Consider the following 144,179-nt stretch of genomic DNA (forward strand, 5'->3'; position numbering starts at 1 on the left):
ATTTGATTCCATTTCTTTAGTCAAATTGACAAAAAACCCCAAAACAAAACAATGCCAAAAATAACGCGATCAAGTCGTACTTTTGTACCAACAAGGTGATTCCCACAGACGTATCTGCTAAAAACTATAATGGGATCTCTCAGTGTGGTGTGCAGGGTGTCCTCAGAATTTTCTACATCTACAGCAGATGAACAGTATGTGACAGTGATGTCCTTAAGAAACAGATTTCCCAAAGATTTCCCCTTTTCCTAGCAAAACATAAAGAAATGAGGACTGGTTCAAGACTTTTCACATAGTACTGTATTATTTCATTACCGGCATAGGAAATCAAAGTAGTTGGTGTAAAAAAAAGACAAGCTTTTCACAAATCTGACAACGCAAATGTTGCATTCCACAAATATTGGAAGAAACCATCCAAAAGATGCCCACTCAAACAAAGACAGAACATGCAATCTCTTCACCAAATGCCATTGTGCTGCTTTGAATGATTTATCTTTCTCTGGAATACCGATTCATCTTATCATCTTACATAACACTTATAGAAATAACAATTAACCACCTAATATCACAAGAGTAGCAACATACAATCCAGTCCACAGTAAGCCTTCCTCTGCTGAATAAACTGCACTGGTATTCTATAGTTTACTGTAGGAAAAGATAATAAGGGTAGTGTATGTGTGTGTATGCTATTTGTATTTATCTTTAGGAATGATAATTGTTCTTAAAGTTGAGATAATTGTTCTTGTTTCACTTTAAAAGTAAATCTCATGCAAATTACCAACAAATTACTAAAACTGCCTGATGTTTACATGTGACAAATTAAAGGAAAAGGCTTTATAACTGACTGGAGAACCAGAGTGATTGCATAGGCTTCTGCCCACTCCCTCCACGCTACAGCTAAGCAGTTAAAGTCCAATTTTGCCTAGTGCCGAGCATAAGAAAATGCTGAGCAGGCTGATTTGATTTGGATTTTACATTAGGATGGGAAGAGAAAAAGACCTAAGTGACCACGAAAGAGGTTTTGTTGTTGGAACATGGATAAATCAAGATCAAGTAGTTACCATTTTGATAAGAAGTCTGAAGTGACCGGCATTCTCATCTATTGGAGATGCTTCAGTAAACGGGGTGGAAAACTCATGTTTAAAGATGGTGATGCTTACGTATTAATCTGGCATTAAAAAAAAAAAGACAGAGACTGTATCAGCATAAAAAGCTGTCAAAAATTAGATCGTAAAGTAAGGTTGCAAAGCTTCTCATTAGTAAGAAAGTACATTTAAGTGCTCAGTGATGCAAGAAAACAGACAAAGACCTGCAGGGATGTGTTCAGAATATTCAGAATCACCATTTAGCATATTCTTGTTAGTATATATCTGATGTAAAGCAAGAGAACAGTACAGGCCTCAGTGCTGTTTCTGCATATGTACAATGAAGGGATCCATCTTATACTGTGGCGTAGAGGGGGTGGGGCTTCAGTTTGCTTTTGTTTACCTCCAGGTCAGTGATAATCAATACCAAGTTGTAATGTGTGATAACCTTTATCCCTTGACCAAACCTTTCTATTCATGTGTTGGAGCTCTCTAGGATCAGGATCAACCAATCAGGATTGAAATCCCTCTAATCAGGATGCTTTTTCATATATTGGTGCAAATTTAGTACTTTCTTGACAATGACAATAAATAAATAAATAAATACTAATACTAAATACTAAAACTGTACTATTACTACTTTTGCATTCAAAGCTCTCAACACATCACCAGTGAATGAAATCAATCAGCTTACTGAGCGTGTCTGCATGAGTGTGGCACAGCATGAAATCTGAAGGGATTTTCTACCACAAATATTACAATCAGTGGGGGAAAAAAAGAAATTCAGGGTTATTCTGTAGAATGGGTGGATACAGCTTGGTACTCTATGACCTCTAACTGACGTCAGAGGTTATAGAGTGTGAGTCAGGAGTTTGTGTGCACCATATTGAACAGGGTCCCTGGCTTTGCTTTAAACAGATTGGGAATGGATGTACCACTACAGTGTGACGCCCTGCTGGAAAGGTCAAAAGGGGCCACAGGCCACGCACACAGCGGGAACACAAGCCACTGACATTTACCATCACTCTCTACACCCCACTCTAGTATCCAGGTGGGGAGTCAGTGTTCTACCTTATAATCATTCCTTTGTATCATTTTGAGTACTTGAGTATATATATACTCAAGTACTCAAAATGATACAAAGGAAAGCAAACCAACATTCAGTTGCTTTTTTTCTGCATGTATGTGGAATTTAAAACATATGCACACCACACCACCTGAACACACCTTCCGGACCCTTGTTCGGTATAGTTTATATATAAATGAATGACTTGTGGTAGAGTAGATATTTTAAAGCAATCTTAATTAGCAGACTTTTCATGTAGCTCATCAAAGTACAGCCACATTCATCAGTGACTATGCTGTGAAAAACATGGTTTTTATGAAAAAAATCTACAAAAAAATCACTAAACTGAAGCTCTATAATTAATCTGTCTATATTTTTTCATAACTTCATAGCAAGGATTCTGTAGCATCACCACTGTCAATACAATCTAAAGATATAAAAATATAGGCATACATCTGTGTTTTATGCATCGAGACCCCATCCTGTAATCCACAAGACTCAAAAGGATTCCCCTGGAAACCCACAGAGGTTCTGTTTCCAGGTGATAGGTGTTTTTGCAGCACTGGGGGAACCTACAAAATATGTTATGGCTGCTTGATGCATATCATGTTTTAATAACCATCCTCTGTCTAAAAAAGTATTTAAAAGATTATGATTTAGCTTAACTGGGGTTCACTTTCTTTAAATCCTGTGTCAGAAATATAACTAAACTCAACTCAGTAGAGTGCAATTTAAAAAACAATACAATGACTGGACTGTTTTAAGGGAAAGTAACTCACCGAGACAGGTCCCAGTATGTCTCAAATGTCTCAGCAAGATCTGCGGATGTGAAGAAAGTTCGAAGTGGTTCCAGTTTCTTCTAAAAATAGCAACCATATGGCGTGTAACCCTTAACCTAGGGGTCTTTTTCCCTTTGCTGCCACTGCATGCTACAGCTCTGCATGACCAGGGGTTGTGACATAGAGCCTGCTAAAAACTGGACATGGATTGAAAGACTTTTGAACAGAATCTAAAAAATAGCACCCCTAATTAAAAAGATTATAGTGTCCTTAAAAATGGAAATCAATATGTTTTGCTGTTGATATGGCTCAGTTGAAACTGAACAGTTTAACGTGACTTCAAGTGAAGCTTTTAGGCTTCATCTTTACAAGTTTCACAAGGTAAGGACACTTATATAACATATTACTGCAGTAATATGTTGCAGTAATATTAATAAATGGCTTTATTCATTAGTCTGATAGTCTCTGAACACTTACAAAAAGATAATTATAGTTAACTCTTTATTGCATGCATTTTACAGTGAGTGCACTGAAATTGAGGTATTCCTCACTCCCACAATCGATTTGTCATGACCCACAGTGAATCACGTCACACTCAAACGAGTTACTCAGTATACTATTTGTTTATCTACATTGAAACTGTATTGCATGTTTTTTAAATGTGTAAACTTGCAAGCATTTCTCAAACAATTCATCTTTATTTATCTGAACCAATTACACCTGTAAAAATCTGTGCGGTATGGGGACAAAACGCATTTCAAAACAGTGGTGGGACTGCGACATTAGCTTCTCCGGTGTAAAAGACACCTATGTGATAAACTTCACCTTGTGATTATGTAACAGGAATGTGAGGTGGCATCTGGAAAAAAAATGCTCATCTGGTGCCAGAAGGGGGAAAGGACTTAATGTGGTTGGCACTCTCAAAACACTGCTGTAGAACTGGATGTGTCCTTTCAAGGACCTGAAAAACTTTCAAGGACCTGAGAAGTGTTCATGAAACTAAAACAAACTGATACGTTCCACTATCCAGTCTTAACTAGGTGGGTTATGTTCTCAGTTAAGAGTCCGATCCATCGGAGCTTGTTTTACATAACACCATCGTATTAGTCATATGCAACAAATATCTTATTAACTAATGAGGTTATGTAAACTGTAAAATGATAAAGCTGCAGGTATGTAAGAAAGCATAACAAGAATTTACTGCGGTTTTTATTTTTATGTGTTATCCTCCAGCCACTTACTGACTTCCAAATGCATATTTAATCAAGTCAAAGGAAAGACCTCCGAATATATATTTAGAAAATGCGCATCTCGGATGTGAATGGGATAACGCATAGCTCTGCAAAGGCAACTGAATGAGAGCAACAGCAAGATGGTGCGCGCCATGCAGCACAACCTCCTGCTTTAATTCTTCTCCGCATCGACATCACAGCTCACATGCTGACTGCATTCATGGATCGAGCAGCTCGTTTTCACCACAGCCGTCATACGCGGGTCAAAAAACAATTGTCCACTGTGTGAACGGGCGCTGTAACTGGTAGAGCGCTCTCACGTTGTGTATCCTGTTGATTCTATCTGCCGAGTGTTTAGAGGAGCAGAGCTCGACCGTGAAAGCCTCAGACAAGAAAACCTGGTCGCCAAAAGCCACACTGGATGGGATTACTCTCGGGGTTTGTTAGACACTACAGCTCAGTGTATTATTCACTTGAATTTTTCTTGACTGAAGACCTGTGGGGAGCAAAAGTGCGCTCCATTTCGCAGCTTTTTGCTCGTCTCCCTTGTCACAATAGAGTAGGTCGTGATTTTTCGTATGCAACATAACGGGATTCATAGTGGGGACGTTTCCTTTCATCAATGTGCATTGATGTAGCAGAAAACGTGGAGGAGATAAGGTAGGTTAAAGCGCGGTGTTAAATCACTGGAAAGGCTATACGAAGATAGGCATGCGTATAGGCTGCTTCTTTGTGTTTATTGAAACTACATGAGGTCTTTGTCGTGTGGCGTGTGAGTGTGTCTATCAATAGTTGAATGTTTTCATTGATACCCAATTGAGAAACACCTTGCAGCACGAGTAGCTCCATTGTTACGTTCTTTGGCCCTGCTGTAACACCAAACGCAGCTGTTGTGTTATGAGAGAAAATGCAATTTTGATGAATATTTCTCTTTACAGAAGCCTTATCTCATCACTTGGAATCTCCGGTCAGGATTTCATTGAGGACTGTCAGCAATTAAGGGGATTTCGATTCTTATCTAATTCGGGAATTACACATCCAAACTGGGATCTATGAGCGGAAAAGTGGCGAAGCCTAAAGAAGACAAGGATGCTTCCAAGGGTAAGAGAAGAGCCTTGGCTTGCACAGCTTGCTTTATCCCCAAATCACAGGTTTAAACGCGACCATGCGCTCATTCATTCCCTGCATGGTGCTCAAATCACCCTTTGAGGTTTGACTGAAAACAATACCAACCACTGGATGGTTCACCATTCCCAGCACGATGCATGTGGATATTGCTCTTTGAGATATGCTATTGCAGGCCTATACGCTGCACGATGTTTTGAGTTTGAGATCACATGCGTTTCTTGCCTTGACTTGGTGATCGTCAGAAACGCAGATGATTTAGCAAAGGCAATATGTTACAGGGTGTGTGTTACAGGATGTTAATAAGCTAACCAGTATAACCAGTGTAGCGATGGTGGTGGCATCCTATTGTGTCACTGGCATCCTGTTGAAAGGTCCCTTTGTGTTTCTCGCTCGTACACTGAGCCGCACACTCTCGTCACATCTGCACCGCCACGACGCGCGGAGCCCTCTCGGTCTCGTAGCTCGAGTTTATGACCTGTGGCGTAACAAAGAGGCTCCGTATCCCTGAGAAAAAAGGAAGTAAACTGCCTTGGCATTGCCATGGAGACAGAATGGAGACAGGTTGCCAAAGAAACCTAGAGGGACTAATCGCAACCGTTCCGTCCTGATGTGCGGGACAGCTTACGCACCGTCACACACGTTACTGCGTCTTTGTCCTCGTGCTCAGTTTTCTATTAAAAGATTTAAAAAAAACCACACACCAGAGAGGACAGGACTTTTCGCGTCAGTAAATATCTGGGTATTAAAATAAAATAACTTAAAAAATAACTCTTAATTGCAACCAGTAAAAACGGCTGTTTCCCAGGTTTAGTGACAGAATAAAATACCCAACACTCACACCGTGGCAGCGTGCCCAAAACAGTCTTCCTGTTTACTTACAGTATAGAAATGCAATTGAATCTTCCTACTATCGTGTTCTGACTCCGCTTGAAGTGCTTACAACAAATCAATGAACTTATTGGCTTATTTTGGCAACACTGCTACCTGACCTTTGGTGTTACTATATATGGTACAGATGCATCCTAATCAGGGTACTACAGAATATTACAGTTTTTATTAACATTTAATCTTTATTAATAGGCATTAATAAAGTATTACTGCCTAGTGAGCTATTGAGCATACCTCATCCAAAGCTGCTTTCCTGGATGAGGGCACAGAAGGAAAGATTTGGTGTCATGGTGCATTTGTTGTTAAACCACTCTACTTCTCAACCTCCGTGGTTAATTTGTTGATGCATTTAACAAAACATATAATGGAAAAATAGATATTCTTTTGATATTATATAACCTTTAGATCCATATTATGTCTAGTATGTCTATAGTATGTCTTTTTAATGTTTATAGTATAAGATGCTTGACAACTAACTTCTGCATCTAAAATAAAACACCAGTAAGGGAAGCTTATCAGTTTTTTTTGCTGAATGTGCAGTGAGTAAAACATGCTTTAATTGATTTCAAGATTAACCTCCACGGGAGCTTTTGTTCTTGTCTCCCACTGGAAATCAATGGCACGCTCTCTGGAAGCGCTATCGCCAAAACTATCAGATGACAGCAAAACATCTTCAACTTAACTATGAGTGTTCACTAAGGCTTGTCTCCTTTTATAAATTTACAGAAAAACACACAAATGTGGTGTAGCTGACGTGCTTTCATGTGAGAGGAAAAAAATAGAAGGGGCTCGGGGGAGGACAGTAGACTGTGAATTGCTGAGAGGGTCATTTGGTACCAGCTGCCCTCCATCAGAGACTTGAATTGCACAAGAGCCGAGAACCGCATGGGGAAAATCACCACCGACCCTGCCAATGTTGGCAACCACCTGTCCCACAAATTATTTCAGGGAAACAGTCCATTAAAGCCGGAACCACCTGCCATCTCCACAGCTCCTTTTTCACCCTGCAAGCTGTTGGACTGCAGAAGCTTCTCACTGCCCTGCTTTTTTTTTAACAGAGTGATACCCCCTTTTTTCTTAATTTGAAAAAAGAATCTCTCTTGCCAAGCTGCTTAAATTACCTATGATGGCATATTTTAATTTTATTTTAGTAGTATGTCTTTTGCAGTTGTAGTTTTCTGAATGCTTACATCTTTACAAAAACATTATTTGGTTAGAAAATTAAAAAAAAAAAGAGGGGTCGAGCATGAGCATCTCGTTTTTGCATCTACAGACAGATTTAAATCCTGAAAAGTACAAGTAATGTTCTCTGTGGGGGTCCTAGTAGTAGTCATACCACAAAGACATGCTATTCAAGCTGTCACTCAGTAAGAAAGTCACTTTTTGTTACAGGGTGTTTTCTTGGTGACTCAGTTTTGTGACAGGGCACTGTTTTCTCTCTCCGACTCCCTCAGGGATTTATTTTGTTAGCAAAGCATGTGAAAACAGAAAACATGCATAGACTGAAAGAGAGAAACATGGCTCTGTGTAGAGTACCAGTATCAACACCAGTGAATCACGTTGTGTTAGTTTCCCCTTGTCCTTCTGAAGCTTAGTTGTGCGGACAAAGTGATGTGTCAAAGCATGACGTATACACTCGCTCGGCTTTATAACTTTCCAGGGCTTGAAGCCTCTCTCAGATAACTCTCGTGCATATGCATTAACTGTTGAGATGATTAACTCTCCATTGGTTATACAAACATTTGCACCGTATGTGTTTTACTTTATGGTCCAATTTAACGTACATTTCTCTGATTGCTTTTTATCATCATTTTGCTAATTTATCATTATAATCAGTTAAAGATTCCATATTTCTGAAAAAAACAACAACTTTGTGCTTCTGTTACTTTCCTCAGACTTGATCCTAGCGCAGTGCATTGATAAACCCCCTCTTTGGCTATGAGTGTCATCCAGTCGATTCATGTCTGCCTCAGACTGCAGGACAAAGTGCAGAAGAAGACATAAGTCTTGCATATTTGCAGGGAGATTAATTCAGCTCAGCGCCAGCCACAGAAATGAATCAATAGATATGCAGAGAACAGTTTGGAGCTGCTTCATTAATCACAGTGCAGGCAACTCTATCCTCCACAACACTGACACCTGCTCTGGTCTCATCAGCAAAACCAAATACTGTCTACAGTGTCATTAACTTCTTTTAATCTAATGAGGCTCTTCAAGAATCTCCTTTGAACAATATGTGGTGAAGGGAGGATCCACTACTTTAATCATTAAGACTCTATTAAATGCCTTCAGCACCCGTACTGTTGTGAACTCTCTCGGGATGTTTTAACAAAAATAAGACACAGCATGCAGTGACAGGATTGGCATTTGTGAGATCAACTTGTAGTTAATAGTTTGACATGCAGGGGTCGAACAAAAGTCACGCCAGGGTGAAAAATGACTCCAAACAAAGTTTCAACATTGTAAACTCACAGGATTTTCTCACATTTGTCTGGCTCAGATTCATAATATTTATTCAGCATACTGTATCAACACAAAATGAATCTTTTCCCCCAGTTTATGTCCTTTTTAGTGACTGTCCTACCAAAATTGTGAAGTTTAAGTAGCTTAACATTCCCTTGATATTGAAGTGTTTGGATATTCTAATCTTGTCAGAGTATGTCAGGATCTGGTAACATGAATGAACAGATTATAGATTGTCTTTTCTTTTCTATGTCAATCCAAACAGGTTATGTTCTTCATTACACTACAAGTCTGTACCATACTCTGTCCCAACTTTGTCCCAACTTTGAAGTTAGTGACAAGTGTTAATGTGTGAAAGTGCGTGGTTCTGCACTGTCAGATGCTTTACTTGTACTGACGCAGATCCGGCTACACGACCTCAAGGAAACTGGCTCACCTCCTGAGCGGAGTCTAATGCCACTCAGATCTCCGAGTGCCATCAGTGATCTGCCACTTTCCATTGCTGAATTGTGTGCTGATCGGTGTTTGAGAATGTTGAAGGCCTGTCTCTTCAGTTCCTAAGCTTGGGTTTCTGACTCAGGGTCCCCTGTGACTGGTTTCTGGTGCGTGATTCATTAGAGTTCCTAGGATGTTTTTTTCTTTCACATGAAAGGTGTGTTTTGGTTCAGCATGACAGCTGCATTGTTGGAAATGGTTATGTATTGATCATTTAGCAGTGAAATACATCTGAACGTATGTGTTTAGGATGAAGACATTTTAATCTTATTAATTTCTCAACTTTGAAATGGAAACTATGCTATGTTTTACGTCATTGCTGCCAGAAATGTTCTGCCCCTAAAATCTCTAAATGCTTCACTGCGGGTGCATTAGTCTGCCTGCTGCTGGTAATCCACAGAGCTGCGTGTCTTCTGAGGTGAGGCTTTTGTGAGAGGCTGGCCTCCCTCAGAAAACAAACCCGCAGGTTGTTTGTGTAAGCTGTGTAAGATGACCTAGTACTAAATTTTAAAGTTAAGTGACCACTACCAGCCGTGTGAATAAACTCATGTAAATAAGCTCATGTAATAAGCTCACGGGGTTGGAACATAGTACCTGAAATAGTTTTTTGTGCTTAAACGATGAGTGAAAAAAGGTCCCAAATGACAATTACGCTGCTTCCTGCTCTGCCTGGCTCTTCCTGTGAACCTCTTGCCATTTCAGAAAAGATCACATGAGTATTTTCAGACTGTAGAAGCATATGGCCGATAGAAAGGTTTTAAAGTGCCCCTATAGTTTATACTGCACTTTTCATTTTTCAACTAATCTTTGCAGTTTTATACTTTGAAATACCTGGTTGTTAATTTACACATGTCATTTGGCTTCCTCCATAAATATTGTGACTAAGAGGGGCTAAAGACATTTAATCCTTATTACTTAAAAAAGGCCATGAATGCTCTTTGCTGAATATCACAGCTGTTTAGCAAGCATGCGATTATCTGTTAATCTAATCTCAAAAATAATAGGCCATGTTTGTTTTTTTTAACAATGATAATAACATTTTTTTGAATATTATGTTCATTGTATTAACTTCCAATTCTTCCAATAAAAGTTACTCAACATGGTCTTGTAATTAACATTATCCCCCCAAATTAGGTTCAGGAGTAAGTATGTGTCCAGAGCTGAAAATTCTGACAGTTTGCTAACAACCAACTCATGTAAATATATGGGATGAAAAATAAGGCTCAATATACAGTACATGGGGTGTGCATGAATTGGCACAGGAACTGGGATGAGTAAGAATTTGTATGAGGATCCGGGATCTAAAGGGTTCTTATGATGTTCAAGGTAGTTTTTATTCCAGTTATTAAGGTAGTGCCATTATACCAGCACAGTAGATGGAAATTAAATGGAATACACAAAAAGAAGTTACTGACTTCCTTGTCACAGAACGCGAACAGATAAAATATCAAAATTAATGTTTTTTGCCATTTCGTATTTTTGACTTCTGCACAAAACGAGTGCGTTTTAACACAACAACAACATGTTCTTTTCCAAAGTCCTCTTCAGATCTGACTATGGCCTGCTAATGCTAACATGGTTCATGATAGTAATCTTATTACTTCACTTGAATCATTTCATCAAAAATGATTGTGTGTACTAAAAGTCTGACAGTAGGTTTGGGATTATTCACTACCTGTGGATTTTAGATTACTGCAGTTTAACTTTCAGAAATGCACTCCGTGCTACAGCAGTTAATCCCATCTAAAGATAATCCCCCATAATTGTGGTTGTGTGTGTCAAACTGGCTGATAACAAAATAAAAATCTCTCTCAATAAGGAAAGAACAGAAATATTTCAGATTGGGATTGCTGTGTTTTGCTTACTTAAAAAGTACGAGATAAACCACTTTTATGCAAGTGTGAGCTTCAGATTATTGGACCTACTTACACTTTCCTATAGCTGCTCATGTCAGTAAGCCAAGTTGAGGTTAGCCACCTTCATGTTAGCTCAGGGATTTAATGAGGGAAGAAGAACATTTTTCCCAGTGGTCTATTATCTGCTAAATTTAACAAAGATAAAATCAAGCAGAAAATTGAATCATTTTCTGGTCTCCTTTCCGCTGCTGTTATAATGAAAGCATGTTTAAATGGCATTGCTTAGTTTCTTTTTTATGCTCATCATCTAGAGATGACAAATGGTAAACAGAATTATGTCCTTCTCATATAATACTGTTGCCAGGTGTGAGAAAATCCAGCTCTGATTGTTAATTGACTCAGCGCAGATCTAGTGCTGTTAGCCCGACTGAGATGAAGGAAAGCGTTCATCTGTTCAACTGAGCATGTGGCAGGAGTGACTCATTTGTGTGGAAAGCCTTCACGCCACCTTGGGCTCACATACAGTTTGTGGAGGGTATGCAACACGTGCAGTTCTGCGGAAGCTTTACCACAGATGTTCTTTCCAATTATCCCCAAACATATGGAACCAAGTGGATCTTTTATTGCTGAGCAATTTGTGCTTCTAAGTATAGACATTGTTAATTACATTAAGCACATTTTAGCAACATATTTTTAACTGTAAATACTGTACTTACTACAACAGACAATGAATGAGGAGCTATTGGATGTTTTGAGGGCAGAAAGAGGTCACAGAAGCAATTACAGCATCCCAAGGTTACCATAGAAACCATGTGTCCTGTCATCCATGGAGCCTAGTGGGACGGGAACAGTGTCACATAAAGTTATTGTGAAATAAAGATTCAAAAGGGGACATTTTTGGCTCAGAGTGACAGCACTGAAATGTTTCTGTTAATGCTTTAACATCATGTCACGTTCAAAGGTTTCATGGCCTTGGTTTCTGTATTTGAAATGATGCTCAGGATTAATAGTTGCTCTGCACATTAACTAATTAAAGTTGATGATAATTATAAAGGGGATTAAGCCGAGGTAGGAAAGGGACAAGATAAGGATGAACCAGTGGTAATAAACAGGATCTACAGGCTGAGCAGGTCTGGGAAACAGCATCTAACTGGCCAGCAGTGCTTATGGTAAGGGCAAATGATTGCCTCAGGTTTGAACAGAATGCAGATTAGTGATTGACAGTCTCTTAATGCCGGACAAGGCTGTAGTCTCTGTAGAGTGAATTCAACCGGAAGACTCCAAAGCAGCAGACCACCATCTCCTCTGCAAAACGTGCAGAGAATAGTTTAAAGGATTACCAGCTTCTTGCTCTCCTCCAGTCCTGCAGCTGTTTCACACGCAAGTTACAGGCAGGGCCACACTTCAGCTTGCATCAGTGATCTACCTTAGCAGTTCACTGGATGTCTATGAGAAAAACATATCAGTGTTGGAAGCACAAGGGTAATACTTAACTGATCCAATATATTGTTAGATTGGGAAAGACAAAAGCATTTTTTATGAAGTATGATCTAAAGTGTTCATGAGCTTATACAGTATTTTCTACTATAAGATAGCATCTGTTTTTAATGTGGTGCCATGTAAGGGCCCGAAGATCACAAGCGTTCAGTATTTGATTTTCTGCCTGATCCCTTGCGCACAGAGATTTCTCTGAAATCTTTAAATCATATTATGGCGCCTAGATGATGAAATTTCCAAATCCTTTGCAATTTCATTCTACAACAAGAATTATTTATTCATTTACACAGTTTCCTTAAAAAAATTTTTCTCAAAGAGTCAGACTTTGATGCTGAAAGCTTGTTCAAGCTTTTGGTATCCCTAACCCTACTTTATTAAAATATGTTTCTGGCATCTAATTCAATAGCAGCACATATTTTGTCTATTTTAAAAACTGGCTATAACATTAAAAGGATCATTTTTATTGGGCTGGAATAAAACCCTTTGAGCTTGGGTCATGACAGTGATGATATATGGCAGAGAAAGGAAGGATAATACATTCTTAGGAAACTATTCAACAGAAAGAACTTTCAAGAATTTAGAAATACAACATATTAAGCCTTGAAGACGTAAATGCCACAGCCACTGAAATGTTGGTAATGTGCCTTTATGTGCATTTGGAGTAATATTTTAGTACTCACTGTGTGAAAAAGATGACACAAGTGTTAAATGTGAGTGGGCCTTCTGTTTCAAAGATGTGAGAAAGAAGAAAGAAGAAAGACATTGTTAAGATGACTGCTAAATATAGCAATGCTCCTTCACTGGTCCCTGAAGCCAATTTTACACAGTCTGGAGCAGTGAACATCACGGCTGCGCCTGCCTCCTTTTCATCAGGGAGACATCATTTACATAATGAGACGCTGCCACGGCAACAAAGCCCCAATAAGCATGGAAGTCGTCAGTCATGGGTGGAGGATATCGAGGTGGCTTGCTTACATGCACTGAACGCAGCGCTGCAAATGTGCATGCTGTGACCCAGACAAAGAAAAATGCATGCTGATACACAGCTCATTATAAAATGAAAAGGGAAAGGCAACAGTAAATTAGTGCCCCCTATTGTTTTTTTTTAAATAAATTTGTAATTTGAATAACATTTTATTAGTGCTTCTAACAATTCAAAAGTATATGTAAGGTTTAGCTCCCGAGCTCTTCATAGATTATGTTGCCCAGGATTATATAGTGAAAACCAGTTAAAACTAGCACAACACTGACCAACCAGAGTGGTAGAATGCCCTCTCCGCATGAAATCATTATCACGCTAATAGCCCGATAAAATCATATAACATAAGAAGGAAAACTTTACAGTTTAATGGGCAACTTTTACTCTTAATTGTGAATCACATTTTTTCCAGTACTTACCAGAAAAAAAAGCCACAGCCAGAACATCTTCTGATAAACTGCCCTGAAGTTAGTCTGGCATTGACAGACAAATGCAAAATAGTTTTCATCTTCTCAGTTCAGTTGAAATCTTCTTCAGGGTTTATTAAAGGCATAGGCCGCATGTCCCTGGGATGTTACTGGACAGCTCAGCTACTAATCAGAGAAAGAAACAAAACAAAACAGAGATGATGTGAAATAGCACTGATCAACAGAGGAATGTCAGAGATGCTAGTCATCATATCAACCCTTATAATTGTTGTGATTGACCTTCAGCACAGAAAAGGGTGGATGGAGGTTTGAAAGCAAGGGGAACGAGATCCATTCTGTAAGAGTAACACGAAGTCTCACTGGAAACACGAGGGCCAGTCTTAACACAGTCTTTTCCAGGCATTCCTGACACAAACCATAGCACTTTAAGTACTACCCTACCAGAAACTTTTGTACAAGCTGCGTTAGGATTGGATACTTGATAATGTGGAAACGGTTAAAACTGCTTGAAAGCAAACACCGTGGTGCTACAGTTTCCCCACCGTTAACCTCATAGTCAATGGACATTTAGCCAGGCGGCAGTGTGATTCAGTTTCCTGCCTTAAAACTTTTTTCTTTGTTTTGCCAGATGTCATTAGAGATTCTCTGTACTGAATGATCACATCGTTTTCAATGTAATTAGAGGAGACAAGTCTCTGCCTACACTGCAGCACTGAGATAGAGAAAGACAAAAGAGATGGAGAGTTAAGAGAGAGAGACAGCGGGAGAGAGAGAGAGAGAGAGAGAGATGGCAGTCAGTGATCTAACAGTAATACATAACAGGAGAACTGGCCAGCATAAAGAAGATGAACAGTGCTGTAGGCGAGATGAAAAGGTTACGTGCAATAATGCCAAAATATTTCAGCTTTGCTTAAAGGTTACAGTGGAAAATTAGGACAAAGACAATGTTAAATTGCTTCAGTTCCTTTGGTTACTGGGGGACCTTGCGCAATATCTTATAGTAGCAATGTCACCTAAAATAAAGCTGATTCCAGTTTTATTTAATTTTATATTTCTAATCAGTAATAGATGTGTATAGTTTCAGAAGAGCCGATGAGAACACCAATGCGTCCTGCACAATGCTCTGCAGTTGTGTACCCACTCCTTTGTGTTCCTGACCTTTATGTCATGTGTTTGCTGTGCTGTGTAATCAAGTGGTCACTTGTTTCCCCTGGTCTTATAGAACAAAGACGTGACTCTCGCACCAACATTTAGAACATGTTTGACAGAGCAGGAAATAAACTGAAATCCCCAAACAGCAGAGTCAGAAATAGCTCTTGTTTTCACATGGTACAAGTGTGTGTGTGTGTTTTAATGCTTTTTATGTCTGGTCTGCCAGAGTTATCTTAGGATTTTGCAGGGCTTTCTCTGTTCGGCTATACTCTGTAAATCAGAATTGACAGCATCTGGCGTCAGTTTATGATGTAGATTTAATGTGATTTTCTTTTATGTTTGTATTGTGATAGTATTCTGTGTATTATACTATGCACATACAGATCGATATACAGCCTGTGTAGAAGACTGTTGGCTTTTCGGACACATTCGAGCAAGTAAACATTTAAAAAAAATTACCTGAAAATGTGACACAGAATCAATTAGAATTTCAATGAGAGAAAAAGCTGATGTATTTCATGGAAAAGTAAGAGTAGTCTACATCATTCTTTAGTCTATATTATTCAAATATAGAAATGTTAGTGTCACAGGATTTAGAGTAGGTGCTAATGATTAGGGAGACTTATTTAACTCCATGTCATCAGGTGTTTTTTGTGCTGTTAAAGTGTGTGATGTCATCTACCAAGACCTAAGCTGCTCCACGAGAACTTCAGGGAAAAAACTGGTTGTGGATGCTCGCGAGATTATTAGTGTTTCACACGACTGCCAACTTGTATAAATACAAGAACATACATTTTGATGAAAAAAGTCTGCCATAACTCAAAAATGTCTTCTCATCTGTAGGCAGTTGTCACAACTGATGGTGTCAAATTGGATACATCTTTAATTGTAAAGAGGTTTTACAAACAGGAAAGATTATTTACAATAAGAATGTGCTCTGGACAGATGAATCAGTGACATAGTTGCTTTGAAATGGTAGTATTTGGAGTTGCTTTGCTGACTTGGCGACTGGGGAACATTACGTGATTTAACTGTGAATTTCACATCATATCAAAAAAGTGCTTAAACTGTAAGTATACCTTTGATCCTAAGCACCACTAGCAAATCCACCCAGGGATGGCTCAAGAAGAAGAAATGAAGAGTTATGGAATGGGTAGTCAAAGATCTGAATTCTGCTGAACTGTAGGATATTTGAAAGAGAGCAGCACATGCAAGCAAAAGCTCAAACATCTTAAACTGAACTGAAAACATTTTGGAAGGAAGAATAGCAAACCCTTTCAAAAGGACCATTTCCTGGTGGATGAGGCTGAACTGGCTTCAAAAGCTGAGGATGTGCTTACTTTTTCTGAAGAGGAATTTTACATCTATTGATACTTTTGCTAAATAAATCTTTGCTTTGTTCACTATATGTGCATTTTAAAAGAAAACATTATCTTCCATCTATGTGTTACACAAAATTAGCTGATAAATAAGGTATAAAATTGGAGACTTTCACAGGTTCCAATTTTACAGATTTCTTTATACGTTGAAATCTAGATTTGGACAAAATAAAAAATTGGAAGAAATCCCCTTGAACTCTAATACTAATAATGATTAAAATGATCAATACTCAAATATCAGCTCTAGTGCTAGCATCGCTAAAAAAAAAAGAAGACAAAAATGAATTCAGAGAGTTGGCATCTTACGAAAAAGTGAATTATGGTTTATTAGATAAATTGCATCAATATGATTGTATTTGGTCTCCCTTTACAAGCTGGCTTTCTGTAACTTGATGGACAGAGGAGTAATGAGAGAGTGGTGGTGTGGGGATTGGTGTGCGAAGAAAGAATAGGATAATCTCCCTTTGTTTTTTTATTTTTTTTAAATTATTTATTTATGTATTTATTTTTTCAGTTCTGTTATTGAAGTTTAAAATGAAATAAAAATTGCTGATGATAAAAAAAAATGCATTCAGAGGACATGAAAACATTCACATACTCTCTCACGGTTACTTTATTAGGCACAACTGTTCAACCATTTGTTAACACAAATATCTAATCTGCAAATCGCATGGCAGTAACTCTGAGCTTTTCTGGTAAAGACAACCTGCTGGAAAAAAAAAGCATCAACATGGGGAATAAAGGTGATTTAAGTGACTTTAAATGACTTAATGGGCGTGGTTGTTGGTGCCAGATGGGCTACTCTGAGAATTTCAGAAACTGTTCATCTACTGGGAATTTTCCACACGAACATTTCTAAGGATTACAGAAGATGGTGCAAAAAAGACAAAAATATCCAGTGACGGAAGTTCTCTAGGCAAAAATGGCTTGTTGATGACAGAGGAGAATGAACAGACTGCTTTAAGACTGTAGGAAGTCAACAGCAACTCAAATAACCATCTGTTACAACCAAGGTGTGCAGAAGAGCATCCCTTTTCGTGCACCATATTGAATCTGAAGTAGTTCTGCCTTGTATCAGTGGGTTATGCTCACGGCGATGATAAAATGGTTTGGAGAATATTTTCTTGGTACACTTTGGATTCCTTATTACCAGTTTGAGCACTGTTTAAATTTGACAGCCTACCTGAGTATTGTTGCTGACCATGTCCGTCCCTTTATGACCACAGTGTAACAATTTCATGACATTAAAATCAGTGTACTCCAATGGCTCCCCACAGTTACAAAATCTCAATCCAGTGGTACACCTCTGGGATGTCATGGAATGGGAGATTTGCATCATGAGTGCAAATGTGCAAATTTAGAGCAAATGTGTCATGTTTTCATGTCAATATGGACAAAAATTTCTGAGGAATGTTTCCATCAGCACCTATGGATGAATCTGTGGATGAATCTATGCCATGAAAAATTAAGTCAGCGCTGAAAGCAAAATTGGTAAAACTTTTGAGGTCCACCGTGGATGGAAATATTGAGAAACAAGAACATTTGTAGATTCACACATGATCCTAGTTCCACAGGATTACATCTTGCTACCAGTAAAAACAAACAAATCACTTAAAAAAAGTGATTTATACATTTCATTCTGTCTTTTGGTATCAAGTGCTGAGATGAGCCTTGTGAACGATATAAATAAATCTGATTGTCTCCCATGCTTCTGATTTGATGCATTGTGTATGTTGGTGTGTCTGTTCAGAGACTGTACTTGAACCCTGTGGGCTTATTTGGTAGGAGGAACAGAATGTGTTGTTAACACTGTGTGGAGGCAGTCCTCACACTTTCGCTAAAATCATCACACCCATTAAAAAAAGCACTTGCATGGCTTCTCAGCTGTGAGACACTAGAAAACCAAAAAATAATATAAAAGTAATATTTTTGTCTGTCAGGTCACTAAAAATGATTGCCATTATTATTGTTTCTTGCTTTTTTTAATCTTAAAAACAAAACAAAACAAAAACACAACTGTTGGCAGTTATTGTTGAATGAAATATAAGGACTTTCTGTTAATGAACATGTATGTTTTTGTTACAGATGTACAGGGCTGTAATGCATTGACAAAGCAAATGTTTAATTATAGTAGCAACTGTAAAAATGGTTTTCAGCTGAATCCATTAACTCTTTTGTTCATTCATGGGTCTTACATTATGATTTCGTTCCCTCACAAATTGTGAAATGTTCAGGCATGATGCACACAACATGCTCTACAAATCCACAGTTTCTCTCTGATGAATATGTTATGTAATTTTACATAGTATAGACGTGTATAGGTTGTGCTTGTGTGAGTGGGTGGGTTGATTCTCAACAATTTATGCTTCAAAGCTCAGAGGCACAGATGGCTGCTCAGTTTTGTTGTTGAGTTGCTCTACCGGTTTCTTGTCTTTGGCTCTGGGTTGCCATCCTGTCTTGGCCTTGGCAAAACAATAGTACCCACCTACTCATACAATCCACATTTACACACGTGCATGCACGCACACACATACACACACACAAACACAAGCACAAACACATACTTGGAAGTATCTGGTCTTTACCCTGCAGGCTAATCAAGCTGCCTACTCTGTAATAACCACCAACCCTGCTGCATCAAGTGACCTGACCCCTGCCAGAGTCCAATCCAGCATGCTAATCGCTGTGACAGGCAACTTAGCTCAGCAGTTTTTTCATTAAATTTAATAGAACCATGTTGTTTTGCAGAGTTGTGTATACTGTACCCAAAATACACAGTAAGAGAAACTTAGCTTAAAAATCTCTATGACACAACTTACCTTCATAATCCAATGCAACTTTATCTCCTGAAATTATATGATTTTTTTCCACATATTTATTTGCTTATAAACTGTAATGTTTATAAAGACTTTTGAACCTTTATAATCTTTCTCTTGCCACTGAACTGCAATGTTGGAAGGGAGTCCCAGTCCCTTATTGAGTAATTAGCCATTACCTTAATAATAAAGCACAAATTACCCACAGATTGGTAGCACAAATTGAATAAAGGAAGCGGTGCAAATTTGCCCTGCCTAAACCTGGCCCTAGCGATCCACAGTTTATACCGAAGAGAGAGTTGAATGATGAAAAAAGTGGAATTTATCGTTGTGCAGTTGATGACTGCTGCTCCGGCACTTCTCATCCTGCTCTGAATAAGACTAAAAACCCTAGTGGGATGCGTATATATTTGCATGTGTGAGCAGCTGTGTAGCAGTGCAGAAGTGTTTTATTTAATCATCTCTCTATTTGCTCTTCTTTGTAGCACATTTTTAGACAGATAAAAAGCTGAGTGTGTACTGAAGGCAAAGCAAAATTCTTTCAATACACCTTACAGATGGAATGTGAACACACACAGAAATACACACACATGCTTATACTACACTGTAGCATGACGTGCAACATGAGACATGGTAGTATTATGCAGCGTAAACACAGTGCAGTGGATTAATTATCACATGGCTGGGGTACCTCTATTAAAATCCAATAGGCTGCTATTGTATTTAGCTTGCTGATAATGCTAATGCAATATGAAATGTTCTCCCAATGTAGAGTATGTTTTCTCATTTTCATGCTTCATACAATCTATGTATAGATTCAGTCTGTTCTGAAGTCCTTTTTTTTTCCTGCATTTCAGTTGTTCATTATTTATTAGCTCCAATTTCAACATGATCAGCTCAGTTTCTGTCGTGCTGGCAGAGCAGGGCAGATACACGAGCACACGAGCGTAATACAGTGCAAAAAATGACGTAGACGACTACGTTGTAGACTTTACCGGGATGAAATTGAGGACCACAATTCTAACTTTAGTCTTGCACACTGAAGAATGTGGCACACCCAAAATGCATGGCCACTTTTGTGTTAATCATTTAATTTAATTTATTTAATTTGTTTATCAGTTATTTTCTGTGGCTATTAATATCCAAAATGACTTTGACAACATGACCAACCTAACCAGTGCATTATTTTGTCACATAAACTGTATAGAAGGTACAAAGAAATGGAGCAACACCCCAGGTGGAACTATTATTCCAAGACAGGTGCAACCCGGTTGCTTTAGGGGGATGGACTTCCGCCCACGAGTCAGATGCAAGCTGAGAGGCAAACCGAGTGCACTGTCTTCATTGCTCCTGAACTTTACTTGTGTTTGCAGGGATTTCTTACGGGCCCCAGGAATGGTGCCACAATAACAAAGAAGAAATCCCTGCAAACACAGGTAAAGTTCAGGAGCAATGAAGACAGTGCACTCGGTTTGCCTCTCAGCTTGCATCTCTTATTCAAGTTTCAACAAACATGAACAGCATTAACAATATCCACGTGTGCATGACTTTTTCAGTCCCAGTGTCCATATCTGTCCATTTCCCCAAAGTCACAAGTAGAAAAATAAATGAATTCACACTCTACACGTTCCATTATTTTACATGTACTTCATGCGATCGCTCAGTCTAAGCAAAACAAAAGTACACACCTGCTCTTACTTAAGCAGTTGGAAGCCACTGTAATCTACAATGAATTTACAGCAATATACGACTGTACAGATTCTGAATACTGAAATTGAGCAGAATTAGACACACATTTACAGCACACTGAGGATGAAATTCACTTTTGCATAACATGGACAACTTCTTTCTACTTCACATGTCATTAACACTCACATATTAAACAGCTATATACTTTTCAAACCTCAATGACACTTAACAATAAAACATCTTTGTATCATAAGCTTTATATAAAATAGTAAAGTGTGCGGGAGTACCAACCTTCATAATGAAAAGAAAATAAATCGATATGAATGACCTTCCTACAAGACAATGCTCTGGGCGCTAACGACCCACAATACAAAACATTACCGCGCCGTTTCTGCTAGCGGCCTGCGCAGCCTGACGCCGCTGTCTCACACTGATGCGAGTCGACCGCGCGGCAGTGCCCATAAGTGTTACAGGTACTGTTCTACTTCTTCACAAGTTAACATGGAGATAAAACATTGTTATGTACAAACAGTGGTAGTATTTCTTTACCAGGTACCAACCTGCAAACACAGGTAAAGTTCAGGAGCAATGAAGACAGTGCACTCGGTTTGCCTCTCAGCTTGCATCTGACTCGTGGGCGGAAGTCCATCCCCCTAAAGCAACCGGGTTGCACCTGTCTTGGAATAATAGTTCCACCTGGGGTGTTGCTCCATTTCTTTGTACCTTCTATACAGTTTATGTGACAAAATAATGCACTGGTTAGGTTGGTCATGTTGTCAAAGTCATTTTGGATATTAATAGCCACAGAAAATAACTGATAAACAAATTAAATAAATTAAATTAAATGATTAACACAAAAGTGGCCATGCATTTTGGGTGTGCCACACACTCCCCTACAAACCAAAAGTGGCTCCCGACACTTGCAATTAACAGTGTAAACTTCCATTAACTCTGAATCAAACTTTAACTCTTCACTCAATATACTCACAAATTACAAATACATATGGGTGTGCAATGATTTTCTACATTTTCTGAATACCCAACACTATATGTACCCAAGGTCCTATGCCCGTCTTAAACTCAGCAGCGGATCGGGTAAGTGACAGCGGAGTGTACACCAGGCATAATATGGATGGGTTGGACTGAATGCCAGTACGATTGTGGACACTGGTGCATATAGAACACTGGCTGTACACCCACAGAACTAACAGCAAGACGTGGCTGATACGTTGGCTGGCCAAGGGAAGAATAGGTCAGTATCTGGCCAGGTCTCCTCTGCCTTGTAGATCTCCTTAGTACGGGCTGAGGTTCAGGTTGAGACCCTTGAGTGTTTTCACTGGAGTCATTGGTCTGGGGCGCCAGCTGCTCTTCGCCAAACTCTGGTTCCTCCACAGGGGGCGAAATGTCATTCTCTCTCTCCTGCTCCATCTCTCCTACACTCACTCGGTCAAACTCTGATCCCATAGGAGCATCGCCACCCTGCATGTCACCAGGTGTCTCAGGACTAACCAATGACCCGCTCACTGGGACCTGATTAGGAATGTCCCGATTGGTCCTTAATGATTCTCTGGGTACCCGCAGCCAGTAACAAGGTGCCTCCTCATCCGTTTCAGATCCACTTACATCACCAGCCTCTATTTGGTCGACCGTTTCCTGTGGCTGATTTGACTTTCCTTTTGCCCTTGGCGGTCTATCAGGCATGCGATCATCTGTAATGTCTGCTGGTAGATCATTAACTTGAAGCAACAAATTTCTGTGGAGGGTGCGAGTATGGTGACCTCTGTTTTCAGGGCTGACCTTATAAACTGGGTTGTCACCAACCTGCTCTCTGACAATGTAGATAGTTTTCTCCCAATAGGGTTTCAGTTTGCATGGACCTCCCCTTTCTGCAACGTTGCGAACAAGAACCCTGTCACCTGGTTGTAGGGTTACACCCCTGTTCCGTTTGTCATAATAGTGCTTGCCTTTGGCACTCGAATGTTGGCTGTTCGTGCTGGCTATCTTGTACGCTTCGATCATTTTCTCTTTCCATCGTTTTGCATATCCACTTGGAGTGTCGGCCTCGTCCTCAGCTACCAACCCAAAGAGGAGATCGACGGGGAGACGTGGATGGCGACCATAAAGGAGGTAATATGGAGAAAACCCAGTGGACTCATGTTTGGTGCAGTTGTATGCGTGCACAACGTGAGACAGGTGATCTTTCCAGTTCTCTTTCTCTTTCTCGCCCAACGTCCTGAGCATTTGTAGCAGAGTCCGATTGAACCTCTCTGCAGGGTTGCCCTGTGGATGGTATGGGGAAGTCCTAGAATGGTTTACACCGGCCAGTTGTCTGAGAGCCCTAAACAACTCATTCTCAAACTCCCGGCCCTGATCATGGTGAAGCTTAGCTGGATAGCCAAACCGTAGGATGAAGTCACCGAAGATTCGCTCCGCAGCTGTCTTTCCAGCCTTGTTTTTAGTGGGGTATGCTTGTGCGAATCTGGTGAAGTGGTTGACTACAACCAGTATGTATTCATACCCACCCCGGCTGGTCTCAAGGTGCAGAAAGTCAATGCATACGAGCTCTAGGGGCGAGCTCGATGTAAGGCTCCCCATAGGTGCCCTGTCAGGTAAGGCTGGCTTTTTTTGCTTAATGCAACGACATCGTCTGGTGATATATTCCTCAACCTCTCTCTTCATAAAGGGCCAATAAAAGCGATCTCTTACTAGGCTAAGGACTCTTTCCACACCAACATGTCCCATGTTGTCATGGAGGTGTGAGAGGACAGTTTGTTTGTAGATGGCAGGCAGGACTAACTGCTTTCGGCTGGGAGTCTTCCTATAGAGTAAGCCATTTTCCACCTGCAGCCTACTCCATTCTCGTGACAATTTCCTTGTGGACTTGTCCAATGTTCTACGAACCTCATCAGTTAGATCTCTGTTATTCTCCTTTAACTCTAACATTTTGCTGATAACAGGATCTTTCCGCTGCTCATCTGTGAGCTCTTTGCAGCTGATGACTGGAAATGTTCCAGTGTCTGCATGTGTCTGGTGTTGTGATGTTATGTTGAGGGCTGCCACCCATGCTACATCCCCTTTTTCTGCAGTCCTAGTTCCCTCCCAGGTGGCACACACTGCCTCTTCTGGTAGTCTTTCTGAGCACTGATCCATAAAAACACTGATATCAAGTGGACAGCGCGAAAGCGTGTCTGCATCAATGTTCTGTTTGCCTGGCCGATACCTGATTTCAAAATGGAAATCGGCAAGCTGCCCCACCCAGCGATGACCCACAGCATTGAGCTTGGCTGTGCTCATAATGTAGGTCAGGGGGTTGTTGTCCGTGAAGACCGTGAAATGGGGCGCATAGTACAGGTAGTCGACAAATTTTTCACATACTGCCCATTTCAAGGCCAGAAACTCCAGTTTCCCACTATGGAGGTGGCAATTCTGTTCTGCGGCCCCTTCCCCTTTTCTCTTACAAGGTTAGTTAGAGGTGGGCTGGGGTTTGTCTTGAGCAATTCATAAAGCGGCCTGGCTATGCGGGAGAAGTCCTGCACATAAGTCCGGTAGTAGCTCAGAAAACCCAGTAGCCGCCTGACATCACCGACTGTTTGAGGGGCTTTTTGCTTTAGCGCCTGTACTGCCTCTAGGTCCTTTGGGTCTATCCTCACTCCATCTGCCGACACCAGGCGGCCTACATACCTGACCTCTTTGCGAAGTAGCTCACATTTCTCAGGGCGGAGCTTAACTCCATGGCGTTGCAGAGCTTGAAGTACACGCCGCAAGACCTCAACATGTTCCTCAAAGGACCTGGAGAAACATAGCACATCATCCAGATAAGGGATGCAACACTCATCCCTGAGTGTGTCCAACATTTCCTCCATGCTTCTTTGGAAGGCTGCTGGTGCATTAGAAAGGCCAAACGGGATCCTGACCCACTCATATAAGCCCCATGGGGTGGTGAATGCAGTCAGGTGCCTGGACCCCTCCGCGATAAAGCCTTGGTGGTAAGCCTTGCCCTGATCTAGGATGGAAAACCACCTGTAGCCTCCGAGTGAGTCAATCAGGTCCTGTATGCGGGGGAGGGGGTGCCGATCTGGCACAGTCTTTTTGTTGAGAAGCCGGTAATCAATGCACAGGCGCAATGATCCGTCTTTCTTTCTCACACAAACAATAGGGGCAGCATATGGCGAGTGTGATTTTACAATCCACCCCTTCACAAGCAGCTCCTGTATATATTCTTTAACCTCCCTGTACAATGGCTTTGGGACTGACGCATAAGCCTTTTGGACTGGGGTGTCATCTTTGAGTCTAACTGACATTTGGAGAGAGGGTATACATCCAATGTCACTGCCGTCCCGTGCAAAAGCAGCTGATTCCTCATTCAACATTTTCTCGACTATTCTCTGCTGTTCTGAACTAAGGTGACTGAGGTCAACCGGTGGTCGCCACAGGTCAGCAGGGGGAGTGCCAGGAGAGGCCACATTAACTTCAGCCTTCAATACACAAGCTTGTGTTGGACCCCCATCTCCAACGTCCTGTTCGCCTGGCTCCAGAACTTTGGCAACATGTTGGATGGAGCCAAGTTGGGACCTCTTTGGCAGAGTGATTACTTGGTTTGTGTGGTTGGAAATTGGCACTCTAACAAATGGTTGTTTGGTGTTACTGATTTCCAACAATCCTTCCCCCACACTCAGCTGCTCTAGCGTGGCGCTATCCTCTAGTGGCTCATACAGGACAACAGGGTTGGAAATGTCAAAGGTAGATGGTACTTTACATCGCACATTTACCGTTTTACCAGGTGGAACATAAACATTTTCCTTCCCTACCCTAATGGTGGTTATACTGTGGTTTGACTCTTTCTGCAGATTGATAAAGTTGACCATGGCTCTTGCCTGTTCTTCCTCCACTCCTAGGGCTTTGCAGAGAAGGCTGAGGATCATAGTGTGTGCATCTGCATCACACTTATGACTATTAATCATCCCTTGGAGGACATTGGCTCCCAGTAGTGGCTGGGGGAGGGGGAGCTGGCTGATTAGGAAGGGTACTTCCATTGTAAGGTTGGGATCGGTGTTCCCCGGGAGATTAACTGTTAGCTCCACCCACCCATCATATGGGATTGGCTGTCCATTTGCTGCACACAGGTCAAGGCTTTCCCCAGGATCAAGAAGTTCTTGTAAGGGCCTCACTGCATATTGGGGAATGAACGTCTCCTTCCAGGATCTATCAATGATGCTCACTTGTGAGCCAGTATTAAATAGTACTGTCACAGCATAGCCGTTGACAAAACAATTTAGTAGGCTCTTTTTACCAATCAATGGCACTGTTCGGGCTGTACTGTCAGTAACTGCTTGGCTTTTCAGTGGGGAGGGCTGGCTTTCTTCTTTGCAGCGTTTTTTTCCCTTTCCCTTCAGACGTCTCAGTTTGCTAGTGGGCATTACTGAGTGGGACTGGGGATTTGGGATGGTCTCTGTCTGTCCCTCAACAGAGACCGGCTCCCGTTTCCCGGCTGGTTGGTTCGTTTTAAACAGCCAATTGCCCTATGCCCGGCATCCCCACACACAAAGCAGTGATTACAGTTTTCTGAGCCTTGCTGCATACATTTGGTGCAGCTGGGTATTTTACCTCTCCTTGCAGCTGAAGGTTGACTTGGTGGAGGAGTGAGTGCCTGGTTAACAAGAGGTTGGGTGCCATGGAATTGGTCCTGGCCTGGCGTTTGGAAAGGTGCAGTCTTTGATTGGGTTGTATGAATAGCTGCCGCTTGTTGGCCCATTAAAGTCGCAACCATGTTAGTCAAAGCCTCTACTTGTGCACTAAGCTGTTGGATCGCATCATTATCCCCACTGTTTGCACTCACATCCCCTCCTTCCACCTGGGGCCTGTTCTTCGTACCTCGCTAAGTAAGTTAGCTGGATTAGATTGTTGACGATTTCGCGTGATCCTGGATCGTTCGGTTCCCCGAAGCTCATCCGGGACTTGCTGTCATAGCAACAGAGCCGTAAGCGTAAACCTGCTCGGGAGCAGGTTTACTTTATGTAAACAGGATTAGATCGCGGCCACGCAGGTATGTCCGCTTCATTTATACGAAAGCAACAGCGATATTCCACCACTGTTTCACCATAAATAAATAACATCAATGTAACTAAAGATAATGCAGCACTTGATCCTTTTATTGATGTCACAGATACATACAGGTCATTTCCTAAAAAAGGGAAATGTACTATTAACATTCTATTACATGTATGTGATTATTACAGATGTAATTCACATTTCAGAGTAGTAATTGTAAATTACTTCGTGTAATCAAGATGAGAGACCACGGCTATAAAAGCGAAGGTGGATTTGGGAAGCCTGTCGCAGCCATGTCCTGTCCGTATACGCGACCAACCCATTGCGGAAGGTGCAAGATTGATAAGGAGAGTCCTCAGAATTCAGCGTATATTGCGGGATAGACAGGATCCTTTAGCTCAGCGCGACAGTGTGCTCATTGAGAGATATCGATATTCCCGTGAGGGTATTATTTACTTAACCAACTTGTTGACGAGGGGGTGCAGGACCACCACCTGTCTTTTTTTCCTCTGCCCTTTTCTTGGTTGCTGTTATGAACAAACTAACAGAGTATTACAGGCCAGTATTACCTTGCCAAGAGACGAAAAGCAATCTAAGAGATAAATATTACCATTCTGTAGAATACTCCTGTATTCCACTTTTACTTGTTCCCATGTTCTTGTGGGTCCTGTTGTGGCTCTAATGTGAAAGGGGATATAATATAACATATTATAATATAATATAATGCCATATGATATTGGACAATATAGTGTCATATGATAGATCTACCCTACCGCCTACTGGTGTTGGCCAGAGGGGCCGATGGCGCGATATGGCAGCCTGGCTACAACCGTAGCTGCCTCCACCAGTGTGTGAATGTGGGAGTGAATGAATAGTGGTATCGTACAGCGCTTTGGGTGCCTTGGAAAGCGCTATATAAACCCAATCCATTATTATTATTATTATTATTAAATTACCTACGAGTTTGATTTGTCAGCAACTTTCTGCCAGCCCCTCTCTCCTTGCTTTTGCAGCCTTTGCAGTGTTCTCTTGCGTTTTAATTAAACTCTGAAACTCCTGAAATCCCGCACTCAAGAGTTCTTGCTCTGCTGCCGGAAAATACCGTGCACGCCCCTTCGACATTTTCGCCGACCAATCAGCGGGTTGCCGATCAATGTTTCTACTATCGATGCGTAGCCCCTTTTACGACACCCAGTGATGTCACATTACTGCGTCCAGCTGTACTAATCGTCAACAGCAGGTGTGTTCGGGGAACCGGATTAGCGAGCTCACGGTTAGCGCGATGGTTTGGTCTTGGATGTGTCATTTGATCTTGGATGTAGTAAGCGACGTACGAAGAACAGGCCCCTGGACACTATGTGTATGTGTTGTTTTTTGACGGGGGGCATGACCTAACCTATGCTGGTGTTCATTTTCATCGCTAATCATCTTCATAACCTGTCTGAGAATCTCCTCATCAGTGACGTTGCTGTTTGAAAGGAGTGGCCTTAGTTGCTGTCTGATGTCAGTATGTTTTGTGCCCAGGCCTTGGTGGATACTGTGAAGAAAGACTTCCTGAATAGTTTTGGGTTCATAACGAATGTCTGTACTGACCTGTTTTGATTGGAACAGGATCTTCTGTTTGAGTCCAATCATGCGGTACAAGAACTGTTGTGGGGTTTCTTGTTCACTCTGTCTTGCACACATAAGCTCTTGGAACAATTCAGTGCTGGCCTTTTCACCCAGGTGTGATCTGAGAAAGCCCTTGAGTTCATTCACAGTGATTTCATCTTTGTTGATGAGCATATCCTTGAAGACACCTGGCTTTACAATTCTCAGTACAGCCCGGAGAACCTCAGTCTCTGTGAAACCCTCTCTAATGCCTTCATCTATCTGTTTACACATGCTGCTATAAGTTATGTCAGCATTGTGGTCCCCAATCTGGCCACCATGTACCTTAAATTCCCTCCGTTGGAGGTAAGAGAGGTCCTTTAAGGAAACCATTCTCTCAGTGGTTACATGTGATGAGGGGTGAGGTATTGCTGCATGTGTTACTGGGTCACCTATACTGTGTGCCCCACTAGGATGTGTGTTACTTGCATTTCTAAAATGCTGTGGCTCTCCACCCCGCTCATCATTTATGATTCTAGGCTGGGTTGGACTCAGATTGGTGGTGCGAGCCTGTGCACCAAAGTCAGTCTGCTGTGATGTTGTAGGCTCTCTGGGGATGGAAAGTAAGGGGGTGGTATGCTGTTGAGTGTTAGTAACTGGTGGTAACTGGCCTAAGGTAGCATGTGTCACTGTAGTGCGCTCGACTGTCTTAGCACTAACAACTGGTGACTCCAGTGGCTGCGCCACCCCATTAGCAGTGTTCAATAGGCCACGATTTTCAACCATACTGCATACAAGATCATTTAGCACCAGCAACTGACTCATTCCCTCATCCTCAGAATTTAACAAAGCATCTGACTGCATATAGTTGATAATGCAATCCACACAACCTTCTTCATCAGTGGACTCTAATTCACTACTCTGGCTGTCTGTGACCAGGTCCCTTGCGAGCTGATAGGCTTCTGCACCTGAAAGCTTATACAAGTTCTTTTTGATGCTCCAAACCAGCTCCTTGCGCGCTGCTGCCATGATGAGCTTCGACTAATGAGACACAGAGGTGCAGTTCCGTTGGTGGAGTGAAGACCCTCGTACAGATCTTGACTTCTCTTTGTGGACACCCACCAGCTGTCGTCTCGGCTACAGCGATGCCATCTCACGTTGACTTTCTGGTTCTAGTATCTCTGGACCCTCTTCCTTAGAAGACTCAACAGGAAGTGGATCCCGGACGAGCCCCCACAATTTGTTACGGGCCCCAGGAATGGTGCCACAATAACAAAGAAGAAATCCCTGCAAACACAGGAGCAATGAAGACAGTGCACTCGGTTTGCCTCTCAGCTTGCATCTCTTATTCAAGTTTCAACAAACATGAACAGCATTAACAATATCCACGTGTGCATGACTTTTTCAGTCCCAGTGTCCATATCTGTCCATTTCCCCAAAGTCACAAGTAGAAAAATAAATGAATTCACACTCTACACGTTCCACTATTTTACATGTACTTCATGCGATCGCTCAGTCTAAGCAAAACAAAAGTACACACCTGCTCTTACTTAAGCAGTTGGAAGCCACTGTAATCTACAATGAATTTACAGCAATATACGACTGTACAGATTCTGAATACTGAAATTGAGCAGAATTAGACACATTTACAGCACACTGAGGATGAAATTCACTTTTGCATAACATGGACAACTTCTTTCTACTTCACATGTCATTAACACTCACATATTAAACAGCTATATACTTTTCAAACCTCAATGACACTTAACAATAAAACATCTTTGTATCATAAGCTTTATATAAAATAGTAAAGTGTGCGGGAGTACCAACCTTCATAATGAAAAGAAAATAAATCGATATGAATGACCTTCCTACAAGACAATGCTCTGGGCGCTAACGACCCACAATACAAAACATTACCGCGCCGTTTCTGCTAGCGGCCTGCGCAGCCTGACGCTGCTGTCTCACACTGATGCGAGTCGACCGCGCGGCAGTGCCCATAAGTGTTACAGGTACTGTTCTACTTCTTCACAAGTTAACATGGAGATAAAACATTGTTATGTACAAACAGTGGTAGTATTTCTTTACCAGGTACCAACCTGCAAACACAGGTAAAGTTCAGGAGCAATGAAGACAGTGCACTCGGTTTGCCTCTCAGCTTGCATCTGACTCGTGGGCGGAAGTCCATCCCCCTAAAGCAACCGGGTTGCACCTGTCTTGGAATAATAGTTCCACCTGGGGTGTTGCTCCATTTCTTTGTACCTTCTATACAGTTTATGTGACAAAATAATGCACTGGTTAGGTTGGTCATGTTGTCAAAGTCATTTTGGATATTAATAGCCACAGAAAATAACTGATAAACAAATTAAATAAATTAAATTAAATGATTAACACAAAAGTGGCCATGCATTTTGGGTGTGCCACAAGAAGATAAAATCCAAGTGTTCTTTGCGGAAAGGACTTTACATTTGCAGGCTTGTTCTGGCTTTTCCCAGACAGATGAGCTTCACATAACTGAAAACTTCTTAACAGTGAGTTCTTACATCACACACACTTGTTGACCACACATTCAGGAGAATACCATACACGGAAAGCTCCACAAACACAGTAACTGTGGCCTCCCCTATAAATTGGGAATCAAAGCACAGTCATAATTACAGTGCTGTTTTTTCACCAGCTTTTCCAAACTATTTTGAGCTGAACTTATTAAAGCTGTGCCGCCACTAATTAAGTTGTTTGTCTTTGCAAAGCGATCTCTGCCTGCCCACTGCTTCTTACTAATAAGTAGTTTTGTCATGGCACCCTGTCTACTGATTGAAGAGTCACGGAAAACAGAAAGGTGGAAGAAAAATGACCCGACAATGGCAGACATTCATTAAAGCAGTGTATGTTTTTATAATTTTGTTCACACTTTGAACTTTGAATTTAATACACTGAATGTTGCTTTATTTGCAGTTTTTCATAAAGGTGAAACTGCATCCTGCCAACTTACAAGTCTGCAGGGAGCTGTTAAGAACACTGATCATGGCCAGATACAATACATTTTTGTCAGCTTTTGTTATAGTTTATTGGCCTGTGTGCACACCAAGTTTATTTCCTACAGATGGGGATGGTGAAAACTGAGGTTCCAGCTTTTATTTTGAAAGCTTAGAGATTGAACCCTTACTTCAGAGTATGTAAAAGCAAACCCTTGGAGGCAGAGGTTGTGTAAGCCAGTATAGAAATAATTACTTCACCATCTGCTGTATCTGAGCAATGTTGAGACTGTTGAGAGGTCTCATGTTCCTTCATGTCATCTAATACACAACTTGGAGCAAGACAAGTAATTTAAGCTTGGTTTGCAGACATTACAGAGAATACCGTGGGGCAGCGTGCATGTCAGACTCTATAATCATATGAGGAGATTCTGTCAATGTCTGTATGCATATTATATCAATGCATGTTGTGTAGTGTGAATATTTTAGCATCAATTACGTGACAGTTTGTAAACATGCAAAATAATCTAGGCACAGCATCATTTCTCAGTTTCCCAGAAATGAAGCCAAGCAGCACAGGGTGAGAAACAGACTTTTTGAAATGAGTTCCAGTTTAAAAGCAGTAAATTATAAACGTAGTTATGAAGGAATGCAGAAGAAAACCAACATAAGGCACAAGATTAAATTATGTTTGCATGTGAGTAGCACCATATGGTGGTTTACCCTTTCTGTACAAGCTGCGTGACTGCTAATATAAGTATGCTCAAAGTTTGCATGCTAGAGGCCCATGTATGCGGTCTTGTGAGGTTACTTCGTGTGACTCTTCTAGCTGGAGGCTTTCTCGCTTTCTGTCTCTCCTACTTTGAAGCATGCCGTGGAGTAGGAAGCTGTCTGCACCAGCAGCAGTCTGATTGGTGATGAATGTCTGGACAGATAATCTGTGACTGATCTTGCCATCTATCTGCCCTCCAATTTAACCCTTTGCACCTAGGGAAGTTAACAAACATTCCTACCTACAGTATTCACAAACTGATCAGGATTAAACACATGTAAAACACACAGGTAAAATCAAGCCTTGAGTTTGAGTAGGGTTGACTGCCTCATTTACTTGTATTCTGATGATAGTCTTCATAAGTGGACATGTCGCCAGTCTGCAGGGCTAACACATAGAGACAGACAACCATCTACACTCACACCTATAAGAAATGTAGGCTCCCTAACCTAGCCCCGTATATGTCTTTGGATTGTGGGAGAAAGCCAGAGAACCGCAAGAGAGTCGACACAGACACAGGGAAAACATCCAAACTGGCTTCAAATTTAGGACCTTATTTTTGTGAGCTGACAGTGTCAGCCACTGAACCATCATGCCACCCTAAAACAGAGATAATTGTAAATAAAGGTCTGCATCTATTGTACAGTAATGCTGCAACTTAGAAATGGCGGTTACTTTCCAGAACTGAAATAAAAACGATTTAAAGAAAAAAAAACCCCAAACAAACAAAAAACACAGTAGATCTCATTTTAGCTAAGTAATATGGACCTTTAAAACCCCCCACTGTAAAACAAGTAGGTTTCAATAAATATTTAAAACTCTTAAGCCCAGTCTAAAATTAAAGTGATGCACTTGTAGACTGCTTTTGTCACATGTAGGTTTAAATCCTTTTGCCTGTCTCTTTCCCCTTCTATCCCTGCCACTCCAACTTACTCTGTTAACACTGAACTCTGTGTAACATACTGTTTAACTCCTCCTCTTCTTTCCTCAGCGACACTTACACTGCATGTCATTAAATTTTATGTCACTCTCCAGGCCAATGAGCTTGTAATATCCTGGGCCAGAAGTTTTATGGTGGTTTGTCTGTGCCGTTGGATGAGAGCTGGATGTTTGAGTGCAGGGTGAGCAATGATAGCTGAGAAGTCCTGAGCCAGGCACACAGGAATTATGTTTGCTGTTAAAATATCAGCTCTCTGACAGTTCATGGCCTGAACCCCGTTTACCTATTACCTCCCCTCTGTCTAGCCCATAGGATATCAAAAACAGTACTTAAACAGATTTTACCCAAACGAGAGCAGCCGTGCTGTATAAGAGTCATTACACACAAATCACATAAAATTGCTTAAAGCTACAGGATTCTTGATTACATAGTAAAGACCTTATCAGCTAGGGTTCATCCAATAAGCAGTCTGCAATAAGCATCTAATAAGAGTTTTTCATTAATAATACAAAAATGTAAATTAATTGAAATCATTTATAGTAAATCCTGCACATCTTATGGAAAAAAGCTCCTAAATCATGGATAACTTAAGCTCTCGTTCATTGCTAATCTATGTCTGATATCTGGAACTCCTTTACAAACACAAATGCACACCTTACATCATACCACTTCTGCGTCACTTCAACCCCACCTGTCTTCAGTCTCTTCCATCCTAAACTTTACTTATTCTTATGTCTTGCATATTGCTTGGTCTTCCAACATGTTTCTCTGCACATCATTCTTTATCACTTTTAACAGGACTTTTCTTCCTGTTTAACTGTTAAGATTTGAACGGTTTTTGGTTGAGAATGCAACACAGTGCCTGCTCACATACACTCAATGCTTGTGGAGCAACAGTAAGTGTAGCAACACAAGAGTGTAGATCCCAGGGTGCATTGGGAGTGCTTGAGGAAATGTAAGCAGCTTAAGCAGTCCATGATGTTGTCATCTCTTCTCAGCTGAGCTCCCAAAATAACAGGCCCTCTGGGTACAGACTGGCAGAGCTGAGCAGGGGACAGTCAACAGACAGACCCAGAACAACCCGGCCCAGATTACACCAGATCAGACCATCCCAGTTACTCAGGCCATTTAAGCTCACACTGGTCATTTTAACTTTACAAAGCAAAAGTTCTTCCAGAGGACTTTGCCTTTACGTTTTATGACAGTTATCACCCCCGCTACTCAGAAATTTGTACAGCTCAGCCCATTTCATAAAAGAGCTGAGTGCAGCAACCAGCCCTTCATTTTGTTAAATCACTGGCTCACGTGTTAGCCAGTTAACTTTAATGAGTAGGCTTTTGGCCTGTGGCTTGTGTGACTGGTAAGGTAGTCATGGTGGCGATGACAGCTGAAGGGGGATGAACGTGCCACTCTGTTTCTCACACGTGTATAAGGAAACACATACAAAAACACAAACTGAAACTCAAGTGTAAAGCAGCCCTGGACCATCAAAGCAGCACTACTATGTTTGACTGTTGGTATGATGCTCTCTTTTTTAAAATGCTGTATTAGCTTTACTCCAGATGTAATAGGATGTAAACCTTTCAAAAACTTCAATGTTTATTTTGTTGATCATCAATGGTCTTTACCTTGAAACTTTCCTGTGGATGCCATTTTTGTCTGTTTGTTATGTTGAGTCATGAGCACGAAGCTTAATTGAAACACGTGAGGATTGCATTTCTTTAGATGTTGTGGGATCTTTGCGATCTCCCGGATGACTTGTCAGTGCTCTTGGAGAACATTTAGTAGGCTGACCACTCCTGGGAAGGTTAACCACTGTTCCAAGTTTTATCCATTTGTGTAAAATAGCTCTCTTGATGGTTTGCTGTAGTCCCAAAGCTGTAGAAATAGATTTGTAACCCTTTCCTGACTGATAGATGTCACCGACTTTATTTCTCGTGGCATGATTTGTTGCTTTTTGAGAGCTTTCACTTTGTCATTCAGGTTCTATTTAAGCAATTTCTCGATGAGGTGATTATTGACTTAACAATGAGGGGCAGGGTCACACAGGGCCAGGTAGGTTTAGCCAGTTTTTTTTCCTCTTAATAAATGAAATCATAATTTAAAACCTGCACATTGTATTTACTTGGATTATCTGTGTCTAGTAATAAAATTTGTTTGAGTATGAAACATGTACATGTAACAAATATGCAAAAAAAGTACAAAATTGGGAAGGGGGTAAATACTTTTTCCACAGCACAATATCTACAAGCCCTCATTAAGTTGCTAAGTGTGTCGGAGAAGGAAAATTCTACACTTCCACTGAGACAGCAGACAGAGAAGAGTGTTTAAGTCTTCTCACTGCCCCTCTTTCTCCCATCTAGGTCATAATATAGGCTATAGGCTCCTCTATGTGTTTTCTAAGTATGGTAACACAGCACGCTTGTCTGTAAATAGGTGATTGGCATCCACTGTCTCTGTGTCAAACACATGCAGTATATGCTGCAGTGTGTGTATTCTCATTCATACCAGTAAATACAATGGGACCAGTTAAAAAAAAATACTGTGAAACTGGGCTGCTCTGGACTGTATTCCCCTGATCCTTTGGACACTTGGAGCTGTGTGTGTTCACTGTTTACAGTTGTTGCCAAAGATAGAGAAAATTAATATTTTATTTGCCCTAAAAGTTATATCTACAGTTACACTGGAATACGTTTAAAAATGTAAAGTTGCTTTTTACTACGCTGTAAGAGCCAAATGTTGTATTCAAATAAAGTGTTTCCATTAATAATAATAAAATGATTATGACTTTTAGGACCCCAGTTGGCACAGCAGTAAAACCTATTACTCACTCGTGTCCTGCAGAAGTTACACTTCTCGCAGAGAAGTTTAAGTTTGGCGAGGCATTTGCAATTATTAATGTTGCAGATCGGAATCCATTAAAGGATCTACAAATGTTTGACCACATGTGACACATATGCTGGTCTCAAAGTATGACATCATTGAGGTATTTCGAAATACTCATCAGTGACGGTGATTAAAATAAAGTCAGGTTTCAAACTGCAGTAATCAGCATTTTCCTAAATGTTTCTCTTAAAAGTCTAAGTGCAACAGTCCACAGTATTTTTGGTTAAAGTATTATCAAGTTATTTTGCTGGGCCAAAAACACGAGTTATTTTAAAACACTCACTGGTTGCTAAGCTGTCGTCATGCGTTTAACTTTGTGCCACGTTCACAGCTTTGCTCCTACAGCCTGTCATCACACCTGTTTATGGCAGAGGTCAGGGGGCAGGTCACTGAGTAGGCTGAAGGCAGGCCAAGAATGAAGAGAATGATTGTGGATGTGGTGCTGATTACTGCTAAAGTATTTGAAGTGTTAGTATTTGTGGATGAGCTCTGAAGGTACCGACGTGTGACAGGTGGAGAGGTGCAGAAGTGCGTTCTATAAATTTTCAAGAAGGTAGTCAGGTCATCGGGTTCACAGACGCTGCTATTCTATATTTCTTTCGTTTTTTTATTACCAACAATCATCTGCTTACGAAAAATTTAAGCATGCTCTTAAAATCTGAATCTACTGTTGGTATTTAAATTGAAAAGTAAGGTGACTATTGAACATTATTATACAATGATCACCTTCCAGATTATTGTATAACCGTCAAACGTTTTTCCCATAAGAGCAATCTGTGTGTCTTTTTATAGTCCATATACATATTAGCCGGTTGTTGTGTCTTAAACTGTAGTATGCGTATAGTCTGTGGCTATACTACTCTGCATCTGTCGGCCTCTTTCAAATTAGATCGCCTCTACCCTGAAAGAGATCTTTCATCATTTCTTCCCTTTTATACACAATCCTCTGTGGCTGGTGAAAATCAAGCTAGCAGCAAGAAAGGTCACGGAAAAGCACTGCTGCTCACTTTAGTGATTGGAGTTCCTAACCATTATCACTCAACTTTGCTGCCAAATTTTACTGTGCTATATGCTACATGTCATACATGCATTTTCTTTTACAGTTTAAAGACACAGCGACTGACAGTTCATACTAGATAGAATTAGAAGTACAGTAAAAGCTGAGTGTGTGCAATGGCTACTTTACCCTAATAGCTTTTTGACATACCATGGTAATCAGAGTAACATGAAAAAGTTCAATTAAGGGAATTGTGCTGGAGCAAAGGTGCTTTATGTACTGAACCAGAGTCCCTCTGGGATTTATAGTGTCAAGCCATAATGGAGTGTTTGTGGTTAGGTCACATGAAGGACAAAGGCATATCCAGTCTGCATTAGATTTAGACCTGATAGACTGTGGGGAAAGCATCAGTTGTAAGTCTGTGAGAATGATGTGTACTGTTGTAAGCGCCTCAGTACTGATGCCAGTGGTAGCATGTTCATGTTTGCTGGATTAGGTCTGCTGCTCTGACATTAAAAAGGGCTGTGACTTTATGTCAGAGCCCTTATCAACATCAGATAGGAAACAGCAGCATACAACAGTTTAATGAAAACCTGTACTCAAAACAATCTGACAGATCCATGACTCCAGATTGCTGGCAGAGAGCTATTGTATTTAAAAAGAGCACCTGGTCTTTTTACCCTTGTTTAAAAATCCTGTTGATAAGTTGTGGAATCAGAAAGCATCTAAAATGCTGTTCTGTTTGGGTCTAACTGTATGTAATGTGTCTAAAGGGATTTAAACTTATTTTCTGCGGCATTGCTGAAGTCTAAAGTTTCCAAATATCTTATGTATCATAATGAAAAAAAAAATAGTGATACTTTATAATACAACTAATGACTAAGGGTGTAATCCTCCTGTAATTAAATGCTATTATATTTATATTATATCACATTTTCCTGCAAATACTGAAAAACAGGTACACTATAACAATTGGGTAACACGCCAGGTTTACAATGCAGGAACTCCAGCAACACTTGAGGGAAGATGAACAACTTTAATAATTGACCAACGCGTTTCAGCCTGTGGCCTTCATCAGGGTCAACACGCCAGGTTTAGACAGGAAACAAAGAAATCATTAATAAGTAATTTTAGGTAGTTCATAACTTCCATTATTTTACAGGAAAAGAAACACAAATTATTATGTAAATAACTTTAAGAATTGCATGGAGAATTTTAGTTAGTGCGTAAGTAATTTTACATGTATAAGTAGGGCATAACTTCATGTATTTTATAGGAAAGAAGAAAAAATAAGTCCAAAACTCATTTAAAGTAGTGCCTAAATTCATGGTATTTTACAGGAAGTAATTTTAATTACTGTGTACTTTCTTGGTAATTTTGTGGAAAAACAAACAATATTTCCCTATGTCACACTGTGAGTGCACTGGGGTGTTTGGGGTGTGTGCCAGTTGCTTAACTTTAGCTCTATCATTATAATGTTACCTGTACTATTATAAGGCCTGCAAATTTTGATAGTATTTATTTTTTTGTAAGTTGGTAAAGCAGAACATGAAGTCCCTACCATGAAGTAGGTAGGCACACTACATGTAGCTTTTAGGCAAATACAATTACATTCTAATATAAATTATAATGCATTGAAATTTAATTAAATTACAGAGAAATTATGCTCTTAATTGTTGGCTGTATTATTAATATATAGAAGAAGTGCGCCACTGATCTTGCATTTTTGGTTGACTTGTTATCAGGAATACAGGCTGCATAAATATGTAGGATTATGGTTGTCTTAGAGAGGCTTTGAAGCACAGAGAAATGAACATAAGGCTGAAAATAGAACAATCATAATATTGTAGAGTATAAAATGCCATCAAATGTCTTCTTGTGTCCTAATAACAGCCTAAAACTTACAAATATTTAATTTACTATTGTACAAAAACAACACAAGTATACCCAATAACAAAAAAAATGTATAGCTCTATCATTGCAGCTATAATAGAAATGCAGTATAAGCACATGTAGAGCCTCATTAAGTATATTTCAGATAAATTAGGTGTGACTGGCACTTTTTTCATTTTTTTACTCAAAGAATCAAAATCATTTCCTCAAAATACATAATTTACATTATTTGGTTACTGCTTTGAAAACCATCCTTATTAGCAGTTACACAGCATAATAAAGAAAATCTAAACCATTTATTTTACAATACCTTTGTATGCTACCATGAAGACTGAGCTCGATGTCTTTAGAAAGACAGACACTGATAGCGCAGGAGCTGGAGCTGATAATGACTTTCAATGATCTGCGTAAATTGTCATGGATGCAGTCAAATTTTGGGTGTGATTCAAAACAAAATCTGTAGCTTTACTGATCACTGTGATAGTTTGCCGTGGTGCGTAATTTCAAATCCTGCACTCCTGATGCGTGTGCGTGTGTTTTTGATTTTAATATTATTATCAAGCACCGAGCATACTGGGTTTATTCTTAGTATCTCTTCATCTCAGCTGAATATGACATCTTGCCTGTAGCTGTGGCAATACAACTATAATAACATGAGGGAAGGGATGCTGCATCAAGAATCTTTCTCAGTGCCATTTTCATTGGTCTAGTGCAGTGGTGTGGCATTTGTTTCTAGTGTTTTACTTGGCTTTCTGTTAGGACTAAAGGGCAGCACTGTTAGTACAAACTGACCTATGAAACTGTCAAGAATGCTCATAATTGTCATCACATGACAATTATGATATATGATCAGAGGCATCATTTTAAAGAAAAATGCATTTCTTTTTTTTTTTTAAATAGGAAAGCTGCACTTCTGGGCAACATTTTAGGGATAGGTTTAATACAAATGACATTTAAATAATTAAAATATAAAAATACAGCATATTGTAACTAAAATAAGAAATTAAATCAAAGTATACCATCACTGCTGCAAACAGCCTCTGCTGTATAAATATGGCAATCGCATAATTATTATAACAGTATAGCTGATGTAGCTGACAAACATGCCTTGTACTTAAGTTCAGTGTACAAAAGTGAAGTTAACAGCACAGACAAGAACATATACACTTTGCTCTTGTGAACAGTGTCAGCAGCATTTGAATCATGGCACCATGGCATTAATTGTTGGATGAATCCCACTAACAAACTACCCAACTATAAAGTCACAAGAGCTATAATGGAGTAATTAGTGCCTAATTGATACAATAGTTCCTCATTAAACAAGTATCGACCATACTGTAGCCCATATCTCATGGGAAAAACTGCCTCATTTGATCGAACATTGCAAACATTTGCTTTGTTTCTATTCCAGCCGCTCTATGTCTTATCCACTGTGGATGTTGTCATAGCAATTATCTGCAATGCTGTAAGCAGGTTTACTGTTTTGTGGCCTTGGTGCCTGCTCATCAGTGCTGGCTGTTTAAATACACAAAACTCAAACAGCTGTGGCACCATTAATGAGGGAAGAACACAGTAATCTCTCTTTACAGGAGGAAGAGGATGCAGGCATGGGCCAGGTACTTTATTTTCAGCAATCCATTCAGGCAACAGGAATCTATCAGTGGGTGAATGTCTGAATGAAATGAATGAAAGCATATAAAAAATGAAGCTGGAGCATTTTAGTGAGGCTCACCAGTTATTCCTCAAACCCTGCAGTGTAGAATGTTCTGGAAAAGTGTGGCAGGCTAACCAGTGGTTTTCAGTTACAGAAGCACTTTAACATCATGGAGATGACCAACAACTGGTGCTTTCTTTCCCCTCCCTGGAGCTGACATTTAGTCTCACATGATATCACTAAATAATCTGGCAGCTTTTTGTGTTGTGTTAAAAATAGTTGCTGGATAACTGCTATGATGTAGTTTTATTTCATTCTGTCACACTGGAGAAAAGCTTATTTTGAGGCAGATCAGACTAAATCTAGTGTATTTGATTTTCTTGGGAGGTGTTGAGCTGAACCACATTTGTTAGAAACCAAATTGTCACATTTTAAATAGAGCAACAAAAAAAAAGTTATTTGATTTTTGGGCTGAATTGATGTATTTCAGTAAGCGAGTGTTTTGAGAGTGTTTAGGTAGGCTACCTAGCCTAGGGCAAATGATGAGCAAGATTAAGACAGATGTCTCTCATTGTTCAAATATATAACAAGTTGGAGTGACTGTAAAAAATGTTTCTGTAAAATAAATAAATAAATAAATAAGTATGAGAACTGATCTGATTTGGCTTAAGCTATTTCTGTCTTCATTTCCAATCCCAGTAAACACTGTCAAACTGGCAAAACCCATGTCTTTTGTCTCTGTTTAAGTCTACACTATTCATACATACTTGTGAATGATGCTCACTATTAGTGCCTTAAAATTGAATAGTTACAAGAAATTGCAGTATGACATACAGACTGAAAAACAAAGGTATTTTCTGATGCTATGTTACTTGCCTGTTGTTTGATATGTCCGGATGCCAGTAATCCCTGGAGAAATGTTGTCAATAAATCTACCAGCACCCCAGATCGTCACCTGTTACTGTTTTAAGTGCTCGTAAATACCAGGAAGGGTGTAGATTTCCATTTACCACTTGTGCGTGTTGTTAGGTGTCAGCGTATGGTGAGTGTGGGTGGCTTGATAACACTGAGTAAAGCAGCTGTCTTAAGCAGTTCCTGTGTAATTGTAATCCCTCTGATCAGGCTCTCTGTAAACACTAGATAGTAAACCTAGCCTGGAGCTTCACTCAGCATTGGACGCGCACATGTGCACAGTTTTTCCACTTATATTTACTACTACTGGCAGTACAACTACACCTGGACTTATAGTTGGTTACATGCTGACACACATGTATCTTTTCTTTAAGATCAAAGGAGATGACACTTGATGAAAAAGTGTGGTCTTTTATAGTGGTCCTGTTTTTTAATGGTCACTATCTGCAGGACTTAAAAATGATAACCCCCTCATCCAGTTTGCACAGATGGTGCCATTTGCCCTGTTTGTTTATGACTGGATGCAATTCCTATAAAATGCTCACTTGGGATCAAACTGCGAGAGTGGGAGAACTCTACTCCATGTATCACTTTTTTAAATCCTTCAAGTGCAGTGCCCACATAAGACGGATGGAATGAACCTTTTTTGCTGCACTGCTCTCGGATGACAGCTTTTATCATAGGTTGTGTCAGACGTTACTGCTAAAATACCCCCCCCCCCAATGCCCCTTTTACATCTACCACTCTCGCTCACTCTCTCTCTCACTTAATGTGTAGCACTGAAATGTTAGCTAAACTTGCTTTGCCTCTGTAAGGCATTCATAAAAGATACACAACTACATGTCTGGATGGCCCGAATGCATAATTTATGTCTTGGTGTGAAGCTAAATCCTACACTCATCCCTCTTTCTCTCCCTCTCTCTCCGCTGTACTCTTCAACTTTGTAATGGCTTCTGTGTAGTCATAAAATGCTGGTACTGTTGCGTCATCTGATGCCCATCCTATCCTTTCCAAACACGCACACAAAAACACACGCACAGACTCAGAATGTCAACCTGGTAAGAAGTCAGAACCAGAACTGCACTCAGCTGCAGCACTTTGTAGACATAGTTTATTTATCACACTGTCTTTCATTTCAAACATTTGCTTTCTTTTAAAGTTTTAGATTCAACCACCCTCCTTGTAACACAAGATATGCTGATAAATTAGAGAGACATTGCCACACCTGCTTGGAAACCCACCCAAAAGGTTCTCTCTGTAGTTAAACTGGCAAAATATTTGAACCATAAATAGTCAACTTTATTTAGCTTTATGCAAAACAAGGTTTTCAAGCTGTGACATAAAACTACAGTAACTTAATGCACCAGGTAGCCCGTTTCACGGAAACATCTTGGAAGTTGTCCTTGAAACTGTAAAAAGATGGGCACTTTAAAAAATTCTTGGCGGGGGACTTTATGAAAAATATATTCAATATCAACTACCATATGATAACTTCAAATGATAAGATCAAAAAACATGAAGAGAGCACCACAGATAAAGAACAACTTGAATTTTGAGGGTCTTTGAAAGGCGGTCGCCAAACAAACACATAAAAAGCCCTAGCAGCCAATAGAAAGTCACTTTCAAAAAAATACTTAGATACTTTCCATCTGTGTACCAAGCCTTAGTACCCAGCATAAGATATCAGTAGATGTCAGTAAGAAATGGTGGCTAATAATTTTAGCTATTGTCGAGTCTCGATTATGTCTTGGAACTATATATACATCTTAGTATGATGTATGTGTTCTCTTGTAAAGTCCTACACCACAAGGATTTGGCATCCAAGTAAATATTAGACCCCTGTAGGTTCTTATTTAGCAACGATCTAACAATGGGTTAAAATGCCCTCCAATTAGCAGTGGCAGTTTTGCTTATATAGCACATTTTATTATCACACATAAACGTATTATGTGTAAAGCCCTAACTCTGACTTATCTGTGAAATGGGCTTTTGATAGTTCAAACAGAGGAATAGCAGGAATGTCCTCACTTTCCGTAACTGTCCTGGCTCATAAAGGTAAAACATGAATATAAAAATACACACACAAGCATAGTCTTCACATGCCCCTAGGCCCTTTGGGCAGATGGACTTCCCAGATACTCCCTCCCATGCAAACTGCGGTATGCAGGCTTGTTCAACGTACACAATCACATTTGAGTCAGTCAGCTGTGAGAAACACGAGAGCCAAGATGACCAGAGACAATGAGCTCACCATAAACAGCCGGAATGAAATTGTTGTCGGCGCTGTCGTGCTGTGACGTGGGTGTTACGTGCTACAGCTCCAGTTTGATTTCTTCAAAGTGACAGAGGCCTCAGAAGAGGTAGGTTTTTTTTCACTGTGCTGGCAGACCATCGTCAGAGCTTGTGTAGGATTTAGACAGGGAGACAAAGTGAGGCAGTCACCATTTCCCACTGACGTATTATGCTGGGGACTAAGACTTGGTATAAAACAGATGAAAAGAGGAAAGAAAAGGTGGATCTGTGTTTTACTTTAAACAGTTATTAAAGTGTCAAAACAACAGACAAAAATTCAAATAATTGTGATTTCACAAATGCAGACACTGTTATACAGGAGCAAAGCACCAGAAAAGAAACATTCTTTTTCTGTGTGAATATGGCATCTAGGGATGTGCTGAACATCATATGAACTATTTTGGCAATACTATGACTGATGACTGCTACCAACACCACTTTAAATGTCCCCATGTGCCATTTTCTACTGGTTGAACATTTGAGAATGTAGCTGGGTGTGTTTGGGAGAGTATGTTGAGCACATGATGGTTCAGCAGCTGTGATGTTGGCTTATGTAGTAGGAAAGGTTGAGGGTGTGTAACAGCTGCGAATGAACAGGATTTGTCAATTGTCACATGACAAGAACTGGAATATGTAGTTCAATTCATATTCTAATAATACAATGAGAAATTAATGGATCTGCAAATACATAATCTAATTTCTAGGACAAACTTTCCAAAGTGGTACATTATATTCTCTACATTTACCTTTTACATTTACAATCTTGGTAAGCATAACTGTATCTATTACATATAGTCTTTATCTATTTTCTATATTATAATAAATTTTGAAAAAATTACCATCTTCATCAAAAAAAAAAAAAATAGAAATTGGTTTTGCTGATCAGTGTTAGGGGTAAAACAATATCAAATATCTGAAAATTACTGACACTGAGTAAATACTAATGCAAAGCATACAAGCCAATAGAAGATCAAGTTTCCCTTATTTTAAGGCCTCCTGTTACTCTTGCACCATACTGTTCTGGAATAACCTGATTTGTTCCAGTTCAGATCATCAGACAGTTGAGACAGAACTTTGTTTTGCCCTTTTTTTTGGCAGTCTACTGCTTTAGTTTTTTTCATAAAACATAACAAATATCTTTTTTTTAAAATGATACAGTTAAAAAAAACTACCTCTGAACCTTCCAAAATACACCATGAGGAATCAGAGGCACCAAAAATCAATCACATATATTTCATGATTCAGATTTTGGGATTAGCTGTTCCTAAATCTCTTCTCTCTGAATGTCTGGATTTTGGATCCTTTATGTAATCCTACATCAAGGGCAAGCAAGCTGGGACTCTTGGGTCAATTTAGAATTTGACAGTATGTTAATTACATGTTAATATAGCAGAAAGGGTTAGCTATATTACCTGATATTGTCCTAAAAGAAGCTATTAACTGATCCCCGTGCTTTTAAAAAAATTAATTTGGTAGAAGTTGTCCCGCTTCACATGTTCTCCAAATTTTACCCAGTTTTATTTATCCTTCATATTCATATCTACAGCATGTTTACTTAAAAAACTATCGTGAATATATAATTAAAGCTCCTACAAGGAATAATACCAGACGTGGCTTTAAAAACCATGGATTGCAGTATAAATCTCCAGGTCTCACCAGAGGCTCATAACTTTTTATTTGAATTTCATTTCCTCATAAACTCCCCCTCAATACCCACACATTATTAACACACACTGCAGGACTTTTATAGAGCATATTAATCAAAGAAGACATATGGAACAGTGTTTATTGCAGCTCTTAACAACACAGTCACAACACAATGAGGTTAACAAAAACACATTTTCTGTAATTTTTTTGTAATGTTCACTTTTGCAGAGTGAACAACACTTGGCTGGAAAACCCCCCCAACAAAAACCAAACAAAAAACCCTGTAAAACAAGTGTGTTTCACTACTCTTTTAACATTTAATTCTGTAGTGTCTGAGGTGTTTGTTAATTAAAGTGTTTGGTTGCCACAGCTGTGATAATTTAACAGTACTTTATTTTTAAATTAATAAACACAAATTAAAATATTTATCTAAGTTTGTTGAGTTTTATATTTACATAGTTTACATATTTTTAGTCTTTAAAAAATATAGGTCCTATAAAGTATTCAGTGACTTCTTTCTCTTCCAAATCTCTGCAAAGCGATATGGAGAGAGGCATTTTTCTTGACCACTTCAACTTTAAATCTAACATTTCTCATTTCCATCCCTGGAGCTGTTATTTTTAAAAAATACTGATCTGTCATAAAAGACTTGAAGACTCTTCAGCATGTTTGCTGCAGAAATTCAGTAAATAGACTCACACTAATAAGGTCACCCTGATTTTCTCTTCTCCACCTCGTACTCTTGTTCTTTAAAACTGTGCAAATGGCTTTACTCCTCCACTTTCCTTCTCCGCCCCCTCTCCCTCTGCTACCTTTCCTCCTCTAACAACAGTGAAGGCTGTAAATGTGCATTAATAAACTACAGTACGATAGGTTTTGATGCCCATCTGGGATCTGATCTGGTTGGCAGAAGGCACAGGAAGATGCTGCCCTCCATATTTGCTCTGCCAGAGACTGTGTTCTTGGCGGAAAGGCTTGGTTCAAGGACTATTTCAGTGCAGTAATTAATAAAGAGTCTTGTCACAACCTGTGAAGGCTTAGTGGTGATATGATTATATGGTACTCACATCCAGTTACACAACTTCTCAAATTTTAACTTTGAATTTAGTGATATAGTGTTTGAACCGCTCAATACTTTGTCTACTTTGCTCTTTACCTCTATGTAGTTTGAGGTAGAGTTTACTTAACACTGACCCAAGACCCGATGACCTCATACTAACTTATAGTAATGTGTAATATAGAATGTGAGATTGCCATTTGCACTTAGTCAACCATGAACTCAGACATTAGTTAGTGCAGTTAGTTATTGGATGACTGCTGCCACTGCTACCTAGAAGGCAGGTGCACTGCATGCCATTATATAATACTATTGGACAACAAGAAATGACAAACTTAGTGGGTTTAAATAATTGATTATGTCAAATACTGATGCTAGTTTACAGCTTTTGAATGTTTTAATTATTGTTTTCTCGTCAGATTAAACCGACTGACTACAGGAGATCTATAACTACTATGCTCCAGACAATGATACTTGGCTTCATGGGCCAACAGCATGGATTCGCTCTTTCTCTTGCACTCAGCTGCAGGTCTCACACTGAGATTACCTCCTTCTATCCAACTCACTAGATGACAGTGCTCTGTTGGCAGCAAGCAATTTCTAATTTTTTTGTATTGAGCATCTAAGGCCACAAATACCACTGGACCTCTCAAGGACACATTTATGGCTTTTGCAAAGTGTTTTACATGCTACTTATTTTTCTCTCCCTTTGCTCTCTGTGCACCACATGGTGTGCTTTTGAAGAGCAATTGCCCACTTTAATTAAGTGCATCGATCCATTAACACGAGTGGCATCTTTCTGTTCACCCATTCATAGCTATATATGTTTTTTCATCAAAAAGCAACAAATGCTCCGCTTGGAGCCAAGAGCAGTCAAACAGCTGCTACAGACTTCTGCAGTGCATTAATGAACTTGCCATGTCATTTGAAAGCAGCAACTGTTTGAATTTCTTTTTTAGGCTAAGGAGTAATTTTATTATATCACATTCTGAACTGGTTAATAAAACAAAAAGGCTGCAATCGGCCACTTCCAGAAAATTAATCAATTACAAGCTTCACAGGCAGCTTAATGTCATCAAAAATGTAACCAAAACATTTATTTTTTAATTTTTTTAAATCTTGCAACAAGATTGACTGTCTGTTTTTCCAGAATTGATTATGAAGATTTTATGTATTTTATGTTTTAATATCCACTCTTACCATGTCAATGCCTGGTTAATTTCTTCAAATCCAAGGGCTTTTGGAGGAGATAGTTGACACTGTGCTAATCGTCTTATGCTTAAAAGACAGATGTTTCCTATTAAAATCCCCATGGGAAGATGACTGCACATCAAAGTATATGCTTTTAAACACCGGCAAGCCATATAGTGTGATGGACAAGCTACATGTTCTTTCGATCGGTGTAACGTTATTCGTAATGTTCTACAGCGAGCGTGGGGTTGATGTGAAAAGAAAGTATAAATCGTATGTGACTTTGAAGTGGATTTGACATGAGATATATCATAAGCTACTTGGAGTCACTTACCTCTCAGGCTTTGTTGATCCTATTACCCTTGAACCACCTCCCACAATGTTTCAGTCATCCCGCAGTCAAAGGCCTATTAATCAGCAGGCAGTAGTATAGACTTTATGATCCAGTTTGCTCTCGTCAGCTGTTAATTGCGGTGAAATGGATCTTTAACATTAATCTCTCTCAGCATGAGTGCGTGTTTGAACCCAGAAATATTTGAATGCATGACGGGGAGGGAGATGAAACATTTTACATGTTCATCTGTGCGTCTATAAATGCTTGTGTGCATACATACAAAGTAGCACATTAGAGCAAAAGGTGAGAAAAAAAGTGTCAAAAAAGGTGAAATTACATGTAAAAAATTACTCTCAGGGCATGTTTTATAGTAAGGTTAAGAATAACCAAGCACTTAGGTTTACAATGATCTTTCTAGACTTCTCATAAATATCCATTATTTTTTTCTTTGACAAAAACTTTGTCAACCCCTGCTAGTTATTCTTATTCTTCCTTATTCACTTGCGTAGTAGGTAGTATTATGGTAGGTGCAATACTGCACTGTTTGAGTGCCAGCGGGATAACTATTGGTGCTATTGGTTATGGTGCTATTATGTATATTATACTGTCTATCATTACATATACCAATATTTACATTTTTAAATATAAATGATAGCTTTTATACTTCTTATTATTAAGGGATCCCTACATTGGAAGTCTGTTATACTGAACCCTATTATTTTCAATGCCACGCTGTTCAGAAATACACCTTTATTTCACTAATTTGCAAGCAGAAAATCCTATGAGAACTTCTGATAGTGCTCTACCACAGTAACTCCTACAGTAACTTGCTAAGACACCTCAACAGGGGTCACAAATTATGTTCTAAGACCACTGATGCAATTTTAGAAGAAGAGAAACAAGTGTTCTGCATGTTACTACAGCAGTTTTAAAAAGGCTTTTCTTTTTAGTAACCTATTAAAGCCACCAAAAGTAACTCAGTCGATTGGGCTCATACTAGAAGAGTTGGTCAGAAGCTTCTACTCATTGTCCTCCTTTGGCCATACCTTTTTCTCCTCATGGCAACGTCTTAAATTCCTTGTTCTGTTGCGCCTTAGTTCAGTGGACCAAGACTTCCTGTTTTTTCCACATTGTTTTGAAGCTTATTGTTTGAGAAAAGACACAATATTTCAACACCTACTCATTTCTAGATGAATAAATAGGACACGATGTCTGCCGCCCCTTTGAGGCAGACTCATAGCTTCTATACATGGTACATATTGGTGTAAATGGATTGCTTTTGCTGGGGGAGCATGACTGGAGCTATGGCCATATCATGTTGCATTTGAGTAATTGCTCTGTGGTCCTTTACAAGTTGTGCTTTCTTTCTACTAATGGAATTGGATTCTGACATAAGTTTTAATATACTATAATACTACTGGAGCATGACAAATTATCTGAAAACATACACGATATTTTACATTTCTCCATACGCTAAAGCCACAATTTAAAAGTTTAATTCATCTATAAAATATAACAGCTATTAGACATAATGAAGGCTAAGCAATGCAGAAACCTTGGTTAGGGTTTATTATAGATATAGAAAGATAAAACAAAATAAGGCAGCTAGTGTTTTTCTGGCTGGATCAGATTCATAGTAATTAGAAAGGTTATCTATTAGATGAGCTTATGGTATTTAAAACTACCACTCCATAAAGTTGCTGGTTATGTAAAAAAAAAAAAAGAAGCAAAAGAAAAAGAGACAAAGAAAAAGTGAGTGTGACAGTTCAGAGGCATGATAGAGCAGGAATAAAAATGCAAGCTCATTCTGCGTTTCAAAGAAAACCTCCAGTTCAACTCGACTTACTTTCTCTGCTGCCTGCAAGGTGACTTACAACCAAAATAAAACTATTCTTTCTTGAGATTGAGCCACGCTGAACCAAAAGCATCCCAGAAGACAATGTGCTAGATTCTGCTTCTTGTAAAACTACATTGAGGCCAGGCTATTTTTGAAACACAAACCTCAGGCTACAGACCCGTTTTCTGTGCTTAATTTTGATTCTAATTTAGTGAGTATGCTATTTGTCAAGCACGTGATGCATGTGTGTCGCCTTCGTGATGGATACAAGCCATGACTTGAGTAACTGGTGCAAATTACCAGTGCACCTATGGAAGTCAAAGCCATTTCTCTAGATCTGACACTACATCAGTTGGTTGTCCTTGAACCTCATTTGAACATGGCAGATGGAAGTTTGAGCATGTGAACAATAATACCTGTTCATATTAAGCCTGCTCCTTTGTCCCACAGTAACATAGATAAACCCAAATATGAAAATGAGCACAACATTGTTATTGTGCCTTACTTACTTTATTCTACATACTATAAATACGCAGCACATCTACTGTACTGTTGCACACATGACCTAATGGTAGGGGGTGTTAAATAGATGTTCAACTAACCAAAGCAAGATATATCCTGCACTGCCCTGCACTTTATTTGTAAGTATTTCTCCTTACTGTTAGATTTATTCCTGTCAGAGGGGCAGGAATATCTATTGCAGTTTGCTGGAGGTCCAGTGCGGCAGCACTGGTGTCTATAGATCACGGACTATCACGAACCTGGCTGACATTTCACTCTGTCTGTGAGTGGCTGTCCTGATGGAGAGTGAGGTACCAAGCCTCGCTGTATCATCCATCATGCTTCCTTCATTCCCAAATATGCGTTCTTCATCAAGGCCGGGGAGAGGATGAAAGCTGTAAAACATAGTGCCTACCCCCTCCTTTGCAGTCGTCCTCTTAGCCCCATCGTCACTCTTTTTTATTACCTCTAATGAGCCAACAGTTAGCTGGCTCATTAATAATTGCTGGCTGTAATTAGACATTTGTTGTAGTTCTCAAGAGTCTTTTCTCCCTGTCTTTTACACCCGTTCCCATTTTCTACATCAGCAGTGACCTCAGAAAGGTATATTTAGTAAAAATGATATAAAGGATTAAATATGTAGTAAATGGTTTACAGCTTAACTCTATCGAGCTTTGGAATAATTATAATAATGGCAAAAGAGTCTGCTAAAAGATGGAGCGAATATTTGAATATTCTCTTGACTGACTCCTTTCTGGCATTGTTTTGTGTTGCTATTTGAATCAGTCTGAGCTACTTATTTATATGAAAAGTTACCGGTATATATAAATATATTTTTTGCTGAGTTGAACTACTGGAGAAAGGTTATCTGAGAGCATCAAAGAGGAGCAAACATGCCGCTGAGTTGTGCAGGACACAATTTATGTGATAACTGATTGTTCCAGGTGTGGAAAATTGAATATATGCTCTGCGTATCTATCTATTAAATATGTGAGGAGACACATACTGTGCCAAGCAAGGGACGTTCTGTACTAACTTTAGAGTTTATGGTCATTTTTTAGGACTCTGGTCTTGCTAAAAGGTTGTTTATTTAGTCTAATAAGCTGGCTTTTTCCACTGTGATTGGAGTCTTGGTGTAACTATTATCAAGTCATAATTCCTCTGTTACAATTATATATATATATATATATATATATATATATATATATATATATATATATATATATATATATATATATATATATATATATATATATATATATATATATATAAAAACACCCAGCACGCCCCTGCGGGCAGTTTATCCTTCAAGCTCGGGTCCTCTACCAGAGGCCTGGGAGCTTGAGGGTCCTGCGCAGTATCTTAGCTGTTCCCAGGACTGCGCTCTTCTGGACAGAGATCTCCGATGTTGTTCCCGGGATCTGCTGGAGCCACTCGCCTAGCTTGGGAGTCACCGCACTATATATATATATATATATATAAAACACCCAGCGCGCCCCTGCGGGCGGTTTATCCTTCAAGCTCGGGTCCTCTACCAGAGGCCTGGGAGCTTGAGGGTCCTGCGCAGTATCTTAGCTGTTCCCAGGACTGCGCTCTTCTGGACAGAGATCTCCGATGTTATTCCCGGGATCTGCTGGAGCCACTCGCCTAGCTTGGGAGTCACCGCACCTAGTGCTCCGATTACCACGGGGACCACCGTTACCTTCACCCTCCACATCCTCTCGAGCTCTTCTCTGAGCCCTTGGTATTTCTCCAGCTTCTCGTGTTCCTTCTTCCTGATATTGCTGTCATTCGGAACCGCTACATCGATCACTACGGCCGTCTTCTTCTGTTTGTCTACCACCACTATGTCCGGTTGGTTAGCCACCACCATTTTGTCCGTCTGTATCTGGAAGTCCCACAGGATCTTAGCTCGGTCATTCTCCACCACCCTTGGGGGCATCTCCCATTTTGACCTCGGGACTTCTAGGTTATACTCGGCACAGATGTTCCTGTACACTATGCCGGCCACTTGGTTATGGCGTTCCATGTATGCCTTGCCTGCTAGCATCTTGTAAGGAGCTTTCTTGTCTTTATGTCAGTGGCTTCTATCTCCTCCTTTGGCCAGCCTATTACCCCAGCAGGGTACCTGATCACGGGCAGGGCGTACGTGTTGATGGCCCGGATCTTGTTCTTACCATTCAGCTGACTCCTCAGGACTTGCCTGACCCTCTGCAGGTACTTGGTGGTTGCAGCCTTTCTAGCGGCCTCTTCATGGTTCCCATTTGCCTGCGGGATCCCCAGGTACTTGTAACTGTCCTCTATGTCTGCAATGTTGCCTTCTGGTAGTTCAATCCCCTCAGTTCTGACTACCTTCCCTCTCTTTGTTACCATCCGACTACACTTCTCCAGTCCGAACGACATTCCAATGTCATTGCTGTATAGCCTGGTAGTGTGGATCAGTGAATCGATGTCTCGTTCACTCTTGGCATACAGCTTGATGTCATCCATGTACAGGAGGTGGCTGACAACTGCTCCGTTCCGTAGTCGGTATCCGTAGCCAGTCTTGTTAATGATCTCACTGAGGGGGTTCAGGCCTATGCAGAACAGCAGTGGGGACAGAGCATCTCCTTGGTAGATCCCGCACTTGATGGTAACTTGTGCTATGGGCTTGGAGTTGGCCTCTAGTGTTGTACGCCACATCCCCATTGAGTTCCTGATGAAGGCTCTTAGGGTCCCATTGATCTTGTACAATTCTAGGCATTCCAGTATCCAGCTGTGGGGCATTGAGTCATAGGCCTTCTTGTAATCAATCCAGGCAGTGCACAGGTTGGTCAGTCTGGTCTTGCAGTCTCGGCTGATTGTTCTGTCTACCAGTAGCTGGTGTTTTGCACCTCTGGTATTCTTGCCAATTCCTTTCTGTGTCCCGCTCATGTATTGACCCATGTGCCTGTTCATCTTAGCCGATATGATGCCTGACAGGAGCTTCCATGTAGTACTGAGGCAGGTTATTGGTCGGTAGGATGAGGGACCTATGGATATATATATATATATATATATATATATATATATATATATATGTATATATATATATATATATATATATATATATATATATATATATATATATATATATGATGTTAGTGCATATATATATGCATTAACATCATCTGCTAGTGCTGCATGTTAATGCAGCACTACGGGCAATACCTACAACCACGATTACTGACACTAACAAGCTGATCTACAATACGGCAGCAGTGATCAGTGAGATGCTTGGCTACAAGTTGAACAGCGACAAGGGGCAGTACCCTCCATGGAGAAGGAGGCTAGAGGGCAAGATCAAAGTAGCACGGAGGGAGGTTAGCCAACTAACGGAGTTGCAGCAAGGTGCGACAAATAAGGTGCCTAAGAAATACAGCAAGCTGTCCATACCTGAGGCCTTGGAAACTGCCAAGCAAAGACTCACAGCCTTGGCCAGCCGCTTGAGGAGGTACACCAGAGAGATAGAAGGCAGGAGAATAAACCAGCTGTTCTCCACAGAACCAGCAAAGGTGTACTCTCAGTGGCAAGGGAACAATAAGAGAACAGCACCACCAAGGCTGGAGACGGAGCAATACTGGAAGAGCATATGGGAGAAGGATGCAACCCATAACGGCAATGCTCAGTGGCTAGTGGATCTGAGGGCAGACCACAGCTACCTCCCTGAACAGGGTCCAGTAACCATCACAGTGGCAGATATCCAAGAAAGGGTCTCCAGTATGAAGAGTTGGACAGCACCAGGGCCCGACATGGTTCACGCCTACTGGCTAAAGAAGCTGACTGCACTCCACGAGCGTCTGGCAGCACAAATGAACCAGCTGCTAGTTAACGAGAGACACCCGGAATGGCTAACTGAAGGCCGGACGGTCCTGATCCCCAAGGACCCCAAGAAGGGACCGGTCCCCTCCAACTACCGACCAATAACCTGCCTCAGTACTACATGGAAGCTCCTGTCAGGCATCATATCGGCTAAGATGAACAGGCACATGGGTCAATACATGAGCGGGACACAGAAAGGAATTGGCAAGAATACCAGAGGCGCAAAACACCAGCTACTGGTAGACAGAACAATCAGCCGAGACTGCAAGACCAGACTGACCAACCTGTGCACTGCCTGGATTGATTACAAGAAGGCCTATGACTCAATGCCCCACAGCTGGATACTGGAATGCCTAGAATTGTACAAGATCAATGGGACCCTAAGAGCCTTCATCAGGAACTCAATGGGGATGTGGCGTACAACACTAGAGGCCAACTCCAAGCCCATAGCACAAGTCACCATCAAGTGCGGGATCTACCAAGGAGATGCTCTGTCCCCACTGCTGTTCTGCATAGGCCTGAACCCCCTCAGTGAGATCATTAACAAAACTGGCTACGGATACCGACTACGGAATGGAGCAGTTGTCAGCCACCTCCTGTACATGGATGACATCAAGCTGTATGCCAAGAGTGAACGAGACATCGATTCACTGATCCACACTACCAGGCTATACAGCAATGACATTGGAATGTCGTTCGGACTGGAGAAGTGTAGTCGGATGGTATCAAAGAGAGGGAAGGTAGTCAGAACTGAGGGGATTGAACTACCAGAAGGCAACATTGCAGACATAGAGGACAGTTACAAGTACCTGGGGATCCCGCAGGCAAATGGGAACCATGAAGAGGCCGCTAGAAAGGCTGCAACCACCAAGTACCTGCAGAGGGTCAGGCAAGTCCTGAGGAGTCAGCTGAATGGTAAGAACAAGATCCGGGCCATCAACACGTACGCCCTGCCCGTGATCAGGTACCCTGCTGGGGTAATAGGCTGGCCAAAGGAGGAGATAGAAGCCACTGACATAAAGACAAGAAAGCTCCTTACCATGCATGGAGGGTTTCACCCCAAGTCCAGCACCCTGAGGCTGTACGCTAAGCGGAAGGAAGGGGGCCGGGGACTGGTGAGTGCCAGCACCACAGTCCAGGATGAGACAAGGAACATCCAAGAATACATTGGGAAGATGGCCCCAACTGACCGAGTGCTCAGTGAATACCTCAGGCAGCAGAAACCCAAGAAAGAGGAGGGAAACGAGGAACCATCATGGAAGGACAGGCCCCTGCACGGTATGTACCACCGGCAGATAGAGGAGGTGGCTGATATCCAGAAATCCTACCAGTGGCTGGACAAAGCTGGACTGAAAGACAGCACAGAGGCACTAATCATGGCAGCACAAGAACAAGCTCTGAGCACAAGATCCATAGAAGCTGGGGTCTATCACACCAGGCAAGACCCCAGGTGCAGGCTGTGTAAAGATGCCCCAGAGACAATCCAGCACATAACAGCAGGGTGCAAGATGCTAGCAGGCAAGGCATACATGGAACGCCATAACCAAGTGGCCGGCATAGTGTACAGGAACATCTGTGCCGAGTATAACCTGGAAGTCCCGAGGTCAAAATGGGAGATGCCCCCAAGGGTGGTGGAGAATGACCGAGCTAAGATCCTGTGGGACTTCCAGATACAGACGGACAAAATGGTGGTGGCTAACCAACCGGACATAGTGGTGGTAGACAAACAGAAGAAGACGGCCGTAGTGATCGATGTAGCGGTTCCGAATGACAGCAATATCAGGAAGAAGGAACACGAGAAGCTGGAGAAATACCAAGGGCTCAGAGAAGAGCTCGAGAGGATGTGGAGGGTGAAGGTAATGGTGGTCCCCGTGGTAATCGGAGCACTAGGTGCGGTGACTCCCAAGCTAGGCGAGTGGCTCCAGCAGATCCCGGGAATAACATCGGAGATCTCTGTCCAGAAGAGCGCAGTCCTGGGAACAGCTAAGATACTGCGCAGGACCCTCAAGCTCCCAGGCCTCTGGTAGAGGACCCGAGCTTGAAGGATAAACCGCCCGCAGGGGCGCGCTGGGTGTTTTATATATATATATATATATATAGTGCGGTGACTCCCAAGCTAGGCGAGTGGCTCCAGCAGATCCCGGGAATAACATCGGAGATCTCTGTCCAGAAGAGCGCAGTCCTGGGAACAGCTAAGATACTGCGCAGGACCCTCAAGCTCCCAGGCCTCTGGTAGAGGACCCGAGCTTGAAGGATAAACCGCCCGCAGGGGCGTGCTGGGTGTTTTTTTTATATATATAATTTTAATAATAACAATTATAATTATTAACATTAACAACAACAATCTTAATCATAGTCATAATGTTGCCTAAGTTGGATTTTTGAACTATAATCACACACTGATTGCCATTTGCTGATAGACATATTGCTCCTATACAGAGTCCACTGTTTCCATTAAACCCCACGATAATCAACAGTTCAGGAAAGTCAAACAATTTATGAGTACATTAATAACAATACAGCACACTCTGAAAACATTTTAGTGACTAAAAGTGAAGACGCTTTAGGCATTTAAAAAAAAATCTAGCTTATATTTAACTTTTCTTTTCCAAGTGACTTCAAACAAAGTATAAAAATATGAGTTAAAAGAATGAGTGAGTGAGAATAAACTCAAATTAATATTTTATGGACCCACCCATGATCTTTAAAGTAGTAAAGTCCATGTACACCTGCATAGTTTTTACTTGGAAGGTTGGTTGTTCTTCAGCATCATAAAGAACTTGCAACAGCTTTCTTTGGCTGTAAGGGCATTGGGTGCCTCGTGTTGATTCTTGTAACCACAGATGTCTATGACGTTCAGGGCTCTGACTCCTTTTCCTTTTTTAGTCTAGCTATATGTTTGGGATTGTTGATTTGTTGCTGGTGTGCAGCACATAGACTAGATGAAGAACATTTTATCTCTACAACACAGTGTTCAGTAACTTATAGGTTATCTTGAAGACTAGTTAAAAACATTAAGTAAGGCCATGTGCTGCTTATATACTTTTTCATGCTGTTTGTTTTTTAATCTTAGAGTTTGGAAGTCATAGTGGATTGCACACTGCTCTGTCAGGATTTCCTCCATATGGTTACAACATATCAAGGTCAATAAATGACAGGTATAATATTAAACAGTCAAAACAAGAGTACAAGATGTTTTTTCAAGATATGTGTGAGGTGTGTATGTACCTTGACATACTAGGTGTTAAAGTACAGTGCATCCACATCAATGTGTGCTGAGGGTCTGTGTACGTGTTTGTACATCTGAGTTTGTATTTATCAATTCATGGATTAGCCCTCTGGATGAGGCTGACTGAAGTTTACATGCAATACAAAAAGATTTAATATCAGATCATCAGTTGAATGTGAGGGAAAATGAGTCATGAGTTATATGTAAAACCTTGGAATTATTCATAATGTCATTTTTCTGCAAATGGAAGATAATTATGTTGGTCACACATGTCATAGATGAACAGGGTATTACTCCTATTTGTGGTTCAGTGGAGGCAGATGATTAATGGCCTTCTCTTTTGTCATTTTCATTTAATAATAAGTGTGTCAGAGAGAGGCATGACACTGAAATCCATTAGGATAAAAAGATACAATTTATTTGGACTGGTTTGCTTGTAGCTAATCCATCAACAGAGAGAAAATAGGTCAATGATTAAAGCCCATGCATTGTGCCTGAAAGAGGACGGATGCATTAGGCCCAGTCCAGACCGAATCAGAAACACAAGGATCTTCACAAGACCCCAGAAATCCTATAGAGACATGCAGAGTCAAGTTATAAAAACTCTCCTTAATGTCACTTGTCCCAAGCATGATTTCATGAAAGCAAATGTGGCCACCCAGTGTGATCTGGGGGGTTGTGCATGGCCTTGCATTTGCTTGCCTACTCAAAATAAATGGGGTGGATATGTTGTCAGAAAGGGGCCTTAAGATTCTGGGATGCTTGCTTCATATATACTGTAGCAGACTGCACGTTTGCCTGCTTTGGCTTGTCCACAACTTAATATTATTCTCCCAACCCCAATCACCTCATTTAAGTGCTGGTCCAGTGCCTGCTAAAAACCTGCCATAACACTGAGTTTGAACATTGAACTGTTCTTGGTCCCTTTATCTTTTCTTTGTGTTATTTTAACACTTTTCCTTTTCAGAGACTAAGGATATATATAACACAACCCCCACTGTTGTTTATTTGTCTGTCTGTTATTTGAGTTATTTTTGTGATCTTAGTGTTCTTTATCTGAGCCTGTCTATTTCTTTCTTATTCTCTTTTATCCTCCTGTACTCTCTCTCCCTGCTCTGCCTGTCAGTATGCATTTTAGTACCGTTATTTAATGCTGTTGCTGTTGCTAATGCCTTTTTATTTGCTTGTGTTTTTGCTGTTGTTGTTGTTTTCTTTTGTTTTTATGTGGTTTCTAACCCCAGTTCATTCTGTTATGGCACACCACAGTCCAGGATGACGCTGCCCCAGGTACCCAGGAGTACATTATGTTACGGCAGGATTCCATCCACTCTGCGGATATAAGGAGTAAAGGGTCCCCCTTTCGTGCTAAGTGTCACGAAATCTTCTGCTGCCCACTGAAGCAAGTCGCCCACAAAGAGAACGCAGAACCCGAAGGTTTGTTTGCACCCCTCCTTGTTTTGATTTGCTGATGCTCCTCGCTTCTTTCGGCCACTCTCATCTCACCCCCTCTTCATATTCTGTCCCTCCAAACGAAGTTTTTTTTCAAAATTTCTGTTCCATTTTTAGAGAGCATCTGGTGCGCTTCTGCATGTGTGTGTTTGTGCACGAAGGCGTGCGTGCAAGTGTGCGTGTTGGGCATATTAGACGACCCAGTGCTGAGGGGATATTCGCTAGCAGAGAACTTGTAGGACGGCGTCTCTCCCTGGGCCTCGTCAAGTTTAGTGCGTGTTTGTGTGAGCGTATGTGTGTCTGCCTGCATACCCGTTATGTTGGACTGAGGAGCATAGCATCTGTAGCTCCTGTCCACCCCTCCCTACCCCAAACCATTAACTCGGTCATTGCCACCCTGAGGCGCATGCACAGACCAAAACAAAGTGCAAAAAGAAAAGGGGTTATAGATGGAGGCAGCTGCTGCCCTAATGAGTTCAATGACTAGGCGATTTCAGTATGTGCTTCCACTTAAACTGGCCCAATAAAGCAAAACAAAACAACACAAGGCTGTGAAGATTATGTTTCATATCCATGACTAAAGAGTGATCGACTCATCCACAGACTGTCAAGTCAGCAAACCCCTCCTCCCTCTCCTTCCTTCCCGTGTTTCCTATGCTTCTGCCTGTGGTTCAGTGGTCTTGGTTTTTGCAGCCTACCATTGCTTCCTTCCTTCTCTCCCTGCCTAACATTATTTTGTTTTACATTTCCTCCATGTTTCATTTTCCTGCTTCAATACTTGCTGTATGCAGCTATGGGGAGAAAATATACCTGCATATAGTACAAGTACGCAGAATTTGTTAAGAGAAGTCCATGTATAAGAAAAATAAAAAACAAAATAAAAACTTTCTGCTCCTAGCATGTCACTGCACCTTGCTCTTTCTGGCATTCAGGTTCTTTGGCTACCTCATTTATCATTCAACCTTCTGTATGGTATTACGATTGTAGAAATTGCTTTCCTTTACAGACATCGTGATTGGTAAGAGATGAACTCTCTCACACATGTTGTCTACAGTGTGCTGGTCTATATTCTGCTGTATTTAAATGTCATGTTTGGCACAGAGTTTCTGGACCTGTCATATTAGTTGACCTGTTGATAACGTTCTCTTTACTCACTGAAGGACTTGCACACACGTTCTTATCCTTGTGAGGAAAGAAAGTGAGGGTGAGAGAGATAAAGTAGTGGTATACTAACAGAGGTCTGGCTGGAGAATTACAGATGTATTATTCAGTTTGTCTGCAGCTCCAGTTGGACGTGACTGAATTTACAAAGGAAGGAGGGGAGACTACAGCTCTTACGTAAGCTGTTCATGAGGATGTCATTTATGCTGATGCATGATGTGAATGGAAACTGTGTTATTAAACTGATCTATGGAACAGGCCGTGTAGACAGATACACAGATTATAAAGAATATGTAATTGTCTCCTGAAAATCTTTGCAAAAGCACAAACTCCCACATTAAGAAACAAAACAAAAATGTTTTATATTTTTTGGTAGAATGGCAACAAATTAGCTTTTACATTCGTTGAAAAGACGGCATTTAATGTAAGTTTATGCGTTCTGAGAAATCTGGGCAAGAAAGTCAGTCCCGTCACACTGTTACCATGGCAACAGCATTTCAACTGCTTTGTGTTGCTTATTAATGATGTTCATGGACTCTAGCTTCTAGAATACTTAGCTCTGTGTCTAACAGACTTTGTAAGTCACAGTGGACTGCAGTCCAGGCTGTTGCAGTTTGTTACATTTTTCCCTCTATGGTTAAACTACATCAGTGACAGTAAATGAAAACTATCACAATAAGTAGTAAAAACAAGACTTCTTTTGTGCCAGCAGGAGTAGATTGTTGAACTGTGAACAGTGACACTTGCTTTGAAGAAGTATGAACAGCAAGATCCATTAATTACCTAGGCTTTAAGAAAGTCAATCCAATTCCTCTGATGCATATCCCAGAAGTACACTGAAGTGGCTGAAGTGGGACCAGTATATTAGCTTTACACGTCCAGAGACATGTGTGACATTCTCAGGCCTGTGTGGGTCGCCTGCTGTCAAAGAGTTTGTTCTCTGTATTATCCAAACTCTCCTTGACTCAGTCTGTGTAACCATCTTTTTCTCTTTATACTCAAATCATTGTTTTCTGCTTCTGTTTTTCTCTTTAGCTCTGTTCTGTGTCTCCACAGTAGAAACAAAAGATGGTGCCTGAGGAGCAGATCTGTGTAAATATCCATCCATAATTCAAAGTACTGCAAGACTTTGTCTTTATAGTTTGAGGCTATATGATATATACACAGACAGACAACTTTCTAAGGCAATCTGGGAAGTAAAGTGCTTAAATCATATATATATATAGTATTTGCGTGTGACATACTTAATAAGCTGTAGAAGTATTTCCAGCTGAATTATGCTTTCCTGTCCATTTCAGACACAAGATGTTCTTTCACATTGGCTGACTTTAAATTGCAGGAGTTTTAAAATGCTAACTGACGTAGAAATGTGACTGTGTTGCAGAAAGAAATGTCACATGCTGTCACTTTTGAGATACCCATTTCACAAACTTGTCTTTATCATATGTATCCCTGTCTCTTGTTCTCTTTTTCTGTCTCTCACACACATAGACATTTTAGGTGTCACACATATTCGCATTCAAATGCACACGAGGAACTTGAATAAGTTATGGTATAGATGAATAATGTTTTTAAATTGTGGTTATTGGGAGAGTCCTTCTAAATCAATTTTTAGACCAAGTGATGAGGGACAATATCCACAGTCCTTGTTCTCTCAAAAAGCTTAGTCATTGTCAACTTATAGACTTATACCTATACACAACTTTTAGCCAAAGAATTACGTAAGAAAACCTAATTTTTCTAGGATTTTCTCTTTGTGTTTGTGCAAATTGTTTCTTTTTTAATTATAATGGGCACAGAGTCACCCACAAAGAACCTTACACAGAAAGCAAGGCTGCCACTGGTGCCATTCTGTAAAAGCTGTAGCCATGCTGGATACAAAGAGTAACTGCCTGTTTGTAGTTGCAGATTTCCATCCCGTTAGGCCTTTTATTTTCATTCTTTTCACAACAGCTTGATATCTTGAACCAATCACAGCTGTCGCTGAACTTGTAATGCTGACACATTGGGGACCAGGACCTGTGCAACATTTATGCTACTACCTAATGTGTTTCTACTGTACTGACAAATATTTAATCTGCTGCCAAGGAAATGAAAACAGAAATGCCAGAGGAGTAAGTAGTAGCACCATTTATTTCCCACTTATGCATGATGGTGAATCACCACAAAGTTGCAATTACATTTCAGGGGGTTACTTTTGCTGCTGATAATAGCACAGTCTGTTGGGGGATCCCACTGCAGCCTGCACATTACTGCAATATCAACAAGACCAAACATGCAACCATTAGATGCACTCATTCCACAGTAGCAGCTTGTCTAATTTTCTCTCTGTCCTTTGCAGTCTGTCTTTCCGCATAAAGGCAATAATTCCAAGTTGATGCATAAATAGACTATGCATGAATAAATCATGTGTATGATAATGCGATTTGGTACCTGGAGAGCGCAGGGTAGCAGAAAAGCATCAGTGTCATATCAGCACTGCATGCTCTTCTGCATTTACCTAACCTCTCTGATCATATGTAAGAGGAGAAATTTGTATTTTGAATTTTATGAAAGTCCTACTGTGTACTTTTAGTCTTATGTTTCTCTTATGTGCTTTTAGCCTTATCCAGATGTAAGTACAACTGCTATACAAACTTCAATTTTTTAGTCATTTTGAGCAGACAATAAAAAGAGTGCAAATTAAAGCCACTCAAGAGTTGTTATGCAGAGGCCTCCTACTGGTAGGACATGCCTGAAACGCATTTAGTAAGATGCTCCAATCACCTTAATTTGCTCGTTTTGATGTGGAGGAGCAGTGGCTCTACTCTAAACCTCACCCGAATGACCAAGCTCCTTGCCCTCTCTGTAATGGGCCCAAATAGGGTCTGCTTGTGTCATGAACTAAATATGACATCATCACAGCCCCGTCATAAATTATAATGGTATCGAGGGTACACCAGAGTTGTTACAGTTTTCTCCTAAATGATAGGCAATAAAACCAAACCTCTACATCAGCAGTGGTATACCAATAAAAGACGTGAAACGAAGGAAACGAACACATCATGAACACATCTCTTCTTCATCTTATCTTTTCTACTTGCAGTAGGATTTCCCTCTGTATAATCTGAACATTTATGAGATTCTGCATTGACATTATTAGAATTTTATTTTTAAAAACTTACATGATTGTGGTCACCAAGCTAGCTGTGTCATGTGTACAACGTTACAAAAATCGAGAAGTTCATGACAAGCCGAAATACGCCTAAGCAGAGCTTGCACCAGCATATGTGATGTTACTTTTGGCATATGCCACCATAACGGTGGGTATAATGGGCCCGCAGTCAAGCCACCCACTTCATGCCTTGTGTTGCATACAAACAGTGATATCATCACAGTTGTGTACCAGAGGGATTAATAATGTTTCTCTGATTCTGATTCAGAATGATAGGTATTGCCACTTACAGAGGTGGCAAAAGTACAGACTTTCTTTTCTTAACTACAAGTACAGATATTATTGTTAAAATATACTCCAGTAATAGAGGAAACTTCTTTACTCAAGTTAAAGTAAAAAAGTACCAGCTCTGAAATGTACTCAAAGTAAGAAAGAAAAAAGTAGCCCCTAGTAACCGTTTTTGAACCTTGTGCTATATCCATCCATCCATCCATCCATCTTCTTCCACTTAACCGAGGCCGGGTCACGGGGGCAGCAGCCTAAGCATAGAAGCCCAGACCTCCCTCTCCCCAGCCACCTCCTCCAGCTTATCCGGGGGAACACCAAGGCGTTCCCAGGCCAGCCGAAAGATATAATCTCTCCAGCGTGTCTTGGGTCTGCCCCGGGGCCTCCTCCCGGTGGGACATGCCCCGAACACTTCGCCCAGGACACATCCTTGTCAAATGCCCGAACCACCTCAGCTGGCTCCTTTCGATGTGGAGCAGCAGCAGCTCTACTCTGAGCCCCTCCTGGATGGCTGAACTTCTCACCCTATCTCTAAGGGAGAGGCCAGCCACCCTTCGGAGGAAGCTCATTTCTGCCGCTTGTATCCGCGATCTCGTTCTTTCGGTCACTACCCACAGCTCGTGGCCATAGGTGAGGGTAGGGACGTAGATCGACCGGTAAATTGAGAGCTTCGCTTTTACACTCAGCTCCCTCTTCACCACGACGGACCGGTGCAGCGTCCGCATTACTGCAGCTGCAGCCCCAATCCGTCTGTCGATCTCCGGCTCCCTTCTCCCATCACTCGCGAACAAGGCCCCGAGATACTTGAACTCCTCCACTTGGGGCAGGAACTCATCCCCGACCCGGAGTGGGCACTCCACCCTTTTCCGGCTGGGAGACTTGAATGCTCACGTGGGTAACGGCAGTGAGACCATGTGCTATATTAATGTAATAATAAAATATTATTAGTGTATGAGAATACAAATATTATTCTAATCTAAATTCGGATTCTAATCTGTTATGTAGGTCACATGCAGTAAAAGGTAATTTAAAAAAAACAAACTTTTTTCTTTTGCCTCCACACCTAAACAGTAAAATGAGAACAGCCAGGGTTTCAGCAGATTGGGGGAATGCTAGGATCTGTGTAGTGGCTCAGCATAGGGAAAAGAATTACAATTCACAGTCATTTCTAATGTGAGCCTCACTAGGTTTTCTTAGTGCACAGGATCAGCTGAACGGCTGCTCTTTGTGGATTTACACAACTGAATTTAACAACTTGATATTTCCTCTCCTTCTGTAGAGCTAGCTAGATGCTGAAGTACCGCAAACACAACTTACGGGCACCTCTACTCCTTCCTGCCCACTTTAACGCTATAAATGATACTGTTCAACCAAAAGTAGCGGGCCTGTTCTGAAAATGTAAGGAGTAGAAAGTACAGATATTTGTTTTAAAATGTAGGAAGTAAAAGTAAAAAGTTGCCAGAAAAATATATACTCAAGTAAAGTACCGATACTTAAAAATTCTACTAAGTACAGTAGTACTTCCCATTCTGGCCACTTAGACAAAACCTCCACATCACCTGTGGTATACGAGGAGAAGTCAAAACCAAAGTGTGCTTTCAAGGTCAGTTTGAGGACTTCAGCATCACCTAAATATTATAATTAAACTTTCTAGTAAGAGAAAATTTGTGCCTTAGAATAAATTTCTACTTTTTCCAGGACAAATGCAATTACCTTTCTCTTTGCAATTATCTGATGAATATTTCTCACTTCGTAAGTCTGATAAAACTTTTATTCTACGTGGATAAAATAGTTACATTCGTCTTTCTATGAGTCCAGAGAGGTGTCATTGGGGTTTCAACCACATATGCTGGTATAGATTGACTAGTAAATTAACAGCCTATGTTTCACACTCAGCTCTATCTTCACCACAGCAGACTGGTACAGTGACGCCACACCAATCTACATGCGACCCTCAAACATGAACAAGACCCAGAGATACTTAAATTCCACCATTTGGGGCAGCAACTCACTCCTAACCCATAGCTGGTGCTCCACACTTTTTTTGGGCTGAGAACCATGGCCTTAGACTTAAATCTTACAGACATACAAACCTAGAAATAAAATGGTCACATTTATGTTTTTACTCTCCAAATGGGTTTCAAAGTCATATACGTAAAAATAGTACGTATGTTCATGGAAATGTTTCTCTGATTTTGGCAGAAATATTAATGTAGCATTAATTTCTGGCACCTTTGAAGCTTAAGCTGAAAGCATAAACAATCAGCAGGAGCGGGAGTTCATTGCAACATTAACAAGAAATTACTCAGGAGACCAATGCAGAAAAGTCAAGTTGCCAGGCTTATTACATTCCATCATTGTCTATTTAATTAACATTTCTCTCTCCCCTGCACGCCTCAGTTTCTCTCCTCATGGCAATATCCACACAGAGTGAAATAAGACAGCAAATAACCGGGGCCATTCTGTTTAGAGATACAGTAAATTGCTTTGACATGAGTGGATATACAGTTCAGTACACAGTTTAAATATACATCATGTCATATAGTTAATCAAAATTTGTGCTGTGCATGCAACGGGAGGAGATGCATGTCACCCACAACCTCCCTTACAAACAGAAACTCTATTAAATAAATTAGAAAAGTCTAAGGCTAGATTTAAATCAAACAGAGTATGTGATAACTATAGGGCACACATCAAATGGAACACTGTACATTATATGTACAGTAGCATTTCAGCAAAGCTGCTCCCTGTTGATTGCAGAGAATTCTAACAGAGACTAGAAGAAAAAGTGGATAAGAGCAACATACTTTTGTGAGAAAAGGCTTTATTTTAGTCAGTATATGATATTTTTTTTCATATTGTGTAAATTAAAGTGAGGTTTGGCAAATAAAAGATGCTAAATCGTAATTAATTGACAAATACTAGTTGTTTATTTCATGCAGTCCAAGGACAGCAGAAACGGTCTGTTTTAATTTCTCACGTCTGTTTATTGCCCGGCACACATTAGTCGGTCTAATGAAGTCAGTAGTTCCCATCACTGCCTGACTTCTTCACCCAGCTTGACACTAATATCCCAGCTTATGTCATTAATGGACTTTGTTTTATTCACTAAAGTTCATGTTTGACTACAATCTGAGTCTAAACCACACACTAGAGGAGTCACGTTAAAGTAACTGTGACACAAGCAGTGTGTACATCTTTCTCAGAGTAAACAAGCATTAAGCTATTTAATGGGGGCAATGAGGCACGCTGCTGAGTCAGCACCACATTAATGAGAAGCGAGCAAATTAGCTTCTGACAGCTGCCAGGATGGAGATTACAGATATACACAAATTAGTGTCACTTATTGGAGAGAAGGTGAAGATGTTCAGTGGATGTAATATATTAACAGTTCAAAAACATTCTGTTTTTAAGTAGTATAACAGGCTGCTTCTGTGATGCTGTTGTGACCTTATCTACAACTACAACTGAAAAACTGTGCCTCTATACGACACAAGTTCATTCTCTTCCTTCTTGTATTGGTAAACATTGCACTTTATACAGATCATCACTTCTTCAGTTTACAGTGCCTTGCTATGCTAATAATATATATTTAAAAACTGGCAGTTGGTGATTTGTGAATTAAAAAATAAGTTGCTCTTGCCAAAACAAACAGTGCAGGGGTCGATTTTCTTAATGCACCTTAAATTGTTTTCCTTTTCCTTTTTTTTTTTTTTTTTTTTAGATAATTATGAGAAAATAAGCTATAACAGTTTGAGAGCCTTGCATCTTTGAAAGCGTTGTTGTTATTGATAGCAGCTGAGACTAAATTTAAATCCCACATTGGAATCTGAAGCAAAATACTCAAATGGACAATACATATATTCTAAATGGAGCCTGGATGGAAATCGTGTTTTTTTGTTCCTTTTTTTTGCTTTTATTTTACAATTTTTCTGCCACTACATAATAACCTCAAACAATACCAGTCAAAATCAATACACTGCACACTATACTGTATTTGGTCCTCTGCCAGCACTGCAGCATGGCACTGCTAGTTATTCAATAGCTTGTTCCCCTTGCCAAGTCATAGCACAGGGATTCACTGGTAGAGACTGCCCAACTGTCCTTATTGTGTCCATTTTTTCTTTGTGTTTACTCTTAGAGCTAAAACAAAAGTTAAATTACCCGTATCCTCCTAGATGTGAGACAAAAAACAAAAAATTAGTGTTTAAACCTTCTCCTTTTACCTACAGTTGTAGCTTTTTTCTTTTTTCCTTTTGCACCCACAGTAACAAGTTCAATAATTTTCTGTGGTGTTATTTAGCCCTCATTGACTCTGGCTTCAGCAAGTTTTTCTACATTCTATTATTGGTATGTAGAAATTATATACAGTAAATTATAAACGTTAGCTGTAGTTTTATATATAGTTAGTTACTGTTGTAACTGCAAAACAAAAACAAATTACACTCATAACATGAGTACATTAGTACTACAATCGCAACTTAAATCACATCTGCACCATGATCGCTTGAGAGGGATAAGGAGAGAAAGCGGATGTGTTGAGGGTGACCCCATGCTGTGGGATGTCATTATTTTCTTGGTAATAGAGCATATCCCCATGCCATCACGGGAAAGAATGCCAGGCTGCAGTATTCATGTGACAGTAACATGCATTAACCTGCCTCCAGATTTAATTGCTCATTAACTGAATGTGCCAGATTGTCCAGATTGTTCCAACCCCTTTTAACCTTTGATTTCAAGTGTCTGATAACCAAATGTGCTTTTTTTAAGCATGTTATTTAATATTATGTTTATATGCTTAAAAATATGCATATAAACATATATGTTTTAAAGGTCTAGTATTAGACAGGTTTTACTGCTGAGTTCAGACACTCAGCTGAATACTGAATAATAACTAAATAAACTGAGGTTGGATGCTTTTTCTTTCTGAAGGATCTGATCGGTATTTACAGAGTGAAATCATTTTAAAATATATTTATCAGAAATCATCAGTTGTGGCAAACTGATGACTGTCAAAAAAAGTGTGATTACCATTAAAGACACTAAAAGCTCCTAAGACCTTCTGATCTAATCTAATCTGCAGAAGCACTACACTACAAGTGCTGAAACATTGCAACAGCTGAGACTGAAAGAACAATAGACAAGTAGAGACGGTTGGAGGGTCATCTTGGGAGCTGGCGGGGTTATGTAAAACCCTTGAGTGTTTACTCTCAGGGGTACCAAGTAATGTGCCAGCTTGCCATCCAAGGCTAATATTGGGTAAGATTCATACAGACACCCAATTGTTCCCATCATGTCGCCTGCCATCCCCCTAAGATGACTTGGCAATTCCGTTGAGGCAGACAAAACCAGATTAAGGACTAGAAAAGTTTTGCTGTCCTTCACATACAGAGGGTGTACTATGTGTAGTGATATTGCCAAATGTTGCAGAAAAGTTGGTGCTGTAAGCTGACGTTTAAGAACATTTAATCAAAAGGGATTATAGGGAACTGAGACTTAAGCATTTAATGCAACCCCCATTTCACAATTTCTTTTGTTGTATTTTGGGGTGCTGCACAAATCTGAGACAGGTTGTTTGTTTACCTTCTTTTCAGTGGAGTTTATGTCTGGAAAGTGTTTAGAGCATTCCACAGTTGACATTTTAATTCCAAGTCAGCACAGTGTAGATATGACTATCTCCTCCAGAGTTTTGAGGAACCAGCTGTAGTTTTAAAAAAAAAGGCTTAAATTGTCAAATCATCGATTTAATCATGATACTGCATCAAACTGGGTGTTCACATTGGTATCCTAGACTTGTAGATATCTATAGATTTAGTGGTTGCATGCTACTTCAGGTTTAAGATGTTCAGTGCTTCTTAATTATGTGGTGTGTCTTTATAAAATAAACTCAGAAATGTAGGTAACTTGAAGGCCTTGCTATACAAACCAGTAGCCTTCAACATGTTTCAGCAGAGTGTAGTGCTCCTATGTCATTCAAGCTTGTCACCCCCCCCATTGCTCCTACATACAAGCACATAACCTCTGTCAGGTATCTTACATCAGTATGCTGTGAAGTCATTATTGAAGCCTGAAATCTAATTTTCCAGTAGGCATGTAAGTCACCAAGAGGGACAGGTCAGTGCATTGGACTGAATAAACAGCAGCACAGAGATGTTGAATCTCTTTGGATGTGCTTAACCTCAGCTGTCAAATGCTGACCAAATAATGCAGGATTCAGATGTGCATGCAAATACATATGTGCAGACATCAAAGACAGACTGGTCAACCAAGCTTTGTCTTGCTGAGGCAACCCAGTGCAGACTTCTGCCATATCCCCCCAAAGCCTTCTCCGAGCCTTAGTGCATTCTGCTGTTGCTTCATTGACCCGCCAGCTGCATTTTGCCTTACCTCCCCCCGCTCCCAGAACCACATACAGCACAGCATCTGCCTCCCAGGATTTCTACAATTGTTTTGCAAGCTGTGTTGCACACAAGTTGAGCCCTCCCATCCAGCATCTACAGTACAAACAGTACCAGTTTTTAGAATTACAAAAAAGGAAAGAAGGAAATGTTAAAACTTAGTACCGTTTTACCTTCCATTATTCAACTAGAATCCATCCACTTTTGTTTACTATTTGCAGAGGGCTTAGTCATTCATCGTATGTGAATGAGGTTAATAAAGATTCAGTGCTCCTCCACTAATAATAGCTTACATTACTTTTTGTTAATGCAGGAAGTGGGACATGACCTCACCACTCTCTCACCGCCTGTTTTTTCTGTATCTGAACAGGAGTAGCAAAAGCTGTAACTGTTTGCATTAACGCAGGTTGGTAGTACATTGATAAATATCCAATCGGCTAGTTTTTTTGTGTACAAGTGGGCACTGTTTGCAGCCAAATCAACTGAGAGGCACCGCTCGTGTATTGTAATAACATGAGTGCTTCTTCTGTGTATGATGAATAGTAGGTATGATGAGTGTACGCTTTGCTTGTCCCTATTGATGTGTGTGAGTAGGATGTCACAGGCCACAGAATGATGTAATGGGTAGCAATCACATAGACAGTGAGGCAGTCCATCAGCAGCACTGAACATCACACATAAACCATCACCACATCAGGCCAGTCCAACAAAACATCCCTTCCCTAATCTGCTACGACTGCCAAAGCGTTGGTTAATATGTTATAATCTCCTGATGTTATCTCCTCAGTTGCAAACACACACATTGACCCAGGATGATGGTGCATGTCGCAGGTCATGCTAAGATTCTCCAGTGGCCTTTTCCCCATGGTCTGTGCTACAAATATGATTCAGCAGTACTAAGAGACTTCTTATTAATATAAGAGCATGTTGAGTGAAGTCAGGCCAGCATGTCATTGCTACCAAATAGTCTAATTTATAGTTCTTAGAAAACAATACTTTGGGAAAAATTGTGAACAGCTAATTATTAGTGTAGCTTTAGCACACATAAGTTTGTCCTTTATTATTTAACACATTTTTTCTGATTCTTTAGAACAATTCACACTTAAAAAACATGCTATCACCCTTAAATCTGCTTTATTTTGACACTTTTGTTCAGGTTTAAAGGTTGCTAAAAACTCCTTACTTGACCACTCAGCATGTAATGTAAAAAATCTTGTCTGAAGACTTTGGTATGATTCTCCAAATCTAATTCTGTTCTTTGATATATGCCTGCTTCAGACCACAGAGCACCACTGCTGCTTTAGTGTTTTGTTTTGTTCCATCTTTTCTGTGTAGGGTTCCTCCCACCAGTATATGTCAAACACTAGCCCACTGCCATTCATTTTCATTATGCTTACATTGATTTTTCTATGTGCTAACTTCACTAACAGGAATGGGGGTATGGAACTGAAAGCTGAGAGACTCTGTGTTGGATAGGGAACATGACCTATTTACCCACCCACTTCCATCAGTTGACTCATGTCCCCTGTCATGTCATTTTCAGCTTAGTCAATCTGTTCCTTCTAACGCTTTTAAGTAAACTGAAAAAATCCATCCTAATCTGACACCGTGCAATCACACTGGCATGTTCACATACATTCGGATCTTTTGTAAACACTATCATAATTTTAATAATAATTGGGATGCCATATACAGTACAACCACTCATCACTTACTGTATGCACGACAAGAGCCATTCTTTTGATCTTTCCTGTCTATGAACCTTAATGAGGTTTCATGACACGCCACTGCACCGCAGCTTCCCCCCAGGGAAATGAAAAACCAAGACCTTTCATGAGGACATGTATCAGGTGCATTAGAAACCCAGAGTGCGTGGCCAGACTAAATTGAGCTTCATATTGTTCACATCCAGTTCGCTGCACTGCACATTTGACCTCATTGCATAATGTTCAGTTATTCTTGATGCCAGTTAGTGGGGTTTTCTAAGGACAGAGACCTGATTAATGCTAAAAAATCTCCTTGCAGGCAAATTGACAGATAGTGAAATAAAAGAGTTCCTTAATAACTTCTGGAAAAAAAGTGCAAAGAAGGTGGGAGTGTACATTGAAAATGGTATACACAGAGCTGTGAAGGAAGCAAAAGAAAAGAGGGACGTATAAACACAAAACACAGTTACAAAATAAAACTCAAACTTATAAAAACAGAGACAAGTTGCCACAAAATGACAAAGATACAGACAATTATCAGTGTTCTTCCTTATTAAAAAACACAAGACAAGAAAACATTTTTATCTCAAGTAAGAGTTAATCTTTTAATTTACAAATCGCGACACGATATTAGGTGTAAGTGTAGTTTTAGCTTAATCAATAGAAATGTTTTTGCTTTCATCATCTGTTTTTAGACAGAGCCCATCCTTCAAGAAAATAAATGTGTCTAAAGTTAGCAACTCTTAAAAGAAGGAAGCATGACCTTGAGCTCTGCCAGACTCTGAGCTTTTCTTTGTGTCTCCATCAGTAAGCAGACAGTTTAAGCCAGCCGGTGTCTGAGATGATGCTTTTAATCATACTCCATACTCATCCTTGATGTGTCGTACTGGAGAAAAAACTATGTAGGACAACATCACTTCACTTACAGTATTCTGGGACTAAGACTGCTCCTACTTGATGGGGTATAATTAGCATGAAGCTTTTTATACAAACTTTCAGAAACTCTGCAACATACATCCTCGAGTTCTCTATATCCTCTTTCAGACACGCGCTACTCTCTATTGATCGGCTAAAAAACGTCTTGGTTGGTTTCATATCTCAATGAGCACCATGGTCACTGTTCCATAGAAATAGCAGTTAATGATATATTTATGTTCATCCAACATGTAGTATGAAAGCTGTAAATCTCATGCTCTATAAGTCACTTTATGTAATGTGCAATTTTGCTTATTTGGGAAATATCATGTATGTACAGTACGGTGGCTTACCCATCACTTTAGAAGACGAGTGAAGCCACTAATATTGCATATCCCATGTTTGATACCAGATGTCCCTCTTCACTTTGACAGGAGCCCATTTTCAGGGTACTGAAGGGGAGATTAGCTGAAAGAAAATCAAAGTGTTTTAGTCATTTATTTTCTTTCCATCTTCTCGTAGCTGTCTCATCATGATGGATATTGCCCAAGGGCTTCGACTGACTTATCTAGCTATGATTCACCCATGTGACTGTTCAACCATCCGTTTTGGCAAGGGAGCATCTCCTGCACTTGATTCCCTCCTCCAGCTAACTCCTGTTGTGATGCTGGCAAGGACAGATGCTGGACTTTGTTCTGATAACAGGCATTTAGAGACTCCTATTAGTTTTGGCCAGCTAGAAGTATATTCAAGTTGATGCACATCTAAATCATGGTGTATAATCTTTTCTTCCTAGTACCCTGCCTTAAATGGCCAACTGAAAAGCAATGTGGAGTTAAGTATTAATGAAAGAAAAAAAAGACTTAAAAATAATATATGGTATTTTATATTAATCTAAGCCTGTGATTTGCTATGAACTTGGTCCTCCACATTCCTCTGGAGCTAAACTTTATTTCATATAACCTGACCTGAGTGCAGCTTATTAAATGATTATTGTATTATAGCTTTATTTTTGTAAGAACAGTTTCTGCAGTTTTAACATTCACAGTCACGTTGCTTAGGACTCCGTGCACAGCAATCTGTCACTGAAGCTTTTAAGAACCTCTCCTTTGCCTCCGGCAGAGTTAGTTATGATTCAGCCATAATTCACGTGGGACCTGAAAACTGCAGGGTCATGCAATGCATGACTCATCTACATACACTGCACAAATATGTGCCAGCGTAAAACATAGATGCTACATTTCAATTTACATTTTTCATACATCCTACTTTTCTGCAAACCTGCTTAGAGCACCTTGAGGGTCAAATAAGGCATGCCAGAGCTGGTTAATGAGTTTTTTTATTGGCATGATTTAACTCTAAGGTCTTCAGGGTCTGTGACTTGGAGATTTTTTAGCAAATCATCAGCAATCATCCTCATCTTTGAAGTCCGAAAAGAAGTAAGGGTAAGAGGACAAGAAAACTGGTAGTCTCTTTAGCTAATCATTTCATATTTACATATGTGCTGAAATAATGAGGGAACATTTGCCCCATTAGTCATCCAGAGCAGGATGCTGCTATTTCTTACACCATGACAGAGATTTTGCCACATCATTACAGCCTAGGAACCTTTACACACATATTGTACACACATACGCTCAGACTGGAACAGAGGCATGTGCTCACATTTTGAGACACAATAGGAGCAAAGGTCAGAGAACATGAAAGCCCTGAGTATGCTCCCAGCGAAAGCTGTCACTTGTTAATTTGTCTAAATGTAAATTAACAAGTGACAGCTACAGTCAGAGATGTTTAAACAGATCCAACAGTGTATTCTTTGTATTATTTTGTGTTTTTTCTTTTGTGAAGTATATCAAACATCTGTAAAGGACATGTTATGTCTAAACAAACATATATTTGAATGAAAGGCTGTAATTGACTCTAAACATAGAATATTTCTTCTCTACAAATCAGACAACTAAATGAGTTAAACACTAACACTTAAAAAGCAGAAAGATGGCCTAATCTCTGTGCTGTTTGTACCATCATAATGGCAGCATTTCTTATATTCAATAGTTAATATAATTTAAATACTTAATTAAATAACATCACAAATATCAATGTCATATTATTTGAAAATCACAATTACAATCTTTGTCTAATTTTATTCCTCACGTTTAGCTGCAAATTTTCAGAATGCAAATAAACATCTAAATGATGGCAATTACCCAGGAGTGAATCTCCACATCTATCTGTATTGCTATCAAACAAACAGGCACAAAGTGTCTGGCAGAGTGCTCAGGTCCTATGTCTCACTGCCATATTTAGCTTCCATTGATATACGAATTAGAATTATTTTCCTGTCACTTGGGTACAAAAAAGCTTAGTAGTCATCTGTGTGAGAAGAAATATGGCAGCGCTAATCAGCAGATAAAGACTTTGAAGATGGTTGTTGTACAAAAGGGGAGAGGTTAGCTGACAAATGCCAGGCATTCCGTCTGTTCCTAATTAGCTTTAGCATTTAAAAGAGAGGTGGAGATGGAACTGGTGATTTAATGAGAAGCAGACTTGGAAAAAGCTCAGAGATGATCTTCTTAATGCCTTTTAGATGTTTAAAAATATATATTTTATCGTATTTTCACTCCAACTAAAAGCAAACATACCTTGTCAATTAATGTAAATTACTTAAAGACAGTGAAAAAGGCGCTTGGGTCTATAAATATTTGGACTACGACACCATTTTAATAATTCTAACGGAGGTGCAAACTTTTTCAAATTGCATCAGCTGTTTAGGCATTACAGCCACTGTGGAAATGTTTTAGCATATAAGCTTGTGAAAAAATAGATATTGGTTCCCATGGTGGGGCTTTAGACATGATCCTGAATCATCCACGGGAAGGAATAATAGATTGTCCTCTAGTTTCAGTCTACCGACTCCTTGGTTTCATACAGTGAGCACAGCCCTCTGGTTCAGAAAGAGTTGGAGAGATCACGCGATTATTGCTATGGGTCTGCCAGTCACCCATGACTGACTTGTAGAACCATGCTCTACTGAAACATTGAGTGAATGATAGTTTTCTGTAAAACCCAACCCCCATTCTCTCTCTCACTGTCTCTCTTTCACACACACACACACACACACACACACACACACACACACACACACACACACACACACACACACACACACACACACACACACACACACACCCTATTACGTATGTGCGGTCTCCATGGCAATGCGTGGTATCACTATGGCACTGGTGGCCTAGCATGCTGCAAGCTGCTGTTGGAGTGGAGTGACTGTTACCCACACGCACGCAAAGAGCAGAAAGCCAGGAGAATGTTGCCAAAGAGCTAAATGATTAGAGCAGCAACCCTCTGAGCTTATGAGACTGTTCCTGTCTCCCTTATAATGTTTCACTTAATCCCCTCACGCTGTACAAAAAGGTTAAATATCCTCTTATTGCCATTTGAAATGGTGCGTGAAGATAACAATTTACTTTGACATTAAATATCTTTATACAGTCAGTAGCACATCGTACCATGCAACTTTGCCCACTATTAAACACCACTGGCAAGGTTAACCGCTGTAGTTTTTTCAGTGTTTGCCCTTGGAGGCCAATTTTCTTTCACAATTTGAAAAAATGATTAAAAGCTAGGTGTTATCATGACAGCCTTGGGTTATTAAAAAGATGAGATAGCTTTAATTGTTGGGTGATATTTAATAATATAAAGGTTAACACAGCACTCAACCTTGGGAATACACACGCTATCTTCTAGTTTTCCTCTGATGTTTAACCCTTTTTTGCCAGAGATGATGGAGCACTAGGGTGACCCTTTGGGTTTCTTTTGTGGTTGCTGGACAGTTACATGTATACACAGGACAAACATTCTTGCCCCCCCCCCCCCCCCCAAGTCCTGGCTTTTAAACATCTTTTATAGTTTAAATGTGTCTGCATTATAAGTAAAGATAATCTAGATATTAATGTAAACATTTACGTATATTACAGAAAATTAAAGGAAATGGGGAAAAAGTATGCTGTATGTTTTCTGTTCTAAGATTCTGGTGCAGGCAGACTACCCTATAGACTCTGCATTACTACAGTTGTGACAGATACTATCAAAGTTGTATGTTTTTAGCTATTTTAAGCTATTTTCTCAGTCTTCCTTTGTGTATGAATGCATGTGTGTGGGCAAAGCAGAGGCAAGGTGCCCCAGGGAGGTTACAGTAGACTGGCATTCTGGGGCACTACAATAATTAATGTACCCAGGGCATACTGCTACACAAGCATCCAAACACATACACAGACAGACAGCTTCTGTGTTTGTGTGTGCCCTTGTGTTTTACTGACTTGTCTTATTTACTGTGTCTATAGGTGTTGTTTACAGAGGTCACTCTGTTTCTTTCTGTTGTTGAGAAAGGAACAGATTTTGCATTTGGACAAAAGCCAGAGATTGCTGTGTTATCGCCAATCTGTTGATTTTATGACAGCATAATTCATGAGAGCAAGACTTCAAATGAGCACAGTACAGCTATATTGCACTTTTGTCCTACAAAAAAAATATTTATATATATACAGTATACAAAGACAAAAGTGGAGTAGAGGTATGTTTTATTCTGAAATATCTTCTCAAACAAAAATGATGGATTCAAGATTTAAAGAAGCATTATAAAATATAACTTTATTTTATTGTTAGCATTGTTTATTGTGCCACTGCACATCCCCACACCCAATCCCACCTTTCCTTCATAGAAGGGCTGCTACAAAGATAAGCACTACAGCAAGAGGGACCTTCTTTGTATCTCGTGTGCTTGTACACAGCAGCTCGACTCTCATCACCTCACTCTGTCTTGCTAACTGTCAGTGATAAATCCAGTCATCTCCAGATTTGCAACACTGTTTGCTTGAGTGATGGTCTGGCTTTATCAATAGTAGGACAACTGACGCAAAACGTGAGATTATTGGTGAAAGCTGCTGTTCTGTGTTTACCCATGGGCAGAATTAGAGGCTTTGGATAGTACCAGATGTGGGTAATGTATGCTGCATTGTATAAATAAGATTGGACAGAGTTTTAATATTCCCCTTTCCCACTGTGATTGAGTTGTTTTTATGGCACGTACAATACTGTGCATATTAATATTCAGCAAATCTCCTAAACATACAGTATATTGTAACGTTTCACTTATAAACTACTCCTATTTAACTTGCAAGAGTCACAGACCATGCCAAGTCCGATCAGCTTAACTAGTTGCTTCATTATTTAGTTAGTCCTTTGTCGCGTACAGTATTACAAAGTAAAGTAAGTAAAGTAAAGATAAAAATCACAAAATGCTTCTTGACAACCACAGCATAGCTACAGTATGTTAATTCACATTTTCAACGTAAAATATTTCTTGTCTGTATCTGTAATTCTGTTGTTTAAAAAGCTTAGCCTTTCAAGTGAGGAGGAAGGAAATGAAAGGAAATATGAAAAGTATGCAGAATTGATTACAACAGCCAATATTTGGTTTTGCATTGCGATATTAATCACAGTGAAAATGTCCCCTACAGCTAGCATACATTATGGTGCAAACTGCTATACAGATAATGACCCTCTAAAGGGTATTTGTTACTGATATAATATGTTAATATTATAATTATATTTTGTTAGCAGTCCTATACTGTTAGAACATGCGAGGTTAAAGGTTAGTTTTGTTTCTAGACCATTATATTGAGCTATCTATGAAGCACATTGAAGATGGTGAATGGAAAAATTAAATATTTTCAACTCTCACCCCATTTGAGCCCCTCTCTTGTAAATCAGTATATTGTAACTGAGTGCGAACAATTTACAGTTATCTATCAAAGCAATCAAAGTGATTACCTAATATGTATTGTGCAAGTTTTCCTTCTTTTTCTCAAACAATTCTCAATCAATCGGACGTGGACACAGGGTTGTGGGTTTACAGTGGTTTTTGGGCCTAGGACACATCAGATTCTTTGGGCTCTCTAGGTTGCAAGGTGGTGCCCCTGTGAATCCATCTTGTTCAGAAACGTCCAGACTAAGTTGGGATCTGGGGGGTTTGGAGGCTGGATCAATTCCTCAAGTCGCTTCAGAGCTATTTTTGTAGTGTGATGGCACATTTTCCAGTTGGGAGAGGCTGTTCCTGGGAGTGCTTTTATCATGGTGGGTGTGCTTAGTGTGCACGAATGTTCTAGTGGGTGGTACGTGTCAAACTCACTAATATCCATGTGAATTATGGTATCCAAGCTTTTCTAGCAGACCACTGTAATGTAACACGGTTATAATTGTTTCACTCCACCTCCCAGTAAATATATATTTTCTGATTCAGGGCCCACAAAACCCCTGAAATCTATTTATATATGAATTTCATTAGGGAAGACTTACTATGATTTTTTTCATTTTTTTGCACTCTTGACCTTGATGATTTGTTTGTTTCGCCATGTTGGTGTTAGGTATTTCATTTAACTAAATAATCTGTAGTAGCTAAAGGTGTAATCTTACAATATTCCATATTGTTTGTAACAACAACAACAACAGTACAAGTCAGTTGTAGTGTGTTGATTTTAAATGTAACTATGCCTTAAGGAGAAAAAGGAGACAATTACTGGCCCTTAAAATATGGGGGCATGTCTGGTATAATAGTATAGACATACTCCATCTTATTACATTATGGATTTAAGTTTAGATTAGAGCTTAAGTGTTTCTCTATTACTGTATACTAAATTTAAAATCACTTACAAAGACAAATGTAGGTTTTTCCCTTTCGGGTGCATTGATTGCCCCATAGCCTGGCCACTTGCTCCATCTAGTGTTAAGAAAGCGCACATGGTCAGTCAGGGTACACTGCCCTCATCACTCAGGTTGTAGTTCTCGTCACTCTGCTCTCGGTTTTAGGCCCGTTCGCGATCAAGTCCCTTTTCACTGTATTTTGCTGTACTTTGACTCAAATTAAATGGTATAATTAAACCAATAGAGCATGCTTCGTGGTTTGCACTGAGAGAAATGTATACTGCAATAATGAATAACAATCCCATCTTATATTTGGTCAGCCTCAGTGTTACTGGGCATTTTGAGAAAGGAACAGTTTCAAGGAACTGAGTGCAAATACGGACAAAATACACTTTGTCTAATGTGTACTGTTGTCTCTGCTGAATGCTTATCGATATTTTTCCGTCGAAAGTAGACAGGCCTGTATAACAGGTTTAGTCAATGCATTATCGGATCATTTTACACATTTCTTTGTAATATGAGAACAGTCTGCACTGCCCCAAGAAGGAAGTACAAGCTTCGCCTGCGTTTTTTTGTTCATTTGTCTTCAATCTGCTCCCCGCTCGTCCGACTTCCCCTCCGAGCGGAGCAATACATTGAATACGCGTACGTTTTTGGCGCAATAAAAAAGACCTCTAAATTAATCTTTAATGAGCTTTTTAGAAGTCATAATGGCCTGTCGCTAATGTCCTATAACGATCTTCCTGTTGGTGGCCACGCCTCGATGCTTTTTCTTTCACTACGCCTCTGACAGTTGTCTGACAATGGTTTGAACTTTGCTGAATATATCGTCTACTCGCCTTCACTTCACCACCCAAGGACTGCAAGTATCCAAGTCACTGCTTTGGCTACGCTGTTGAGAAAATATGACTTTTCCCTTGAGAAAATCAGTTTCAGGTAGGCTGTTTATTTTGTTTTAGAATTTATGCTGCTTTGAAAAAAGGAAAAGAAAAAGCAATTATCTTTAATTATTGGGACTAAACTCGTATTTGTTTCTCTCTTTTTTTGTAAAAGAGTTTCTAGTAAAGTCGATTATTGTGTTTTGTCGTCTGGTCTATTTGGTCCATTTATTTGTATCCTACTGCATTTAAGTTGCTGTCCATGGTGCTGAAGTGGAGATCGCTCCAAAAACAACAACAACACACACATAAAAAGGTCTGGGGATCTCATCTTCGCTTATGTGCTTCACTGATTTTATCTTGTTTGAACAAACTTTTTTCAAATGTGGTATTTTTAAGCGAGTTATTTTCAGAATTATGAAAAAAAGGGGTTATACTCTGTCGAGCTTAATTCTAAATGCCTTTCAGTTGATTTTATTGCACTTCTACTTCCCCAGATTTTACACTTAGTTATGCGCAAACTCATATTTATTCAACGCTAGTTATAAACTTGACGTGTGTTACTGGTCTCATTTATAAAGCAGTGGATATAAATAAAATATTAATTACTTAAAAAAATATTTTCTTGAGAACTCTAGATGGCAGCATTGGTTAGTCTGTTAAATATTCTCAGTAAAGCAACGGACGCTGTAAGTCAGGCTTGAAAACAACAAAACCGTGGCAAGTTGTTTTCAGCTTTAGATTCCAGACTACGGTTTTTTTTTCTGACACTACGTTTGACACTAAGTTTCGATTTTCATAAAGTCAATTCATAATTCACCTGTAGCTCCTGTAACATTAAGAAATGAAAATTTCACCACGATGTTGGTGGAAAGGGTTTTAGATTGGGGTGATTTCAATTTGTTCAATTTGATGTTTAGTGTTAAGTGAGGATTTATGACATTTTAAGGATACATGCTGATGGTTAATCTACTGTCATTTTGTTGGTTGGGTCTTAATACATTATTTTCATTTTACATTAACTGAACAGTTGACGGTTTTATTCTTTACAGTCATCTGCACCTTTAGGTGGGCATTGGAAATAACAAATATTTAATAATACTACAACTTTAAATGTTTAAAATGCATATAATTCAAGTAGTATGTGGCTGGGAGTTCGTTCTCACCTCAGTTTAAAATACGGGATTTATTTTTCACATGCTGTTTTCTCATATTTCCATAGGGGAAAATGAGTTATATTGGTAGTTTTTGAGTAACTTTCTGTTCACTTCTGTCAAGTGAAACCAGAAAGGTCTCTAATATGCTCTCTCTCTCTCTTCATCTACTCGTTCTCTCTCTCTCTCTCTCTCTCTCTCTCTCTCTCTCTCTCTCTCTCTCTCTCTCTCTCTCTCTCTCTCTCGCTCTCTTTCGCTTTCTCTCTGGACTTTCCGCCTCCACACGTCTACGTACCTTTCTCCTAATATGAATTATCACTACTTTAAGTCAAACGTGTGTGAGTGTGCACACTGACTTGGTTTGTGTCTCACCAGTTAGACTCCCCGTCCTCTCCCTCCTCCCCACTGCTCATTCTCTTGGTTGTAGGTGGGATGCTCTCGGTAGATCAGCTGAGTTTGTGGTTGAGCCGGTCTCGGATACTGACCCAGAATGAGGGAGCTCCTGCTGTTACCTTGTCTTGCTTCGATTCAACAAAAAAGAGAAAAACAATGGGATCTCTGTTGTTATTCGTTTACATCATCTGCGAAAGCGGTCTGAATCCTTTTTCCTTTCCTTGTTTTTCTCGTTGTTGTTGTTGTTTTTTCTTAACAGTAGCAGCTACAGCAAGAGATTAGGGAAATCAGATAACGAGCACTGCACACTCCCCAGGCGTCTGCAAACAGGTGTTTCCATCCTATGACTACGCAGCGAGCTTCATTCACGACTACCATGTGTGCGACCATGTAGTTTAGCGGAAAACTGCTCACCAAACTGTATTTGTGCGCATTTGTTGTGATACCGAGAAAATGATACATTCGGAAGAAGATGCAATGTGCTGTGAGACCAAAGTCTTTGTACAGCTTCGGATGGAACGTTTGTTTTTTATTCTTTTCGTTACGTTTCACTTTTTTCTCGAGGCTACAACGGACAGTTTCTGAAAAGCGACTAAATTAATGATCAAAATGATCCATGTGGACAGCATCTAGCCATCTTCGCTGCACCCCTGGGACTATTCCATTTTCACTAGAGTGCACTTTGAAAGCTCTATAGTAGCCCATATTTAACACATCGTTGTTGTTGTTGCATCGGATTCTGGACATTTCCCCTCAATCTCTTGGATTCAAAGGGGGTGATATCTTCCCCGTTTCTCAGGAAGTTTTTCCCCCAGAGAGCTGCCAAACTGGCTATGGCGGCAGCGATTGCCAGCTCCCTCATAAGGCAGAAAAGGCAGGCGAGGGAGCGGGAGAAGTCTAATGCCTGCCGCTGCGTTAGCAGCCCCAGTAAAACCAAAGGAAGCTGTGAAAAACCAAGTCGACTGAACGTTTTTTCACGAGTCAAACTCTTTGGTTCCAAGAAAAGGCGAAGGAGACGACCAGGTCTGTTGTTCCAATTTCATCAGGCTCTCACATTTTTGATCACTCTGATCATCACCTTTCTTATTACGAGTGCCATTTTTTGCAGTTAAAAAAGATATTTACTATGTAACGCTCACTTTCTCGGAAAAGATGGATGAAAAAGTTGGTGCAAGATTGAAAGGCATGCTTATCAAGTGTATCAACACAGAAGTCGCCTTGCATCTCAAATAATAGTGCGAGATAAATCAAACCAATCGCTCGTTGCCTATCTACTGAACTAGATGTAAAAAAAGGCTTAGGTGATTAATCACATAAGACTTCACTGTCACAAATTAATAAGATTTACTGTTCCAATTAATCTGGATAATCACTCCATCAAAAGTAATATAAATTTCACTCTTTTTAGTTTCCAAAATGGATATAATATTTGGTTTCCAGGATGGCAGAACTTAAAAACAGATTAATATTAAACTTCAGATGCACACATTTAAATAAGCAGGTCCCAACTTTCATTTAGAATTTTAAGCAAACCTCACAATTAGCTCCAAATAATATTTCCTGCATGCTGTTGCCAAATGCTTTGTTGTTGAAACTTATCCAGCAGGAATAAAAGCATTGGCAGATACAGTATTTTTAAGAATTTCCTGTATTTTAGGTATGTAGTTCTACTGTGAGATGTAAATCCAAGTCCAAAGTGGCTGCAATTTCTTGCATTATTGCAGTGGCATCACATCTTGCTATAGTGTCAGTCTCCTTATGTTTGTGGGTATGACCCTATAGCCTTACAACGTTCATCTCTGTATTTTCTTCCCACTTTATTCTATCCAATTCACTCATTTTCAAGTTGTTGTTGTTGTAATTCTGTGTATAATTCACCTGAAAGTTAAGACATGCGGTTATATAACACTTTGACTATCCTGCAGTTTGTGCATCTTTCTAACATCCAATTTCCAGTTATCCTGTAGGGAAAGCAATGGGTGTTGTCTTTTTGGCGGGTATATGGTGCCTCATCTTTAAGGAAATACATTATATGTACATGCGGCTGTAGAGCTAATGCATTTAGGCTCCTTTATGTCTTTGTGCAAAGTTTTATACCACAATTATTACGCTATCCCCACTCTATAGACTGAATAAACCCTGGCGCAGCGAAAGCAACCTTAGTAAGGCTGGTGATCACAGCACTGAAAGATGGATGAGATGATAGGACAGCTGAATGGTGTGGTTAACAACAGTAAAGGACACTCCACTTGGGACAGTAACCAAAGACTGAAGAGCACTTAGCACTTATCAGACACTAATGTAACTCAGACAGGCAAAACAGATTTAATATTTAAAACTATCATTTTTTTAAGATCATACTTTTGATGAACACGGTCAAAAGAACACAAGGCTTTCAACAGATATTTCAGAACTCTAACGCTTTCCTTACCATGCAAAATTAGACAGAAATATTATGCGCTGTAATTTGCGGTGCTATTTGTCTCTTAAAGTGTGCCTCAAACATTTTGAGAGCATTTAATATACCATTTTTCATTGAAGTTTAGATTTTTATTAGCATTCCTTTTTACTTTTGTTGCTGTCCATCTGTTGGGCAGGTCTGATGGAGTAGAGACTGACAAGAAACATGGATTGAGAAAGAGGGGTTACTTGCATAATTTCAGCCATTTTAAATCACTTCATGCCCTCAGAACCAATTTCTTATTTGGATACTCTTGTCCATCTTTGATCTCATCTCTGTTGTCAAGCTACTGGCCCTTAGATTTTGCAGACGAAAGACAGAAATAATGCTTTTTAAAATGTTGACACAACACAATTTGATATAACTGTAGCTCTTAATAGTTTGCCATTTAAATACCTTTTAAATAGTTTACCATTTAAATGGTCAGTTGAACGTGTCTGACTGCAGCTTCTCTAACTGAGGCCAGAATCTGTCTCTAATGCTGTCTAGAAAGACATAATTACAGTAGTCTCTAATTCCTTTTCACGAGAAGGTGAGAGCAAAGTAAGTTAATATACTCCTTCCAGCATGTTTTTGCTCATTTTGGTTGCATTTGTTTGACTGACAGGTGTCTCACAACATCACATTCATTTGTGACTATGTCTCCTTTTTTTAAATCTCCCATCACGTGTGCCACGCAGCCTCATTAATTACCTGTCGACTCAAATGATTTATTTTGTTTTCTTTTATTTGTGGTTTTAATAGCTGAAAAGCTGTTGGAAAGAGTACAATGCAAGCGGCAGTATGTCCCATTACAAACCTACGAACGACTTTATCTTCCACCTTGTACTCTGTGGTTTCATCCTTGTGTCCTCCTCTCTGCTCTCTTCTTCCACAGAGCCCCAGCTGAAGGGGATTGTGACGAAACTCTACAGTCGACAAGGTTTCCACCTGCAGTTGCAGGCAGATGGAACCATTGATGGAACAAAGGAGGAGGACAATGGTTACAGTAAGTTTCACTCCATTGTACTGGTGTATGGATGCCACTTATTTTTCAATCATGCACCCACTTTACCTTTTATCAGCACTGTGCTATACTATGTACTATAATTGAGGTTACACCACTTATATTCATCTTGCAGTGTGTCAAGACTGTTTCAGGTTTGTCATAAAGCCCATGTTCCTTAAACTGCTATAGGAGAGCTGATATATATATTTTTTCTCCTTATTTGTGGGTTTCTTAGGCTTGACTTTAAATGCTGAATTTCTTTTAACTCTAATAGAGAGCAGCATTTTAAACTGTTCAAAATGGATCTTGATTTTTTTTGCCATTAAATATTTCTTATTACATAGAAAATATTAAGTTTGTATACATGTTTGCAAGTATACAAACTAAGCGGTGAAGTAGTGACCCTGTTTAATTTGATCTAATCAAAATCATCCTTTTCCAAACTGAACACAGGTCATAACTGGCTTTTCACACCTACACACTGCCTCTGTCATGAGATCTAGTTTTGCCTTACACTATGTGTGGATGCATTCCTTTCGTTGCCACACACCCACTAGCTCTTTGTTTTCCAATTGATTAAAGAGATCAATGGAAGTGGAATAGCACAGGCAGTTGTCTCGTAACAATACAACAGACACTGACCAACTTTTAATTAGATGGTGCAATGAGCACTACTACATATCCCTGAAAGATTAAAATTATAAAATAGCTGCTGAGTGAAAATAACATCTAACAATGTGGGAAAAGTGTGCACAGTATTCTGTGAAACAGGATTTGTTCAGTGCTGTGTAATCTCACCATTAAGTGGATGTAAACACTACTGAGGCCTTTGAATTAGTATTCATTGAGTCCCTTGGTGTCTCCTACATATAAATAGCAACTCTGTGGATGTAGGATGTTTTCTAAGCAGAGCAATACCTTATAATGTCCTGTGAAGTTTGTTTCTTAAATATAAGAATATCAAGTTCCATAATACACAGAGCACACCGTACAGTAGTATAAGCAAAGCTTATTAAACGTTTTAAACAAACATGCACCCACAAAATGTTGCACTTCACTTCTTACACAGACCACCCCACCCATAATATCTGGATGGTCTCATTTTTATTAACTTATGCAACAACTGACCTGCATTATGGGACTAAAATAGTTTTGAGGAAAAAAAAAAAAAAGATTGCTGCTGAATAGGAAAAGGAAAAAGAGTGAAGCTCTTTGCACTGCTCCAAAAATAGCGTTGTTAGGCGCTGGGTGCGCTTGTCTCCATGGTGACGGAGAGCACAGTCCTCTTGGAGCTACTGGTGTCTTGTGATGGTGGGAGAGGACCTTCTTAAATGTGTACACACACACACAGATACACAGAAAAAACAAAACAATACAAAACAAAAATCAAACCAAAAAACAAACAAAGATTTGATGTTTGCTACTTCCACTTGTTTAGAAGACCAAGTGTGGCTGTTAAACCAGTGGCACAAATAAGACATACACGTCTCACAGAATAATATGGATTTTTCCTCCAATATTATACAGTATCAGATATTTTCTTGTGTTGTATCACAACTAAGAAAACCTAGTAGGAAAATCAAGCACTACAATGAGACAACTCATTTTTGGGGAGGAAAGAAGGAGGGCATTTTACGGTTCAGCATACACACTATTGTCAATCTTGAGGCATTCATACCTCATTTTTGTAAATAGATTTAGATGTTTGAATCCATAATTTTAGATACTCTAAATCCCAAAGGGCAAACTAATTGGCACGGCTCCTAATGGGTAACACATCAGTTATGTCGTACATAGTCAAATCACATCACAAGAATCTTATTTATTATTTATCTAATTCAGTCTTTTGGTTTTTTTTAAGTAACCCACTTTCCTCAACCAACGAGTCACTAGTTCAACACTAATCTCACCACAGAAGTGCCTTACACTGTTGTCACCGCAGCTTCCTTTTAAGCTTCAATACTTTGTCATATTGTCATATTCAGGCTACTCTAATTGCTGTCATGTTGCTCCCAGAATGAGTAAAAGAAAGTATTTAAAATTTGACTGTTCTGTGACTTCATGGCTGTTAGTACGTGGAACTTAGACAGCTTGCAAGCAATTGTGAAAACTATCCCTCAGGCCTCCTCGCCCTTCTTACTCCATATTCCTCTGTGCAGCAGGAAAGGTCTGTGAGTGGGTGGTAGACCTATCATCCTCTCCAGTGTGCTCAGGTGTTTCTAGGATCCAAGAAGTAATTGAGTTTCACCTCTCGAAAATCCCCATCAGTAAACCAGCTGGTAATCCTTCTGAAATGAAGTAGAGTGCAGATGCGTACGTGCGCATCTTGGTGGGAGTATCGTGGCAGAAAACTCAGTGGAATGATGCAGTGAGAAGGGTGCAATTACAAAGACAAGAACAGCAAGAGGTTTTAGAGAAAAGGAGCCATCAAATCAGGTCAAAATTACAGACAAGGAATAGTTGATGCAAAATTGAATTACACAGGTCCAAATACAATTACAGAGGTCCAAAATCACCAAATATATATTTGGCAATCATATTTATCAGCTTAAATGCATAAGTTAGGTACACCTAAAAATACTGCAGAAACTCTGTGGTAGGTCCTACGTTTGAGCTGTATAAAACATCAACATGCACCAGACTGTAATTTTTACGTCTTCAATATAGAGCGTTATGATTTTTAGTGCCATCTTTTTGAAAGCTGCATTAATGATGACGGTCTTCATTTCTGTTTGAGAGGGGATGCATCTTTAGCCAGACAAGTTAATTAACAATTTGACTTAAATATACTACAAATCTCACTGAGAATTGCATGAAAGAAAATCTACCATACAAATGCAGCATTCAGCAGCAGTGAGCAAGAGTTAGAGTTGTTAGGAGAAATAAACAGAAGGTCTGATTATATAATGAATAGATTAGAGAAAAAGTATGATAACTGTTGTATAATATGGACATTATAAACTAGACTTTACCAAAGTACTTTAAGAATATAAGCAGCTCTCATATATTACTTTTGATTAGCCAAGTCACCATCTAATTCATGTGTCATTTTAAATGGCTGGAAAATACACTCATGGGATGGATTATTTGAAACATGTCATAACAGATATTATAATAGACAAGTATGTGAGCAGGTCCAAGAGTGAATGAGTCATGCATAATTCAGCTGTTTGCCTAACAATGGCCCTGCTAGTGTTTTTCTTTCCAAATGTCACCATTGCAGTGCTTCTCAGTGGCAGGCGTCACTAAGAAGACTGACAGGATGGTTGGATGTGCACCCAAAGGTCTTGCATGTACACAATCATTGTTGACGGAATGTCTTCATAATCAAATTACTGAAGATTATGGTAAATGTCTCCTGATTAATGGCTCCAAGCTCAGAAACAACAAGCCTAATGGGCTTGTGACTTTTTACTCTGCACTGACTCAACTACACAAGCACCTAAGAATGTCTCTGAAAATTGTGGATGCATGGGAGAGCATCCACCATGCATAAACAAAATTCATTAGCATTAAGCAGAAGGATAGCTGGGATAGATGATTTGAAACATGTCAATAAGGATATTAGAACAGACAAGAGTGTATTTTCGGAAGAATACTTCATGTGGCGACTGAAGATGGAAACAAAAATATGGATTAAAAGAAGAGAAGGAGTAGAGAGATAAGAAAGAGACAGAACTAGAGAGTGACTGGTTCTGGGGCTTTTCACAGGACCAGAAATGACCTGAAAATGCAGTACAAAGTAAATATATCACACATGCCTTTGAGCATTGTATATAATAAAAAACCCAGAGAGAAGGGAGTCAGTAGGGTTTTTTTTATTAAGAGCAAAAGAAATAGCCTATCATAAAACCCATATAGTGTGCTTTGCTCTAAGGACTTTACAGATCTACTAAGTGGCTGACAAGAGGATCTATAGTAAGGAAGCACACTGACTCACAGCTCAACTGACAGAAGTTTACTTTGTCTTCTCGTGTGTCTAAATCGAAAAGTTCTTATAATGTGATAACATAAACGCTTGACACTCAAAAGGGGAAATTTAAGAGAAACATTATTTTTCTATGGACTTTACTTGCTTTATTTAGTACCATCAAATGTTACAACAACAACCCACAGCAGTGGCAGTGGAATTTGGGAGTGTGTCCAACAATAGTCAGTACAATAGGCGAGAAGTTTCCTTTTTTGGGAACAGAAGCAAGCATGGAGACTCTCAGGTGGACATTCATGTGCTTTCCTCTAGTCAGCCTGCAGTGTTCAGTGCCAGCAACTTATGAAATCTACACGTGCGCACACACACACACACACACACACACACACACACACACACACACACACACACACACACACACACACACACACACACACACACACACACACACACACACACACTATACAGGCTAACACTAATTAGGTAGAGATATACTACACAGCAGCCGGGCTGCCGCTGGCTCTGTCAACCTCACAATTTGCTTTCAGCCCTCCGGTCATAGACAGGTTTTTATATATATGTGTGTGTGTGTGTGTGTGTGTGTGTGTGTGTGTGTGTGTGTGTGTGTGTTTGTATGTGGTCTATGCATCCAAAGTTATGCAAGGTTTTCTTTTTCTTTCTTAGATGTGAATGCAGAATTAGCAACACAAGAGCTAAAACAATAAACATATGGTTGCTTTCTTTGTTACCGTTACCAGTGGATTCTTCAATGATTCTCAATGATTGCATTTTGCTGTACTGACTGTGCTTTGACTACAGTTACTAAAAACAGCATGACATGTCCTCCTGCACTTGTGGCCATAGTAACCCCATTTACTGTTAGATGACATTGCTGCTGTAATATCAGTGAAACAATAAAATCATAAAACAATATTGTAATTGGATTACATTGACATTTTTTGTTATTTACCATATATATTGTTTAACATAAGTGCACTGTTTGCAGAATAAATTTGTTATCATTTGTTTCTCTTGTCCAATCTCTTTCTAGCCATGTTCAACCTTATTCCAGTGGGGCTACGAGTTGTGGCCATCCAGGGGGTGCAGACCAAACTCTATCTGGCTATGAACAGTGAGGGCTTCCTGTACACATCGGTAAGACACATCATACTAAGCCTGACTAAAAAGAAAAACACAACAAAACAAAACAAAAAATGATGTAATTTAACATGAATAAGGAGTTCAAGGAGTGTGTAAGCAGGTTTAGCAGTGAAAAAGTGCATCATTCAGTTGTTTGCCTACCCCTGTTAGTGGTTTTTTTTTTTGTTTGTTTTTTTGCAAATGCCACCACCGTACTACCTCTCAGTGGCAGGTGCCACTAAGAAGACTGACAGGCTGGTTAGATGTGCACCCAGAGGGCTTCCATGTACACATTCCTTGTAGACAGAATGTCTTCATAATCAAATTACTAAGAATTGTTCTTTATGGTAAAAGGTCTCCCAAATAATTAATGGCATCAAGCTTGGAAACAACAAACCTAATGATCTTGTGACTTTTTACTCTGCAGTTGCTGCTGACAAATTATCTGTTACACATTTTGAAAATAATGAGATGAACAAAAAAGACGATCAAACCTCCTGGCCACTCTGTCTCTGGCCTGAATGTACTCTTTCACACACACAAGCACCACTTAATAAATAGGTTTATATGGAGCTGACACCATTACTTTAAATTTGAAATTGGCAATAGAGCTAAAACCTTAAATGTGAAAAGAAAATATTGAAAAGTACTGAGCAGCATAAAATATGTAGCCACAGTCACTCGCTGGTTTTGTACTTCACACACACCATCGTGATTAATATTTTGGCCTCTGTTGATTTTTTGGAGCCACAAGTGAACTTGGACGGATGAAAAGTGGAATGCAAATTTATCATTTATTGTTTGCTATCTTGGTTAGCAAGTTGCAATCATTACTGTATGGCTACAATGCATAGTCAGACATATCAGCTAATTGTTGCCAAGTAACAAACTAAAGTAACAAAATACTGAAATTTCACTCACCAAAACTAAGACATAAACTTTTTAGTTGACTGTACCAAAACAAAAGCCATGACATAAGTCACATAATCCATTAAAATGATCCTAAAGGCACTAACAGCAGACAGATAAGTCCACTTTAATGATCATCCCATGAAAAAGGAAACTATCCACAGAGCCAAAAATGTCTTCTGTACCTGACGTAAATATAATTCTTCAGCGCTGCTAAGCTGGACATTTCAACATGAAAGTCTGTGGAGTCTGATTACCATTTGGAGAAACTAAACTCCAGGTTTTTCCACTTTTGTGTTGGCTTTATTTTGCAGCTCTGGAAGTTTCTTTTTGGTACTGAACAAAGATTTGCTGGTGCTTTGGTGTGAAGGTTAAGTGGTGGTGGGAGGGACTGAAGAAAGTTTGGCAATCCAGGGATAGTTTGCATGCTGTTTACGACATACTGGGACATTCTTCTTAAGCCGATATCAGCCTTAAGCCTTTGGCTCCCTGACAAAGCAATTGCTACTATGAATTCATGTGGAACTTCCAAGCTGCAAGTGTGTCTGTTTGTCTTTGCAGTTTTTCCCCCTAAAATAAAATGGATCAGGCGTAAAGTTTGCTTGACTAATAAACATATGCACATTTTACAGAGATCCACTTGAGCATTAACTAACATTAACTCAATTATGTTTGCTAATTAACCCATAGTAAAAGGCAGATAAGCCTTTGATATCCCTCTTAGAGGCCAGTATTACTGCTGCTATACAATGTCTTACAAACATGTAAAATATCTGGCAGGTTCAACATCCAGTAAGGCAGAATTTAGTATGTGTACATACAGTAAATAAACTGGTTCTTATATAGTGCTTTGCTATTCTACTTGAGCACTTAAGGTACTTTATAATACATGTTTCATTCAACAGTTCAGTCATTTGTTTCTATGCCTAAGTGCTTTCTATGTAACATTCACACACATTCATGCTTTGACGAATCAAGGTTCAGTATGTTGCCCAGGAATACTTTGGCATACAGACTGGAGCAGCCATGGATTAAAGCACCAACTTTATAATTAGTAAATGACCTGCTCTACTGCCTGAGCCACGACCAAGCAAGCAATAATGCTAGCTGGCAAATTAAAAGTAAACTATAACCCAGTCAATTTATATGTATTAAAACAAAATGATTGGCCTGTTGCAGAGGTGGCATTGCAAAAAAACAGTTAGATTCAAACCAGCAGCTCTAGCAAAGACTTAAACTCATTTGAGATGATATGAATATGACCTTTTAAAAAAATCTACAGTCAAGTGAGAAAGTTTCAACAGCCTTCAGTCTTTACTGAAAGTCTCTGAGATACTCACTTTATCTATTAAAATATTTTCTTACCATTCCATCAGTTTGTAGGCTTGAATATATCCGTGCTTTAGGCAGACGTCAGACAGGAAGAGTGACAATCACTCTGATTTATGCAAATTTTATGCAGATTATATGGAAATTGTGCTCTGGCTATCCCCTTCTATAAACACCTTTCCTACATGCCAAAACATTAACAGAAGTTGAAGGAAAAAAAACATCACTGAGGAGAAAGTGTCTGCATTAAAAAATAATGTTAGCATAAAAATAATGACCTCAAAAAACAGACTGAAAATTAAAAACATAACAATAGTTGTTATATGAAAATGAACCCTCTGGGGTCGATGGACGCGCCGGCGTGTCAAAATCACACGACTGATTTAAGATGACACAGCAACAAGATGCAGCGACCCAGAATCTCCATTTCAACTTTTTCTGAACAAAACAGTGGCGTTTACAGCGGCAAGAAACGGTAAAAACGACGTTTTCTAAGGACAGCGCTAGCAAACACTCTCAATCTATTGCCTTAGATTGGCATAGTATGCATTTTTTTTTACATTTCAGTCTTGGTTACATGTGTTGTATTTGATTGCAACAACTCTGTTGTGAATTTGAAATAACATTTTAAAACCCGTTTACAAAATAGACTATTTGACGGTGGTACTTCTGGTTCTGTCACTTCTATGCAGATGATATTCATTTATTCCAAACTTTCTGACCAGGTTTCCTGAAATGTTTGACTGATGCCTTCTTGTTGAACTCAAAATCCAATTCAAAGTCTATATAATCACACTAAGAACTTTCCACTGGTAAGACATCTGCATAGATAATGAGTCATTACAACACTAGATGGTGTGTAATGTAATTTTACCCCATTTGTTTCTCATCCTGGTGAGATTCTGGCTGAGTCTGGCGGCATGATCAGTGTTATAAGTGAAAAAGATGTTGTGGGATGATGTGAGTTATATATATTTACATCTTTTAGGGAAACAAGTATCTGGATCACCATATTGAAAGCTCAGTTTCTATCCAATGAGGGAATCCCAGGGCAAAATGCTAAAACAGTATTTTACATATGCTGTTTTATATGTAATAGATATAAAGAGATATAAAAGAGCTCAGATCAAATAGAGTAGTTTTTTGTTTTGTTTTTTGTTCTTTTTTAAATTGTATGAATGCAGATAAGTATTGGGTTGTTGAGTTTTCTATTTCAGCTAAATTAGAAATGAAACCGAAGTGAATGGAAAGCCAACAATTAGTATTTGTGTTGTTGGGATAGCTGCTCTGGTAAAGTGTTGGCTTCTAGCCACACATTAAGCCAGGAGTCAGTTATTGTAGGGAGAATCCTAATCAACAGTGGAACAGCAGATAATGTGCTCTGGGTTGGGAATTGAGTGGTGCTGCTATATTATAGATATAGTTATATAGTTATTCTGCATTCATTGGTTTGTGCATAAATAAGTGTGGAAACACGTTTGTAATAAAACAAAGGGGATTCCCGAAATTCATATATAGGCAGATTACAGATTACATTTTAGACACTAATATTATTTTGTCATTTATTATAAATGTATATGCATTTTTAGATTCAACCAGTGCTCTGCATTTCCTTTGATCCCAATAAGTGAATACCTTTTGGAGCATAGACTGCTTTGCCTCCTTGTGTATTTGATCATACATTACGACGTGTTCCGTACATTTAGGAGCAGGAGACATACACCAAGAAAAAGGTAGTGTGAGAGAAATGAAAAGTGAGAAAAAAGAATGCACATGTGTGGGTGAGACAGAATGCACCAGTGAAAATATATTCATCTATCAGTGTTAACGTGTGGGAGAGGAAGATCCAATTAATATGTAGTTTACTTTACTATCCTCTATTTTTCTGTTTGCTTCTCTCCTTTGTCAGAATTAATGAAGCATGTTTAGCATTAGAATTCGACTAATATTATTAACAAGGAATAACTGTTGTTGGTATAATCTAAAAGAATCAACAAAAACATGCAGTTACCAACTCACTGCTTTTTTATATGGATAAAACAATCCTTGCTGATATAGTTTCAGATCTGCAAGCATGTTTTTAGATGCTGAGCTAAGGTGTGTGCACATATCTCACGAGGTGCCTTAGAAGTGGTGTTATTAATTTCCTGGTGGGTCAAATTTGAATTAGTGTGAGTCACTATGGCTCCAGTTGAGTCTCGTCTAGACTGCTGTGTGTGAGCATACGTGTAAAATGGAGAGTTCAGGGCTCTTGGGGTGAAGATATTTATCAGGCAACTACTGAAGTTTATAGGCTAAAATACCTGACATTTAAATCTATACAATGGTCATACATTCTGTGAAGTCCTGCATGCTCATTTAAAAAGTGCCAAAAAATACAAAAGTTAAAGGACAGATCATCAGAAGAGTGGGTTGGAAAAGAAAAAGGTTCTTTTTGAAGTCTCACTTACTATTTTAGTTTATGTTTAGAAATGCATTTTAACTCAGAATATTTTTCTTCAGAGGCCATTAAAGGGCATGTTTTATTCTTTAAAATGTAACCAAAACATGTGTTTGTAGTAAAAAAAAATCTTTTCTCACTTTTCATGACAATCTACTGCCTGTGAGGTTTGTGTCAGCAATCACAAATACAAGCTGTCAGCATGTGGGGCATTCAAGACTCATCTGTAAATTGTAATTACAGAAAATATCCCATGAACGCTCTTCAGAACTAGCACTGCACAGCAAATAAAATTACAGATAGAAGGGTATCAAAGAAGTGTATTATGTCCTTGTACATTATGTATTTGTGTTTTAGTGCACTCCTGTTTGATATGTGGTTGGCGCTCGCCTTTTCAGCTATTTAGCAAGCACAATACCTTTGGTAAATAGCCACTGCTGTATGGTTTCACTCCATTGAGCTGTGTCATTAACTACTTTGTGCTGTGTGTATGTGCTTGTGCTTGTAAATTAAATGTGTACCCTATGTGGGTGTGCCTGTTTGTGTTTGGTATTTGCAAGGGTCTTTTCCACTAGATTAAAAATCTCAATTTATCCCCAAACAACTGAACACCACTGGCAGTATGTTCTTCTTCTTTAGCTAAAGTTAAAAAAAAAAACCCAGAAAAAACCCTTTTAGTCCAGTTTCACTGGCAGTGAAAAAACAGTTTTAGTAAGATTTGCCTCCACTGCCCAGTCAGTCACTGTGAATTAATGTGTCTGCAAAGAACAACACTCAGTTCTGAATGCACTGGTATAATTGGTGTCATTTTTGTTTTGATATGGCAGCTGAATACGCACATAGCATTGATTTGGCTTGTCTTGTCTCGTCGAAATCCAGCCAGTATATTTACAGAGGAGATCAGTTCCATTATGCTAGTATTTCTCCTCCAGCTGATTGGATCAGAAAAACATTACTGGGCTGCAATTGCTCCCCTGAAGCAAACAATTTAAGAGTGCATCGTAACTGACAGTGTTTCTTGACATGATTGCTTTGCTAATGGAATACTCATTTAACGGTTACCCATACCACTTTTGATTTGTTTAATTGTGTGTGTGTGTGTGTGTGTGTGTGTGTGTGTGTGTGTGTGTGTGTGTGTGTGTGTGTGTGTGTGTGTGTGTGTGTGCAGGTTCCCCAGATGGAGATTGTGGGTCTTTCCATGCATGTCAATGTATTTTTTAAAATGACAAGGAAACATCCTTTAGCACAGTATGTTTAACACTTCATCAGCTTTTAAATGTCTCCCTCCTACAGGCAGTTATTAGACCGTGCTCAGGCAATACTACCATGCCTTCAGCTGTTGTAAAACAGCAGACGGTTCTCTGTATGCAATATTATTTGACAATAAAAGCCTTTTGTTTATAAGACTACATTTGGATAAGCTTGTGACTGCTGAAATGAGAGCTCATTTGTCGTTTTCAAAATGCAAAATTTAATAAACCTAAGTATGAACGCTGTGAAGTTTTAATAATGATAAAAAAAACTACACAAAAAAATTCAATTACTAACTAAGAATTACTGGTATGACATCTTTTTTATAACATAGAATATATGGGTAGCCAACCTGTGAACCACAAATCATACAATTCAATGTGTAATTAATGAACAGGGAAATATTTTTTAAAAATGTGTGAATAAAAAGGGACTCTTTTCATGATAATAAATCGTGAAAAGATAACCTTTAATTCTCCATCTCTATTCTGCCTACCAGGCATGTCAAAGAGCATGCTAATACAAAGAGGGTCTATAAAGTTAAATAAAAGCATCCTTTACAAAGCTTCTTTAGAAGGAATATATGAATAGACAAGGACAGATTTTTTTTTTCCATTTGTATTAAATGTAAAAAATTTATTAACAGTTCCAGGCTTCATTATTAGGAACAAGGTGATGTACTAGCACAGCAGGGGTAGTTGTCCAGGTTATATCAAACACACGGGAGACTTACTTCATCTGATTTACTTCAGCCATTTCTGGTATCTGTGAAACAGCTTTTCTGAACTTTTTCCAAGTAAGGTTGCCAGCTGTGAAGCATTAGGAAAATGACTTTTCATAGCTGCACATTGAAAAGGCCATGCAGCGCTATGGAATCATTAAAGGTCTATTTAGCCAATCCACCATAGAGAAATGCTTTGAGAGAGATGACAAGGCTGCTTTCTATTTTTAAAGTGATTTCCCCCTGCTTTGTCTAGCAGTCGAGTCGTGATTAAAGTGATGCAAGATTTTCTTATTTTTTCACTGGGAGATTGGTTTTAGTGAACAATCAGCATGCTATTGACTGAAGAAAATGCTACTGGAGCAAACTCCAAAGAGTCTGAATGTTTCTGTCTATCACAGTCCTGTTAGAATAGAAATGGGGATCCCCTGCCATTTTGGCCCCTCTTTGCGTCAGTTTGAGCGAGGCTTCTGTCCAGAGATCGGTTCAGATACAGTTGTAATGGCCAATAGCCTCTCCTCCATCCTGGCTCTAACTGTGCGTGTGTCTGTATCTGTCTGTTTATCAATAGACTCGGACTTATTCTTCTCCAGGAGGAGAGTAATGAGCCAAACCCACATGGGCTCGTTATTAAAGGTAGAACAGAACTCTTGGCTTCAGAGTAGCTTATTGTTCTGGTTCCAATTGCTGCTCGTGCATAACTGAGATGGCTGCTGCTTAGTCTTTCTACACTGGTCAGCCACAACATTAAAACCACCAGCATATTATGTATGTTGCCCCTTGTGCCCCTGCTAATGGATTGCCAGCTCAGGCTTGTTCTACTTCAACCCATGGATCATTGTGCTCTGTGTTCAAAGTAGTTTTTGTAGTTCATTGAGTGACTGTCCTGCTGAAGGAGGCTGCTGCAATTGAGATATGCAGTTTTTTTTCTCCTCCTTGAGGCCTTAAATGCTGATTTGTCAAAACTTCTGGTATCTCAAAATTATGCACAGGGTGACATTTTCATCTGTGTCCTGACACACTGGTCTTAAGTAGTGAGAGAGAGGTTTCCAACCTAAAAGATGCATGGAAAAGGACCCTTTGCATCACAAGGGGGCATATTTTAACTTAAAAACATGCAAACATATTTTCTTATAGTAGGTTCCAATGCAATGCTAAGAAGGAATAATTATAACAAGTGGTAAAAAAAAAAACAAATTGGAAAGAAAAAATGGATAAACTGCAAAAATCAGGAAGCAAACTCCAGTCTTTAGACTGAAAAACCTGTGACTTGCTCTGTAACCACCCCTCAAACCTCAAACCTCCTGATGTGGAGTTTCTAGCTCTTTTAAAAATAAAGCACGATCTTTGGGTATCCAGTAAGAACACACTGAAGCCACTTACATAACTGCTTAAACTTATAGGCCCGCCTACAGCTGCACGGACATGACTGAAGATCTTACACTCTAATTTTTATTTTTGAAAGCTAGATGATGGTGATAATATACAAAGCAAAAAAAAAAGAAGCCTTTAATATGTTTTCATGCATTTGAATACAAGATTATTAGTAACTCTGGTAATTGGGTAGTTCGACCCATGGTAGAAAGACACACGCATAGACACAAAGTCGGAAAAGCCCAGAATGGAGGCAAGGAGAGAGACTAGTGTGACTGTAAATTACATAAGATATGCAAAAAAGAGTCTGTCTCTTATTTCAATGGTAGTGGAAACATTGATCTATCAGTAGAATTTTGGTACTCATGATGCTGAAGCAAAACTGAGAACTAGGTCTGAGCTTACTGGATACATCTTATTAAGGTGATGTGTCATCATCTTTCTTTCACTTTCACTCTGCTTCTTTTAGAGATTTTTGATGCATGGTCTGTGAAGGCTAAATCAGTGAGAGGGGGTGATAAATGAGCTTGGTTCTCAGTTACTGTAGCTAGGTGTAGATTTTATGTCTTGAGTAACTTCTGAGGCTTTGTGTGACAAAAGGCTCAGTGTGATGTGGTAGAGCTGTTTTAACAAGTTCAACAAATTCCAGTCTTTTGTGTGCTTTAACTGTCTTGTATACACGCTTCAAACCAAACCATCACACATGACATTCCGCCTTTTGAAGTCCTGTTACTGCTCACAAAAGTGACACTGTTGAACTGTTAAAAAAAAAAAAGATACGCTGTTGCAGATGACTGTGTCTGGTAGTGACATGTTGTTTGTCATGCTCTCACACTGGGTTGCTGGCCTTGGAGACACGTCATCACTTTCACCTGTCATGTTTTGGTTTTTTTTTTAACTTGGATTAAGACTGAGTCTAACTCTAATCTGTGAGAGGCATCCTTATTTTTTACTGGTTATTCTACATATGACTTTAGCTCTGCTTTCAATACGATACTCCCGGACAGACTAATAGATAAACTGCTGGAAATTGGACTTCCTTCCACCACCTGCCGCTGGATCAGAGACTTCCTCTCAGACCGTGTACAGAGAGTTAGAGTGGGGCCTCATCTTTCCTCAGCCCTCAGCCTCAACACCGGCTCTCCACAAGGCTGTGTACTGAGTCCCCTACTGTACACTCTGTACACACATGACTGTGTTAGTTCCCACCCAGACAACACAGTCATCAAGTTTGCAGATGATACCACTGTGGTGGGGCTCATCTCAGGGGGAGATGAGACTGCATACAGAGCTGAAGTTCAGAGGCTGTCAGATTGGTGTGCAGACAACAACCTGGACCTCAATACCACCAAAACAAAAGAACTGGTAGTTGACTTCAGAAGGAGGAAGTCCGAGCTGCAGCCTGTCAGCATCAACGGGGAGTGCGTGGAAAGGGTCTCCAGTTTCAAGTTTCTGGGTGTGCACATAGACACAGACCTCCAATGGAGCTCTAACACCTCTGCGGTCTTAAAGAAGGCCCAACAGCGTCTCCACTTTCTGAGAATCCTCAGAAAAATGGACCTGAAGAAGGAGCTGCTGACCGTCTTCTACCGCTGCTCCATTGAAAGTGTGCTGACATATTGCATCGGTGTGTGGTTCTCCAGCTGCACCACAGCACACAGAAAGGCACTCCAGAGGGTCATCAACATGGCCCAAAAAATCATTGGACATCCTCTTCCCTCCCTGAAGGACCTGTACAGCACTCGCTGTCTCAAGAGGGCACGCAGCATCCTACGGGACTGCACACACCCAGGACACCGGGTGTTTAAGCTGCTGCCGTCTGGCAGGAGGTTCAGGCTGCTGAGGTCCCGAACAAATAGACTCAAGGACAGCTTTTACAACAGGGCAATAGCCCTGATCAATGTAAATAGCTGACCTGACTGGATACCTCCCTGGACTTTTTAGGGGGAGGTAACAATGTTTAAAACGATAACAATAATATTTATATTTATAACAAGGTGCAATAATAATTAATGTGCAATAATAACAGTGTGCAATACACATACACTTATTCTTCTTTTTTATACTAAGTTAATATACTGTGTTGTGTTGTTTGTTACGTTGTGATGTGTCATATCGTGTCGTGTTGTGTTATATGTAGTGCCGACATAGGACAGTTTTTCCAATTTCATTGTACTACTGTACTATGTATGACTGTGCAATGACAATAAAGAGTTATCTTATCTTATCTTATCTTATCTTATCTTATCTTATATGACTAACTGTGCACATGCTGGTGTTTGCATGCACTTTATGTACTTCCATTTTCAAAGTGTCCAAAGAAGAAAACTCTAAAGCAGGAACAATCACCAGTGACTTGCCCTACTTGCCTTATGCACAGTCTTACGCACTGTCCCTTGATCTCTCTCAAGGGAAATTGTCTCCTAACAGATTAGACACTGTTTTCTGTGCTTACCATCCAAGCAGCTCCACAAACACTGCAAACATTCAGCTAAGCACATACCCCCACCACCACCACCAACACACACACACATACACACACACACACACATGCACGCACACATAGGCACTTGTCTCAGGGGAAATAAGCCTCAGTGATGCTGTTGTAGCAATAATGAGAAAAACCCATACAAGTGCTAGATACTAAACCTAACTCAAAGGGCATATGAACTCTTGCACAGTATGGAGTCCAGAAGATGAACTTCAAAACTGCCACACCCAGTAGATCAGTGACAGAGAAAAGAAGTATTCAAAAAACCTTAAAAGATGCATGTGCAACTTCAAGTACACATAAAGTTCCCTAACTCAGAAAGATAATGATCTTCTCATACATATTTAACAGCTAGGACCAAATAAGAATATAGTATTCAATCTGCCTGTATGTTTTATTAATACTCTTCTATATCTGTCATATCACTGTTATCTATGCTACATTCTTCACTACAGTAAATGGAACGGATAGATTTTAGAAGATTATCATGGCACATTAAAGCAGACGCTTGAAACTTAAGATACAGTTCTTGTCGAACTTGCAGCACATGTAGCATGATTAGGTTTCACTATCAAGTAATTAACTATTTATTTCATCTGCTTCCATTTATAGATATAGTTTAAATTAACGTTAGATCTCGTAAACTACTGTCCAACTACCTGTATATCTGATTGTCTTCATCCTCTGACAGGAACACTTTACACCGGAGTGCAAATTCAAGGAGTCAGTGTTCGAGAACTATTATGTGACATACTCCTCCATGATATACCGGCAGCAGCAGTCGGGCAGGGGCTGGTACCTCGGTCTGAACAAGGAAGGAGAAATCATGAAGGGGAATCATGTCAAGAAGAACAAGCCAGCAGCCCACTTTCTTCCCAAACCTCTAAAAGGTAGGCCTTTCCAGAGCTTTTACTTTTTACTTTTCAATACTAAGGTTCAGAATATATCTGTTATATGATAGGAACTAGTTTGTGGAATGTATTATCCATACCTGGTTGCATTAATGTTCTAATTGCTTATATTCAAAAGTGTAAAAGGTAACAGTAGCTATTATTACTGTAGTCTTCCCTGAAAATGAAAAATACTGACAAGTAACAGAAATAATAGAGAGAGAATACTGGCATATAATCAAGTATGTACACACAACACTACTTTGCAAAATGGTTGCTTTTCAAAAAGGTATCAGTTTTCCCATTCAATTAGCCCATTTTTATTTTATTTATATTTTAGACCTTTTTGTAGATATTATTGGCTAAAAACTAAGTGCATTGTTTTCTATATGGCTCCTTTACACTAAGCATTTTCTTCAGAGAATTTTACATTAACCTATTCAATAGCTTCCTCAAGCTGGTCACACTTTATTGCAGGCACAATGCGAAGCGAGGCTGACACTTTTCACTAGCAGTCCCCATGCAGGACTGTAAATTCACTGAGAACATGGCAGCATGTCAAACTTACATTAATACGTTAGCATTATATTGCATTAAATGCGGTACGTGGTTGGCTTTACACTGGCTGTTTTGGAAAAAAATTATGTTTATAATTTTTAAAATTATGTTAAGATTGAATATTAAATCAATGGTAGTCTTTTTTCCTATTAAGAGGCATTTAAATTTTTGTAACATTCTTCAAAAGCCAGATATTCCCCACATATTGTATTTCACACTAGTCTCTGAAATGCAGTGGCTGGACCAACCTTTTTTGGGGTGGGTGTCTGAAGTGTGATGGTAGTACTGATGATGATAATTGCAGCTTGAACTTGGTTCAGATTGGTTCAGAACCACCTCCTCAAAATGGGGAAATTGTTCATATTCATACATAGTTTGTAGAACTGGAGAAGAGATAGATTGTTGTGCTTAGTCTTGAACCCATCTTTGCTTTGCAGCTCAAATTTCACGTTTGAGATTGTGGCACATCAGATGGTTGCACATGAAACACAGTTATTGGCATATTCTGATGTAATAGCAGGTCTTTGTTCCTGTAAAGTAGAAATTTTCACAGTTCAGTTTATTTTCACTTCAGCTGAGTACACAGTTGAAAGCAAACGACCAAGAAGCTGGTTGGAATGTTGAAGCTTGACTTTGACTGAAAATTTCATTTTTCTGTGTTTTCAGCCAAATTGGGATTCTGCTTTGACATTTTTCATTTTTCATTTTTCATTTTTATTTTTGTAGACAACCTGACACTTTACAAAAATGTTTTTGTCCAGTAATAATAGCTAGCAACAGCAACAAGACAAAATGTTTCAAATTGTCCTTTTTCACCTGCTAAACATTGTCTCTGTCAGAATACAGTCGTGTGAAAGTTTGTTTGGCTCTTAAACTCTGCTTAATTATCCAAGTGCATGTCCTTGGAACGTACTTTCGCTGGCCGTATTCTTCACTTCGAACAATTTGATTGTCACACAATGTAAACTTTGCAAATAACTGACAAAAGTGACTGAATGAGGAAGATTTTTTATAAGGACTCAGCTGTTATGCACACCTCTTAAAGTCGAAGATATTGGCAATATAAGTGTGCATTTGCTTGCTTTGAGGAAGTTGTTATTGTTATTATGCAATCATAGACAGCATCAAGTTGGCCATCGCTCGGGTGCTGGTGTACCTTACTGGGTTAAGCAGGTGACCTATAAGCTCTAGGGCTATTGCAGATGCCTGGGGTCAAATCTGCCACTCACCCACGTTAAATCCCCCCCTAAAATATTACGTTTTTAATGGCAATAAAGAACCAAATCATAAAACATCATCTTAACACAAAAGAATACCTTAGTAGTATATGAGGAATTTTCTTCAGTATTTCAGCTGCGGTAGAGTGCTTTATATTCCAGTTTAGAGTTAATTTTTTCATTTCTTCTATTTGCTGAATCGATGGTCCCCCTTCTTGTGTCTTTAGGGAAGCTTCCCCAGCCAGCATCTTATTAAGAACCCATATTTGCCCTCTGAGATCACGATAATAGCTTTTCACCTTCATTTAACAGGCCATCCAGAGGGTCTCAAACACACTGAAGAGAAACAGCTGGTGAATGACTGGCTTGCTTTATGCTGACAGACAAATACAGAGAAAGAGAAGAATTGAATAACGAGGATAGATCGAGGCTATGTGACACAGTAATTGTAACTGATACCGAAAACTATCGACTGTGGCTGCATTTTAACTTGGAGAGGAAATATAGTTTTTTTTTTCTTTTTTTCAATAGCAAATATAATATGAGACACTATTGTAATACTCCTTCTTGTGTACAAACTTAGTATGGTATCCTGTAGTGCACAATATTTATTAAATCTTCATTTGAATTTCAGATGTAGCGAGTTGATTGGAAATAACTTTGCACTGGAGAATCATTCCCTCTGAAATCATTCAGAGGGAGAAGTGTTACAGGGCACCAATTAAGAATCTGTCTCAACACTGGCGATGACATCTCTTTCAGACATTACTCACTGCTCTTCTGGTTGCACTCTGTGAGCCTCAGCCTACAGCCTCTCATACTGTGTTCCTCTGGATGTAGCGAGTTTAGCTCGTGTCATTTCAAGTCCAAGTGGAAAAGCCTCTTAAAACTCTCCCAAAAACTCCTGATACATGAAGCAAACACCTGCTTTTATGTGGAGTAGCATCTACTAGGTGATTTGTTTGGAGAAATGTGAAAAATGACAATATGGTTAGTTCTGGGTTTAAATACATAAAATAGCAGAGGTGTTGAGGATAGCAATGATCTAGTACCGTAATGTTGAGGTCAGTCACTTATCACTGTAATAACAGAATAGCCTGCTGTTACAAACAAGACTGGAACCAATCAGCAGTTTCCCAACCGAATCCTCCCAATGATTTATGTTTTTATACAAGGATGGGCACTGGATTGCCGCTGACACAAAAAATGCTGGACTAAGTAAAGTGTCTGAAGGACTGGGTTTGCTGTTTCAGCCACAAACTCCCTGAGGAATGAACATCAAATAGCATGCTAGGCAGAAGGATGTTGACAACATCCTGAAACCAAAGACTATGAACCTCAGATTACTGATATTTCTCCTGAAAAAGGTGCTGTTAAATGCAGACTGGACCAGTGCTGCACACACAGCAAAGCTGAAGCACTAGCAACTCTTGAATTTATAATGTCATGCTGTGAATATAAGATTTTTCTTTTTACTTCAGCACCAAGAGGGTCTACTTGATTCAGCAGTTTGGAGGGAACTATAACGTGGTGCCAAAAAGTACTTGGACAGATAAGCTGAGAGCAATCTTCCATAACGTCACAAAATATTAGATGAACAGGTTTTTAATGCATAGAAAAGACTAAGACAAATAATTATTTTGTCATTTAAACAATAATATAGCAGGTAGTTTTATGTGTGTGCAGAAGGATGGTCTCTTAGCGATACTGAGCTAATTTTGAACCATTAATCAACTGACACAGGTTTTTAAAATGTAAATCTCTTTATTTATCAAATTTTAATGTTTATGTGCTAAAATAGTGCAAAAACAATTGTCAAGCAAGAACAACTATGGTGAGATCACAGAAAACAAACAGCACAGCAACAATAACATGTTATACATAGATATTATCTGTTTTTTTCCTGGGTACATGATGATATTTATGTTTGAAAGTAATGAAAAAAGACAAGTTTTGTATTTCTGGTGATAGGAGTAATTATAGCTTATGATCTGATTAATAAGCTGACTAAACAATTAAACTTTGCTATCCTCCCTAGCTGCCACCTATTACTGCCTGAGACAGTAATTCAGCTGTGGTAGCTCTCCTTTTTTAGGCTAATTGCCGTAATGGATGATGTAATCCAGGATGGTGACAAGTGAGACAGATAACATCTCATGAAATTACTATATTCGGCAGTATTTTGATCTGGAAATATAATGGTTACAACTGGTTAAACAGACATTTAACCAGTGGACAAAACACTGCCTCTTTCACTAATATTGTTAAAACATGTCAGTTTGCCTGATTTGCATTTTTCTTGTGTTTTCACAGTTGCAATGTACAGAGAGCCATCTCTCCACGACTTGACAGAGTTCTCCCGCTCTGGCAGTGGCACACCCACCAAGAGTCGGAGTGCCTCAGCAGTACTCAATGGAGGGAAAGCTGTGAGCCAGAACGAATCAACGTAGCCTGGTAGCCCAACCCAGGCCTGGGGCCGAACCGTGAAACCTTACCTCTAGCAGAGCATGAATCCAAGCAGACTTGTTTCTCCGATCAGCGGTTCAGGACTAGCTAGGACAACAAATCACACATAAACAACCAGACACCGTCAATCAAAAGCACCTATCATCCTGGTCGGTCATCATCAAAACAGTATCAACAGTAAGAAACTTAACAGCACATAGATCATTCTGGAATTAAGGAACTGATTAAAACGTTATTTTTGGGCTTGAGGTTTATTGACGACCTTAGACACTCTATTTTTGTGATGATTGCATACCAGTTAGCTCATTTTTATCTTATTTTGGTAATTACTTTACTGTGCACAGTAAGTTTTCTTCATGCAGACACCAAGCCCGCGTGTATCTGTTAGACAGGGACGGGAAGTTAGACATGCAGGTGTTCAGGGCAGTCAGTAATGGTGCTGGTCTACAAGGTTGCAGTGGTACCGTACAAGCCCTGATCTCTGTCTCATCCATGCTTCTGTGAATACAAAGCCTATAAACTCCCTGGTATGGTACAGCCTAGTGCTACTGAGACTGTGGCCAGCCAGATGGTAGCTCTCCTGCGTCCTAGTGCACACGCTCAGAGACTGAGCTCTCTAGCATGGGAAAATGAAGCCTATGTACAACTGACCTGAGATATAAGGGGCAGTGTGGCTCTCTTGCAGTTTTACCTTTTCCTTTATTTTATTTTTTTAAAAATTTGGAGATGCCACAGCTGCACCTTAGTTTTTGCTAATTTTCTGAATTAGCTGTGAGATTTTGTTTAATAACTGATTATGTTCCTTCTTGTTCTCTTCCCTTGCCATCGTTAAGCATTTGCATCTTTGTTCATTAATGAAAAATGGTTCCAGCAAACCAAAGACAGAAAAAGAGTGTCCCTTTAAGCCGCTGAAAGCCAAGTCAGTATAAAAGCAAAGCTGGATCTTTTTGTTTTTTTATTGTACATTTTTGATGAGAGAAAGCAAAGGTTTGTGAAAAAAGAAAAAAGAAAGACAAAGGAAGTGATTTTAACCACTTTGGAGTTGGCAGCGTGCTTGACGTGCTTTTTGATGATACACTCGATGACTGAGGTATGAAACGACTATCCTGTGTCCCCATTCCCTTCTGTTACCACAGTGTCACAATGTCTCTAGCTCTTGTCCTCGTAATCGGTTCCTCCCTTTGTGCTTGTGTCATACTTCGAAACCCCAACCATCCTTTTTTGTCGACTTCTATTGACTGATACACTTCACCATAGGATGGTGAATGACCCTTCCCAGGATGCTTGTTATGTGTTTGAGTAACTTATTGTGGTGACAATATTTTCTATATTTAAAAAAAATACTGTGGACTTTTAGGTGGCTTAACATTTTATAGGACACGTCATATTTGTAAAAGTGAAGAAAAAAAAAGATAAAGTCATACAAAAATGAACATCTTCCCTTTCTTGCACTGGGCATGTACAAACACATATGTACAAAAAGGACCCTTTTGTGGGCTATGTACGCTTCCCTTCAGCTACATAACTTCCTTCTGGTACATGCTTCTGGGAGACTTTCTTTTCTTGGTTTCCTCTGGAGGTGGTCTTTATTAGGTGAACCTATCTGTTGCATGGGAGAAGGCAGGGAAATTCTGGTCTAGAGCTGCATGATGTAGGCTATGTGTATTAACCCATGTTGGATCATGTGTTCCAAACTACCAGACAGATACTCTGATGAAACAACATATACAGGCAGACATTGTGGCTGGCTGATAACTTCCAGTTGTTTATTATTTGTTGTATACACAAAAATGCACTGAATAAAATATTTATATTAAGATATACTTTTAAAATGTGTCAGTCCTCTTCTTTGTTCAGTCGTTTACTTCATTTATTACACTCATTAGCTATTGCAGTCATACAGAACACTAGATTGTTACAATTAAACAATAAATCTGTGTTTTATTGTACCCAGAAATACATTCACCCTTGAGAAACTCTTGAACATAAACTAATTCCTGGCATCTTTCTTGTCTGTGAACATCAATGTGTCATACCTAGGTGGAAAAAGCCTTTAATTGCCTCTGAGTGTTACACAGGCCTAAAGGGCTTATTCTATCAAAAAAAATCAATATCTTTTCAATGTGGTAGAAGACTGGGTATTTGGAAATCGCTTCACAGCTGTAACCTTTCCTGTTGCCTGAATAAGTGCTGGTTTAGCTGAGTAAAATTATTATGTAAGCAATAATGCGTTTGCCTTTTTCCAAGGAGCTAAATATGAGTTGGTCATAGTAAAAATGATTCAAAAAGTCTTTACTTAATATTAATAACAATAAAATATCCATCTATCCATTCTCTTCCACTTATCCTTAACAGGGTTGCAGGGTTGCTGGGATAATCACCTAAGGCAGTTGAGAAAACTAAGTTAGGGAAGAATACTCCAAATGACGGCATTACAGTGTGTTAACCTACCAAGTTTATTTGTAATATGATAAAACCTCTCAATATGAGAAATGGCATCTTGCTTAACATAGGGTCACATTCCTCTGATTGCAATGTCGCATGTCAAGATTTTAAAAATGAACTTAAAGAAATTCATACTCTGGGATAAAGTTTAAGTTCTGTAATTATACAACACTCCAGGAGCAAACAAGACTTTTTCTGGTTATCACAGCCCATTGTTCATCTTCAGAATAAGCTCTCTCATCATCCTTGGAGTGTGAGTGTTAAAACAGGCATCAATCTGGTCTTTGGAGACTACCTCATTACGCCCATTGCCATCAGAGACAGGAGGACTAATAGGCTTCTGTAATATGGGCCCTGATATGAGCGACTTCATCGTTCATGTAGTTTGACATCCCCCTACTCCCTTCATTTCCTTTGCCCATCTCTAGACTCCATTCATTAGTATGGGACAGTCCAATTCATTAACGGAGGCTTCCGGCTTTGTTCAGAGATGTTGATCTGAAAAGAAGCCACTTTCTCTCTTTCTCTCCTTCGCAGACCAGTTACTCTTATTTTCACTTGGATAGACTGATAAGTCTGCATGGAGCCCCCCCAAAACAGAGTGTCTAATTCAAACACAGCCACACACATATAGACTTCAAGCAAAGCCATTGCCACTTCAGTGTATAATCATTTGAGATTGTGAGTGAGATCAGGCAGAAATATTCTGTCACGAATCAGCCAGAGCTGACGGAGCTGTGATATATGTGATCACCATGTACCTGTGAATGCTATAACTCATTACCCTTTATCACTTCCACCGCAGGCTGACTGGCTTCCTTTTTCTCACCCAGTCTCTCGTTTCTGTTGGTCTTTGTCATTTCCATCACTATTGTGGTGTCGCTCAGTTTTAATTCTCAGGCAAACATTAGTTACCCAAACAGAAATTAAATGAATGTCACTATAATGTGCTTCATAAAAAACTAATGGCAGGGCCACACTTGTTCTTTTAATGCTATTTGTTATTAAAGTGCATATTACTGGTTACTACTCATTAGTACTTCAAAATAGCCATGAAAACCCTACAAAACATATAGAAGATATGCATCGATCTTTAGATTTACCAGTTTTATCCATTGCGATTAGACTTTCCTTTGTAACCAAGGTTACTAAAGAATACGTGTGTGGCGGCTCGTTTATTGGGTGGGGGAAAAAAATTCTACCCAGTCAGGAAGCCAACACATGAAATTACTCGTATTATCAAAGTTCTTTTTTTTCTCCTTACATTCTGCACACGGTGTTACTTACAGCAAAATGAGTTAAGTGCAGCACAGACAACTGAATTTAATTGACTCGCTGGTGGAGAAACCTCCCACGAGGGACAGCTGCAGCTCCTCGTTCTCTGTTTGTCATTTTGCTGTGGACAATTTACGAATTGTTTACTCAGTACAATTATTTGCAGGTGAAATGGGTAAATGGAAGTTGTGCTTTGTTACGAAGTGGTCTATTTTCACGCTAACCTTTATTTATTTATTTATTTTTTAACAAGTTGAAATTCCTGAGAGCAGACTAAACCAAAACAAATTAAGAAGCAAACTGCAGATAACACACTTGAATAATGCTAAGCTATATAGCTCCAAACCCTGGCGATATTAAGGACGAAAGAGGCTGGAGTGGGGAAAAAAAAGTAACAGATAAAAAAATACATCTGCTAGCATGAAGAAAGAAAGTTGTGCATAAGACCTTCTGAGGAAAAACAGCAGAAATGATTGACACTTGGGTTTAGTCATTGTAAAAACACTGTATAGTCCTGGCATGTATATGCCTGAGCTTTCACATGAAAAACAAAACAAAACCCAAAAAGTGTTTATCAGGTGGCAACAGTTAGAAACATAAGCTGACTAACATTCTGCAGGCCTTCAGCTCATACAAGGAAAAAGCGTCAGGTCGAGGAATTAAATCGAATGGAACGCATTGCTGCTAACCCTCAATGTGCCAAACCTGCCAGGCCCTCAGCACCTCAGTGCCCTTTGAGAGCAGAGAATCCAAATAGAGTTAGCTGTTATTTTGTCCCTCTAAAAACCTCTCTTCCATCATCCTCCCCATGTGCCCTGGTAGGCACAGGAAAAGCAACAACTTCATTCTCAACATTTTACCCTCAGCAGAAAGTGTCTTACACCTCGGCTTATCAGTGCTACCACCGTATCAGAGCACCAGGGATAGAAAAGACAAAAAAGACACACTGCCCACAGAATGTACGCTGAGAACACCCACTACAAATAGCACCAGACATCACCATTAAAGGTACAGTGTTGGTATTGTGTAGCGTCTTCTTCTTAATTTTATTTAATATGGATTGTTTATGGAGATAGGAGCTGGAAAATGGTAAAAGTAAGTTGGTTGGATGAATGCACCTCCAGTCAATGGTAGCAGATTCAGTCAGCGTTTCTTCCTGTAAAAGGGGAGTTTTTCCTTCCCACCATCACCGAGTGGTTGTACATAGAGGATCATCTGATTTGTTTCTTCTTTTCTGGTCTAATATTATGGGTCATAGTTCCTACAGAGTGCTGACGATTTACAGTAGTTATGCTGAATGCCAAATTAGATAGAAAACATAACTCCTTAAAAGTAATATTCCCCAGTTTTGGTGTCTAGTACACTGACATCAGCAGACAGTTGTAACGCCTTGGTGGGGCTTTCTCTTTTCCCGTCACACTTCTTAAATATGTTGAACCATTTTTTTGGTTTTAATAAAGTCAATAAATCCACATCATGGTCATTGTTCAATTAAATCAAATGCAGAGATCAAGTGCAAAAGAAAGAAAGAAAGAAAGAAAGAAAGAAAGAAAGAAAGAAAGAAAGAAAGAAAGAAAGAAAGAAAGAAAGAAAGAAAGAAAGAAAGAAAGAAAGAAAGAAAGAAAGAAAGAAAGGCAGGCAGCTTTTTCGATTTGTATTCAAACCCTTAATATCTTACAGTAGGTAACTGACCTGAGTTAATCTGGAATTACATGAACAGAAAGCTAATAGGATGATCTTAGTTACCAGAGCAATTCTGGCAAGTTCTTAAATAACCTTGGAAACAACCACACCTACCGAGTATTACCGAAAAACTGTGTTGCTACTTTCAAGGCTAGCAAACAGGGAAATTGCGTCATCATCTAAGCTTTTAGTTACAGCATAATGCATTTTTTCAGAATTAGATAACAGAATTAGACCACACAGTATGCCAAATTACACAAAAGCTGATGGAAAATCCATTTTTTAAAACCCTTTGTCCCATCTAAGCAATGTTTGTAAAATCCAGTAATGGTGTATTAATTTGCACATCTGTCTGCTGTACATCATGACCTTCTGGATGTTTTACCTGGCATCATTTGCACTGGGTTTATGTTTTGCACGCAGTCCACCTGTATGTCAAAGACTGCATAATACATTATGAGCAATTAGACTAAAGAGAGAAAAAAAGATGGTCAATGTAGCATCAGAAAAGCTCCAAAGCGATTTAACCCACCAACAAGAGTCACATATTTCAGTCTCAGTCAGGAAAGTCAGATTAACATAACCATAATCCAGACATGAATAATCTCCAGTTAGTAACACTGAGCAGCTTTGGATGTGAATTAGGGACAATGTAAGGAGAAACAATGTTTGGCCTGCCACACAGTCACACCATATTATATGTGCATACATGTGTGGGTGTGAATGTTTGTTCCAAGAGGTAAATGCACCAGCTAGCAAAATACCTGTTTAGTTCTATAATAGGAAGAAAACTGGAGGCACCGATGTTTGCCAACCTCCCATGTACTGCTGGGGTTATGTCCTTGTTTTGGTCATGCCAGCTGGTCACAAAATGTAAGTATTTGTGTTTTTAAAGTGTTTATAGCACCATGGGAATTTCAATTTCAATTTGAAAATGTGTAATAGCGTAGTTTTATTTTAATTATAGTCAGCATTAACATAATTTTTGTCTTTTTTTTAATGCTGGCCAGGTTAGTTTCACAGCAGTATTGGACCGCCACCTCACAGTGATATACTCCATGGATCCTTCCCTGTGCTTGCATGGGCTCTCGCTGGGTACTTCAGCTTCCTCCTCCAGTCCAAAGACATGCATGTTAAATTCACTGATGATTCTCAATTGTCCATTGAGTTGAAGTAGATGAAGGCTTAAAGCATATAGAATAAAACACCACATGGAAAGTGCTTTGAGTCATCAGTAAAATGTGAAATGCTTATATAAATGGGAGTTGATACCGTTACTTCTATAGCTTATTTAAAACTGGCAGTGAATGGCATTTTAGAACATTTGAAACACGGAAATTTGAATTTAGTTTAAAGCGTGCTCTACATGCAGCTGCAACAACAGAGTACAGGTTTCTGGCATACCTATTCTCAAGGCACAAGGAAAACTGGATTAAGTCTGAAGGGGATAAAAATACAGCAACACATTCACAAAAGATAACTTTATATAAGCTGTGAATAAAGGTGGTACATTTCACTTCTTAAGGTTTGACAAAGTCCTCATTAATGTGATTTTATATTCTCAGCTTTAAGATATTATAAGAGTGCTCTTTGAAGTGATTTGAGAATTAGTTAAAGTTAAGTTAAAGTAAAAAAAAAAAAAGTGGAAATGGAACAAATAAAAAAGGGACAGGAAACCCACATAAGGTCAATACACATAAGGAAACACTAGTTTAGCAATTAATCCACATGATCTTCTTGTTGTTGCATGTGATTAGGATGTGATCACTAAATGCCTGGTGTCATTTTTGCACAAAACCAGCAAAAATTAAAATAAATTACAGCATTTCCTTGTGGCTGTTTTGTCTCTTCGTCTATTAAGGTTAACGTCTAGAGACAGCTTCTATCTCCAGCTCATTAAAAATGCATTTCTCCCTGAAGGATAATTAAATGTCAGTGGAAAATGTTATCTGGCATGAAGCTCTTCCTCTTTAAACTGAGGAACTGACACCAAAGCCTGATGTTTCTTGTCAAAGATGTTAGATCATCTTTTTGTGCAGCTAATTAACATAAAATGTATAATACCATCTTTTGAAGGTCTGATTTTATATACATTAGACAATCTTTAGAAGGCCTATTTTTATGTACATTAGACAAAATGATTCTCAAAAGGTGTGATAATATACATCTTTTAAATTGTGCACAGTATTAAACAATTAAAAAAGATGGATGCTGGATGTAACATGTTACAAAGCAACACATTATTGTCATCACATTACACATTACGCTTCACATTGTTTACTTTTGTTTCACGTTTCTAAAGTAGAAACACTGCGCTGATCACTTTAAAGTCTCTTTGGGCTGGTTTTCAACTTTGCTTTGTGTTGTCGGCTTTGTGTTCCTAAATAAACACTAAAAGAAAGATTGTATGCATGTCCTTATCCAGATAGGGATTTGTGTCGGTGTGCAACAGTAGCCTAAGGTTTTCATTGTTAACTAGTAATTCTGTAACAATGCATTTGAGATGATTTTACGGAGGAACGAGAAAGTAATGAGTAATGTAACAAATTACTTTCTTCAACAAGTAACATAAATAAGTAATGCACTGCATCACTTTTAAGAAATGTAACAAGTGACATGTGATACAGTATCTTTTTGAATAAGAAACCCAGCATTGACTATATCACAACAGGGGACGTAATGGATAAAAGACCAGCTATATTTTTATTCCTGCTTTTCTTTTATTGTCTGATTGTTGTGAGAGTTTACCGTTGCATGGGAAAAACAACACATGTTAGTTGTTTGAGAACTTATGTATGAGAAGTGGATCAGAAACATTTCATCCACTTTGATATTGCAGGTTCAAATAGCAACCACTATCCGAGGTCATGTCCTCACTGTCTTTTGTCTTTTCAGGCACTCTCCTCCACACCATGCCAAAGAAAAAAGATGTTACATCATTTTCTTAAAAAAAAAAATGTGTGAACATTTCATGAATATGGGACATGCTGAAACATTTTTGTGAGGTCCATGTGAACATAGTATGCAATTAAAACTCTTCCTGTGTTATATCCAACAGATATTGCTGTCTTTGGGGCTCTGTGTAAGTCTCTGGAACACTTTGCAACCAGATTGCTATATAAATAAATTTTATCCATTCTTACATCATCAATTATTTTTCTGTCTTAAAGTCAATTTTGTTTGTTTGTTGTTTTGTTTAATTGGATTCATTCAATAGCTGTCCAAATAACTGGCATGAGGTGTTATGCAACTGTGGTACATTTGAAAAACAAAAACAATCTTCCAATTTTTTCTGTCACTACTTCTTTACCTGTTCCAGCTGGAGTTGCTTCAGTACAATGAAACACACATCAATCAAACCGGTCATAGAAAGCCAAGCTGAGCCCTCAGGACCATAGGAAACACTTGGCTCACTATTCCCATGGTTAACTACTCACTTTGTCATCTCCATCACTGTGAATCACCCCTTCTTATTATTGAATTTCCACGGTCAGTCACTCATACTGAACAAAGTATATTAAAGATGTCCATTAGAGTCAAGAATCAACTATTACTCATTTCTTGGTGTTGTTTTAGTTAACAGAATCCATTTAGGATGATGACATTTAATCTGCATTTTGAAGGGATGTGAGTAAACCTTTCTGTTACATTCTCCTTGCATCAGTGACCACCCTTATTTTCTTTATGCAACATGGTTTTCCCCCTTCCTCCTCTCTGTCTCACTCCTTTCTCCCCACTGCTTATTTCCACGTGCAGGAGGGAATCCCAGCTCTTGCCTCACTGCAGTGGATGAGGTCAGGTGTTATGTAACTAGGAGTGAGCGAGTCAGGCAAGCAGCACTCACCTCTTTTATAATGCAGCCCAGCAATAATAAGAGACTAAGAATTGGCATGCAGGGAGCAGCTGCATCCAATATGCATTAAACCTGCAGCATAAATGTATTCTTCCTCTATTCTGCTACTTAATAGCACAGCATTTGGTAAACAGCTGTGTGAGGATGTTTTTGTTGGTCCTCCATTACTTCTATTACCATGGAACACGTTTATCAAATGATATATGAGACATAAGGAATAATAAATAAAAAAAAGCAAAAAGTAATGACAACTAATCTAATCTAACTGTAAGATGCCTGATCAGACAGATGTGAGCGGATATTTTCAGAATATCTGAGAAAAATTACAGAGTGAGGACACATGAAATGTGTCATAATGTTTTGATATCACACTGAACATTTATCAGTGGTAAACAACAAGACTAAAACAGAAGATGCTGAAGATGCCATCTATGATGCGTGTCCTAGTCAAAAATAAAAGTGCAGCTTTAATATCCTGTAGGACTGACATGCACAAGACGAGGTCAGGGATTTAATCAATACTGCTGCCCTTATCATGTTGGTGGAATAGGCTAAGAAAAAAAAAGACAGAAATCTATTTCTTCTTCTGCATATTATATCCTTGCAAATTCGTGGTTTTGACATCAAATATATGGCAGGAGAATGGTGTGAGGATTTAAAGACATGAAAGCTGAGGGGGAACATAAAAGAGTGAAAGGAAGTTTACAGTGAAAAACGGGCAAATATAAAGCTACATCCAAGGTTATCCTCTTTTTTTAATCACAGGCTGGCCATAAGAATCAAAACAATTCTGTAAAGGCAGCAAGGATGTTGCTGGTTTCCCAACTCAGAAAAAAATCTGCTGTATCTGTACCATCTTAATCCCTGTACTGGTATTAGATGTGTCCACCAAAAAGATTAAGAACATTAAGAAAGGAAAACAAACACATCTATAGATATGAAAGAGAATACTAACTCAGTATGACTCTCATTACAGCTATGACCTTTCAAGAAAGAAAAAGTAGTTCTCAGTTTTCAAGTAGTGCCTTCTTACTGCTGATGATTTTCATCAACAGATTTTTCCACTGAATTCTCTTTCCCTTCTTACATTGGCAATACTTACTTGATTTTGGATATATCCCTGATGTTTTTAATATTTTGGTTAAAGTTATCACATCAAAACCCAAACTTAAAGGTAAACTGCTCACTTTAATGATGGGAAATTACTAAAACAGGATGTAACAGTTACACTTTTTAGTAACTGTGAGTAATAGCTAGCCCATACTTAAGCTTGGTCCAGTCATGATGCCTGGATTATTAGTACTGTTGATCCAAAAAATTACAATGAGAGTCTTTCCAACCCATTTATTTTGAGCTCTTTCATCCCTCAATATTCTACACTGTTTCCCTCCCCCCTTTTCACATAGTCACAATGCCTTCTCAGTTTCTCTCATGGCTCTCTTCTCTGCTATCTCCTGCTCTTATCTCTTATGCACGATCACTTTCTCTCTCCCTCCAATTGCAGCTTTGTTGTGCTTTCTGTGTCATATTATTCTTTTCTCGCTAAGTGACTGTCTCTGTTTATACAAGTGGTGTACTACTGTGGAAATAGCTTTCACACTATCACTCTGACTGATTATTTTATTTTGATTTGTCTTGTCAACAGTGTGACTTATTATAAATGACGAACTTAGATAGTGAATAGTTATGCACATACTCAGACCTCTTCTTCTTTTAGCTGCTCCCTTTGGTCACCACAGTAGGACATCTGCCTCCCTTTCACCCTATCTCTATCATTCTCTTCTGTCACGTGAACCCTCTGCATATCCTACTTCACTACATCCATGAACCTTCTACGTAGTCTTCCCCATTTCCTCCCGCCTTGCTGCTATCCTTCTGTCACACGTCATCCCTGGCACTAATCTCTATAGTTCTCCATCAACACTCTCAAAGGAAACATCACATCTGTGGTGGTCATTCTCAACATGAAGCCATAATTTTGCTCTCTTTTTGCTCTCTCTTCTTAGCCTAGCTACTGTGATAGCCCATGTTCTTTAACTACGTTACATGATATAAACTCTTTCCCAGCTTGTTCTACTATATAACTGGTCCATCGGATATGCACATTGTCCTGTATTTCATTCAATAGCATGTGTGCAATTTATCAAATCTTTTGAGTGTAAGTTTTCAGCATTCTGCTGGAAGGAACAATCCCCATGAGTGCATACCACTCCTACAAACAATGAAGACTCATGAGGGGATTTAACTACTGAAGCATACTAAGGCTGGATTTGTTACATCAGGCAATACTTTCATCACTGCTTGGCCAGGAAAAGAATTACCTGTGATTCTGTGGGATTCTGTGGCTACATTGTAATGAGATGATGTAGATGGAGTTTTTATAAATTTCACTCATCGCTATATAAATGATGTTTTACATAACCAACTTCTTTGCTGACATTTCTGGAATAAATAATATGTTCTATCACTTAAATATGAAACAAGTTTGCCACAGGCTACAGCAAGATATTAAAGGCCTGCTGATAAGGTTAGCAGTCTTGTTTTTTGCTCATCATAGTATTTTCTATTAACAACACTGGTGTTCTTAGACATGTCTACTCTTATGTGTTTTCTTCTTGAAAGAGATAACATTGTTTTGAATGCAGTGTTTGTTTTTGCAAGTGATTTGTAAAGTACTGAGTTTTGTGCATGAGTCACTTTTGTTCCTTGTAACAGTATTATAATAAAGTGGATGTATTTGTTTGCAGAATGAATTAAGACACACACAGCTTTGCCAAAACGCATAACCAAACTTCAGCGCTATCAAACAATAAATTGTAATAAATTTGTAAAGTTTCCATATGGTATTCTAGCTAAAACTGAGAGGGAAAAAATCAATTTAATTGTAAAATATAAATAGAGATATTTACTGTTTGCCTATAGAAGTTCTGGCTTTAGGGATAGGGTTACATCAGGGAATTAAGGGTTGGGTTAGATTTTTAAGGGTTGTAGGTTTAGGGTTAGCATCTTATATCTGACAACTGATCCTGCAATGCAAACACAGTAACTTGGTCTTGCAAAATTGCTCACATGAAATAAACTACTAGTCTTTTCCCTTTCATTACTGTTTTACTGTATTTATTTATTTAAATATAAATACTTTGGTACCTGTTGAGGTGTTGCCACTTGAGGCCTCTTTCTACTAGTACCTGTTTGGCTCAGCTTGACCACGCTCAGTTTTTATGGTTTTAAATTAGGCGGTAGTACCTGGTACCAGGTACTTTTTAGTATCTACTTGGCTGGTGTTCCAAGTGACCTGAGTTGAGCCGAGAATGTGACATCTACAGCCTGCATGCCACTGATTGGCCGGGGAGCGATGTTACTGAATAAGTCATGAGAGCAACACCTTTGCAAGAATCAAACACGCCAGTTTTGAAACCTGGCAAATGGTCAGGTAAATGGCTACACACACTAACACCATGGTATAATGATGAGTTCCATCAGTTTAGTAGCATGTATACCATCACGTTGTTGCGGTGTGTTTGTATCACATACAAATGAGATCACAGGACTTACAACAAAAAACATACATTTGAATTTCACTGTGAAACAGACTGAATAGGTCATTGACCACATTTTAAAACTTACATTATAGTTTGCAACAACAAAATAAGGGACACATTTTTAAAAATTATTATAAAATTAGAAGAGCGAAGGTTTTTCCCACTGTACATCAGTGCCTCAGCATCACCAGACTGATGGCCTCTGTCATCCCTCATCCACTCTGCTCCATCCCAGTCTTCAGCCATTCACCTTCTTAGCTCTGCTTCTGAGGCCTGATTCAGTCGGTCTGCTCTGGATTTCACCCTTTACTTGCTTTCGATTAGTTTCCCACAGTCTGTACTGTGCTTGGTTGAACTAAGGTTCCCCACTGCTTTGTACAGACAGCAACCTGTCCGCTTTCCGATTTTCCATTCTGCTCGACTTTTCCCCGACCATCCCAGACCCATTCAGCCCTGTAATAATTTTTTGTCCATTATCTAACTCTAGCCCTTTATATATTTATCTATCAATGACATCAAGCTAGCTATGGGTCATGATATAGTGGCCTTCATTTCTAAATTTGTTTAAACTATACGTGTTGCTCAGCAACCAGGCTTGCTGTGACGGCTGAGCAGAGCTTTTTACATCAATTTCTATGAAGGTCAAAATGACTGTCATCAAATCGTTGTCATTTTTTCTTTGTAACCCACACAGACCAAAAATTCACCAGATGACGAATAAACCCATTTAGGAAAAGTCACAAAATACATGATAGCGTTTTTTTCTAACAGAATTACATAATTTTAAAATGCCAAAAGAATCAAAATGACCATCTTAATGATTCTAGTGTTTTTCCATTTTACCAGATGTCACTGAAAAGCAAAGCCAAACATGATTGATGGAAACAGATGGAAATTAGCCCTTGGCTATAATCTGGTATGTTTACATTCATGTAATTTTTTTTTTACATTTATGTTCATTAACATGCACTGTCCTAAATAAATAAATAAATAAATAAATTGATAAAGCTGGTGCATGAGGTTGATATATCTTAACACACAAAAGAGGGGGTTCAGAGTTTGGTCAGTACCTACAAAAAGTGGTTAAATACAGACAGCGGAAGGGTCATGGGCTCATTAATGCATATGGGGAGCAAATGGCGGTACAAGCATATCTATGAAGCAACAGTCTAGCCAGAGTACTCAGGCTGACCCCTGTCTTGCTCTGAAAATGCTTTTAAATGGTACACAAACGTCATCACTAGACTACGGACCATGGCTGTATCACATTTTCTTTGACATCATCCTGACAGCCATGTGCATTTATCTGTGGAAGAGATGCAGCAAAATGCACTATGGGAAGGAAACAAGTGACCCAAGGCAGCATGACTGTGGATGATGTTCTGCTAGAAAAGTCCGTTTTCTGCTTTCATGGAAATGTTAGTGTGACATATTCATAGAAAACTGCAGATCCCATACAAATCCCTTGAGTTTCACTGGCGTTCCCCAAAGGCAGGAGCCTCTTTAAACCCCATAATGCTCATTGCTGCATGGCAAAAATGATTCAGGATTGGCTTGAGAACTTGTTTTGATATCACAAGGGGGAACTACAGAATTTTAGGCACAAGGTTTAAATGCTACTCCTAAATGGTGTATCTGAGGCCATACACTGTTTGCTAACGTGTGCCTGGACAATGGTAATCAAGTAAAATGACTGTTTCATCAACTTTCATCAAGTGAGAGGGAAAGTCTTTCCAAATATACAAAATGCTGAAAGTAGTCGCTTCAAATGACAGGTGTGGCCAATTCGTTCCTTTGAAGTCAAGCATTCCTTTGCCTTTTCAGTTATTTATCATGTCTTTATTATTGATGTGAGGGTTAAAATGTCTCACCTGTGCCAAAATGTTAAAATAAGTAAATGTGTAGTTTTAAACATTGCTTGAAATCAAAGTTTGTGGTAACATAGCAGTAATCAAGCTGTTTAGGCTTATGATTTTTAGGTAGCTCAACCTTTACAAATAACACACAAAAATGCCTAACAATCAGTATAAATAGCTCACATAAAATTGTTATGGTCAGTATTTAAAAAACAAAAAAAGTGAATGCTTTGTTTCAAAATGACACCTATTACTGAGAACTTGTAAAAATGTAAACCATGTTGAAGGAATGTAATAATTAATTAAATAATTAATTAATTGTCTAAATTACTTAATTAAGATAAACCAAGCTGATTTAAGTACATGATATCCCACTAAAAATGTCAGTTAGTCTAATATTTTAATACTAATTTACATGGACATCACACTCTTATTGTTTAAGTTGGCCCTTTGAAAATCCTAAACATCAATGACCTCAGTACTATGATGGCAGCTTAATCCCGCTGAACCATTTTTTTCTTTTTTTTTTTACACAGGATATGTACATAGAATATGTTTTTAGTGAACTATCTGATCTCGTATTTGCATAATGCAATTCAGTGTTTACGTTGGGAAGCAGAGAGTTTAGCTTGTTTCACCAAGAGGCAGTTCTGTCTGCCAGTATCACTGGGTGAGCTGGCAAGAAGAAGGTATCTCCGTCGCCCGCTGTTAATCAGCATCACATATGTATGTTTGTGCACAAAGATTTGCAAATACAGGCCCACACAAAAACACAAGACTTTCCAACATTGCCATTTAGTAAAACCCTTTCGTAATATGAGTCTACAGAATAAATACAGAAAAGCACAAATACACACACACAAAGTTACAGAGCATATACTGTAGAGATACATAATGTTTAAAGTAAGAACTAAATAAATAAATAGCAGAGCCTACTTATTTTTGAGTGAAAACTTTTGTCACCATGGATTTAGAACCTGTTCTCTGCTGTTAATGTTTCTTTTGTTCTCTTGGTGTGTTAAAGAAAGCAATTAAACACTACATGGCACATATGGCAGAAAAGCAAGAGTGTGCGCTACGGTGTTAAAAATGAGGCATGCTTCAAGTATACTTACATCCTAATCAGTGAAATAACAGCAGATGTTTAAGCAGTGACAGCTGTTCATTTGTTCAAGTGTGATGAAATGATTCTGCCTTCTTTTTGGTAGTTTTTTTAGTGACATGTGTCACTATAGCTGTACAACATCCATGGTGCACTTTCTGAATTTTTCGTTATTTGTCAGAAACAACCTATACCTGTGCACCTATACATGGCAAGCATAAACACATCAACCAGATGGATGATGACTTGGAAAATAGACACCCCTGTCTCCTCCAATCAAAGCAAGATAGGTTTAGTGAGCATTAGTCATTATTGATTTCGTCTTTTTGTGGTTAAGTAACAAAATGAAAATGTGGAAAATTTGCATGTTTAAAAATAGGATTCATGGCTGGAAATTGTATTTGTACATATTTATATTATCCAAATAATATGTAACTTCTGTTAACAAGGCACTGCATTAACTTAAAATCATTAATGATTAGCTTGTCAAAAGGCCTGCAAGGATACCTTTATGCTCCTTATGTCAACAAATGTACTTTAACCTCCTAGGACCTGCCGTCCACGTACGTGGACATCACATTTTGGGTTATTTAGACCAAAATACTCAATTCTGCTCTACAATGGTCTGATATCCACTTACGAGGACATTATACTGCTACTGTTCTATCAACATTTCTAACAAATATCCTCATATGTGGCTCTTATTTTTCTTAAAAACAAAAATAAGGTAAAAAAAAAAAATCTGGTAATTCTTTGTTTTTATATTCATTGGGCCCCAATATGACCAAATATGAAAGAGAAATTAAAAATGCATGCCGTGGAAGAGTTCGGGTCTTAGGAGGTTAATCATGTTCATTTCAAAAAAATGCATGCTGATTTTATGATTAAGAGAACTTCTGCATTTCCCTGTTCAAAATTTAATTTGTTACGAGATCAGCACATCTGTCACGGCTGCCGAGGCGAGCCGTGTGGATATAGGAGGAGGACCCAAGATGCAGGTAGTGGATGAGATACCGGTGGTTTTATTTTACAGAGGTGTAGTGGCAAACAAACAGTGGGGCATAACAAACAACTAAAGACACCTAAACTGGGAGAGCTAAAATAACAGACCTGGGAGCATATGACAACGGATGATGAATAGCAGAGAGACGCAGACGAGGAACAGGACACCGTGGAACACAGGGTAACAGACTGACACAGGGTAACAGACTGACACAGACTGACACAGACTGACACAGACTGACACAGACTGACACAGACTGACACAGACTGACACAGACTGACACAGACTGACACGGAGGAACACAGACGAACCGGCAACAGGCAGGAGAACACACAGGGCTTAAATACACACACCAGTAATCAGGGGATGCGAGACAGGAGGGCAACACAGCTGGGAGAAATCTGGGCTGACGGGACAGGGGAAACGTAAACTGATCACACTCACATATGACACGGACCTTCACAATAAAACAGGAAACTCAGATACATGGAACCAGACAAGACATTGAACTAAACAGACAGATTCACAAACAGATGGGGAGACACCATAGACAGACAGATACAGACGCAGACTCAGAGGCAGATCGAAAATAACACAGAACTTAAACAATCATCATCTAGAAAATGATAACAAACTAAAAGCGCTGGGTCACCGACCCAGGACCATGACAACATCAATAACTGCAGCTTAAGCAAACAGCTGTCTTAATCAGTATTAAGATATTGCTGCTGAACTATTGCTAAGCAATACATTGTGTATCACTATAAACAAATGATAACCAAATTCTTTGGATATTTTTATTATTTTGATGTAAACATGGGAATTATCAACAGTTATGATGTGTAAAATGTAATATTTAAGACTCTTTCCATTTTAGCAAAACCCAAAGCCAAGCACTTTATACCAGTAGTTCACCATGAATGAGAGGGAAAAACATAGCTGATGAATTATTTTTGGTAAATGGAAGCTGAGACGTAACATCAGGCATTCTTGGCATCGGAACTTCATGCTCATGGAAAATACTCATCCAAATCTTCCTGGAGTAACAGGGAGTTATCAAGTAAGGTTGGGAACCACAACGTAGTTAATAAATTTTTTTATTATTATAAATTTTTTAGCCTTTAATGCATCATCATGTATAAAAATAGGGATAACTCTTCTACTCACTGATTATGAATTATTCTGAATTTTATCCATATAGTTGTGTGTATTTTCCTGTTCTTTGCTTTCTTTTCTTTTCATAACTATTAAGCACAATAGGTAATGTAAAATGTCTGATGATGATGGTAAGAACAGAGATGGTGAGCATGGGAGGTGCCTGAAACTGTGAGCGCTGATAATCAGTCTCTCAACAGGAGATTGAGAAAGGCCCCTAGTAATTGGAAGAAATCTTTTGTTTTGTTGTGTCTCCTCCAGGCCAAGGGAAAGAGAACGATAGCTTGTTTCAAAGTTAATGTGCCTGTGTGTATGTGGGTGTGTCAAGTGGGTGCACTTGGTTGCACTAGGTTATGTTCAGTCCCAGTGCCACTGTATATAAACAGCACATGGATTTTATTGGACTACAGTGCAACACATGTAACAACATTGCTTTGCATTTCTCAACATCTGAAGAGCACATTTTAAACAAGAGGAGCAGGAAGAGTTCACAAATCATTTTAGAAATTAAAGACCCTTGACATTATTTGCAAAAAGAGGATGAGAAGAGGGGGAAAGAGGAGAAGGGTCATCCTGGGCAGCACACAGACGAGAGTTGGTTGCCATGGTTTCAGAGTAGCTGTGCCTGGTGCTGCTGGACCGATGGGAGGCAGGCAGCTGGTTGCCTAACAGCAGCAGATGGAGCAAAGCACGTTTTCAGGAACACACAGGCGCTGTCCTTCGCCTACATGTGTCATATCATCCCCGTCATCATTATCCTATTCGCACAGACACACAGACTCACATGCACACATTTACACATATCACACTACTCCATGGGGAGTTGTGACTGATTTTAGCAGACTCTTAGCCTTTTATGTGACAGCATCTTCGTCATCAAGGCATAATGACGTCAACTACATACAAGTAGAGATTTTGATTAGTAGACTTAGAACCTTTGCAAGAAATACAGAGCAAAAAGTACTTTTTTTGCAAGGAAGCAAATGCACCTTTGAAATGCATTTTGGTTTTAGATACCAATGGCCATCTGCATTACTTCTTTTGGATGTTGATGATATAATTCTATCTTATTTGATCATTTTAGGATCATAAATGTTTTGCATCAGTTTACATTGCTAAATTCATAATTTAGCAAACACATGAACTGAATGCACATTATTGGAAGATGCTTCCATTGTGCTTTAAAACTCCATATGTGTGCATCATGTTATTTTAGTTGAGAAAGTTTAGAAAGGCAGATAAGCAGAGGTGGAAGCTGAAAACAATAACCAGAGGATCACTGAGCCCACGACTCTGAACTTTAATAACTTCGCAGTCCTGTGCTATCTTCCTTCGTAAGACATGTCTAAACATAGTGAGACAGCATACAGTATGAAATGCAGAAAAGAACTTACCATCTCCTTACTATGGGGCATTAATTCTTTGTAACCACACAAAATATGACAGTATGTGAGCAAGAGAACCACAGATGATAGCATACCATATTGTGCAGCCTTTATTTTTTTCTTCACCTCTACTGTAGAAATCCTTTTTTCTGCAGTTTCTATGGAAACCATAATTAGAGTCCAGCATGGCGACACTGTTTCCAATTAGAATATGGCTCTCTACCAAACTAAGCAATGCCAACTGGTTGCTGGGTTTTTAATATATCTCACGGACAGCACATTCGTCAAAGTTGGGTGTAGAAGAGCTGAATTATTCTAAACCAAAACACTGGCAGGAAAATGAGCGGAGAGAAAGACAGACACAGACAGCTATACAGAGAAAGAGATGGACAGCGCACAGATTGGCTTGGAGAGGGTGATAGTGGAAATGGAGCAGTCATCACAATAAACAAACAGCATTCTTCATATTTGGGCGGTACTGGCTTGACTGAATTGAATGAACAGCCAAAAGATTTTGAGGAGAGAGGTGAGTTTGTATACACAGTCTCTACTTTATACATATATAAATTTATTAATTAAAGTGGACCTATGTATGTCCTTTTTTACTTTTTTTTTCCTCTCTCAGATGCTCTGTTAAAATGAATTCTCAGTTTAACACAGCCATAGTTTCCAATAATGATGTAGGCCAATACACAGAATGATGTACCAATCATCAAAAAAGTTTCCCATCCCAGTACAATATAGATACCAGGTCTTTGGCTATCTTCTGATTTTAACTACCAGTGCATTGGAGAGTTCCACGGCGAAACCCACTTTGGACCAAAAAGAACACAAAGGCTTGTCTTACCATTGTCGGAAAACATAACTGAAATTATTCTGTGGACGAATGAGATAAAAGTTGAACTACTTGGAATGGTTAGCATCCTGTAACATCTGGCATAAATCTAACACAGCATTTCATAAAAAGAACATTATAGTGACATTCAAGTATGCTGGTGGTAGTGTGATGGTCTGGGACTGCTTTGCCACTTCAGGATCCGGACAAATTGCGTAATTGGTGGAAACACGAATTCTGCTCTCTATACCATAAAATCCTGAAATGAGAATATCTGATTTCAGGATTTTATGGTAGAGAGCAGAAAATCCTTAAATAAACCCTGAAGCTCAAGCACACTTGGAATATGCAGCAGGGCAATGATCTGAAACACACCAGCAACTCCAACTCTGAATGGCTGGAAAAAAGACGGTTCTGGAGTGGCCAAATTAAGATCTGGTGGACCTCTCGTTGCGAATATATCTTACACTCACATAAATTATAATAATAATAAAGTTGATGTTACTATAAGAGCAATTAAGCTTCACAACCATCGTTAAACTGAACATATGACTGACAGAGTGAGTGAGTGAGAGAGAACCAAGTGATAGCAGAAGATTTTCATAGTTGTCAATGTGGTTGTGGTTAACTTTTGCTCATAGCAAAGAAAGAATTCACTGATGCTAAGGCATGGTGGAATAAATATAGAGCAACATAGTGTTACTATACACAAACTAGAATCCTGGTCTTTGAGTCCTATAAATACACATATAGAGCTACACATGAGAAAAGGTCTGCTTTAAATGATTCCCTACACTGAACATTGCATGTCTTACAATGCTTGCTTAAATAAAACCCTGATAAAATACATGCTTCTGAGAAAGTGTTTTCTTACAGACCCCACACAGACAGTTGAGTCTTGTTCACTCAGCTTAAGAACATTTAATAGCTGTATCAAAGTCACTGTTCCACTCAATCACACATCTCATCTATCTTGCCCACATGCAAAGCAGGGGGAACTGAAGTGACAGTGGAATTACACCCATTAGAATAATTCATTTCCCATGGCGGGCCAAATGAGAATGTATCAGCTTTATTAATAATGTGCTAGCCAGGTCCAAAAACAGCCCTCTGATGACAGAGATGGAGAAGGCCAGTGAAATTAAGCTAAGAAACTCACCGCAGGCGTAAGGCTGCTGCTCGGCTAAGCTGAACTGCACTTTACCAGAGAGCAAGAATGAGAGCATATGGAGAAGAGTTGGTAAATGCAGAACTACTACACACTACAACACCAGTCCATGAACTCAATGTATTGATCCACTCCGAAGGATGCAGCAGGTAATTCATCATTTCTGGAGAATGCTAGCATTTCCCAAACGGCTATAAATCATGGTCTCTAATGGTCAATGGCAGGACTTTTTGCGTCACCTAGAATACCAGCTGACAGATTATGTTTGTACATATTGATTCATGTTCTCCCTGCATGATAAAGCTGAAACTCCCATGAATTTCTGTCCACAGGTTTAATTACTGGTCCTCCTTCTGAAAGCTCTGTTTTCTTTACACATTTATTTTTAAACAAATGATTATGAGTTTTTTGTTCAATTTTTCAACTTAATAAATGGTCACGCTTCAAGTGATCTGTAAAGATTCCCATATATCCAAAATCTGTGTCACAAGATAATTCACAATGGTTGAGCAAATAGTACTGTGGATTTCTGAAAATACCAAAATAACCTCAGAGGCCAGAATGGGAGCGGCTAAACACGTCACATATCTGAATTAAATAATAATAATTTAATGGACAATAGTGATGATACACACAAGGATGGCAAATATAGGATGTCACTGTTCTTAGCATCTGATGCATTATTTCATACAGAAGAAATTCTATTTGTTCTCTTGTCATTTCTGATGATGATACTTTAGCACTTTTTTTTTTTTTTTGCTTTGAGTGCTCCAGTATTTACAACTCTACTGTTTTAAGTGTTATTCAAAGAGCCAAATGAAAACATTGAATGTCTGTGGTATCGATGTAATAAACACTCTTATAAATGTATATGGTATACATGTAATAGATACACCAGTCTATGGACACGCATGCACAAATTGCATTACCAGCAGAGGGAGATGATATGTTTAAAGCCACAAAGTCGGTAGTGAACAAAAAATTTATTAAATACATTCCAACGTAATTGTCAGAATCAATTAAGCTCGGCAACTGTGTAAATGTAAATGTGTTAATAATGTCTGTTTAAATGCTCTCCCCTTGATTATTTTCATGCTGGCTTGAAAAAAAATCTCCTTCTGCTGTTACTGCAAGTTATTGCAACTTACTGCAACTTCTGCATGCGTGTACATTTCACGTTTTGGAGTGTCTACGTTCACACTGCAGGTCTTAATGCTCAATTCCGATTTTTTGATCAAATCCGATTTTTTTGTCTGCTTGTTCACACTACAAATAAAACGCGACAGCAAACATGCTCTAGTGCAACGGTCCCCAATCCCTGGGCCTCGGACCGGTACCGGTCCGTGAATCGTTTGGTACTGGGCCGCGAGAGTTGAGGCTCAGGTGTGAAATGTGTGGTTTTCAGGGTTTTTATCGGTTTTCAGCGGTTTTTTTGTTATGGTTTTTATCGTTAACTCGGTTTTCCTGGGTCTTTTCCCGTGTGTTATGAATAAATCTTCTTTTTTCGGTACCGGTACTAGTTTTATTTTGTTGTATTTATCCGCGACACCTTAAAGGCCGGTCCGTGAAAACATTGTCGGGCATAAACCGGTCCGTGGCGCAAAAAAGGTTGGGGACCGCTGCCCTAGTGTGAACGCTCAAAGCATGCGCAAAAGAAGACGTCACACACAGCGCGCTCTGGTTAGACCCAGAGCAAACAGTATTGTTTGACTGATGGCCCTTAATATAAAGACTTCGGACTTTACGTTTCCCGATTTTTGCTTTAAGTTATTTTGTTATTTACATAATAATGTAAATAACCTAATAATGATCCTTATTGCTGTTTTAGAGGAGCGGTGCTTCAAAGGATAGCTGCAGATTTCTGTCAGAATCTGCAGATTATACAGTACAAATAAAATGTTCACGTTTCTCCAATGTTGTCTTCCCAACAGTTTCACTGACATCTACACTGGATGGCCAGGAAGTGTTCGCGATGTCTTCTCGGGCGCTTCTCCGGCACTGATAATTGCCGTCTGTCTTCAAACGGACATGGACTGGTGCATCTATTACATGGTTTGATGTGATATCAGGTTGATTGACTTGTGTATGGAGACACTTTGTGAGAGCTCGTTACCTAGCACAGTTCCAAGTGCCAGGAGGGCATATGTAGGTATAGTGTTGTTAAAACTGTTAAATCATTAATTAACTGTGAACCACATTCTTTTGGAAATCTGAGTTTAATTTAACTAGCCACACTTGGTCTGATTACTGCTATACTTGTCAAATCAAGAAATTGCACAAAGATAAGAAGTTCTAAAATCTAAAAAAGCAACACATTATGAAAAACTCAAAAGAAACAACAGGAAAACAAAGTCAGTGAGATCCATCAGTCTGGAAAGGGGAACAAAGTCAAAAAATGTCTTGATCATCCCCAAGACTTTTGGGAAAATATTCTGTGGCCTGATGAGACAAAATCTCAACTTTATGAAGTTTTGTGTCATATTACATCTGGCATAAAACTAACACAGCATTTCATAAAAAAGAGTATAACAACAATCAAACATGGTGGCGGTACTGTGACGACCTGCGGCTGCTTTGCTGCTTCAGGTCTTTGAACACTCATATAAATTTTACCCTCTAGCAGAAAATCCTGGAGGATGTCATGGCTGGAATGGCCGATGTGTCTGAGGAACAGACCCAAAAGCAGATACAGGAGGGACAGGACTAAAGTTTAACAAAAAGCGAGGCATTCATTTTTGGCTGATAACTACCACAAAAACAAAAGCACAGGCGAACAAAGGTGAAAAACTAAAGGATAACCAAAACTGGGAAAAAACTAAGACGGGACATGGAAAAGCTCTAACAATAACCGTAAAACTAAACATGAACATGGCAAGAACACGAGAATACAGAGACTAGAGAAACATGACATCCATGGAACATGAGGTGAGAATAACAGACAACCTAATGCTAAACAAAGTGAGACAGGACTTAAATACACAGAAGGGTAATGAGGGAAGTGGAAATGCATGGGGAACACAGCTGACCCAACTGAACATGACGCCACAGGGAAAGCAAAACTAAACACACTGAACATGGAAACACAAGACTTTTAAAATGAAACAGGAAACAAGGGGAGACGTAACCTGGGACACGCAAGCTTGACACAAGATAGCTAGAGAGCGAGGGAGAATCAGAGGGAGAAAACAGGAGAGAAAGAGGGAGATTTAAACACAGGGGATGTGGGAAGAGGGGACGAGACATGACGGGATGAAGAAACATACACGGACAAACATAACAAACAGGGGAGACATGAAACAGAGCACAAGGAGGAGGCATGTAAACAGGAAGGGGACATGAGACACCTTGGTCAGACAACATGGAAAAACATATAACTAAACATACAGCCAAAGCAAAGAACTGTTAAGGTTCAATGCGGGGGACTCAAATGCAGGACTCCTGAATCAGCTGAACACAAAGATTTATTCACAGAGTTCACCAGGTGTATATACATGAAGTGCAGGGCAGTGCTATATACAATAATGTAAGGGACGGGGAATCACTTGCTCTCCAACTTTCCACATACTCGACCGCGGTTCCTTTCCTCACACTTGATACACAGATTCACACAGGGGAGGTAATCCAGGAGGTCTGTAGACAAGGAAATAAGAATGAGTAACAATATTCACAAATAGACGCTTGACTTAGCTCGAGCTGTAGCTTGACTCTCACTGACGCGTGGTAGACAACGATCTAGCAGTATTGGGGTTTTTATATTCAAAATCAGGGTTATAATTTCTGTTTTATTGTGTATTTATGTGTGTATTTTTATGAAGTGCACTGTGTGGTTGTTCAGTATATGCATCCTTTAAGGCACTGCACTTAAAATATCCAAACCCATGTTTATTAGCTTTCAAACCCATTTCATTATTTTAGATATCTGCAGTCAAGCCAATACTAAAATACCTCATTTCACCATTACACATATAACCTGAAATTTTAAAAATTAGGGCAGATGAACAACCATTGATACCAGGCAACTATAAAACATATATCTTGGCCCCAATGAGACCATTAACTCTTGCAGCACCGGGTGTTCGTAATTTTGGTTCAAGTGAATTGCTAAACAAGCTCAAAGCTTGTTTATGGCTAATTCAGCAGAAATATATTTCAGATTTAGGAGGTGCTTCATTACATAAATTCAAAGTTGATACATTGCCAACAAAATACTGGAGTGTAAGCTGCAGCATCAGAACCACTATAAACTTTGTATCCATAGGCAAAATTTGTCAGAGGTTTGCCGAGACAAGGAGCAATTTTTACTACCAGTTACATTATGCTGAGGTGAAAAAATTGTCATATTTGATTACTGTAGTGATATTATTTTATTACCTATTAAAATAAATAAAATTAAAAAAACTAATGAAAATTGCAAAACTATTAAAAACCCTGGTGTACAAGCACATTCACTGATCCATTTGCCTGTTAATGATTTCAGGAGTGAGTATCACTAAAGAAAAATAGGAATGGATACATCAGGGAGTAATAGAGACTGAAGTATGAGTTTTGTCACGGTTCTGGGTCATTTTGACCCAGCTTTTTCAGTTTCTTATATTTTGGTATGTTTCTATATTATTGATTATTATTCTAGGTTAAGTTCAGTGTCTGTCTGCATCCTTGTAAATTGTTTCTTGCTGTGTCTCCCTCATGTTTTCCATTCCCTGATTACTCCCCTGTGTATATAAGCCCTGTGTTTCCTTTGTTCTCTGTCGCGTCGTTAATGTCTAATCACCTTCAGTTTACGCTGTGTGTTCTGCTACCTGTTTTGCTTGTTTGTTAGTTTGTATTTTCCAGTTTAGTTAGTCTTCTGTTCTATCAGCAGCCTGCAATAAAGCAGTTTATTCCGAGTTCATTTTTGCCTCCATGAGCGCTGCCTGAGGAAAGCGGGGAGGATCATCAAGGACTCCAGTCACCCCAGCCATAAACTGTTCAGACTGCTTCCATCAGGAAGGAGGTTCTGCAGCATCCGGTCCCGTACCAGCAGACTGAGAGACAGCTTTTTCCATCAGGCCATCAGACTGCTGAACACGTCATAGAAACCTCAGCTTCACTACTGGAACTTTAACATTATGCACTCCATACTGTATATAAATGCCACTTGTTTTGCACATATTCAACTCTGTATATTTTATATATTTTATTATTATTATTATTATTATTATTATTATTTTATTTTTTTACTATTTAATTTGTAAAAATGTGTATACACACACACACACACACACACACACACACACACACACACACACACACACACACACACACACACACACACACACGTAGGAAAATATTTAGTATACACATCCAGAAATGCATACACTATTATATATTGTACATATATTTATTAGTTTCAGGTTGGCCATTCTTGTATTTTGCTCGTTTGTGTTGTTGTGTTTGCACATCTCTGTTGCTTGTGGGGCTCGCACACAAGAATTTCACTCGCATGTGCTGTGCCAGTGTGCCTGCACATGTGATGTGACAATAAAAAGTGATTTGATTTGTGATTTTGTGAGTCCTGCATTTTGGGTCCTTCCTCTCTGCCTGCCTGCACACAGCCATGACAAGTTTATTTGAAAGTGTCTTTCTGCGGTCTTTAAAAACTAATAGAATGCTAATGTAAGCAATCCACTGTACCGCATCATTTGAATAGCTGTAGCTTTTAATCATTCATGAATTTGCCAGCTGTTTTTTTTTTTTTTTTTCTTGCTTTTCTTAGTAAAAAACAGAGTACATGAGTTGTGTTCAAAGCAATCAAAGCCTGGAGAGACCCAAACTAAAGAACTATCTGAAAACACAATACCAGGAAACTACAGGCACATTCAAAGGTTTTGTGTCCACAAAAAAGGTTACACCTGTTAAATTTTAACTGTATAATAATCTTGAGCATGCGAGGCATCCCACTTCTTTGCTCAGCAGATTCAAGGAAACAGGAGAAACACAATGAGATATGCATTTACCAGCTGCCGCTAAAATATATGGACTATTCTACACAGTGACTGCAGTAAAGGCTACCGCATTGCATGTATGCATGTGTAAAATAACATTGCGGTCCACCTGCCAACACTCACCTTAAACACAGAGGAACCCTTATGTCAGGTACAGCTATTTTTAGTTCAAACAGGAAGAAATAAATGTTATGTGTTGAAAAAGAGCATTAAATAGCTGAGATGTGTTCTATGAAAGTTTGTTTAATATTATATATTGAATATAATATAGTTTGTGTTCTATTTATGCTGAACTTGGTATGTTGTACCATGTGATGCTGAAAAATGCAGTGAAAGGTTTTTTAAAACTTAAAGTCATGAAATTTTAATTAGAAACAGAGCCTTTCCCTTTGTTCTCATGATTTGTGCACTGTAAGTCTTGATGGACCTCAAAAACATAACTGAAGAGAATATTTTACTTTCGTCCTGTATAGAATATTTACCACATATATTTTTCATATACATATACAATATTAAATCCTTTTAGCTGACAATCTAGATGCTGGGAGACAAATCTGCCACCACAAGCAAGTAACTTGGACAGTTTAAAACGTGTGGAGAAGTTGCATTAACATTACCGTGAGGCGTATTTGTGAAAGCGATTCTGACTGTCACAATCCTGTTTTCTTTTTTTTTTTCTTCCTTCACGTACAAACACCAACACCATATGGACATGTCGCCTCATGTCACATCATAAAACTTGACAGACGGACACAAGCAGGTGCTAAATAAATCTGCAGTAACACCAGAATATAATTCTAGCAAAAAACTCCCCACTATAAAGATTCACTGGATTTTTCATAAACAAGTCCTGAGTTCTAACAACATTCGGGAGTGTGACAGAAGCCATGACCAATAATAGCTGCTCGCCTATAGGCTACTTCTTCTGGCGACAGTTTCAAGCCTTTGTGCCACTTTTATAGATCATTCTGATGACAACATGACTCAAATGATAGTCATCAGTCCAATATGCTATTCCTTTTGTGTTTAAAAATATCTTATCGGTCCTTCCCAACTATCTCTGAGATATGTGCTGGTAGTCCTCTTTCTCCACTGAGTTCTCAGTGAAATATTTTTGACAGTTTGAAAAATTTCAAAGTTCAAAATGTTCAGAATGCAAAGACTCTAAATAAATAAATAAAGAAGCATAGTGAAGTTTCTATAAACTTTTCAATCCCACCACTACACAACACTTATGTTCATTTCCGGGTTTTGTCTTTTATGGTCAAAAAGAAAAGCTATCATTGTTCTCTAGAAACACTCATTAATTACAGATAATTTGGAACTGAAAAATAATTTAAGTTCCAACTGCTCAGTTAATTAGATAGCGTATAATGAATTGTTTCTAATAATATCACAGCTATTTTACTCTAATAGACACCCTCAGCAGTTTGACGCTGTCTAGAATATGTCATCGCATCTTGGAAGCTGTCTTCTTTTCCTGTACCTACCCATTATTTTGACATGATGTCAACAACGTAATAGACAGGGGGAAGTATATAAAGTGAATCTAACTTGAATGAATATGATGTTGCTGATACTCGTTATTTTGTAGACTTGAGATCCTTTTGTTACTGTTAATGATAGATAAAAAAATGTGGGTTGTGTGTTAAAATTAGTAAGCAAGTGGTCTCTGTGGCAAGTGTTGAGGAATAGAAACACTGGCTGCAGCCTTCAGCATGCCAGGTGTCATGGGCAGATTTTTTTCCTTCTTAGACTGAGTGAGAGGACATTATTGTAAACAATGACACTGTCATAACTACCTTAATGGTCATGGCTGAGAGACAGCAGTGTAGAACAACATTAGTTTTTAGTGGTAATGTCTGAACTATAAATTTCAAAAGACTGCAAAACCTGAAACTTTCTGCAACAATTAAGCTCCGTAGAAAGATATGAAAGGTATGAAAGCTTGCAGACATTAGTAATCTACCAAGCCCAGGCTGGAATGCAATGCTTGACAGTTTGAATGTATTTAAATCAACCCCACTTCCATCACATCTTCTTAATGGCCACAAAGTTTTACTATGTCAGAAGTTGAAGACAGAATTCTGCTCTATCAAATATATACCATGACTACATAGCTGGTCTAAAAAGACAATATGCTGACGAACTTTGATGGCATATACCTCTTAAGGTTTGTCTCTTAACCCTCAAAATGTTCTCTTTCCTCTTGGTATGGCCTCTTAATTAAAAACCCGAGGAAACTATTATAATTAGGACAACAAGCCTGTAGATGAGATATTCAGTTCTGAATCTGAATCTCCAGATTTAATGAACCATCCATCCCCTTAAACCAGTCTTAACAATCAGTGATGAATTGTAAAGTATCATTAACATTCTATGGTTTGTTTTTATCACTGTTGCCATTATTATAGAGATGATTATTGTGCTGCTTTGAACTTTTCTCTTTTTTTCCTGTAATTTATTCTGATGTATGCTTGTATAAATTTCAGTTAACATGTGGAGCATGGCAGTTAACAACTGAACTTGAATGGTACATTCAATAAGCAAGTCTCCCAGTAAATGAAAAAGTCAATGAGCTATTATGCTGACAAATGAGAGAGGGAACAAATAAAAATTAAAGATTATTCTGCAATTAAGGCTCTTAACAGCTGACAGTGATGTTAAATAAACAATACTTTGGCTTTGCCAGCTTGGGACATTTGCATACTTGCAGTACATGTGTAGATCTTGAATGCTTGTGTATTTGTGAGTGTGTGCGTATTTGTATATCAGGCTGTCAGGGCTGTCCTCCACTACTAATGGTTTAATGGGCACCCTGTGGTGCCTCTCAAGCCCCCTGGAGTGGGACACACTCAGGGAGAAGGGGAGCACAAAAGCACAGCCATGTTTCTGTAGAGGAGTGCCTTTGTGGCGAGGGGCTACTGCTGTGCTGACTGTTGCTGGCCTCATGGTGATTACCCTTCCCAGGGGGTCTGCATTGTGGACTATGAGACCGAGTACTCCACCTTTAACACATTCACCCGCTGCGCCTCAACAGGGGGCTGAAATGTACCCCTGTCGATCATACAACTTCAACAGAATAGCTTGTTTGGCTAGCAATCTTTCCTGAATTTTACAGTTAGAGTCATTTTATTACAGTGTTTCACAACCATCATTGTCCCTGGAGTTTTTGTTAGATTATTTTTATATTTTTTAAGTGTGTTAATATATATGTACAATTATATCCATATTTACATCAATTTTGTCCTGGCAAGCTTTGACGTCAGTCTCTGAACAGAGAAAAGTTATATTCCTTCATACATTCATGCACACACCCACATAGTACATGCATGCAGCAAATGCATCTGCAAGCCCATCAAATCTTCCTCATTTCATGACCTACTTATGACAAATACATGTTTTATATGTTAAGCGTCTTTAACCACAACATGCTCATACACAGAAAGCCAAATACAGTATGCAGATCCAGTCCCACACATTCTTCCTATTGGCAGTCCACACCAAACACTATGCAAGTTGCTATAATTGTGTATCGACTGTGTTCCTTAATAAAGCATCTTAAGACTTAATATGCCTTTAAGAATGCTATAGCCAAGAGCAGAAGTGCGTACCTCCGACAGCCTGGTGTCAGGTCAGGACAACAAAGGCGAGTAGCTCCGTTCCTTAAATGTCTGTGATCAGGGTCACACTGCGGGGGCCAGTCCCTGGAGAACAGTTTGCCGCCCACCTTTGGATTTTGCTGTCATGGAGACTGCAGTTGACTCCTCAGATTTTTTTCAGTCTTGATATGTAGTATCTTGAGCATGCTGTTGATGTTTTATATGTTAAAGTTACATGGATGATGTAATTTGCACAGTGTGCCCAGCATGTTGGCCTGATAGATTGAACTTTATTTAAAGTAGCTCATTGTAATAAATAGACTTACATTCAGGTTATACAAAATACAGGGTCAGCTAACTCTTTCTTCATAAGTACATATTTTAATGTAAACATGGCCAACTCTGAACCCAATTCTGTGGTCCTAAATGGAGAAAAGTCAAGGTAATTCACAAAGGCTGATAGATATTGTTTGAATAGTGATGAATATGGTTGATCATATTTAATCAGTGTCTAGAGGGTCTGGGGGAGAATAACCAGGTTCTTGGTTGACACATTTTTGGATTAAAAAGAAAAACAAGCCTCATGAAGCGGGTGCAGTCATATGTGGCATGTAGCTTGGAATTTAGAAAGCAGCCCTCAAAGTTGTTCTGCACTGTAGTTGTCATACCACAGAGATAAATGAGAATGTTCTCATTATCAAAAATCACAGAAGAGCAGCACTGCAAGGAGAACAGATGAAGTAAATAATAATAAAAAAAATGTCTCATGAAGAAAATGTCAGCATGATGAGATTAATTGCAAAATATTACACGGACAGATCGATATAACATGACAGCGTTCTGGTTGTGGGGATTTTTCAGACTATTGTGAGTTCGGACAGGCCATGCTTATTCAGTATCTTCCAGCCTGACATAAGCAGTGAATCTGTGATATTTTTCAGTGGCCTTTCTTTCATGCTGAAATACTGCAGTCCACTTTCCACAGGCAAGAACAATTCACCATAAGTAGCACTGTAAGGGTGAAGGCCAAACTCTTATCTTATTTTCTCTCATTTTTCTCTACAAAAAAATGTTTATCCCTCTTCAAACTTGTACCAGATACCCAGGTCTTGTAAGGACATGTTTAATTCTTCTATTTGTGAGTGAGGATGCATTTGTGGTGTCTGGCTGTCCACCACAATCAATAAGCTCTCTGAGCAATGTCTGGGAGCAATGTTAGTGTAAAGGTCTACTTAATATGGATCAGCCAATGACTGGACTATTTAAAGGAAAATGTTCACAAATTGTATTTTTAACCTCTTGCTCATCATTTTGCAGCTGCACATGTGATATATCTTATTTGTGTTTTGTAGTGGGTTATTAGAATATCTTTTTTCTGTATTCATGGAGGATTCCATGAAGTTTGTAGGCCAAATGGAACTTAAATTCCCTCCAATATGTTTTGGATTTGGGCTTCTCCCACTTAAGAATACTTCCACAGTGTATCTTCCAAAGGGCACCCTAATCGAGATCTAGGCTTCTGAGCTTTAGGGGTTTGCCAGCTACCTGAAAATTATACTTAATTTTGTAAATTGCATTCTCTGGGTAATAACTTGCAGTCAAAAAAAGAGCTAGTACATAGATTAGTTGGTAAATAGAGCACCTCACACTTAGCTAGATTTTCATCACAACAGTAACGTACAACACGTCCCAGAGGTTTAAAGGCCTTTCCTCATCAATCTAGTCTTGTGACACATTGGATACAATCTGCAGTGCATCATTGTATTGATTTAAAGTTCCTGACTCTAATTACAGCCACTCCACGCAGGCACTAAAGGTCACAGTTTGGTTAAGGCTCCAGATGTACATCTTGATGATTAGTCACTTTAAATCACATTTGCTTGCCTTGTACGGGTTTCATATTACTCCGCTCCTTTCCTGAGCAGTCTCATTAGCTGTTTATGGTCATTCAGTGGTGGCAGCAATAATAAAAGACAAAAGCAGTGAGACATGACGGAGGCAATGTTTCACTGCAACCCTCTTCTTCCCAAAAGCCCTCCTCTTTTCAAACTCAGCTTTGATTCAATTCTACAATAAGCATTGAGCCAAACGCTGAAAGGCACCTCCCTAATGATGTCTAAATAAAGGCTTGTTTAATGGAAATATTTAGACAGGGGATTTAGGGTTACATGCTCAGTAGCTGTGTTCCTGCTAAGCCTCCATTTTAGGTCCCTGCTTCATTCAAGGTTTGTTCTCCTTTACAATATAGGGTCTCTGTCTTCCGCTAATCAGCTTAGATTCCATGATGTCTTTCCAGCAGGCACAGAGATGAAATGTATTCTAAAGTGAGCATTTAAGCTGTGATCATATGCAAATATCATTTTCACAAATCAGGATTATTGGTTAGATAAATCAATTCAATCGACTTTCACAAACATGCACAAATAGCCACGTGTTTTTGTACTTTAAACAGCAAGAGGCAAGTAAGTAATTACTCTCAGATGTGAAATTAAAGGAAAGGAAAGTCTAGTTTATACAGTAATGTATGTAGATGTAGATGTAGGCATAAGCAAACAGTATCTATTGTGTATGTGGTGAAAGTGTTTGTGTGTTCAACACTGAAAGAATCCCAATTTAATCTAATGTGAGCACCATCATGTTCCAGCTTATTGGCAAACAAAGTGCACTACTGCTGCATTATGTAATTTTGGAGGAGTTCCCACTGTAAAGCTAAGCAGTAATTCAGAGGCCTCAAGGTATGCTGCTGCTGCCTACAGGAAAACTGCTATGAACTATTCATGGCACTTCCATTACAGCAACTGTGTTTGTTCTTGCTTCTCACTACTTTTTAACAGCTGTGCAAACTTGCCATCATTGCAGAGGTCAGAGGGGATTAGAATTACTTTTTGCCACTACGTTAAGGCTGGAGTTTCTGGAGATATTTCACCCTGGCCACAAAGCATAACTGCTCAGGCAGAAAAGAGTAACATCAACACCATTTGCAGTACAATTGTAGCATTTAACCCATGTTGGATATATTACACAGAATATATTAACCAAAGAAATTGGCACAATTGTCATTTGTGTAATTCTGTAAAATAGTAGAATTGTGTAAATTAAATTCAGTTCATTCAGTGCAGCACAATGTATCAATACAATGACAGAAACAGCCTATTTTTAGAACTTTATAACATCTGATTGGGCGATAACTGCATCAGGAGAGAGAGGAAACGTAACCATTACAGCTAAACCATTGCTAATTGGTTCCCGACAGTTTAAATGGCAAACTTTAATAGTGGAGGTTTGACAGGCATGAGGACAAGTAAAAGGGGCACAGAGAAGACACACACGTGAAAGATTTTAAGAGGGGACTCAGTAAGAAGAAACTGGGATTTTTGCAGACAAATAAACAAAGAAACAACGACAACAAAAAAGAGTGTAAACTATAGCAAGTGCAACTGTCTTTTTTATGTAAATGACTCAGTACTGTGGTATTCATGTCAGGTAGGTTGTTTATTTGTGAAATTCATGACATTCTGTTCTGCAAAACCTGAGATAGCTGTGTTTAATGCCTGCTTTAATTGTAGAAACCATACTGTGACATGAAAAGTTTAAATGTCAAACATGAGTTTTAAAGAATAAATTGTTTCTTTGTTTTTCTATAGGGAAACAACAGTTTTTTTTATCTGTTATATTATTGGGGGACTACCAGTAGTGCAAAGAATAACAGCTCATTTCTTTAACATATATGATATGTGGTTACATTATACATTAACATGACTGCATCAATTTATTTTATTTTTTAATATAATAAATTGATAATCCCATCTTGGAACAGTAATTTTGTTTACTTATTGTGCTTACCTTACGTAACTGTTAGGTAATTCACTGGGATACCATCACTTTGTAAAGAGTAATAGCCATCTTTGCGCCTACAATGTGAAAAGTTGAAGGGACAATTTTTAGATTGATGGTAGCACAGTTCTGAAGGTTCTGCACCCATTTTATGTTGAAACCTCTACTGTTGAATACCTCTGCGAATAGATTTGAGGGTGTGTTATCATGGCTCACCTGCTCTTTGAAAGGGCTTTCTAACAAAAGCCTAATAGAGGAGAGTGTCTAGTTACAATCTTCTGTGTAGCTTTGCAGAAAATGCATAATGAGATCGTGATGTAGAGGATATTCATGCTATTCAGGCATTCTGGCGAGGTTGAGGCAGGTCATTTTCAATTTGAGATCATATACAACAGCCTCCTGATAACACAAGATTTCTGCCCTGAAATTATTCATTAAAAGGTGCCTACCTCTATGAAAGCACATTAATACATCATTTGACTTGATTTTAGTTTAAAAAAAACTGTAAAAAAGTAAAAAAGAATTTCAACAACAATGAAATCAGACTATGCCTTTTTATGTTGCCTCAATAGATAGATTATATGCTTGCATACCTGCTGCAACAGTTGTTGTATGGAGTGATAAAGGCACTGGCAATGGGAAAAGAAGGTGAAAAGGGTCATTCGTAGAAGGTACTCTGGATTAAATGGAAGAAAAACTGGATTTGCTGCAGAATTGCCTGGTTTATGTAATCGAAGAGCCTTTTCTGTGAAGCTGCTGCTGTTATCATTAATTCATGTCACCCAGGACAGTGTGCACAGCAGCTGAGGAGCCACACTGGGAGACACTGAGAAAGAGACTGATCCTGTGGGTAGATCAGGAGGTACAGGGGGAATGGAAAGTTGGAAAAATTGACCGGGAGATCGAGGCCTTGAGGCAATAGGAAAGAAAAGTGCGCCAATGGTCAAATAGTCAGATGGACACAAAAAATATTTGTAAGGAACTAAGGAAGAAAGTGTCATGCTGAAAGTTATAATAGTTAAATATGACTGTGACATTTCAGTTGATTAGTGTTCTTGCAAATATTAAACTGAGAGTCTACCCTTTCTGGATTAGTCACACTGTTAAAGCCAGCCCATCTGACAGAATAATATGACATCATGTGGATGAGCTGAAACCTTTTGTTCTTTTCTACTGCAGGGTGCTAAATCTCAAACAACACGTCTAATGTTCTATGACAAACTGTAGAAGTACTCTGCTTTTTGCTCCAGAGTTAATCAGTTATGCTACAAGGGGAGATGTTTTAGACTTCATTGCAGTTGTTTGTGTTGTTAATAGAGACTTGATAAGAGCTAGAAATTGGTGCTTTTTCAGGAGACATTTTCTACAAAACATTTTACTGTTCATGCAAGCAAAAACATACATACATACATACATATATATATATGTATATATGTATGTATGTATATATATATATATATATATATATATATATATATATATACATACATACATATATACATATATATATATGTATGTATGTTTATTTATTACAAACAAATGACAGTGTAGCAAGTTTGCCTTGCTTTCCACTGCTTGTACAATTTATTAATTTTCATTTAGCTTCCTGATGGTTGAAATCAGCCATTTTAGTGTAGAATAAAGTACATAAACATTATATTTGACAGTTTGTGAAGGTTCTCAGTCATCCGGGGTGGCTGTAGCTCAGGTGGCAGAGCAGGTCAGCCACTAATCAGAAGGTTGGTGGTTTGATCCCAGGCTTCCTCCTGCCTGCATGCCAAATATCCTTGGGCAAGATACTAACCCCGTGTTTGCCTACTGGTGGTGGTCAGAGGGCCCGGTGGCGCCAGTGTCCGGCAGCCTCGCCTCTGTCAGTGCACCCCAGGGCAGCTGTGGCTACAATGTAGCTTGCCATCGCCAGTGTGTGAATGTGTGTGTGAATGGGTGAATGACTGAATGTAGTGTGAAGCGCTTTGGGGTCCTTAGGGACTAGAAAAGCGCTATACAAATGCAGGCCATTTACCATTTACCATCCAGATCATTGTAGTCTAAGGCGCTTGGAAAGAAAAGCGTCTGGATTTCTTTAAGTCTCTTTGAAGACGTTTCACCTCTCATCTGAGAAGTGAGCGAGGAATGCTCAGACCTCTACACTGAAGAGACCAAACAACTACTTCATAAAGGCATGGCACAACATAGAAGAACCACCTCCATGGGACAAGACTCAGCTCTCCATCTGAATCTAAAGGACAAAGGTCACTCTTTTGAGGATGCCAATGTTAACATTTTGGACAGAGAAGACAGATGGTTTGAAAGAGGAGTGAAAAAAAGCCATCTATGTCCACTGTGAGCGACCATCTTTGAACAGAGGCGGTGGTTTACGACAACAACCGTCTGTCATCTATAATCCAGTTTTGAGATCCCTTCCCTGACACCTTGATGCCCACTCACATCCTGGGCCTTTTAACCTCAGGATGTGAGTGGACATCCTGAGGTGGATGCCCACTCACATCCTCATAGGGTGGGGCTAGGTTTCACAATGGGTTTACCTGAAACCTTGGCTGATTATGACCCACCCGTTTTCACACCTTGACTTGTGTGATTAAGTAGAGGACCAATAAGGGGTCCATGACCCTCTTGGGAAACTCCCATAGGGCTTAAAATCTGGGACTCTCCACCAGATGCTCTTAGAACTGAAGAAGCTTCTCAGATGAGAGGTGAAACGTCTTCAACTCCAGATGCTTTTCTTTCCAAGCTCCTTAGACTATTATATTTGACTGCTTCTGCAAACACAAACATGTAACATACACATTTTGTATATAGCTGTGCAACCAAAGGTGCATTTATAGTCATGAACACAATGGATTACCTATTACTACAACATTTTTACAAACATGCACACTGTATGTGCAAATTACTACTTTGCAATATTTATATTTTCATGAATGATGAAAAAGGTAACTAATTTGTTAACTTTAATTAGATAGCAATCTCTAACTTCAGAACCCTTCTATTAAAATTTTAATTCAAGTCAATTAATTTTATTTATATAGCGCCAGTTCACAACAAAAGTCACCTCAATGTGCTTTTTATCATAAATTAAAGACACTATAATAAAGAAACCAAGAATCACATGATATTCATATGAACAGTGGGAAAGAAAAACTTTTAACGGAAAGAAAGATCCAACCGACTAGGCTCGGGGTAAGCTGCATGGGAGAAAAAAGCCAGAGTTAATAATTACTGAGGAACATACAGGGAATAAAAATAATTAAATGAAGAAGAAGTGCTCAGTGCAATAACAGTAAGCAGCCTAAGGCTATTGCAGCATAACTAAGGGAGGGTTCAGGGTCACCTGACCCAACCCTAACTTTAAGCTTTATCAAAAGGAAGGTTTTAATTCTTATGTTAAAAATAAAAAGAGTGTCTGTCTCCCAAATCCAAACTGGGAGCTGGTTCCATAATGGAGGGTCTAAAGGCTCTGGCTCCGATTGTACTTTCAAAGGAACCACAAGAAAGCATGCAGTGTGAGAGTAAAGTGCTCTGTGAGGATAATAAGG

General features: G+C 39.2%; 2 protein-coding genes and 1 long non-coding RNA gene across 10 annotated transcripts; 1 reads left to right on the top strand and 2 right to left on the bottom strand.

Moving 5' to 3' along the window:
* The first annotated feature begins 3,093 nt into the window (after positions 1-3,093).
* Positions 3,094-107,732, top strand: fgf13a (fibroblast growth factor 13a). Of its 7 annotated transcripts, none has more exons than XM_080900326.1 (7): positions 3,094-3,311; positions 5,101-5,263; positions 58,794-58,961; positions 85,076-85,186; positions 90,166-90,269; positions 101,461-101,659; positions 105,748-107,732. In XM_080900326.1, the coding sequence occupies exons 2-7, from the start codon at positions 5,215-5,217 to the stop codon at positions 105,882-105,884; spliced, it is 768 nt and encodes a 255-aa protein (XP_080756452.1). In that variant the 5' UTR covers positions 3,094-3,311; positions 5,101-5,214; the 3' UTR covers positions 105,885-107,732. The 7 variants fall into 7 exon arrangements, with proteins under 7 accessions (XP_080756452.1, XP_080756455.1, XP_080756453.1 ...); XM_080900327.1 differs by lacking the exon at positions 3,094-3,311 and adding an exon at positions 4,286-4,600; XM_080900325.1 differs by lacking the exon at positions 3,094-3,311 and adding an exon at positions 4,287-4,822.
* On the bottom strand, positions 12,324-14,113 carry LOC308408183. Its single transcript, XR_013973758.1, has 3 exons — positions 13,888-14,113; positions 13,170-13,212; positions 12,324-12,438 (listed from the first exon to the last, which is right to left on the bottom strand). It is a non-coding gene; the product is annotated as an uncharacterized lncRNA (long non-coding RNA).
* On the bottom strand, positions 23,927-30,986 carry LOC308408179 (uncharacterized protein). Of its 2 annotated transcripts, XM_080900323.1 has the most exons (3): positions 30,670-30,986; positions 27,754-29,857; positions 23,927-27,658 (listed from the first exon to the last, which is right to left on the bottom strand). In XM_080900323.1, exon 3 carries the CDS (start codon positions 26,347-26,349, stop codon positions 24,316-24,318), a length of 2,034 nt encoding a protein of 677 aa, XP_080756449.1. In that variant the 5' UTR covers positions 26,350-27,658; positions 27,754-29,857; positions 30,670-30,986; the 3' UTR covers positions 23,927-24,315. The 2 variants fall into 2 exon arrangements, with proteins under 2 accessions (XP_080756449.1, XP_080756448.1); XM_080900322.1 differs by having other exon boundaries at positions 23,927-29,857; positions 30,659-30,986.
* Positions 107,733-144,179: the final 36,447 nt, after the last annotated feature.

The sequence above is a fragment of the Rhamphochromis sp. 'chilingali' genome (assembly GCF_963969265.1).
Source record: "Rhamphochromis sp. 'chilingali' genome assembly, chromosome: 13".
NCBI lineage: Eukaryota > Metazoa > Chordata > Actinopteri > Cichliformes > Cichlidae > Rhamphochromis > Rhamphochromis sp. 'chilingali'.

Excerpts from the sequence above, each read along its gene's own strand:
- fgf13a (XM_080900326.1), top strand. The coding sequence starts at position 5,215 with ATGAGCGGAAAAGTGGCGAAGCCTAAAGAAGACAAGGATGCTTCCAAG. Across the intron at positions 5,264-58,793 it reads AGACAAGGATGCTTCCAAGG|TCCAGGATGACGCTGCCCCA; the intron begins GTAAGAGAAGAG and ends GGCACACCACAG. Across the intron at positions 90,270-101,460 it reads AGGGCTTCCTGTACACATCG|GAACACTTTACACCGGAGTG; the intron begins GTAAGACACATC and ends ATCCTCTGACAG.
- LOC308408179 (XM_080900323.1), bottom strand. The coding sequence starts at position 26,349 with ATGCCCACTAGCAAACTGAGACGTCTGAAGGGAAAGGGAAAAAAACGC.